A 121,896-nucleotide genomic window follows, 5' to 3' on the forward strand; every position below is an offset into this window, starting at 1 on the left:
TCGGAATAAGCCAGTCAGAGACTTTATTAACATGGATGAAGTTTTTTGTGTTTTTTTTCCAATGGACTCACTTTGCTTTAAGGTCATCATTGAGTGAACAAGCCATGATGCTGGTGTCCCTAAATGACGCATTTGGAGCTCATCTGTGGGGCTGGCGGGGATGCTGCCTGATTTTATTTAGAGAGAAACTTCTAACATTCTAACTCAGGCTTAGAGGAAGCTGGGCCACCATTATGCACGTGGTAGCAGTTGACTACTTCACGGGCCGACGTTCACCCCCTCTGTGAATGCTTTTCTGCTGAACCGTGCATCTCAGCCCCACCCTCTCTCGGTTCTGCCAAGCAGTTCCGAGTTCCTCTAACCCCCTTCTCTTCTGAGACTTTCTGGGCCTCAGCTTCCCTACATCAGGGGAAACGCGACTCCCTCATCTCCCTATGGCACCTTCCTCGTTCTCTCTTGTAATTTGTAGGAATTGATTCTTTGGTAATGATTTTATCTAGGGATTGCAGGAGACGTGATAAATGCTGGCTTCAGAGCCAGAAGTCGCATTCGAGGCCCTGGTCACAGTCAGAGGCAGTTATCTAAACCAACAAATCCTATTTCATTTGTTTAACGTCAGTTGGGTTTCTGTCACTTAAAAAAGACCCCTTACTGGCCTGGCCGGTGTGGCTCAGTGGTTGAGCATCGACCTGTGAACCAGGAGGTCATGGTTCGATTCCTGGTCAGGGCACATGCCCAGGTTATGATCCCTAGTAGGGGAGGCAGCCAATCAATGATTCTCTCTCATCACTGATGTTTCTATCACTCTCTCCCTCTCGTTCTCTGAAATCAAGAAAAAATAGAGATATTTTTAAAAGATCCCTAACACAAAATTTTATATCAGCATCTTTAGACTCACAATCATCCCTCTGAAGACTCTCTTTCTAACATTTTTTTATTTTTCTCAAAACAAAGGGGTGTTCCACACTTAACTAGGCAAGCTCCCTTTTCTCCGTCATCCTCCGGCTATTTTCCTGACCATTTCAGTCAGCATCACACTCCCATTTCACAGCGAATATCCCCCCACTTTCTGACACACCCCAGCTTCTGTTTGAGAGCTGTAGGTCCCGGGTGGCACCTTTCCTCCGCCTTAACAGCCTGCGTACGTGAAGATGAGCTTCTGGACTGTGACACTGAAGCCAGAGCCCGTGGTGTCCCCGACGGCAGTTCCCTCTCGTCCCGCCACGTGGCTGAGCAGAGAGCAGCCTCCGTGGTGCCAGATTGGCAAATCCAAGTCTGTTGAGGCTGCAGGTATCACGCGCTTCGTTAGAATAATGAAGGGAAGTCAGTCCCAGGGCAATTCAGTGCTGAAACCTGACATCCAAGCGCCTGATGAGTAAGCATCCCTGGGCCTCCGCGGGGCCGGCTTTGGTGCCATCCAGGAATCACGGTGACAAGACCCGCTCACGAACCAATTATTTTGGCATTTCTGCCGTGAAATGATTCTGCAAATGAAAAGCCCACGACTTGGGTTGTGAAGGCAGTGGAGGATGGATGCTCAGCCCATCTGTTAAGGGCTGACATTTTCACAGGCGCTCGGCGTGAACGTGGAGGCTGAAATAGAACCACGAGCAGGACACACACGGCTGGCCTCGTCCCTGCAGGAGTCACCGGGGAAACCGACAGCCTGGAGGGAAAGCATGTTGTGCACCCAGTTTGGTTCTCGGCTGCAGAACCAGGAAGCACATACAGGAGACACCCTCTCGGAATTCCTTGAACTTGAGGCCCCAAGGCAGGGGTCCTCAAACTACGGCCCGCGGGCCACATGCAAATACAAATATTGTATTTGTTCCCGTTTTGTTTTTTTACTTCAAAATAAGATATGTGCACTGTGCATAGGAATTTGTTCATAGTTTTTTTTTAAACTATAGTCCGGCCCTCCAACAGTCTGAGGGACAGTGAACTGGCCCCCTGTTTAAAAAGTTTGAGGACCCCTGCTCCAAGGGTTCTCCCAGGACTTCACAGCCAGTGAGTGAGCCTCCGGAGCAGGTCCCGGGGCCCTGCAGTCGGGCTGGGGCCACCTCCCTGCTGCTCTTCCCTCAACCTCCCTTCACGTTCATCCTTGGGTTCGCTCCCCCTCCTACTGGGGTTTGCTGGCAAAAGCACCGGATCGAGGGTTCGAGGACCTAGACTTCAATCCTGGCTGCAAAACACTGCTGGTAACTCCAGTGATGCAGCCGACAGGGATGCCTCCCGCTGAGACCCTGGTACCAACACCTCCTTCTCCAGCTCCCTTCCAGACATACTACCTCCAAACCCACAATTCTGATATTCAGCATTGTAGTTTTTGTGTATTATTTTTTGTTTGGTTGGTTGGTTGGTTTTCTTAATATATTTTATTGAATTTTTACAGAGAGGAAGGGAAAGGGATAGAGAGTCAGAAACATTGATGACAGAGAAACATTGATCAGCTGCCTCTTGTACACCTCCCACTGGGGATGTGCCTGCAACCCAGGTACATGCCCTTGACCAGAATCGAACCTGGGACCTTTCAGTCCGCAGACCGACACTCTATCCACTGAGCCAAACCGGTTAGGGCTGTATTGTTTGTGTGTTTTTTTAGTTACAACTTTAAAAAGATAACTCTTGCCTGACTGGTGTGGCTCAGTGGTTGAACATCGACCTATGAACTAGGAGGTCACAGATCGATTCCCAGTCAGGGCACATGCCCGGGTTGGGAGTTAAACCCTGACTTCCTGGTTCATAGGTCGATGCTCAACCACTGAGCCATGCCAGCTGGACCCAATTTGTATTTCTCAATCCCTTCACCTTTTTCACCCTGCACGCCAATCCTCCTCCCCTCTGGCGACCATCAGCCTGTTTTCCATGTCTGTAAGTCTGTTTCTGTTTTGTTTGTTCATTTGTTTTGTCCGGTAGAGTCCACGTGGAAGTGGGATCATTCAGTACTTGTCTCTCTGTGCCTGACTGGGAAGAACACTGAGATGGGGCAGCTCAGTAGGTTGTTGGGCGGGCCCCTGGGAGAGAAAGCGGACGCTGCGAGTCCTATTTCCAGATGTCGGCGTGGAACCTGTGGGGATGGAGGAGTCTAAACAAGAAAATGCAACGTCGTGAGAAGAGAAGCAGTGCCTTCTTCCTTAAAAGTCGCAGGATCTTCTTTTCTCCATCTCATGCCAGCGGAATCAAAGCCTGCTGCCTGCTACCTGCTTATTAAGTGTGTGGGAGAGCCCCGAGTTAGATGGTAATTCAGGGAGGACGTGACAGGGAGCGGGGGAGGCGGGGTGCAGGTGGAGCAGAACCTCCCGCTGCGATTCTCCCAGCAGCTTGTGCTGTGCAGGGACCTGGGTCCTTCCGGAGACAGTGACAGGCACCCCCCTGCGGCGGGGACATTCGCTCTCAGACTCGATGGGAAGTGGGGCGGCCTTGTCCAGTGACGGCTCACCCTTGTGTGGGGGCAGATGTGAGAAGCAATCAGAGGACACCCTGAGGACACCGTGGGAAGAACAGGTACGCCGGAAGCCATGACTCAGACAACAACTAAGTCATCACTCAGCTCTGATAGACAGATGTCACCAAGAAGATGCAGATGAAGACACGGAGGACCAGAGTCACCTCCCGCTGGGAAGAACTGGGAGGGGAGGGAGAAGGTGGGGAAATGCTGCAGTTTGGCAACAGTGGGCAAGGGATGGATCCATGGGAATGAGGGCTCCAGTGCCTGACGCTTAGTATACGTTCAGTAAATGATCGTTCCAGATCACCAGCCTCAAGCCATATGTATCAACGTTTCTCCTTCTGAGGATGGAGTCACCTGATAGCAGAGAAGAATGAGAAAGAGTACCTCAGCTTCCCTCGCAAACCAACATGTCCTAATATCTAAAATGGTATTACAAGTGGAGAAAAAAATATGAACGCATCAAAAGGAAAATGAGCTGAACATACGACGGGTACTTCACTAGCCAAGACATACAAATGGCCATTAAATACACAAGTGATTAAGTCCACTATAATCAAGGAACACTAAAACACAAGGTATACCTCCACTGCAGAGATAAGAACTACATTCATTTTTATTGAAATTACAATCGACTTGGGGTGGTGAACACACAGTATAATAAACAGATGATATATAATAGAGTGGTACCCTTGAAGCCTGTATAATTTATTAACCAATGTGACCCTACTGGGTTCAATAAAATTTTTTTAAGAAATTACTATCAACTTTTTAAAAATTAATTAAGAACTATTAGTAGGAAACCTAAAAAATAAAAATAAAAGAACTACTAGTAAACCCTGACAAGTTTTACATGTAGAAAAGAACAGAAGCAACTCCATTGTCTAGTAACCCTGACCTGGTAGTTTACTAAATCTCTTGCTTACAACAATTAAAACATCATAATAATAAGCCCAGCCAGTGTTGCTCAATGGTTGGGCATCAACCCATGAACCATGAGGTCCCTGTTTGATTCCCAGTCAGGGCACAGGCCCAGGTTGCGGGTTTGATCCCCAGTGAGGGGTGAGCAGGAGGCAGCCAATTGATGACGTTTCTCTCTCTCTATCCCTCTCCCTGAAATCAGTAAAAACATTAAATTTCAAAAAAGAAAAACGGAGAAAATCACCTGTATTTGTGGAAGTGAAGAATATCACTGCGAACTTGGTAAATATGTCACCACCTGGTCAGCTAATTATCGACCTGCTCTGTAGGCATTGAGGTTGTAGCCTGTGGGTTATAGCCACGTCTAAGTGGTTGGGCACAGTGGGCCTCATCCTAGGGACTGTCTACTTTTGTACTCTATCTGTTACGTGTTGACTTTACCATTTAACTCTCAGGAGCAATCTTATTTCCTAATTCCCAGGTCCTGGGAGGCACATCCGGCCACCAATGCTGCTGGAATTGAAAAGTTGCCATTGCTATTTCTTATCTATCTGGAATCTAACCCTACCCCGCCCCCCCCCCCCCCCAAAAGCTATTACTGAATCTGCAAAAAGAAGTGGACAGGAATGAACACACTGTGACCTCAAAAACAGTAAGTTGGTCTCTCGAGTGGAAGTCAGTTCATAAACATTTGGTCCAAGTACGTAAACGTTATTACTGCATATGGGCCAAAGTAGACTTATTTTAGACTGTTTTGTCTACTGTGCCGGTAACAGTTACTTATCCTCCTGTTGTCCCTGCTCCTTGGGGAAGGTATGACCAGGGAACATTCTCTTCCCACAAGGTTAAAATCCAGCCCAAGCCTACGGAGTAAGAGTATGTCTTTTCCTCTGTGTATCCTGAAGACAGTTTTGAGCCTGACTCAGAGTAGGTGCTTAATAAATACCTTTTGAATGAATGAGTGGTTGAATGAATGAATGAGTAAAGGGGTGCTTAAGCCTATCTTCTTTTTTTTAATATATTTTATGGATTTTTTACAGAGAAGAAGGGAGAGGGATAGAGAGTTAGAAACATCGATGAGCGAGAAACATCGATCAGCTGCCTCCTGCACACCCCCTACTGGGGATGTGCCTGCAACCAAGGTACATGCCCTTGACCGGAATCGAACCTGGGATCCTTTGGTCTTCAGGCCGACGCTCTATCCACTGAGCCAAACCAGTCAGGGCTATCTTTTTTTTTTAAATTAAATCTTTATTGTTCAGATTATTACAGTTGTTCCTCTTTTTTCCCCCCATAGCTCCCCTCCACCGGGTTCCCCCCCCCCCCACCCTCTGCCCTTACCCCCTGCCCCACTGTCCTCATTCATAGGTGTATGATTTTTGTCCAGTCTCTTCCCGAATCCCCTACACCCCTTTCCCCCCCGAGAATAGTCAGTCCACTCCCTTTCTATGCCCCTGATTCTATTATATTCACCAGTTTATTGTTCATCAGATTATTTATTCACTTGATTTTTAGATTCACTTGTTTGATAGATGTGTATTTGTTGTTCATAATTTGTATCTTTCCCTTTTTCTTCTTCTTCCTCTTCTTAAAGGATACCTTTCAGCATTTCATATAATACTGGTTTGGTGGTGATGAACTCCTTTAGCTTTTTCTTATCTGTGAAGCTCTTCTATCTTTAATCTTGGCTCTACCATTCTAATACTATCATGTAGTATTTAGATTAGGGCTTCTATCTTGACAATTATTGATAGTAAAATATGGCATTCAAAATTTGTGGCCCGGCCAGTGTAGCTCAGTGGTTGAGGGTCAACTTAGGAACTAGGAGATCATGGTTCAATTCCCAATTGGGACACATGCCCGTGTTGCAGGCTGGATCCCCAGTGTGGGGCATGCAGGAGGCAGCCAATCAATGATTCTCTTTCATCATTGATGTTTGTATCTTTCTCTCCCTCTCCCTTCCTCTCTGAAATCAATATAAACAAAATATATTTTTAAAAGAAGACAGATCAGAATAAATTGAAATCAGATAAATATAAACTTAAATGTATTTGTGAGCATTTGTTGAAATGAGAAAGGGAGTAGGAAAATGTCAACCAGGAAAGTGATCATTATGTTGCTTAAAGTGTTGTCCTCACGTCTCTACCACTATGTCGGAGAAGGAGGCAGTTTAACCCTTTGACCAAAGCATGTAGTGGCCCAGGAAGACTTGGTTAGTGTCGAAATGGCAAAACACGTCCCAGGCTATCACAGCCAGTATCTCTAAAACACAATGTCCTTTGGACCAGTTCTAGGGTCAGCCAGCCCTCTGGACTTAATTGGCTTTCGTTTGTATGTTAATCTGCCAGGGAGAGAATGTATTGACAGGCAGATAGGAATGTCTGGTCTGCTTGGCAGTCATAATTGTAAAGTAAATTCATAAATTGTCTTTGAGGCGGACGTTAGTCTCCGGCAAGTTTTATTAAGTTGTCTCAGCTCTCCAGGGTGCTTAGGGCCTTTAGTGGGCGCGCTCAGTGCCTCCAGTCCTACGCGAGGAGGCCAGATGTTGGACCTTGGTAACCTCACTAGGAGACAGCCTGGGAGGCCCATCCGGAGAGCTTGTTAGTTTCTCATCAGGAACATTCTAATTACCAGCCCGCGGGAGCCATTGCCTCCCAGAGCTCACGATTACCACTCAGTCTGTGCCTTCTTCAATAACTCAGCAAGGGCACCACTGTCTCCTGTAAACTAGTTAAGTCCAGAAATGGTGCTGTCAGGCAACTGCCTCCACCGTAGGACTCTGCCCATGATGCAACTCTCACCTCTAAGAATGGGAGGAGGGAAAGGGAGAGAAGGGGAAGGAAGGGAAGGGAGGGAAGAATGAATGAATTCAGGAGCCAGTTAGCTTGGTCTGAATCCCAGGTCTAGCACTTAGTGGCCATGTGATCTTGAGCAAGTTACTTACTATCTTAGTGCTTTTCGGGCCTCCTTTGGAAAATGGGATCATAGGATCTACTTCCTATCCTGTGAGGATTAGAGTAAATATGCAAAAATACTTAGGCTGGTACCTGACACACTGAGAATGGCTTTGCATTTTACTCCCGATACATTTTCTAATAGATCGCACTTTTGCATTTTGCCGCCGAAACTATAAAAATCCTAAAACCAATTTCTCAAGTGCAGAAAATGAACAAGCATAGTGGCCACTGATGATGGAAACACTTATCCCATAGACGTAAAAATAGCGAGGTTATGCTTGTTAAATTTTAATGAATTGACTGGGCATCTCATTAAATGCAGATTCTGATGCCACTGGTCCGAGACCAGAAAATTCTGCATTTCTAGCACCTTCCCAGGTGATGCTCACAGTGCTGGTGTGTGGACCTCACGTTGAGTCACCAGCCTACGGATTGTTTGAGTCAAAGAGGAAAAAAGAGCTAGAAGGAAGAATCCTAGCCGATTTGGCTCAGTGGATAGAGCGTCAGCCTGCAGACGGAAGGGTCCCGGGTTCGATTGCAGTCAAGGGCATATACCTCGGTTGCAGGCTCCACTCCGGGCCAGGCCCTGGTTGGGGCTCATGCAGGAGGCAACCAATCGATGTCTGTCTCTCACATCAGTATTTCTGTCTTTCCCTCTCTCTCTAAAAATCAATGGGAAAAAACTGGGTGAGGATTAAAAAAAGAACTAGGAGGAAGAAAGGAAAATAACATATTTAAAATGCCAGGAGAGTCCTGGCTGGGTAGCTCAGGCGGTTAGAGATGTCCCCATATGCCAAGGTTGCGAGTTTGATTCCTGATCAGAGCACATACAAGAAGCAACCAATGAATGCATAAATAAGTGGAACAACAAATCAATCTCTCTCAAATCAACAAATAGAAAAAAAAAATTTGATAATAAATTCCAGCCCGGCTGGTGTGACTCAGTGGTTGAATTTTCCTGCCCCCCAGTGTAGTCCCCCGGTGCCTAAAGAGAGCCGTGGTAGGTTCCTGTGGCATAATTCTGGGGACTCAAACCTGAGCTCACTCCTCCAAAAGCTCCCAATGACTTCGTCAGGAACTAAGTAGTTTCACAATTCCCAATATTAATCCCCATGTCCTGTTAAAAATTGCTAGAGTGCCTTGTTTCCTGTAAGTCATCAATGACACACACAAAAAATGGTAAATTGCATATCACCCACTTTAAAAATAAAGTGCTGCATACATCTATTTCAGAATGGGGGGAGGGCATGCAAGACTAACACACAAAACCTGTGTAAACCTCTGGGGAAAAAGATCAGTAAATACACTAAAATGTTACTGTCGTCTTCCCTGGTGACCGAACGATGGGTAATTTACACTTTATTTTTGTTTATCCTTCTTTAATGTTTTTTTAAGGGGAAACTTAAAAGCCATTTTTTCCCCACAAACAAAAGAAACAAAACCCTCCTACAGAGAAAAAAAAAGTAATTTCTGAATGTAAATGGAAATGTTTTAGGCCACTAAGAGGATTAACTAAAGGTGTCAGTCTGCATGTAGCACGGTAATACACACAGAAGTATGTATCATGGTCTAAATTGGGGAGCGCACCCCCATAGTTCATGAACTCAGAACAAATGTTTGTCTGTTCTGGTGGCACAGCCCAGCTGGCTGCTCGCTGGAAAAGGGCAGCTGTCTGGGGAGCTAAACATACGAGGTGAGACTAGCCAGGGCCGCCGCTGTCGGCGAGCTTTCCGTTTCTGAGGACGGAGTCTATCCCTGAGCGCTGGCTGGCTGCTTTAACAGGCATCACACAGAATGGAACGGCCTTCACCTACCTAACCATTAACAGATTTCAGAAAGGGAAAAATTGGAATGAGACACGGAGACTGTCCTTTAAATAGCCCTCCTTTTCTTTTTAACTTTCCACATAACTAACATTTATACATATATTTCTGGATTACTCTTTATTTGCCCATTTTCTCTATCCACTGGGGTCATGACTTAGGACCCAGGCAAGGACACAAGTCAGACTTCTTTATTCCCTGGCAGAAATTACCACAAAGGGTCATAATGCATTTGCCATCATTAAAAAAGCAGATAATATAAACCATTATATATATATATATATATATATATAATTTTTTAAAACTGATTTCAGAGAGAAAGGGAGAGGGAGAGAGAGATAGAAACATCAGTGATGAGAGAGAATCACTGATCTGCTGCCTCCTGCACACCCCACACTGGGGATCAAACCTACAACCTGGCTTGTGCCCTGACCGGGAATCATAAAGTAGATCCTAGTTTTTGAAATTTCCGTAAAGTTTAACTTAGAAAATAAGATTAGGGGCAAGAATATATTTTTATGAAATAAGAAAAGCAACTCCCAAAAGCAATGGGAGTTGGGGGCAAACTGCACGTCTCTTGGGAACTGCTGGGCTGGACTACTTTTGTTCAAGCTGCCACATAAGGATCCTGAACCACCACCACCCCCCCCCTTTTTTTAAGGGACATACCCTTAATTGTCAAATCTCCAATATCTTATAAAAATGCAGCTTAACAGCTTGAAAAAATGTTGCCCAGCTGAGTGTACCACCAAAACTCTTAAAGATTTACACTTTGTTCTTAACCTGAAGTTTTGCTTTGAGAATAAGACACCTTCCGTAAACAGTTTTACATAAAGAAATAACCCCACACACTTAGAGAGTTTGCGAAAATAAAGTTGGGATGTTTATTACTTTTTCTACTGGCAGCATGAAAATCACTAGAAACTGTACTTTTGTCCTTTCAAATAATCTGCATTAAAATCATACTTTTCCAAATAATTGATATAGAAGATAAAATTCAGTTTAAAAATCCTCAAAATATTTAGATATCAAAGACAGAAATACTGATTTTTATTCCATTAATGATGAGAACAAGAGATCCAGTTTAATCAAGAGCTGACATTTATAAATTTTAAGCATTTAAGTGAGCTAAAGGATTAATGATACCAGTTACAGGGAGAGAAGATCCTCTGTGCGTTTTCTAGATTCATTATGGTAGCTACGTATGCGGGGCATCACAGAAGTTCTCAGATCCAGTGTCAAATAATGGGATTTGGGCAAGTGCTCTTGACATCACCTTTATTTAACAGGCACTACATGCACACGATGCAGGTAGGGGGAGTTTATGAATCCATGCAGTGAAGACAAGACGGACTGGACTACTGCCCATGTGCACTGAGCCAGTCAGGGTGCTGCTCCACGTTCCTCATGCTCAGTGGTTTCCATGGAAATAAAGGCAGAAGCAGAAATGTGTGCACACGCCACAGCATCCTCCTCATTTGGTCTCCTGTGCTTTCTTTGCATTCTGTTTTTCTTTTGCCTAGAAATTAAAGACAGTATCTTACAAAATCTCCAAGGTCTCTTTTAGAGCATATTGACTGCATGCGGCATTTGTCAAAAAACCCGCTATTCGGTACAGTACTGTACTTATTTTTCCCTCCGCTGTATCACAAGTTGCTTAAGAGAGAAGAGGTGTCTTATTCCTGTGTACAGCCAGAGGCTTTAACAGAGTGCCCGACCTATAGCTGCCGCTGGATAAATGATGAGTAATTAAAACATTTCAAAAATTTTAATCAAATAATAATCTGAGTTCTCTTCAGAATCTAGAGAGAGAACATTGCATATAGACAAGAAATAAATGCATCTCAATATTATCTATGCAATGTGAATAATGAAAAAACAGTTTGGAGAAACAGACAAAAGCTACAAGGTCAATAACAACCTCTTCAATAAAACAAATGCAACAGCAAGGACAGACTGTACTGTGCTCCATTAACACCAGACATTCACACACTGCCACCCTGTGTCCACAATGGGAACTGCGGTTCTAATGCAAAAGCTGAAAAGCTATGTTCTTTAACTAGGCTTTTTTAAAATTAAAAAATCTGGAATTATACTGTCATTAAACCCAAACAAGAATTGTCCTTTTCCTAATTGCACAAAAATGTTTATGCATAGAACAAAATTTTAAAAATGTGTTTTTATTGACGTTAGAGAGAGGGAGATATTGATTTTAGGAGACGGAGAAATAGAAACATCAATGATTAGAATCATCGACTGGCTACCTCCTGCATACCCCCTACTGGGGATTAAGCTCATAACCCAGACAAATGCCCTGACCAGGAATCAAAACATGACCTCCTGGTTCATGGGTCAACCTCAACCACTCACCCACACATGCCAGCCCACAGAACAATTTTAGAGCAAAGTACATACATTTAAATTTTCTCAAATAACATGTGTCTGCTCCTTAATAATATTTATATATAAATGTGATATAACATATCCTATGATTTAGTCCATCTTATTATTTTCAATAGAGAACTATTTCATAATGTTTCCTACAAAGAACACAATAGCTAGGTGTTTTGTTAACAGGAATTTGGAAAATCACAGAACCTTAACTTAATCTAAAACTTTAAAAATCAGTTTCCTATCTTGGACTTTCATAACCTTAATACCCTGAGATATATAAATAGAGAAAGGTGTATCACAAAGAGAAGATTTAGCAGTCTTCTGCAATAAGTTTTGCGTTTAATGGTAAGTTGAAGCACACATTTTTTGGGATCTGGGTAATGAGGTACACACAAAAACCTTAACTCTCACTTCATATTATTTAGAATGTGTGATCATGTATCTTTGCTTCATAAACTTTAAAATTAATAAGGAAAATAGCCGAAACCGGTTTGGCTCAGTGGAGGAAAATATACCTACCATGTATACTCTGGTCTTCATCTTTTTTTAAATTTTATTTTTATTATTAGAGGCCCAGTGCACAAAAATTTGTGCACTCGGGGGGGGGGGGGGGGGGGGGGTCCCTAAGCCCAGCCTGTGCCCTCTCACAGTCTGGGACCCCTCAAGGGATGACCACCTGCTGGCTTAGGCCTGCTCCTTGGGGGATTGGGCCTAAGCTGGCAGTCAGACATCCCTCTGGCAGCCCGGGAGCCCTCGGGGGATGTCCACTTGCCAGCGGGGAGCAGGCCTAAGCTGCAGTCGGACATCCTTAGTGCTGCTGAGGAGGCGGGAGAGGCTCCCACCACCACCGCTGTACTGGCAGCCGTCAGCCTGGCTTGTGGCTGAGCAGAGCTCCCCCGTGAGAGCGCACTGACCACCAGGGGGCAGCTCCTGCATTGAGCATCTGCCCCCTGGTGGTCAGTGTGTGTCATAGTGACCAGTTTTTCCAGTGGTTCTGCTGTTAGGGTCAATTTGCATATTACCCTTTTATTATATAGGATTATTTTTCCCATTTTTAATTCTTTTTTGTTCATCCTCACCCAAGGATATTTTTTCCATTGATTTTTAGAGAGAGTGGAAGGGAGGGGAAGAAAGAGATAGAATTATCAATGTGAGAGACACATTGATTGGTTCCCTCCCCCATGCTCCCTGACTGGGGCTAGGGATCAAGTCTGCAACCAAGGTGTATGCCCTTGACCGGAATCAAACCCGGTACCCTTCAGTCATCAAGCCGACGCTCTATCCACTAAGCCAAACCAGCTAGGGCTAGTCTTTTAAGTTAAAGGTTCAATATTTTGTTTGCCCAGCAGTGTCTTCTCAAAGCATTTCTGAAAATGTGGTACACACCAGCTGCCTTAGAGTCATCGCTTAGGGGGTGCGGGGCTTATTAAAGATTCCTTCCTCTGTATCAGAATATCTGGGGAGGGGCCAAGGAAAATGTATTGTAAAGAGTATCCAGCGATGGGTCACTTTCAGAAACAATGATTTACGTATAAACATAAAAACAATTGAAATGTGTTTCATTTATTCAACAAGTATTTTATTTAAGTACCTTAAAGAAAAACAATCTTAGAATATTTCATTAACAGATGCTAGCTTCCCACCCTTGGAAAGAATACCAGCTTCGGGATAGGGAAACTAGTTCTTAGTCTTGGCTACATACATTTGTTTCCCTCGCCAATGTCCATTCTAGTTCTAAATTCTGTGATAATTCAATTTTTGCTCAATTAAATAAGAAAAGTCTATTATTTCAATTATTAACATTAAGATTTGTTAGTAGCTTAAAGAAAGGGCAATATTTTAAATGTCATTCTAATATAGCACAGCCTGAGTTGTGACATGGAGGATTCTAGGAGGTGAAGCAGTGGGGCAGCCCTTATTTCTAGTTTACAGATATCTGGCTGAACTAATGCTCATCTAGAATATAAAACAAATAAGTAAAAGTCAAACAAATAAAAGTCAAAAAGCTTCAACACATTTTACCTCTACTTAAGCTAAAACAAACATTTTTTTTTGAGAATCTAAATCTAATTTAACATAGTCAATAATACTGTAATAACTATCTATGGTGACGGCCCCTAAATTGTCAGTGGTAACGTATATAAACGCCTGTCGGCTGTGCTGTACACATACAAAATAGTATTGAATGCAAACTGTAATATAAAAATAAATAAATTCCACAAGGACAAAAAAAATGGGTGTGTCTGTATACTAGTATATATTCAGCAGTAAAATCCTTACCTTTTCTACTAGTGGTATTAACTGCTGGTGTTCTGCTAACGTCTTTAACAATTCCATAATGAATGGCAGGTAATTATGTTTCCTTCTGATATTTTCAATCTGAAAATAAAACAATTATCAAACCACACTAGCTTTGCATTTCTACTAAGTTTCTGACATTTTGATTTTGCATACAACTCAAAATTGAAATGGGGAAAAATCCTCCATTCTCAAAAGAAAACTATTAGAAATAATGAGATCCAGTTCCCACTGAGAATAAACATGGAGAGTTTCTGAGCATGGCTTACTACTACTGACATAATTAAATCAAAACTTTTTATAAAACCTCAAAATTTGGAAAGCAAAATTTAAAAAAAATAAACTCAAATTGGTAATAGAACCACACCAAGAGAAAATTTTTCAAGTGAATTTCAAAACATAGTATTTTGATTATACATTTAAAATAGGATCTATCCTAAGGAAAAAAATTGAGATTCCTGGTATTGTTATTCTGAACGAATATATGTATCTCTATATATATATGTATATAGGTATAATATATATATATCCTATCCTATATAACAAAAGCCTAATATGCTAAGTGTCTGGTTGTCTGGTCATCCGTTCAACCAATCAAAGCATAATATGCTAATGATATGCTAAGTCTGTTCAACTGCTTGCTATGACATGCACTGACTACCGGGGGCAGACAGTCAACCAGTCGCTGACATGCACTGACCACCTGGGAGCAGAAGCTCCAACCAGGTTAGCTTATTGCTGGGGTCCAGCTGATCGGGACTGAGCAAGGGCCAGACATGCCCTGGAGTCCTCCCGCGGTCCCTCCCAGGCTGGGCAACCTCCCACGTCCCTCCTGGTCCCGATCGTGCACCAGTGGGTCCCTCAGCCTGGCCTGTACCCTCTTGCAATTCTGGACCCCTCGGGGGATGTCACAGAACTGGTTCCAGCCTGATCCCGCAGGCCAGGCCAAGGGACCCCACTGGTGCACAAATTCATGCGCAATGCCTCTAGTGTGTGTGTGTGTGTGTGTGTGTGTGTGTGTAGCATAAAGTATATAAATATCTCTATATACAAATGCTATATATATGTAGCATAAAGCAAATAATTATGTTACTGTTAGGAACCAAGACTTTCAGATTAAGAGAAAAGATGCAAATGCTTAACTTCAAGTATAAAGCCCTTTAATCCTAAATATGAGCATTAATAGGAACTCTCATTATATTTTTCTCTCCAAAAATGAAACACAAAAAAATACATTTCTTAGCTCTGAAAAGGTCTAGAAATAAAGGCCAATCAGTATCACTGAGTAACCGGAGAGGTGGTTTCTAATACCACTTCCCACCAAAGGACCCAGGGTTTCTTGAAGAAATGGCTGATTCCAAGTCTGAGACGGGAAATGTACAAGATGGGCCTGAACAGTCATGTCAAAGGACTCAGGAGACAGCTTGCAGTGACCCCTACTGGCCAAAGGGGGGATAATTTGAGCATCAGCAATATCTGCAGGGAACTGAAGCATCAAATAGGTTAAAAATCTGTTCGTAATACTTTTTAAAAAATTAAAAAGAAAGACAGCCCACTAGTTACTTTTGTAGAATGCCAGGGAATCAACTCATTCTGAAAACTAGTAAGTAACGGGAGAAAAGTGGTCACTATTAGAAAAACCTTCATGTCAAAATATACCATTCCATTTTAAAACATTAAAGGAACAAAGTTTTTTAAATACCTTGTATCTTTTTAATTTCTGTACTTCTTCTTCAATGAGCATCTGATTTTTGGCGAGTTCTGACTGAATAGCACTTAGCATACTACCCTGGTCTGTATCCATGGGTTCCTCCTTAGGGGAAAGGAAAGAAACTCACACCCTAATAACTGAGGCTTAAGTGCAGAATATTTTCAAATGATAAACACAGTACAATTCCTTTAAAATTTTACCCTTAATACAGTAACAGAATTTTAGCCAAATAAATGCAATATTCAAGAGTAAAAACTCTAATACCTTCTATATTTCTATATTCTGCAATACATACTGTTTACCTAAAAGTAATCTATACTGTAATATATTTAAACCTATACCCTTCCATTCAGCTATAAATTTGCTTAAATATACTCTTAAGAAAATGTGGTCAAAAAATGTAAAAAGGTCTTTCTGACTGTTACTAATTCTCTCCCATCCTATTTACTACAGAAAGATAATCATAAAGACTAGTAAAGGTTATATGTGAGCCTAGCTGGTTTGGCTTGGCAGGGTCCCAGTTTTGATTGCAGCCTAGGGCACATGCCTGGATTGTGGACTTAATCTTCAGTAGGAGGGAGGCATGAGGCAGCTGATCAATGATTCTCATCATTGATGTTTCTATCTCCCTCTCCCTCTCTGAAAACAATAAAAATATTTTTTTAAATAATAAATAAATGTACCCAATTGATTCTGTGAAAAATGCAGTCTAACTTGCTTAAATGACAGTAAATAATTGCTAACACTTATTTAGCACAGACTACTTCTCAGTCTCTGTTTAAAGTGGTTTACATATATTATCTCAGTTAATCCTCACAACAACCTTCTAAGGTAAAGAAGGAAGGGGTAAATCCTTCCCCTGAGAAAATGACTAAGCCAGAAAACATGGCCACGAACCTCAGCAAGTTGTCTCTGTAGCTCGGCTATCTTCTGTTCGTATATCATTTTTCTGTCAGACACGATGGCCATTAAGTTAAATCGAATTTCCCCTTCACTGTACCTAAAAAGAGGTCAAGTTCATAATGTAATAAAGAATTGTAACACTGTTACAATTACGATAATCTGCTGTGATTACCCCACAATTCTCTGGGAGATCGAAGTCAGTGGTTCATGCATTGGAAGATTCCACATAGTAAAGATGCCAGTTCTCCTCTAATTGATACAAATGTTTCACACAATTTCTATGCAGGTCCCAGCAAGAATGTTAGCAGATACAAGTTTATACTGAAATTTGCATGGAAGGCGGAGGGTCTAGAATGGCTAGAACAATTCTAAAGGAAAGGAATAAAGCAGGAGGCAACACTGTCCCTGATGACAAGACTCAAGCTACAGTAACCAAGATGGTGGTGCTGACAGACACAGATCAGTGGAACAGGACGGTGAACCCAGCAACACCCCACACATACGCCCACGGTTCTGTCCCAGGTGTGGGGCCAGTTCTATGGAGGAAGGACGGCCTGCTCACCCAAAGACATGTATAAAAATTAACTCCAAATAAATCACAGACTTAAATGAAAACTGTTCAACCACAATAAACCTATAAAAGACAATAGCAAAATCTTTGGAATCTAGGGCTAGGGAAAGAATTCGTAGACTTGACAATAAACATACAATTCAAGGAGATTGAGAACTTTTGCTCTGAAAGACCACGCTGGGAAGAGGGGGATGGGCTACGGGCTGGGACAGAGTATGTGCAGACAATGTGTCTAAGGTCGGGCAGTATCTAGAGCAGGAAAAGAACTTCAAGGCTCAACCGTCAAAAAAGAAACAATCTAATTACATACAAAATAGGCAAAAGGCACACATCCTTAGTCACTAGGGAAATGCAGATTCAAATCATGATGAAATATCACTACCCACCAATCAGAATGGAAATAAAAAACTTTGACAAAACCAAATGCTAGCGAGGCCGTGGAGAAACTGGCTCCCTCGTACATTGCGAGTGGGAATGTAAAATGTATAGCCACGCTGGGAAAGAGTTTGGTGGTTTCTTAAAAAATGAAACATGCCTTACCATACAACTCAGCAGTGTGCTCTTGGGCATTTACCCCAGGGAAACGAAAGCTTAGGTTCACACACAGGTCTGTCTACATGTCTGATAGCTTTATTCATAACAGCCAAAAACTGGAAACGATCCAGATGTCCTCCAGTGAGTGAGTGGGCAAAACAACGGTATATCCATACCACGGACTATTGTTTGAACAGATTCAACTATTGATACACTTAACCTACAGGAATTCCTAAAAGGAGCCAGTCCAAAAAGGTGACACACAGTACGATTCCGTTTCTATAACATTCTTTAAATGACAAAAGTGATGTGGGGCGGTGGCAGGGAGGGAGATGGTTGAGGCTCTAATGGGCCCTGAGGACGCCTGGGAATTACTCGGTACCTTGACAGTGCCAGTGTCAGCATCCTGGCTATGGCACGGCAATAGTTTTGCAAGGTGTCACCAATTACTCTGCACACTACACATGGTACACCTTTCTCAAACTATACAACAGTTTTTCTAATTTCATATACAATGAAATTCCCATTTCATCTGCCTCTGGTAGCTAACACAGGATCACTCTGCATTCTTTTTATAACTATCTCAAAAAGTGTAATGAAGGAATATATGCTCAAAACAAAACTCTGCAAAGTAACTGCATGAAACATCTAATTTCATGTCGATCTGCGTTTAATTCCGCTAACGACAGGGCAGGATCTAGAGGTTTTCCAACACGGATTCCCTGAGCCCAGTAATTAAAGGCAGGTGGTCAGTGAGCATTGCTAAGATAAAAATGAAGTAAAAGTTTTTTTAAATGTTTAAAAACCAAACCAGAATGTTATGCGAAGGGGGTTAGCGGAGCATTTACTTCTGTATCCTCTTCTCTATGACGGGCCTCACGGCGCTGATCCAGTCGTCCTGACTGCAGGCCCCTGGAGAAAGGGGGAAGATTTCCGTCAACGCAAGTCAGCATCAGCACCACTTCATATCTTTGGTCCAAAGCATCTCCTTTTATAAATAACTTAGGAAATTCAGGATGGTCAAAATCCTTTTAGCATAACTGTGTTCAGCTTCCATTCTTATTTATTAAAATCAATAAAAATACGTACACTTTTCTGAAAGTTAACTAAAAAAATAAATAATAAATTATGTCATCTAAGAGTTAAAATATTTTTCTTAGAAAAAAATTAAAGGTTCCAACTGAATTGCAGTGGTCAACATGCCCTTCCTATCTGTTCACTTCACGAAGGACTGAAGAGCGGGGGGTGTCCCGAGAGCACCCTATGTCGTCGCCGTCCCCTCCAATCTCTGCAGCATGGAGGCTAACACAGAGTGAATTCCGTTTGCTCCTGGCCAAGAGGGAAGCGGCAGGAATAGGAGCCGGTTACCTAAGTCAATCGGTCCCTCCCGCAGTCCATCCAGTTCATAGAGTCTTCCGTTCACAGGAACGTAACTGACAAAGTGAAACGCATCCTCCTCTTTGGTTGGTGTCTTTGCGTCGAATTCGAACATCTGCTGTCTGCAGTGAAGAAGGAAGCAGTGAGAGGCAAGCAAGGCGGGAAGGACGCAGGGTCGACTCAGCACCCCAGTCTCTCACCTGGCGAAGCTGTTGTGTACTTGTCGGATCACATCAGAGTTGCTCAGTGCCAAACCTTTCATCTAAAATAATTTGGAAAAGTCGCCCATTAGAACAAGAACTGTCACAAAGAGGGCACTTTCGGAATAAGGAGGTGGTACTCACGGCCGCATCAAAGCTTTGGGAAAATTCTTTAAACTCTGACAACGTCTCTCCTAAATGGACGTCTTGATGAGTACAGTTCAGCAACACACTCACTATGGCTTGCGTAGCACAAGCATTATTAATGACCTATCAAACGGAAAAGCGGAGATACCATCAATTTGTTAGAAAACAGCTGGACCAGCTCAGCAGTTGAGCGTCCACCTATGAACCAGGAGGTCACGGTTTGATTCCAGGTTAGGGTACATGGCCAGGTTGTGGGTTTGAATCCCAGTTGGGGGGGGGGGGACCTCACCTTCCTCATCAGTGAAATGGTAGCTAGGCAACGATATTTTACAGAGAAGCACTACCAAACTGTCCTTCCTGGGTCTTCACACACAGTGATTACTAGATCATTTCTTCCCTCAACATTTTATTCATCAATGATCAGACACACACACCTCCAACTAGAGCATAGATTAGCCTCAGTCAGCCAGTGTTACTGCCTCTCTAAATGGATGCAGATCTTTGGGGAGCTCAATAATTTTGAAGAATGTAAAGGGGTCCTAAGACAAAAAGTTGAGCACTGCTGCATTACAAACATATGGGGAAAGATTGTTCATGAGACTTAGGCGTACCCAAGGACCATACCTGCTTGGCAAAAAAGATTGTGTCGAGTCTGGAGTCCTGAACAACAGAGCCTGCTGGTTCCTCTCCTGGCTGCCACTTGAAAAGAAAAATTAGCCCGTGAACCGGCCTACAAAATAAAACACAAATTAGTGACACCACAACCTGCTGCTGCTTTTTATTTTTTTTTAATTTTATTTTATTGTTTAAAGTATTACAAATAGTGGTACATATGTCTCCTTTTTTCCTCATTGACCTTCCCTCGGCTTCCCTTACCCCCCAGCACATGCCCTCACCCCACCCTCCCAGTCTTGTGTCCATTGGTTATGCTTATATGCATGCATACAAGTCCTTTGGTTGATCTCTTACCCACCCAACACTCCCCAGCCTTCCCACTGTACTTTGACAGTCTGTTCGATGTTTCTCTGCCTCTGTATCTATCTTTTTGTTCATCAGGTTATAATGTTCTTTATTATCCATAAATGAGTGCGATCATGTGGTATTTTTCTTTCACTGCCTGGCTTATTTCACTTAGCATAATGCTCTCCAGTTCCATCCATGCTGCTGCAAATGGTAAGAGTTCCTTTTTTATAGCAGCATAGTATTCCATTGTGTAGATGTACTAGTTTTCTAATCCACTCATCTGCTGGTGGGCATTTAGGCTGTTTCCAAATCTTACCTATTGAAAATTGTACTGCTATGAACATTGGGGTGCATATATCCTTTCTGATTGGTGTTTCTGTTTTCTTGGGATATATTCCTAGAAGTGGTGTTACTGGGTCTGCTGCTGCTTTTAACACATTGTCAGTATATTACATTTTACTCAGCTACTTAACATATACAATGCAAATGAAGTAAACTCAAATTTTTTTTTAAGGTTTCTATTGCTCCTCAGTCGCTAGAATGTTGCCTGACACAGGCTAATAAAACTTAAAATTTTATCAGTTAAAAAAGAACTATAGTGAAAGGCTTGTTCTCAAATCTGCAGATTATTCATTTCTACCTTATATCACTTAACTTAAACAAAGGAAATAAGAACAAAGCAAAACTAGAAGAAGCTGCCAACCTAGATTGAATTCCAACGCATATGAATAAAGTTCAGAGAGATGTCTGCAGATAAATGGCTGATAGCACATGCAATATGAAATGCAGAGTCACTTCGTGTCATTCTCGGGTGCATGAACAATCCTCATGGAATTGTTAGGGCGAATGGAAGCTGTCATCTGGTACAGGAGGGAGTCACCACTTTCCTGAAGGAACTGTTGTGGCCCAGGAAACATCCAATGGACCCTCTAGGATTCTCTCCAGTCTCTTTCACAACTGCCTGCCATGCAATAAAAATCTCTCCTCTCCTTTGAAGCCAATTCCAAGGCGCATCTTTAATTAACCTTCCCTGGCCACTCAGTCTAAACTGATCTCTTATTCCATCTACAGTGAATGTGCTTTTTGTGGGGAAGGGGAGGTGGGGAAGCAAGCCATCCCCTTCTTACTATGAAAACAGAGGCCATATCCCAATGGTCCCCGCTGTCCCTGTTAGAAGCTAACTTGCCTCCAGCCAAGAACTTGCCCACCGTGAGAACTCCCCTGCCCTCCCTCGCAATTCAGGGTCAGCGCTTGGGGGTAACGAGGTGGGCAGCGAGGAGAGGCTCAGAGGGGTGGTTCTACTCAGGGTGGGGAAGAGGAAGGTACTTCCTGGCACCCACATTTGGAATCTGGACTGCAACCTCCCAGAAGCACTGTGATAATGTGTAGACAAGTTTGCATTACTGCTAATATGCATTATGAAATATGCTTTTGTAGACTGACCTCTTACTCAAGTCTCTTATGCTAAAAATGTGTTCCATGTTCTAATCCATGATCTAGCTGTGAATGTTGTAGAAATCAACCAATTACTTTGTTGACATGGAATTACAGGGACTTAGTTTTTAATCCCTTGCAAGCTACTTATCTAGAAGCCTCAGGTTCATGGTTATAAAAGGAGAGTAGTAATTCCTATCTCATAGGACTGAAAAAACTTTAAAGAGATCGTGTATTCAGCCTAGTGTAGTCCAAGAAAAATAAATAGACAACTGTTTGCTTACGTGGAGACAATTTTTAACACAGTTAATATTATACTCACTTTAATTTTTCAAAATTCTCAGGTTCTAAACTCCATATCTCTTCTACCTGGGCTCCTCGGCAACCTGAAATAAGAAATTATTTCTTTAGAAAACAAAGTATGGACTCACTTTTCTCCAGCATTAAATATTAGCTAAAAGGTGTGCACATTTGGGATGATAAGACATGAGAAATTAAAATGGTAAAACTGACCAAGTTCACAGCCAAACCCTAGTCCAGCGGTTCTCAACCTGTGGGTCGCGACCATCGGAAAACACATATAGCATGTCAGATATTTACATTACGATTCATAACAGTAGCAAAATTACAGTTATGAAGTAGCAACGAAAATAATTTTATGGTTGGGGGTCACCACAACATGAACTGTATTAAAGGGTCGAGGCATTAGGAAGGTTGAGAACCACTGCTCCATCCTGTACAATTTTCTAATCATCTGCAGTGGGAGTGTTTGCCTTTATGACTACGTTTCCGGAGCGTGCCTCCACTGACACGCTATCCACGTCTGAGCCTTCTCCACGCCTTCTGCATCCATTTTTTTCCCTGTCGCTAAGCTCTCCCAGCTCTGCCCTTGGCCCTCTTTTTTTCTTACTGTACATTTTTTAAGTGATAAGAAATAACTGCCACTAACAGCGACTTCTCCTAAATTTTTATTCTATTTTCTTTTCAACTACCTCAGAGCATTTGATAGAATTTACCAACGAAACCGTTTTGGCTGGAGTTATCTCTGTGAAAAGATTTTAAATTACAATGTCAATTTCTTTAATAAATAAAAGGTTAAGGGTTACCTATTTTTCTTGATTGAGCTTTGGTAATTTGTGTCTTTAAGGGAATGTGTATATTTCATTCAAGTCGTCAAATTTACTGGTATACAAATGCTTACAACATCCCCTTATTATCCTTTTAATGTCTGCAGATTCTGTAGTAACATCCTCTCTCTTCTTCCTGGTATTGGTCATTTGTGTGTCCTTTCCTCTTCTGATCAGTCTGGTTAGAAGTTTATCCATTTTATTGATCTTTAAGAAACCAGCTTTTGGTTTCATTGATTTTTCTTGATTTTTGTTTCATTTTTTAATTTATTGGGATGACATTGGTTAATATGATCATATAGGAAGTTTCAGGCGTGGGTTTCTTTTTATTGATTTCAGAGAGGAAAGGAGAGAAAGAGAGAAATATCAATGATGAGAATCATTGATTGGCTGCCTCCTGCACGCCCCCTACTGGGGATCAAGTCCACAACCCAGGCATGTACCCTTGACTGGAATGGAACCGGGACTCTTCAGTCCACAGGCTGATGCTCTATCTACTGAGCCAACCCAGCTAGGGCTCAGGTGTGGGTTTCTATGTTACAAGATCCGCATATTGCATGGTGCGCCCACCTTTAATGGCTGTACCTCCTCCTCTCTAACCCATACTTCACATCGCCAATCATCTCAGGCTCTGACCATTTTAAGAGACCTCTGGTTTCTCTCACTCCATTCCAATCTACTCTGCACACTACACCTGGTACACCTTTCTCAGGCCTAACAAACGTCATTTCAGCATTCAAATACCTTTGACAGTGAAGTCCCCAGCGACTGCAGGGCAACACAAACTATACAACAGAGCATATCCTCCAAGTCTGTTAGGTTATGTGTTAGTCACTTTGCTAGCTGTTCCTTAAGCCACACGTGTGGCTTGAACATCAGTGCTGTTTACCTTTTTCCTTCTGCCTGTGTTCCTGTAACATTCGTTCACACTTCAAGACAGCACTCAGTGCACTGCACCATGGTTTATTCACATTAAAAACCCTCACCCGCGCCCTGAGTGGCTCAGGGGTCCGCCTGTGAACCAGGGGGTCATGGTTGGATTCCTGGTCGGGGCACATGCCCGGGTTGGGGCCGGATCCCCAGTAGGAGGCGTGCAAGAGGCGGCCGATCCGGGCTTCTCTCATTGACGTTTCAGTCTCTCTCCCCCTTCCTCTCTGAAGTTAACAAACATATTTAAAGAAGAAAAAAAAAAATCCCCCAGAGCCTACCAGGGTACCTGACACATCATAGGTCCACAATATGCGCTTGGTAAGTGATAGTCCAAATATCCAGCTCTGCACAGTAGACAGTATCTGTGCCGACGTTTAATTTTTACCCCAAGTACAAGTTCTAACCTAACAGCTAGAATTAATAACATTCCAGGAAATGTAACAGATAAAACTAAACGCACTGCCCCATCCAAAAAAAAAAAAAAAAGAGGCTAGGAACAGAACAGGGATGAGCAGTGCAGTGCGCTGGCTGTTCCGGGTGGAGGGCGAGGCACCGGGCCAGGAAGACACTGCCAGGCGAGCATGTGGCCTCCGGTCCGGGGCGCGAGCTCGGGGCACACGCCTCGCCGGAAGCCAGAGGCCGGCGGGGAGCAGACCGGGCGGCGCGGCCCGCCGGTCCCACGCGGGCGCACACTCCGGTGTCCTGCTCGGAATCACCAAAACCTCGGGTTCCGGGGGGGGCTGGGGCCTCGGGCACCCCGCCCTCCAGCAGGCACACCCCGGCTGCCCCTGCGGGACCGGCGGCCTGCGACGCGCACCTGGGCGCACCTGCCGGGACGGGACGGGACGGGACGGGGAGCGCGCGGCGGGGGCGAGGGCAAGGCTGGTGCTCGGGGGGCAGGGGAGCTGCGGGGACTCATTGCAAAGAAACAGGTAACGGGGCGCCGGATCCTGCGGCGGGGCGGGATCTCTGCGGGATCCTGCGGAAACGCGACCGCCCGGGATCTCTGCGGAAACGCGACCGCCCGGGGCTGGGAAGGGGGCGGAGCCCTGAGTGTCCCCTCCCCGAGTCCCTCCAGGTGCCCGGGAGTCGCCGGCTGCTCCTCGCAGGAAACCCCGCCGCGCCCGGCTCGGCCTCCCCCGTGACCCCCCGGCCCAGGACGGTGCCCCTGCCTCTCACCGAATCCTTTAATGAGCTCGGTGAAGACGCCGGGGTCGCTCTCCATGAGGCACCACTCCCCGGCATTGCTCGTCATGGCCCCGGCCACACGCCGCCCCGCTCCACCTCGGACGCTGGCCGCCACCGGCACCCGCTGCCGCCGGCCACTGATCCCTGCGAACCCGCCGCAGAGCTCGTCCGCCCCACGTCACCCCGCCTACTTCCCGACAGCCTCCGGGGCCGTTAGAGCGCGCGAGGACGCTCTAGCCACCCGAGAGCCAGCGACTTTCTCCTCCAGGCCGCGCAGGACCCGGAACGGAACCGGAAGAGGCGGGGCCCCAGCGCCGGAGGAGGCCACATCCGGGATTCTCGCCAATCCGCAGCGAGGGCGGGCAGACGAGAGGGCGGGGCCACTCCCGGGAGCCGGACTTGGAGGCCCGGCGGCGGCGTGCGGTCTGAGCAGGCGTTGACCATTAGGCCGCCGCGTCTTTTCGTTTCCCCGTGCGGCGCAGGGCTCGCCCAGTGGCGCTGCGGACGGAGGGCCGGCCGCCGAGCACAGGTGAGGAAACGGCGGGAGGCCGGCGGGGGCCCTTTGTGCGGTCCGGGCGGCCCCGAGGGCGCGCGGGCTCCGGCTGGACCTCCAGGAGCCTCACCCCGCATCTCCGCGGCTTAGTCCGAGCCGACGCGTCGCCGTCCCCGTCCCCGCGCCCCGCCCAGGCCGCCGAGCGGACCCGGTACCGCGGCGGGGACGTTCTGGCTCGGCCGGGCCTTGCGCCCCCGGGCGGCCCCTTCGGGTGCTCTCGCAGGCCGGCGTCCGCAGGGCCCGCCTTCCTCCTCCGACTCCTACCCCCACCCCACCCCCTCTTCTCGCTCCTCCCGCGGCCTCTGCCCAGAGGCGTTGCCGGGATCTGGGTTCGGGAAGAAAGATCTTCGTGGGGAGGAAGCTGTGCCCTGCAGTCGGGGGTGGGAGCGGGGGGATGATGGACTAGTGGTTCTCAACCTTCCTAATGCCGCGACCCTTTAGTACAGTTCCTCATGTTGTGGGGACCCCCAACCATAACATTATTTTCGTTGCTACTTCATAACTGTAATGTTGCTACTGTTATGAATCGGAATGTAAATATCTGACATGCAGGATGTATTTTCATTGTTACAAATTGAACATAATTACAGCATAGTGATTAATCACAAAAGCAATATGTAATTATATATGCAATATGTGTTTTCCGATGGTCTTAGGCGACCCCCAGGTTGAGAACCGCTGGAGGAGACAAGGGGACGCCTCCGAGGAAGTGATCTCAAAGATTCCGTGATGAGTTAAGCCCCGCATGGCCTTCATTCGACAGGCTCTTGCAGAATGCTCGAAAGTCCTGAGTCTATTTTATTTATGCACAGGGACTGTAGTCAGTGATACTGCAATAGCGCCGTATGGTTTTAGGCGGCTGTAGAAATATCGGGGGACGCTTTGTAAAGTATATGGTTGTCTAACCACCGTGCTGTGCACAATATTGAATGGCAGCTGAAATTGAAACATTTTTTTAAACGTATTTTTTAAGTATATTTGTGCATCATTCCTTAAACCTCTTGAGTTCTAAGAAGGGCCTTTAGCTTCCAGGGGAAAAAAAAAATGTTTTAGTGCCTAAGACTGGTTCTTTGCTAATCAAACAGGTGACCTGTGCCCTGGAGTTACATAGTGAGCGTTGCCCTATGTGAAGCCACAAAATAAAACGATAAATTTTACCAGAACAACAGAATAGCTTTTATATTAAGATAAGATGGGTATAATGTGGAATAGAAGCGAAACTTTGTATCAACTGATGTTTTTTTTTTAACGGGAACTTTCTTGAGGTTTGTCTCTGGGAGCCTCCCTCCAGCTGGGGCCTCAGTTCCTTTTGCCCAGTTCATTGTACTCAAATGGGAGGATGTGTAAGGCTCAGGGGTAGCCTTACAGCCTTAGAGGCCACACCTACGCACAGTGTCACCAGGACCCAAAGGTGTTGGTCATTTGTCGTCTTTTTTAATCGGTAATATTACGGTGAACTTGAGAGTGTTTTCTGTGCTAAATAAATGAAATCAAAACTTACAGGTATTTGAAACCTAACCTCATTCACATGGTGTCTCTTGAAGAAAGACCAGACCGAAAATTTAGCTCTTGATATAACCTGCAAATAATCTGAAAAGGGGGTTAGGATTTCTTTACTTTCGTTGTTAAAATTTAATCCTAAGAGTTCGTTTTAAAAATCCAGATTTCTAGGCTTTTGAGAAAAATTAAAGGATCTGGCAGTACTAAGCCTGTACCACAGGCTGAAGGTGCGCGCCTTCAGGGCGGATGCTTGACTCGATCCACTCCTGCCCATTCCCAGTCTGGATGATACAGTCCTTTGAATATGTGGCCCCAGTTTTTGCAGTATTGGGTTTTTATGAGCTGTCCTGCACACTTTCTTTCATAAGTGTAAGTTAAGCTCTTACAAAAGAATGAGTTTGATCTCTGGGGCGAAAGGTAGCATTTTCAAATAACATGATTAAGAGACGTGGGAAAGAATTCAAATGTGAACCTTGACTATGTAAGAATCTGTAGGAGTAATATATTATTAGTACTGTTAAAAGATGCTATAACTTCTAATGAGTACGAAGCAGAAAGAAGTGCTGTTACATACTGTGTGTTACTAGCGTCCACTGACTGCATTCAAAGTTAAGCAACTAAGAAAGAGAAGAGGGCAGTGTCTAAAATATCCACAACCAATTTCAAGTTGTGGCATGCTATTAATATTGTTGCAATCTGCTTAATTTCTTCCAAAAAGTTTAACTTCGAGAAGTTTAATACACCTGTAGTTGTATAAATCCTTTGAAGTGATGTGCTTTAAGAGCACTGGATAAATCAGGCCAACCCACTGAAGAATTAACTTTTTTATTATTATTATTCATCTGGATTTACAACACTTGAGTATTCAGGGGTAGGGATAGGTGAGGAACAGAAATGGGTTATTTAACCAACAACGTCTGCCGAGTTATTGAGGGAATAAAGGTCCTAAGATCTTTCTTAGCGTCAGCTACTGTAACTGCCCTGCTACCCCTTTGATTCTCCATATGGGACTCCAGACCCCCTGCTGAGCTGCCTGCTGAGTCTCTGAAGCAACAAATTATAACTCAGAAATGTGACTTCTTAGTTGTTACTTCTGGTTATCATAGTACCACTTACTGAGCTTAAGTATTTTTATGCCCAGCTGATGTGGCTCAGTGGCTGAGTGTCGGCCTACGAACCAGGAAGTCACAGTCAGGGTTCAATTCCCAGTAAAGGCACATGCCTGGGTTGCGGAGCTCGATCCCTGGTAGGGGCGTACAAGAGGCAGCCAATCAGTGATTCTCTTTCAGCATTGATGTTTCTACCTCCCTCTCCCTTCCTCTCTAAAATCAATAAGAAATACATTATTAAAAATATTTTTATATCAAAAGATCTCATGGCAGATTTCAATAAGCATAGATTAATAAGTGTTTTGCTTTTTGTTAGGTTTCCTAAAAGACAGAAAAATGGAGGACTCAGTGAACCAACTGCAACCCCTAAATGAGAAGCAGATAGCCAATTCTGAAGATGGATATGTATGGCAAGTCACTGACTTGAATCGCCTCCACCGCTTCTTGTGTTTTGGTTCTGAAGGTGGGACTTACTATATCAAAGAACAGAAGTTGGGCCTTGAAAATGCCGAAGCTTTAATTAGATTGATTGAAGATGGCAGAGGATGTGAAGTGATCCAGGAAATCAAGTCATTCAGTCAAGAAGGCAGAACCGCCAAGCAGGAGCCCATGCTCTTTGCACTGGCCATTTGTTCCCAGTGTTCCGACATAAGCACAAAGCAGGCGGCATTTAAAGCTGTTGCTGAAGTTTGTCGCATTCCCACACATCTCTTCACATTTATCCAGTTTAAGAAAGATCTGAGGGAAAGCATGAAATGTGGCATGTGGGGCCGTGCCCTCCGGAAGGCTATAGCAGACTGGTACAATGGGAAAGGCGGTATGGCCCTCGCTCTGGCAGTTACAAAATACAAACAAAGAAATGGCTGGTCTCACAAAGATCTGTTGAGATTGTCACATCTTAAACCCTCCAGTGAAGGTAAGCATGGCATCTTTTGGGGGAGAATGGGTGCAGATATTGAATAAATAACAAATTTATTTTGACATAAGACAGTTGTGTAATTTCTAGGAATAGCCTTTCATTCTCAAAACATATTAATTCAAATATGTTTAAGGCCAATCTGGAAACACCTACCACAGGCAATCCAGACATTAGTAATCAAGAACCAAATGACAGATCTCCATGTTAAAGTGTCACCATGCTAACGAAAACTCATCCAAATGATGATGGACTATGAAAGCAGCCTGGATGTGTTAAAGTCGTTAGCAGAATGCTCATAGCCAGTAGGTGGCAGATAGCCCGGCTCTCTAGCCCCTTCTCATTTTCCCCCCCCCCTGCCTTCCTAGGACACATGTTCTGTGGAACCTAAGGCCGCCTGAACTAGTGCTCTGAACTTAACAATTCAGGATATTAATTGTCTCCAAGCAGTCAGCCAGGGAACATGGTAACTTGGGCCAGTTTTCTATGTCTGTCGGAAGAGGTTTTTGAGAAGTTAGTTGGATCTACAATAATTACTTAGTCTTTCTTAGAAGGAAATAAAAAATTTCGGTCAAGAATCAAGTGTGAACTTCCAGAAAAATCAACATGCCCAAAATTTTTACTTTTTTTTTAACACCAGAAGTGAAAGTTGAAAAGACGGCCACTCACATACGTTCAGATTTCAGTTCTGCCCATTGCTTTGTGTCCTGGAGCCACGTAACGTAACCTTTCTGAGTTCCTGCATCTTCACCTATGAAAAAGGGAAGAGGGGGAGTGACCCTCCTGGTGACTAAATGTGATCATGGATGTTCCTGATGTGTACCAACATCATAAAGCAGAAGACATCACACAAAAGTCCATGTTCCTGTTTCTTTTGAAAAATATATGTTTTTTGGCAGCACTAAGCAAATACTTAGCTAAAATATTTGTCAGGGCATATTTTTTAGTTCACCCCAGTCCTAACCACACTTTATTACATCACATGGCCTATTCATTTTACCCACCTTTCCCCCATAGACCTTAGAATTTGATAATTCCATTCCTTTCCCCACCTTTTTGCAGAACTGGAATGTAGTGCTTAGAATAATCACACCATTTATTGGCAGAGCGTAGGTTACAACCCAAGTTTCCTCGCCCTCCCCAATCCAAAGCTCATTTCAACTATTAAAAGAAATTGTAGTAGGAAACACATTACTTTCCTCTTTTTAATATTTAGCCTATAATACTTTCTCAGCTATTAAAAAATTTTAAGTTACCTACCTGTCCACATCGACTTATCTCTATTATTCATACATGCATAATCATCAGCTAAAAGAGACAATTGAGTATGAAATTAAATGAAATAGATCAGTACTTTTCAGAGGTGTTCTGAGATTATGGACCTAAGTCTGGCCCTATCTACCAAAGTTTCTAATGCTGATGTCTCCAAAAATAAAACGCTAATGAAATGAAAATATAGGAGTTTTTTAAATGTACATATATATTTTAAATTGATTTCAGAGAGGAATGGAGAGGGGGCAAGAGATAGAAACTTCAATGATGAGAGAGAATCACTGATTGACTGCCTCCTGCACATCCCCCACTGGGGATTGAGCCTGAAACCGGGCATGTGGCCTGACCGGGAATCAAACTGTGACCTTCTGGTTCATAGGTCAACCACTGAGCAACACCAGCCAGGCTAGGAGTTTTTCTTTCTCCAAAGTTTCCTATTGAAGCAGTGATCGAATAAGCAAAATTAACTAATTCTGTTTGATTAAATGTTTGTTATATCATGCATAATAGCATCACAGATGAAAGAAGTTCATTCCTGGGTATCTACTTAAGCCTTTCATATAATGCCTTTACATAAACATGTTCGGTCTTTTACCTACTAATCCTACCTGCCTTTTCAATTCTCTATTTTGTTAAAGGACTTGCTATTGTGACCAAATACATTACAAAGGGCTGGAAGGAGGTCCAGGAGTTGTATAAAGAAAAAGCACTTTCTGCGGAGACTGAAAAACTATTAAAGTATCTGGAGGCTGTGGAGAAGGTGAAGCGCACAAAAGATGAGCTGGAAGTCATTCATCTGATAGAAGAGCACAGGTTGGTTAGGGAACAACTTCTGACAAATCACTTGAAGTCTAGAGAGGTAAGTAAAGTGTACTATGTTACATCATGTGGTTAAACAGTGATGTATGGTATGTATGAAAAAGATAGCCCTAACCGGTTTGGCTCAGTGGATAGAACGTCGGCCTGCGGACTGAAGGGTCCCAGGTTCGATTCCGGTCAAGGGCATGTACCTTGGTTGCGGGCACAACCCCAGGAGGGAGTGTGCAAGAGGCAGCTGATCGATGTTTCTCTCTCATTGATGTTTCAAACTCTCTATCCCTCTCCCTTCCTCTCTGTAAAAAATCAATAAAATATATATTTAAAAAAAGAAAGAAAAAGATAAACTATGGGTACCTATATATTCTTTAAAGAAAAACACCTAACAGTGCCCACAGGTAGTTGCATTCAATAGTGTTCAAGAACAAGTTAGTTTATTTGCTAAGACTTTGACCATTTTGCACAAATTTTTACTTTGAAATTGATCTGAACCCCCAAAGAAAGTCTTAGAGAATATATTAATATTATTATTGGTACAGGTATGTTTTGCTGATTCATCATTTTCTATGTTTCTGCCTGTTATTGCAATAGGTATGGAAGGCTTTGTTACAAGAAATGCCTCTAACTGCATTACTAAGAAATCTAGGAAAGATGACTGCTAACTCAGTGCTTGAACCAGGAAATTCAGAAGTATCTTTAGTGTGTGAAAAATTGTGTAATGAGAAACTATTGAAAAAGGTAAGCATTCCCTTTATTAGCTTCTACTGATTGGAAAAGTTGCTCCTAAATTTTGGAAATGCCATCAGCATATGCTTTAGGTGTTCTGAGATTTATCATACCAAGTTGCATTTTGACTCTGAAAGTTAAGATTAATATGTCCTTGTTTTTCTCTTTTCTTTATGAAATACATTCTCTCAATAACAAATACCTAAGGCACATAATTGCTCTTTTCATTTGAAGTTTCACTTACTCTCTGTCTTCATCTTGTTTCCAGGCTCGTGTACATCCATTTCATGTTTTAATCGCGTTGGAGACTTACAAAACTGGGCATGGGCTCAGAGGAAAACTGAAGTGGCGTCCTGACGAAGACATTTTGAAAGCTTTGGATGCTGCTTTTTACAAAACATTTAAGGTGATGTTTTGATTTTTGTTTTAAAACAAATGACACAGGTAGGACTTGGTGTCTTGTGTAAAAACACATTTTAAAGCTATTAATTGTTTAAATATTTTGATTACTCATTTGTTCCTGTGAGAAGAATGCTCACTTTTCCATTTCAGTTCCACAAAGTACTGAAAATTCTAAAAGTTAGGCAAGAAAAAACAAAAGACATCCAAATTAGAAATCAATAAAAATTATCTCTGTTCTCAGGTGACACGATCTTAAATGTAAAGAAGCCTTAAATAATCCGTAAGAAACTACTAGAGCTAACAAACTCCGCAAAGTTGCAGGATACAAAACCCGTAGGCAAAAATCAGTAGTATCCAAAGGCTAAGAAAACATGTCCACTTGCCAGCAGGGAGCAGACCTAAGCTGCAGTCGGACATCCTTAGCGCTGCTGAGGAGGCAGGAGAGGCTCCCACCACCACCGCTGTACTGGCAGCCATCAGCCTGGCTTGTGACTGAGCAGAGCTCCCCCATGTGGGAGCCCACTGACCATCAGAGGGCAGCTCTTACATTGAGCGTATGCCCCCTGGTGGTCAGTGTGTGTCATAGTGACCAGTCATTCCCAGTCTTTCTGCTGTTAGGGTCAGTTTGCATATTACTCTTTTACTAAATAGGATAGAGGTCTGGTGCACGGGTAGCGGCCGGCTGGTTTGTCCTGAAGGGTGTCCCGGATCAGGGTGGGGGTCCCGCTTGGGTGCCTGGCCAGCCTGGGTGAGGGGCTGATGGCTGTTTGCAGCTGGTCACACCCCCTTCGGGGTGGGGTCCCCACTGGAGTACCTGGCCAACCTGGATGAGGGGCTGATGGCTGTTTTCAGGCTGGCCACACCCCCTTCAGGGTGGGGGTCCCCACTGGGATGCCTGGCCAGTCTGGGTGAGGGGCTGAGGGCCATTTTCAGGCTGGCGGGGGACTGAAACTCCCAGCCTCTCCTTTTTTTCTTTTTTTTTTTTAATTCTGGGATTTATTTACCTTCTATAATTGAAACTCTGTTGCCGTCACTGGCGCTCCCAGCTCTGAGGCTATGGCTGGCTGAAAGCAGGTATCTGGGGTTTGTTTAGCTTCTATAATTGAAACTTTGTTGCTTTTGGAGCTGTTGCTTTCGGAGCTTAGAGCAGGCCGTGGCAGGCGGGGAACCTTGGCTTCCTCCATCACTGGAGCAAGAAAACTTCCTGCTTGCTTCAGCTGTGTGGCTGCCAGCCGCCATCTTTGTTGGCAGTTAATTTGCATATCTCGCTGATTAGCCAATGGGAAGCGTAGCAGAGGTACAGTTAATTACCCTTTTTGTCTTTTATTAGATAGGATTACTATATTTCTTATAGTGTAGTTTATATGGTCAATTGATTTTTGACACAAGTATCAGAACAGTTCAATGGGGAATAGTATATAAATGGTGATGGGAAAACTTGATATCCACATGCAAAAGAATAAAATGGAACCATTACTTTATACCATATAAAGAAATTAAAGTGGGTCAGACCTATATTTAAGTGCTAAAACTATAAAATATAAACTTCTTTAAAAAAAAAAGTAGCCAAAGCCGGTTTGGCTCAGTGGATAGAGCGTCGGCCTGCGGACTGAAAGGTCCCAGGTTCGATTCCGGTCAAGGGCATGTACCTGGGTTGCAGGCACATCCCCAGTGGGAGATGTGCAGGAGGCAGCTGATCAATGTTTCTCTCTCATCGATGTTTCTAACTCTCTATCTCTCTCCATTCCTCTTTGTAAAAAATCAATAAAGTATATTTAAAAAAAAAAAAAGTAAATGCTTCATAATATTGGACTTGGTAATAGTTTCTTAGATATGATACCAAAAGCATGGGCAACAAAAGAAAAAGATAAATTGGACCTTCATCAAAATATAAATCTTTTGTGCATCGAAGGATACTAGCAAGAGAGTGAAAAGATAACCTACAGAATAGGAGAAACTATTTGCAGATGATATATCTGATATTGTTTTGATGTTCGGAATATATATAAAACAAAGACAACTCAACAGTAAAAATACAAAGAACCCAATTCAAAAATGGTCAGAGATATACAGACGGCCAATAAGCACATAAAAAGATGGTCGGCATCATGAGTCATTGGGGGAATGCAGCTCAAAACCACAATGAGATACCACCTCACACTTGTTGGGTGGCTCGTATCAAAAGGCAGAAATAACAAGCAAGAATTCAAACTAGCCTATTGCTGGTACAGCCCTGTGGAAAAGCTTGGTGTTCCTCTGAAAGTGAAATGTTGAATTGCCATACCATCCAGCCATTCTACCATTTACATATATACCCAAAAGAATTGAAAAGGGACTCAGATACTTGTACACGAGTATTCATAGGAGCATTATTCAGGTAAAAACAGCCCAAGTGTGCATCAACAGGTGAATGGATAAACAAAATATGGCCCTACTCAGCCTTACAAAGGGAATGGAAATAGAAACATGCTACATGGATGAACCTTGAAAACATGGTGCTAAGTGAAATAAACCAGACACAAAAGGTCAAGTGTTATATTATTTACCTTAAATGAGGTACTTAGTAGGTAAATTCATAGAGACAGAAAGTAAAAAAGTTGTTGTCAGGGGCTAGAGGGAGGGAGTTATTTAGTAGGTACAGATTTTGTTTGAAATAATGAGAAAGTTTTGGAAATGGTGGTTACGTAACATTGTGAATGTACTTAATGATTTAAAATTTAATCTTAGAATTTCTATGATTAATTTTAATGATTATCTCATTTGTTTTCTCTCTATAGACAGTTGAGCCAACCGGGAAGCGTTTCTTGCTGGCTGTTGACGTCAGTGCTTCTATGAACCAGAGAGTTTTGGGTAGTGTCCTCAACGCCAGCACCGTTGCCGCTGCGATGTGCATGGTGAGAACAGAGGCAGTTTACCGTGTCTGCCACCCTAAGAACATGTTTGCTGTGGGGAAGAACTGTAGACCTAAATAAATAGGCTCAAGGATTAGGTTTCCATTTCTTTTTGTCAATTTGACATATTTGACAGTTTTATTTCATACTAGTGGCCCGGTGCACGAAATTCGTGCACATTAAAAGGGGATTAATTAGAGGAGATATTTTAATACTGCTATTTGCCCTTTCTCTGTAATAGAAGTGTCAGAGATGAAAGAAAATTAGTAAAATGTGTATGAAAATCTTCCTCCTGTCAGAGTCTGGGGCACGCCACAGGACCCAGAGTCAAGTCCCCGCCCACCCGCGTGCACCTTGAAATCATGCGAGACCCAGACCCAGTTGGCCCCACCCCCATCAAGCCCTGCTGGGCGGGGCACAGCCTCAAGTCCCCTGGCCTGGCACCAGGCAGGGGGCGCAGCCTCAGGTTCCCCATCAAGCCCTGCTGGGTGGGAGGTGCAGTCTCAGGTCCCCCGGATATAATATGTTTGAGGAAGTAGACAATGTTTAGGAAACTATTAATATATATAGAAGTGCAAAGATCAGAAACTGGTTAACAGTAGTCAGGAGACTTCGGTTTCCACCTGCCTGTCACTAGATAGCTGTTAAATGAATCATGGATGAGCTTCTTAATTCCTCCTCTGTGGCTGTATTCCTATTTAATAAAATGAAAAGAATATATTCTATCTGCTTCAGAGGGTTGTTGTTAAAAGGAGTTTAAAATAGGCATCATAGTGTGTTTCCTTTAAAGGTGACGTTTTATGAACTTCAAGTATGTGTTTATTTCTCCCAAGTCTCCTGAAAGTTACTACCATTGAATTTTTCAGGTTGTCTCACGAACAGAAAAAGAGTCTCACATAGTTGCTTTTTCAGATGAGATGGTTCGATGTCCAGTAACTACAGATATGAGTTTACAACAGGTTTTAATGGCTATGAGTCAGGTAACAAACTATTTTATTAGTTTATACTGTATAATCATTGTTATTGCTGTCGTGCGTGATATTAATGCATTTGTGAGAACAAATTGTTTGATCTCAATTTTTTCATGAGCATGAAATAAATATATAGGCTTTGGGAAGGCCTATGTATTGGCTCAAAATACAATGATAATGTAAAAAATAGTACTTTTAGGTATTTCATTATTTCACTAGTGTCTTGGTACATGGAATCGTAAACATTGAAGGGAAATTAATTAGAAGAAATATTTTAATATCATTACTTGTCCTTTCTCTGTAATAGAAGTGTCAACCAAATTCACGATCGACAATGACAGTTCAAAACTGTGTGTGTGATTGGCGCCAGCGAGAGCTTTATATGTATTATGCATGCGCGAGTCAGCTTAGCCTTTTATATATATAGAAGATTATGGAAGCTGTCTTTTATTCTTACTCATTTTTTGTTCTGAGTTAGATCCCAGCAGGTGGAACTGATTGCTCTCTTCCAATGATCTGGGCACAAAAGACAAATACAGCTGCTGATGTCTTCATTGTGTTCACGGATAACGAGACCTTTGCTGGAAGTGTCCACCCTGCTGTCGCTCTGAGGCAGTATCGGAAGGTAACACAAATTCTGATACTCTCTCACCCCATAAAAGTCTGAGTTCTCAAGCATTCACTCTGCTTTTCCAAAAACAAGCTATGAATGTATACAACATCATTAATGAACTCAGCAGTACTTGAAAAGTATTGGCTACACCTATATAATATATTTCCACCAGTTCCAATTCTATACATTACTAAGAATATCCTTTATCAGTGGTATTTTTTAATATTTCAGTGTGTTCCTTGAAATATTAAGGTGTCATTTATGATTTTTGTTAAAGGACTACATAAAGTTAAAGCTATAGTCTATGGTTTAAGTTACATGGATATTTCTGGGTTCTAATCTGTGCTCTCCAATTGTGCTTTCTGAAATGAGTGAAATGTTCTATATCCACATGGTAGCTGCTAGTCACGTGGACTGTTGAGCTCTTGAAGTGTAGCTAGTGTGACTGGCAGTAGAAATAAAACTCGAAGAGCAGTGGGTCTCAAAGTGTGGTTTCCCTACCAGCATTACCTAACACCATGTTACAAATGCAAATCCTGGGACCCCGTGGGAGACCTGCTGAATCAGAAATTCTGTTGGGATTATGCTTTACAAGCCCTTAAGTTGGAGACCAACAAGTGAGAGAACAGAATTTGGAGTCAGGATAGCCCGGGTTCTGAGTCCTGGTCATTCTCTTACTGCCTATGGACCTGAGCGTATTATTGAACTCTGATACATGCTTACCTTTAGGGTTGTCACAATAAATACACTACGTAAGTTCCTTAAGAGCCCATTACAATTTCTGACACTGATTGATGGTTGGGTTATCTCAGAAACTCAACTACTTTAACAAGCCATAGCTGTAGAGAATAAATTCTTTCATGTAAAAAGTATGTATTATAATTAGCAAAGTTAATAATCCTGGTGAAATATCTCCTTATATTAATTCCACCTCCACACACACTGTCCAGTGTTTAATATGTTGGTAAAAATAGCTTCACCCCCTGAATATCCTGACAGGTTTGATAAGTGTAGAGTCCTCAGGTTGCTCAGGAAGGTGCTCTGTGACCCACAGAACAAGTAACGTAGAACAGAAAAGCAGGAATTTCAGACAGGTTGTTGACAAAATTTTATTGTCTAGTCTGAAAATCACAATCGAGCCTTGAAAGTTTGACAGATTTTATGTAGAGAGGGTGAAAAAAGAAAATCTATGATAGAATTTAAAGTGTTAATTATGAAGGTTATTTGCTTTTGCTTTTATACAATTTTTTTAAATGTGTATTTTGATCTTTACCTACAGAAAATGAACATTCCAGCTAAGTTGATTGTTTGTGGAATGACATCAAATGGTTTCACCATTGCAGACCCAGAGGACAGAGGCATGTTGGATATGTGTGGCTTTGACACTGGAGCGCTGGACGTAATTCGCAATTTCACGTTGGATGTGATCTAACCATAAGCACCAGCACGATTAGTGATCTCGCTAAAAATACGCAGCTACTTCCCAGCTAATCCTAATCCAGTGAAAGATTAAGATGATGGCATAGTATGTGTATAATGGAAAGTTTACCTAACCAAAAAAAGGAAAAATAAGATAAGCCCAAAGTTCGCCCTATCTATCAGCCTAGCTCCTGGGAAGTAGCTTCGGAATTCACTGTAGCTCCCTCTGATAGAGAGCTGGTAGACCCTGTAACATAGTCACACAGGTTTGCTTTGGTAAATAATCACATTTGTATTTAAACGAAGTCAGAGCCAAATTTGTAAGTAGTTCTATATCATGTCACTTGTTTGGAAAGTGCTTAAAGTTTTCTTAAATGTTTTCATTGGGAAAGGACAGCTTTGATAATGTCCATCGACTCTAAATGCACTGGACCATTAACTGTGATGGCATATAAAGCTCATCTGTGAAACAGCAGACATGACCAAGGGATAAATAATGAGTTTTACAGATTTCTCTAAGCGTTTTCTAAGGTCACGTAAATAGCTTTCTTATTCGGTAAAAAGAGATTTTGTCTCATGTTTTATTTACACTTAAAGAATTATTACCATTAACCAGAAACACAACAGAAAGGCCACCCTGGGCTGAGGACGCTAATGCTTGTGTCGCCTGAGGAAGTCGGTGGGTGTTGTGTTCTGTTGCGTTTTATTGCTGTGAGTTGAGGGTGTGACTTGACAATTTCCTCCGAGTTGTAACAACATAGCCGCAGTTAGTCGCACTTTCTTTTCTTCATGCTCTTAAATGCAAACAACATAAAATGGTTCAAGCATTTAACTCCCCCACTCATAATCTGAAAATGACAAATCTCAACTATAATTGGATTCGCTTTTTCCTAACTGTAAAATCAATACTGTTTTAATTACTTTTTAACTTTTTTAGCCAATTGTACCTGGATTCTAATTGTAAGCATGTCAGTGGCCTATTTCTTTGTTCGTTATTCATTGTGACAAAACATTCTTATTGGTAGAATAAAATTAAAACAATAAAGCAAGCTAGGTCTTTCAGGTTTGAAAGGCAATTTTTAAGTAGCATATTACCACTAACCAGTTTGTAAGAAAGTACTTTTTTCTATTTTATTGTGTATATTAAACTTCTTTTCATTACACTAAAGTGCATTATTTTCTTGAGCAAATAACCTCTTCTTTGTGGGGAGGTTTAACTTATTTAAATGCCAGTAACTTTCCTTATAATTACATGGTTGTCTATGCTTACCCATAAAACTTCAATTTTTATGTATTTAAGTAGTAATAGAGGACTTATGGGGATTTTTATAAACTCATCACTTATGTAAAAAGACAGACTAGTAAATGTTCATTGTAGCATTTCATGTGCTTGGGGTTTAGAGATTTTGTTCAGGGGTTATGGGACTTTATAGTAGAGTTAGAACTTGTGTTGATATTGTCCTTCTGTTTCAGGGGAGATTTGGGCTCTAGGAGTGACAAGAAAATGTTCCTGTCACATGTATTTGATGTATAATACTGGCTCTGATGTGTAGGCTTCAAGGCAACTTACAGCAACTTACAGTTGTGATTTACCTGAGATTTTTTTAGTCAGCAAAACTAGTAGCATCCTCACACAAAAAAAACCCACATTGCTTCTGATGTCATTTTGTCTTAATCCTCTGTCACACATTGGATTTAACATATTAGCTTTTATGTTCAGAATGAATTTGACGTTTAAAGAACCTAATAGAATTGTGTTCCATAATTTTTTAAGTACACCCAATCTTAATTTAAAAAATCATAAAATGATGTCACTTTTTATTCCTAATTGAAATGAAATGTAGCATAAAAGTGTATTCCTTTCCGTTACATACTATTCCTATAGTGTTTTTAGACAGATCTATTCATGAGCTGATATGAAATCCATCAGAGAAGTAAGATTAGAAATATCTTGTAAGTTGAATTAAATGGATTAGGGAACAATTTAAGAATGAATGAAAAGAAACAAAAACAGAAAGAACCACCACAGAAAGTAAGTTTATTTTCAAATCCTGGAATTTTGAGAGCTGGACCAAACCTTAGAAATGTAAAAAGATGGGTTTTTTTTGTTTGTTTTCTTAATTTAGGTTAGGGAACAGGGGTTCAAGAAAGGGTGGCTTTGGAGCACTAGATCTAGAAATCTTCATTTCAGTATTCACATCCCCACAAAATAGGAAAACTGACAAGAATAGGGGTGAAAATAGAATTATTCAAGACTTTTATATTTTAGGTATTAGGAAATAATGTGTATACATGATTGCTGTAGAGTAGAAAACCAAATTATAAACATATACTTCTGTTCATAGTAATCCTCAAGCACAATGTTTTTAATAACCTATGTTGCTATATAATATACTCCTATAGGAAAATAAAAAACCTTTACCTCGTGATTAAAATGTATTCAAGTGATATAGTTAATTAGTAAAACAAAAACTATTGCTAAAGTCCTATACTTCCTTATTAGTTGATATTTCTTGGAAATTCTATTAACTGTCATATGTTATTTAGTTTAGTAACTTTTATAGGTATATTGTTGAGGAAGATACTAGGGAATGGGATTCAGTGTTACCTCTCTGGAAGCTTTTACTGTGTGCTGTAGTGCCCAATTTAACCTATGTGATTCAGTTTTGCTATTTTTACAGAGTAACATCTGATGCTTAGATCATAGGAAAATCAATATCTATATAAAAGTTTAAGCTAGGATGAGGACTTACACTACAAATTAGAACTTAATAGGATATGTATTTTGAAACAAAATGGTCAAGGGAAATAGCTTAATAGGCTCTTTTTTAACTTCTGAGTGGGAAAATGTGGAAGAAAAATTTTCATTATTCTCTGATCAAGAAAAAGAAGAAATATACCAAGTCCAACAACACTCCTCTCCCCCCATAGATGGACCTAGAAAAACAAGCTCTAACTCTAAATGAGGAGATGCTACAAACATCTTTTAAAATAATCGGGACATTACAAATGATACAATACCATTTTATGAGGCTTTTTCCCCTCTCATTTTCTGAGATTTTGCAAAAACAAATTATTTTGGAAATTTTAAGGCAGAATTCCTGAAAAAAGTTGATCTGACAAGTGAGGAGCTCATTCAAAGCACAATAAAGCCACATCTAAATGATAAAATCAGAATCACCCACTGAGATAATTGTACCTAAAGATACTGCACCACAAGTATGAATTTCTTGAGGTGATAATCTTATAGTAAGTACCATAAGCAAAACTGAAAAATCCTACTCTTGTATACCACAGGTTTGAACTAAGTTAAGGCAATATCCTCTAGAGCAGTGGTTCTCAACCTTCCTAATGCCGCAACCGTTTAATACAGTTCCTCAGGTTGTGGTGACCCCCAACCATAAAATTATTTTTGTTGCTACTTCATAACTGTAATTTTGTTACTGTTATGAATCATAATGTAAATATCTGATATGCAGGATGTATTTTCATTGTTACAAATTGAACGTAATTAAAGCATAGTGATTAATCACAAAAACAATATGTAATTATATATGTGTTTTCCGATGGTCTTAGGCGACCCCTGTGAAAGGGTCATTCAACCCCCAAAGAGGTCGCGACCCACAGGTTGAGAACCACTGCTCTGGAGAATGTCATGTAGCCTCAATGTAAACATGCTCAAGGAACAATTAGGAAAAAAAGATAAGGTAAGCTATGAATTAGTTGCATTTAATGTATGGATTTTCTTTACTATTTCCCTGATACTACCTAATCTCTTTGTAGGAAGACTACATGTTATACCTCTATTTTTCTTATAAAAACTCCTGACATTTTTGTCATTTCTTTTTCTAGTCTTGCTCTATCTGGGTAATAAAATGAATGGTAGAAAAATCACCCGCATTTAGATTTGGGATGAATCTTTTGCAGATTGCTTTGTGTTGTAAATAGGTTTAAGATCATTTTTTTCTTTTTTTTATTAGTTTTCAGAGAGGAAGGGAAAGGAGAGAGAGATGGAAACATCAATGATGAAAGAGAATCATTGATGGGCTGCCTCTTGCATACCGCCCCCCACCCCATTGGGGATGGAGCCCACAACCCAGGCATGTGCCCTGACCAGGAATCGAACCCTGGCCTTTTTGTTTATGGGACGCTCAACCACTAACCCACACCATCCAGGCCATATTTTTTTTCAAATTAATGATAGGCCTCTTGGAACAATATATTGATATATTCTCCCCAAATCAAGTTATGTTGTATACATTTTGTATTAGATATTTGCACTCTTCGAAAAATAAGTAACTGAATACTCTTTCAGAAAATAGTATGTTTCAATCTTCATATTTGCATAATTATAGAGACCACTGTCAAAATCTTTGGTCTAAGTACTTCACAAAGCTTGTAGCAAACAAAGTTTTCTAAATGGCTTGTATTTACCTTAAACCCTTTTTTAAAATTAGTGAGCTTTATTTTTAAAAACGTATGAAGATAATTTTAAAAATAATCCTGCAGTAATGTTTTTTGTGAAAAAACTAATATAGTTTAGCATAAATTCTGAATAAAATTATAATAAATGACACATTTCCCTAAACCTTGAACATACCAAATTATATTGGAAATTGGTAGAAAGAAGCATAAGCTAGAGTAGTTATATTACAAAATTCTATTACTGAAATTAAGTTGATAATTTTCAATGATAATTAATTTTGTAAATACAATGAAAATACACAAAAGCTATTTCTGAACCGAAAGTGATTGTCCTTTGTTTCTGTTCAGCACCATGAGTCATACTAATTGTAGAAATACGTGACGATATTTAATTTTAAAATACATTTAACTTTTAGTAGTTTTAGAAATTATCAGAATCTGTGCTTGCACAAAAGAAATAAATAGTAAGGTAGCTATGTTGCTGCTGGTTTCGCTTAATGAACACTTGGATTATTAAGGATAGTGACTGAGGCTAAAGGCTTGCTATTTTATTACTATCACCACATAAGTGATGGATAGTGTATCAATACAAACACTGAATGGAAACTTCTGTTTAAATTACTTGTTAGGCTTTATTTGCAATGTAAACTGTTTAGAATCCATACCAGCCAAATTAAAATTTAAATATTATGTATAGTTGATGAATAGCGAGGAAAAAATGATTTTGTTGCACTATTCTAAATATGGACTATTTGGTATGGCGTGACTTGACCTAACTTTTATAGAGCATGTGACTTCTATTCCTTTTAATGGACAACTTCTGACAAGAAGTTGTCCAAAGGGATGAGATATATATATGAGAGCTTTCTTTAATTGGTTGGGGGAGGGGCATTACCTAGTTCTAAATGTGCATGTGCTTTATATAAAGGCTTTGATTTCCGTGATTGACCACTTGAGGAATATTTAAATTACACTGACGAATGCCTGCACAGAACAAAAGTTAAGGGAACAAGAGCCTTAAAGTGAAAAACATGATCCTTTTGACTGCCTTACAACATGACTGACTAGCTCTTCAACGCAGGCATACTGGTTCCTTTCCAAGGGTCTGTTCAGTAAGTGGTGCCTTAATAGTGTTGGTGTTTCCGAAATACAGAACTCACAGGGTCTTTGAGAGCTTCCACTCTTACGTCAAGAATGGGAATTTATCACGTTTTCAAACCCAGTCGTATGTTTGTAGTGGAAGCACCGTGAACAGGATAATCTGGGGCACTGGTGTGTTACTACATACGTGACTGTTAACATCAGTACTATTTTGTGCTAGTTTGAGGTGTTTTATTGTTTTATATAACAAACTATCCAAGAAGCTGGACTTTATGTAACATCTCTAAGGACCAATTTGCATACCATATTTTAAACACTGAATAAAAAAAGTTATACAGTTCCAAAAAAAAAATGGTTAATTTTTTAAGGGGATTTTTCAAGACAAAAGAAAAATATTTCGTTTCGAGCCTACAAGCAAATTTCATTCAAAATGAAATGAGGGAATGTAGCTGTAAAAACATTACAACTATTGTGATTTGTTTGATTACATTCACATTTTTACATTCACTTTGCCTTTCAAAGCAGGAATCTTTTATAAAACTGAAAGAAAACTTTAAATTGTCAAGCTGGTGCTTAAAAGTATATAATTTCAATTTATAACAAGTGTCATTTTAAAGGACAGGGACCCAGAAGGAGGTGGGGATGGGGGGAGGGGGGGTCCTAGGTCTGTTGATAAACTCACCGATGCTTTGTTGAGTCTTCCAAGTTTTCAGTGTAAATAAAATACCTAACAATGTAATTTTGCTGTTTTCTGATAGAAAATGGAAGAAATACTAATGTATTAAATTTATTTCATGATAAAACAGATTTCACCCATACTTTGAAATCCTGACTTTCTATCTTTGCAAAATACCATATTGAAAAAATCGTCTTAGACACGGATGCAGGTGGGCACTATGCAAGCTGTTGCTGGTCAGTTGTATCATTGTAGATGTTGCTAGAAGTACCAAATAAAGTCTATGCACTTCCGATAATCGTCTATTTCTTTAAAGAAGTAAGAATTTTAAGATTATCATATGCCTTATAAATTCTAAGGCTTTTAGTGATCTGTTATATTTGAATAAGATGAAGATAAGGTTTTGATAACACTGGCCTTACAGTGCCTCTTTACATGCTATTGTGTATAAGTATTTATTTAAAATATATGTGGTTTTGCCGGATCCGGTTTGGCTCAGTGGATAGAGCGTCGGCTTGCGGACTGAAGGGTCCCAGGTTCGATTCCGGTCAAGGGCATGTACCTGGGTTTCGGGCACATCCCCAGAGGGAGATGTGCAGGAGGCAGCTGATCGGTGTTTCTCTCTCATCGATGTTTCTAACTCTCTATCTCTCTACCTTCCTCTGTGTAAAAAATCAATAAAATATATTTAAAATAAATAAATAAAATATATGTGGTTTCAATTATAGGACCAAAACTACTGGATTTAATCAAAATGCACTTTCTTAAGACTTTTAAACAGGATTTTTGTGTGTGTGAAAAAATCTACTCAAAATCGCCTTTGGGGAAAGTTGACAGCAAAAGTCAGCTATGCAAATAAACCTTTTGTTTCAGTGCCAATTTGCAGAAATTTCTATCTGAATTCCCATAATTTTTTTTCTGAAAATTTCTAAGATTGGAGCTGGAAGTTAGGCAGAGGGTGAAATCAAGTTACATCAGAATATACCCACCACAACTTTGAACATTAGGTTGATTTTATAGTTCTCTATTTAAAGATGATAGTCAACAGTTGTATGGAGAAAGGAAGATCAAAAACCATACGTTTCTCCAAAGATAAAGGAAACGACTTAAAACCTTAAACCTTATGAAGAACACTTGACTTTAAAAATATTGCTTATATGGTGTCTTTTATAAGATATACTAGAGGCCTAGTATATATCATACTAGGGAATTTATCACGTTTTCAAACCCGGTCACAAATTCGTGCACCAGTGGGGTCCCTTGGCCTGGCCTGCGGGATCGGCCGAAACCAACTCTCCTACATCCCCCGAGGGGTTCCAGATTGTGAGAGGGCGCAGGCCAAGGGACCTCACCGGTGCACAATCAGGCGGGAAGGATGCAGGAGGTTGGCTGGGGAGGGACTGTGGGAGGGCTCCAGTGTCCAGCCTGTCTCGCTCAATCCTGATTGGCCAGACCCCAGCAGCAAGCTGACCTACTGGTCAGAGTGTCTGCCCCCTGGTGGTCAGTGTATATTATAGTGACTGGTCGACGCCCCCTGGTGATCAATGCACATCATAGTGAGCTGTTGAGCAGCCTTAGTATATCATTAGCATATTATGCTTTGATTGGTTGAACAAATAACTAGACACTTAGCATATTAGGCTTTTATTATTTAGGGTTAGTTAGAACACAATAAAATCCAGATACATTTAAACCAAAGACACCTTTTTTCCTCAACAGATTTCCAGCTTCCCAATTAGATAATTGGAAGTTTAAGTGTAAATTTGTGATAAAATGAGAAAACAAATGGCCTATTTTTAAAAATATTAGTGGGCCTCAGTAAACAATTTATCTTTCAGATCTTAACATTAAACATAAGAGGACTGAGAAAAAAAGTTAACACTTTTCTTAAACTGGTCATTCTTTTTTTTTTTTAAATAAATTTTATTGATTTTTTACAGAGAGGAAGGGAGAGGGATAGAGAGTTAGAAACATTGATGAGAGAGAAACATCGATCAGCTGCCTCCTGCACACCCCCTAATGGGGATGTGCCCACAACCAAGGTACATGCCCTTGACTGGAATCGAACCTGGGACCCTTGAGTCCGCAGGCCGACGCTCTATCCACTGAGCCAAACCGGTTAGGGCAACTGGTCATTCTTTCTAACCTATGGTTCTGGGGGGGAAAAGGTTCCCACCCAGTTTCTTCTTATATTCTATATTTTCATCAAGCTGGAAGGTGTTACGGACTGAATGTGTCTCCCCAAAGTTTACTGTCACCCCCAGTGCGATGGTGTTTGAGGAGAAGGGCTTTGGGAGGTAACCGGGCCTTAGCCCTGGTGATGGGTGGCTGAGAGCTTGCGTTCTCTCTGCCACGAAGACACAGCAAGGCCTTGGCAAGAACCCAATCAGCCGGCACCTCGATCTCGGACTTCCCAGCCGCCAGAAGAGCGGGGAATAAGCGTCTGTTGTCTCCCCCATCCCGTGGACGGTAACGTCTAGCAGCCGTGTGAAGGCATGGGGAGGGAGAAGAAACGGAAGTAGCCCATACAATGGGAGCGGGGACCTGGGCAAACCCGGGCCGAGTACACAACCGGGCCCTGCGACAGCCCGACGCTCACCTGCAGTTTCCCTTACCTGTGGCCTCCTCGCATTCGGAAACATCCAATAGGAAAACCGCAGGAAGAACCCATGCACCGGGCCACATGCGCGCTGGTCTGGGCGTGCGGTGAAAGCTCGCGTGGTGAAGTCTCGCGAGATAAAATTTCGCGCGAGGAAATCTCGCGTGATGAAATCTCGCGAGGATCTCCCCTGCGCACACTCCTGCCCGTGCGTCACGTCGTGGCCACGCCTGGGCAGGTGGACTGTGGCGGAGGCTCAGTGCTGTGGACGGTCACTCTTGTTCCAGTCACCGGCGGCCCCACGGGCAGGAACAGTGATGCTGGGAATCGGGGTGCGCCCGAGAGGAGCCGGGAAGTGCCGCTCGTGTGTGACGAGGTGAGTGAGGGCGGTGAGGCCCTGAGCCTGAGAGCGGGCCCAGCCCCCGTGTTGTTAATACGGGGCTTTGTCATACTTTTTTAAAAACATTTTTATTGATTTCAGAGAGGAGGGGAGAGGGAGAAGGAGATAGAAACATCAAAGATGAGAATCATTGATCGGCTGCCTCCTGCACGCCCCCTACTGGGGATCAAGCTGGCAACCTGGGCGTGTGCCCTTGACTGGAATCGAATCTGGGACCCTGCAGTCCGCAAGCTGAGGCTCTATCCACTGTGCCACACCGGCCAGGGCTGTCATACCTGTTCTGTAAGTGATCCTTCCTCCCTCCCTGTGCCGATTCCTAAGCGAGCACAGTGCGCATGTGCTGGGGAGAGCCTGGTGCCTTCAGGGGTGCACCAGCCCGGAAGCTCTGCACAGCCGTCCTTTTGGGGTTTTATGGGGGATTCACCCCACAGGGTGAGTAAGTCACCCCTAAAGTCCCTCTTCCAGCCCTTCCCCCTCCCTGAAGGTGGGGATGGGCACATGGGTCCAGCCCTCTCCCACTTGATGGTTCCCCTGGCCGCCTGCCCCATCCTTCCTGGCTGTGCAGAAGTCCCCTCCTCCACACCGAGTAAATGCACAGAGACGGGCCCACGGGAGAGCATCAAAGTGTAATACCCACGCGCGGGGATTCACGTAGGCATGACCCCCTACCCCACCCCAACAGGCACCGTTCGCTGTGTGTGTCGGACATTTGCACAGAGAAGAATGGGGCCTTAGATTTCAGAAGCCAGGGTGGGGGTTTCCACCAGTTGAGGCAGAGCTGCACACACGTGGCGGGAAAATCCCCGCTTGGCGACTCAGGAACAGTGGGACCTGGGGTATCTGGCTGACAGGCACCCGCGAAGCCCTGTTCTGCGTCCACACTTCATGCAGATTCGGCGAAGGTGGCATCCTCAGGTCCCCCTGAATCTCTTGGGCAGGAAAAGGGGGAAGAGTCAAAAGTTCTGAGCCTTTTGTTTCTTAATAAGCCGTTGAAAATCAGTACCCCAAAAGCAGCTCCACGGTGGCCAAACTCTGGTTCCCCTCCGTTGCGTTCCAGTGTTAGAACGGATCACGTGAGCATGAAACAGTCCCAGTTCCTGCTTCATCGGGGTCCCCCAGTGGCAGTTTCATAAGCCTGGTAGGGAGCCCAAGCCGCCGCCAGCTGTCTCCGGCCAGACTAACCCAAGGTCCCCTAGTCCACGTTGACCCCAGGGCAGAAGCACCCCACTTCTCTGACAATCCCTTTTCCTCTCTCTGGGTAGCTTCTCTCGTCCCAGCATCTGGTCATCGGTCCCTAGAACTGTGGGATCGTCGAGGAACATGCTTCTTAGGCTCCAATAGTAACTCCAGTACGTTTCTGAATTGTTTCACACGAGGGTGACATTTTCCTCCTCATTTCTATTAAAGAGCTGCACGGAATGGAAGGCTTTGATGGGCAGAAGGGCTGAGAAAGGAAGCTTACAGCGGAGAGTTGGGGGAGCAGGGTCTCCAGGGGGGACCCCTCCCCATGTGCTGACCAGCTACCTTTGCTTTCCTGGGAGGGGCCGAAACCGCAGTTAGTTTAGGTCTTGGGTGCGAGGTCTCGGTTGGTGACAGGGGCCTGCTTTCTCTCTATTCACACTGCCCACAGGTACAGTTCTGTTCTTTGGAACCACTAAGTCCTCAAATGCGTGATTTTGTTTTTCTGGAATAAGTTTCATTCCATCCTACCAATCCTCCTCTATCATAAAAGGCTAATATGCAAATTGTCCCCTTTGACCGGGAGTTCGACCAGAGGGCGGGGCCAGCCAACTGCCTGTGGCACCTACCCCCAGCGGTCCATTACATTTTAAAGAGAAATTACACATCAACCCTCATCACTAAACCCTGTAAAAGGTAAGGCGTTGACACCTTCTGAACCGTATACATAATAAAGAACGCCAAATCTGTAAAATTCATATATAAATTCCCAATAAAACACATTCTTTCCTTTTCGTTGGACACAACTCCCATTCTCCAGTTTTAAACACCATCTCCTTTGCTCAAAAAAAAAAAAAATGGCAAGCAGGAAGGTGAGGTTTCCACAGCGATTTATTGTTCATCATTTTAACGTTTTCACGAAGACTGTTCACATAGCGAGACATCCTCAAACACTGTCGCCGAAATGCTTGTTGCTTTTTTTCAATAACACTGATGAACCAGGGGGAGCAGTTTCCCTCCCTGGTGGAGCCTGTGGGTGTCGGTGTCCCTCCCATAAAAGTCCCATTGACTAATATTCTTGGTCATGTCCGGGTACCGTTACGGGCCGGGCACGACACTAAGGAAGCTCTTTCCTAAATCACCTATTTAAATCTTTCCACGCCGAGTCAGTTATAGTTTTTAGCCTTGTTTTGGAGGGAAATGAGGCGGTTACTTGTCCAAGATCATAGTCAGTAAATGACAGAGCTGGGACTTAAATTGAGGACCATCGGACCCTTCAAGCCCTTCCTCCTAATCACCGCGCCACATAGAAGTCCCTGATTATTACTAATGTTTAACTCTCTTACAGTTGTTGACTAAAGGGGAAGAGGACACAGATTTCTTCCATGCACATAAGAAGGAAAATGGCAACATGGGGTATTTTTCTGATAAAGCATATGATGGGAAACCCCACAAAGTTCAAGAATCTGCCTGACCGGCATTGCTCAGTGGCTGAGCGTTGACCTATGAACCAGGAGGTCACGGTTTGATTCCCAGTCAGAGCACATGTGAGGGTTGTGGGTTCAATCCCCGGTGTGGGGCGTGCAGGAGGCAGCCCAGCAATGATTCTCTCTCATAGTTGATGTTTCCTTCTCCCTCTCTGTCCCTCTGTCTCTATGAAATAAATTTTTAAAAATATTTTTTAAAAAAAGAATCTAAGCACATGGAGCACTAAAGCACTCCTATTGGAACAGTCTGAACTGTCCAGTCAAACACACAAACACGCACACACATGCACACACACGTGCGCACACGCACGCACACACAAATACACGATCCTGAAGGATAGAAATAAAACAAATTAACTCCCCTCTTTCCTAGTCTATAAATCTGGTCCCCGGATCTGCCATTTCTTGATCAATGTAAGACTTTCAGAGAATGTCCGGGTCCTGGTTCCTAACACGAGGGTGACCCCCCCCCCCCCAGGTCAGCACCCACTTTGGGGGGAAGCACCGCAGAGCAGGACGCCCTGAGACCGGCTTCACATTCGAGGTCAGCCCCCCGCTGTGCACTCCCGTTCATGTCGTGGAAAAGCTGCTTGGCCAGGTTGCAGTGGGAACAGGATGTCATCAGAAATGGTTTCCTGGCGTCAAACAAGTCATCTTAATGCCAGACGTTAACCTTCGGAAAGAAATCGTGGCGCCGCGGAAGGGCACGGATGTTGGGGTCTCGGGACTGATTGGGGGCTGGGACCAGGTCTCCATCCCTCCTTCCTCCTCGTCGCGGAGGGTAATGGTGTTCATTCCGAGGAACACGATGGGAACAAAGGTGCCACCGACCCGCCGATGGGAGGTGTTGGCCCGGAGTCCCGACAGCGGCAGCCGTTCCTAGAGGCGAACACCCGTGTGCGGGGCACGGCGCCCAGTGAGCGCCCCCAGTCCCGGGAGAGGTCCTGCCGGCCTCCCCACCCGCCCCGCGGAGAGCGGCCCGGGGACGGGAGGAACTTACTCCAGGTCCTCGGCTACTCGGCGGCAGGGCCAGGATTTGAACCCCTCACAGGGACAGAGCCGAGGTCCGCGTCGGGGAGATGAGTGGGCATAGCGACCCGGGAGAGGCGGGGAGAGCTGGGGGGAGGAGGGAGGAGGAGGGAACGCCGCGCAGCCTGGGGTGCCCGTGGGCTGGGCGGGCTGGGCGGCAGGCGGACGCTCGGGTGCGGGGCAGTGCAGGGAAGGGGGCGCTTCCTCCTCCAGCCCCGCTCACCCCAGAGGCTACCGCTGAACCCCTCCCCGCGCCGCCCCAGGCCCAGCCGCTCCGTAGGCAGGACCCGAAGAGGGACGGCGGCAGGTCGCGAGGCTGATGCTGGCCAGGAGGGTGGGTGCGGAGCTGCCGCCCTGGCATAGGGGCGAGGCCAGCAGGTTGCGGCCACAGCCCAGCAGCGCCAGGTGCTCGGGCTGAAGGGGGGCCCAGCCCAGCCGGGTGGCCCAGTGGTTGAGCTCCGACCTCTGAGCCAGGAGGCCACGGTTCCATCCCCATCAGGGCACAGGCCCGGGCTGCGGGCTCATCCCCAGTGCGGGGCGTGCGGGCGGCAGCCAATCCCTGATTCTCTCTCATCACTCATGTTTCCCTCCCTCTCTCGAATGAATAAAAATATATTTTTTTAAAAAAGCGCGGGGGCCCAGCGTCCCGGAGGCGTCGACTCCTCGGTGCCCGAGGCCGAGTTGGCCTCCCCGAAACTGCCCGCCATTGCGGTTCCCCGAGAACATGGCCGGGCGCCGGCGTTCGGCCTGCGGAGGGCTCACCGGGGCGAGGCGCTCAGCGTCCGGCGTCCCGGCGGCTCCGCAGACTGGCCGGGCCCTGCGCCCGCGGAACTACTTCTTCCCCCGGCGCCCGAGGCCACGCCCCTCCACTCGCGCGCGTCCCCGCCTCCCTCGTGGCCACGCCCCTCGTCCTCGTGGCCACGCCCCTTCCTGCCTTCTGCTCTTGTGTCATGTTTTTACCCTGAGAACCCCGCATGAGTATGGCCCAGATTCCTCCCAGTAGCTGGTCAGTTAGCGTCCTGCCCCCTCTGTGCCCCGTCGTATGCGTCACCTAAGAGTCCTCATTGCACCCCAGAGAAGGTCTTCCCTGACCTCTTATCCCGAGAACTGGCATTGGCCGCGGTGAACTCAGAAGCAGAAAATGCAGAGCTACCTATTCTAAGAGGATTTCTACCAGAGGATCGGTGCCTGGGCCGTGTCACCGACCGGCTGAGACCTAACTACAGGCTTGCGTCATGGCCTTTCCCTCGCACAGCTCTCAAGACCCGAAGGAGCTGAGGCCATGGTAGCTCAGGGAAACCATTGCGCCTGTTTTTTTTCCTGGAGCCTTTCCCTAGCCGGGGCAATACTGCTTCCTTCCCCTACACAGCTAGGAGTGTGTTTGCTTCTGAATTTTCATATGTCACCTTCCATAATCATTTATATGTAAAAAGTAATTAATAAAATATTTGATTGAAAGAAGTAGAAGGAAAGCTGTGCCAAATAGTGCTAATAAGGTACATAAATGAAAAAAATTATATTTGTAAAGGATATTAGAATCATGGGTACAGCTTTATGAAATAATACATTAATATTTACATAATGTGCATAATTTATTGAGACTGTATACAATCATGAAAATATGTGGCCTGGGCCTAGAAGGCAGTATTCAAAAATTCAATAGTTTTAGAAGAATGGTAGAAATATTGGTGATCACTTTTTTAAAAATATATTTTATTGATTTTTTTTTTTACAGAGAGGAAGGGAGAGGGATAGAGAGTTAGAAACATCGATGAGAGAGAAACATAGACCAGCTGCCACCTGCACACCCCCTACTGGGGATGTGCCTGCAACCAAGGTACATGCCCTTGACCGGAATCAAACCTGGGACCCTTCAGTCTGCAGACCGACGCTCTATCCACTGAGCCAAACCAGTCAGGGCTGGTGATCACTTTTAATATTCTGTAAGTTTGTGGTGATACCATTTTTGCAACTGAGAAAATAGTACAAATACATCCTGTTGCTCTGTAAATAGCCTAATAGCTATGAATTGTGCCAGCATCCATTTTTAAGATATTCCCAAAAGCCAGTGCTATAATATGCATGCATGCCTACTGTCTCCACATCCCTTCCTCCCACTCTCTCTTTAATCCATTGTACCACTCACATAGCTTTTCTCAAAGTGAACATAATGCACATCCCAGTGCTTAACTTTCAGTCCTCACTTTATGTATGTTATTAGCATTACTTGGCACAGTTTACCACTCCTTTGTATTTGAATGCCTATCTGTAAACATTGCAGTATGTAGTTCTAATATAGAATATCACATAAGTAGCAACGTAACAAATTATAATACATCTAAAATAATAAACAGTAATTTCTCAATATCATCAAACATCTAGTTGGTGTTCCAGTTTGCAATTGTCTCATAAATGTTGCAATTATTTTTCAGTTTGGTTGAGTCAGGATCTAAATAAAGTTTACACACAATGATTGGTTGGAGCATCTTTGGAGTTCTTTTAAGTCTGTTTGTCCCCACTCCTTCTTTTTTCTTCTTATGCAAGTTCTTTCTTTGTTTTTTAAATATATTTTTATTGATTTCAGAGAGAATGAGAGAAGGAGAGAGAGATGGAAACACCAGTGATGAGAGAAAATCATTGATGGGCTGCCTCCTGCATGCCCCCTACTGGGGATCGAGCCCACAACCCAGGCATGTGCCCTGACCGGGAATCGAACCATGACCTCCTGGTTCATAGGTCAACACTTAACCACTGAGTCACACTGGTGGGGCACCTTGCAGATGTTTTTAAAGACCGACTCCATCTATGTCACCTAGACCCGTGGTCGGCAAACTGCGGCTCGAGAGCCACATGCGGCTCTTTGGCCCCTTGAGTGTGGCTCTCCCACAAAATACCACGTGCGGGCGCACGTACAGTGCGATTGAAATTTCGTGGCTCATGCGCAGAAGTCGGTTTTCGGCCTGGGCGAGTCTATTTTGAAGAAGTACTGTTGATATTTGGCTCTGTTGACTAATGAGTTTGCCGACCACTGACCTAGACCATAGGATTTTAACTAATTGTTGATAAAATATTAGACAACTTCTCCTTCCCATAAAGGGTTGAAGATGGAAAAACTTGATTCAACAGCAACTGGAATAAACGGTATTGGAGATTGCGAAGAGGGGAAAGAAGATACGCAGAAAATCCTCTTCTCATTCAATAAATAACCCCTTGAAGAACTTTCTTCCCATTCAGAAGCTCACCCTTCCCCATGCCTGGCTCACTTTTCTATTTTCACTAAAGGACAATGCCTAAAGGAATACGTGGCATTTTTCTTCTTTCTGACTGCTAAAAATATCTCCATCTGTGATAGAAATGGCGGATGCCGAAATCCATTTTCATTTTTAGAAATCCATGCTTTCCAATCCAGGGCAGCCGCAAGAATGAAAGTGAATGTTACTCTCCAAGGTGCCTCGAGGAAGAAGGCAAGAGGATTGAGAGCAGGTGTAGGAGGGAGGGAGGCAGGCCAGTGTCCCTTCTTGATCTTACCCATTCCTCTCCCTCTCTGCGACTCCAGACACATGTGCGCGCACACACAGTCCATTTGTGGGAAAACAAGTCTCAGCCTCCTCCTCATACAGGGAGATTATGATGCAGGGGGTGCCCTGTGAAGGACACTGACCACATTGTGAAGTCAGATCTCCCTGCAAGGTTTGCCCACGTGCCATGCATTAGACCTCAGTCAGGTTCCTCCCTGCCAACATCCTGGTGACCACTCGGACTCCTCCTCCCCACAGAATGGGATTATAAGGTCAAAGGAATGCGTCCTAGAGCACCCGAGCCGGCAGGAAGGCAACGTAACAACTGGGAGGTTATCCAAGTTGGCAAATTTGCGTTCTTTTTTCTGTACAGAAATAAACACTTCCCTGAATCCTCATGGAAGCCGGGAAGGAGAAGTGGATCAACAATGCACTTCAGGTGGTCAGTTTCAAGATAGCCCTGAAGGGGTTCGAAAGGCTGGTCGAACGTACAGCGGCCCAGAAAAAGGATGAAAAAGCGGGCTTGTTTACCCAAAAAGAAGGTAAGATCGGTGACTCCAGGGCGGTCCAGTGGAGTCTGTTGATTAGAACTGGGAAATGTTTGAAACAACACAACTTAATAGCAAAGACACCAAATAGGGGGCCTGACTCCTCGTTCTGTCTCAGTCCTGAAAGCTAAGTGATCTTGGGAAGTTTTTTTTTGTTTTTTGTTTTTTTCACTTGTCTGAACCTTAATTTTCTCGAGTATAAAATTAGGGGGTGGATTAAATGACATCTAAGGGTTCTTCTAGCTCAGTGATGGCGAACCTTTTGAGCTCGGCATGTCAGCATTTTGAAAAACCCTTACTTAACTATGGTGCCGTGTCACATATAGAAATTTTTTGATATGTGCAACCATAGTAAAACAAAGACTTATATTCTTGATATTTATTTTATCTATTTAAATGCCATTTAACAAAGAAAAACCAACCAAAAAATGAGTTCACGTGTCACCTCTGACACGCGTGTCATAGGCTCACCATCACTGTTCTAGCATATGGCTCAGTGAGCAAGCTAACCTTGTTCTCATGTAAAAGCTTGCAATCACAAAGCCGTATTGAAAAATCTTCCTTTCTAGTATCCGTATGAGTGTATATATATATATACACAGACATATATTCCTTTATAGTATATGTATACATAGTATATGTATATACACCTATATAGAGAGGATATTATATATATATATGTTTTATACAGATATTATAGTAGATAGTATATATTTTATGAAGTATAGATTTGATAAAGACTAAGTACTACTAGACAAATTAATACTAGACAAACTACCTTCTGTGACAGAGGGACTGACCTGACAGATTGAGAAGGGAGAGATGTAATCATGACTTTCATTAGACTGCTAATTCTGCCGTACATTCACTGTTTGTTTGTTTGTTAATCCTCACCCGAGGATTTTTCCCATTGATTTTTTAGAGAGAGTGGAAGGGAGGGAGAGAGACAGAGAGAAACATCAATATGAGAGACACATCAATTGGTTGCTTTTTGCATGCACCTCGACCAGGGCCGGGGATTGAGCCTGCAACTGAGGTACGTGCCTTTGACCCTTGACTGGAATCGAACCCAGGACCCTTCAGCCCATGGGCCAATGCTCTATCCACTGAGCCAAACCAACTTGGGCCACATTTTTGGTTGTTTCTTTGTTTAAATACATTTTTTATTGATTTCAGAGAGGAAAGGAGAGGGAGAGAGAGATAGAAGCATCAATGATGAGAGAGAATCATTGATCGGCTGCCTCCTGCAGGCCCCATACTGGAGATCAAGCCCACAGCCCAGGCATGTGCCCTGACCAGGAATGAACTGTGACAATAAGAAAACTGTGATTCATTTCTGATCTTTGTATTCCTGAACCAAACTCCTAAAATAGTTGCAACATAAGCTATGGAGGAGGTATTAGACACCAAAGTAATACTTTCTTCTGACTACATAATCTTTTGCCAAGTCCTTAGTTCTATTTCCAATGGAAAGAAAACCTTTAAAGTGCAGACGAGCCCTAGTTGGTTTGGCTCAGTAGACAGAGCGTTGGCCTGCAGACTGAAAAGTCCCGGATTCGATTCCGGTCAAGGGCACATGCCCGGGTTGTGGGCTTGATCAATGATACTCTCTCATCAATGATGTTACTTCTCTCTCTCTCTCTCCCCCTTTCCCTTCCTCTCTGAAATCAATAAAAAAAAATTTTAATTTAAAAAAAATCCTATATGATAAAAGGCTAACATTCAAATCGACCGAAGGGCAGGATGACTGGTCACTATGACACTCACTGACCACCAGGGGGCAGATGTGCAATGAAGGAGCTGCCCCCTGGTGGTCAGTGCAGTCCCACAGAGGGAGCACTGCTCAGCCAGAATTCAGGCTCACAGCTGGCCAGTGCAGCAGCGGTGTTGGGAGCCTCTCCCGCCTCCACCGTAGGTGGTTAGTACGGAGCAAGGTGTCCCAAACTGCGAGAGCCCCAGACTATGAGAGAGATGTCTGAGATCGGGCCTAAGCCGGCAGTCAGACATCCCACCAGGGGTCCTGGACTGCAAGAAGGTACAGGCTGGGCTGAGGGACCACCCCCTCCACATCAGTGCATGAATCTCGTGCACCGGGCCTCTAGTACATAAATAAAATGCAGAAGAATCGAGCTTTAGTAGGCTGAGATAACGGAGCAGATTAGCAAATAGAAGAGGCCGCAGCTCTTGGAATCTGATGCCCATGTGTTTGCCCTTTCTTACGACGCAGACATGATTAACTATGAGAAGTTCTTTGCGGAGGTGCAGGACCTCTTCGGTATGGAAGTGAAGAATCAAGACGTGAAATGCTTCTACAGGAAACTCTGCAACAACCCCGATGGGCCCACAGACTGGTGTGAGGTAGTCACTCTTCATGTTTCTAGTATGAAATGCATGTTGTATTTTTCTTTCTTTTTTGTTTTTTTAATACATTTTATTGACTTTTTACAGAGAGGAAGGGAGAGGGATAGAGAGTTAGAAACATTGATGAGAGAGAAACATCGATCAGCTGCCTCCTGCACACCCCCTACTGGGGATGTGCCCGAAACCAAGGTACATGCCCTTGACTGGAATCAAACCTGGGACCTTTCAGTCCTCAGGCCGACACTCTATCTACTGAGCCAAACCAGTCAGGGCTTTCTTTTCTTTTCTTTTTTACAAGAAATAATTAAATCAAAGTGCCGGCTCCCAATAGAACTACCAGTCTGAGCAGGGACACCCGCCTGGTCCATCCATTTTTAATCAAAAAGGAAAATCAGGGATTGCTTAAGGACCATGCACCATCACCACACGGTGTGTTGAATGTATTAAACTGCCTTCTCTTCCTCTGGGGACCTTCTGCCAATATACAAAGCAAGGAGTTGACCTTTTTTTTAGAAAATATATTTTTACTAGAGGCCCGGTGCACAAAAATTTGTGCACTCTAGGGAAGGGGGGGTCCCTCAGCCCGGCCTGTGCCCTCTCACAGTCTGGGACCCCTCTGGAGATAACGACCTGCTGGCTTAGGCCTGCTTCCAGGTGGCAGAGGGCAGGCCCAATCCCTAGGTGCAGCCCCTGGTCGGGCTCAGAGCAGGGCCGATTGGGGAGCTGGGGCGCCCCCCCGTCATGCACAGAGCAGGGTGGATCGGGAGGTTGCGATGCCACCCTCAGTCACCCTCAGGGTAGGGCCGATTAGGGGGTTGGGGCACCGCCCCCTGTCACACTCAAGGCAGGGTCGATGGGGAGGTTGCGGTGCCACCCCCTGTCATGCACAGAGCAGGGCCCATCAGGGGGTTGGGGCGCTGCCCCCTGTCACACACAGAGCAGGGCCGATCAGGGGATTGAGGAGCTCCCCGCAGTCACTCACAGAGCAGGGCCGATAGGGGAGTTAGGGCACCGCCCCCTGTCACACACAGAGCAGGGCAGATCAGGGGGTTGGGGCGCTGCACCCTGTCACACTCAGGGCAGGGCCAATGGGGAGGTTATGGCTCTACCCTGTCACACACAGAGTAAGGCCCGTGGAGGGGGGTTGGGGCGCCACCCTCTATCACCCACAGAGCAGGGCCGATCAGGGGGTTGGGGCGCCACTGCTGTCACACTCGGGGCAGGGCCGATGGAGAGGTTATGGCTCTACCCTGTCACACACAGAGCAGGGCCCATGGGGGGGGGGGGTTGGGGCGCCGCACCCTGTCACACACAGAGCAGGGCCGATCAGGGGGTTGGTGTGCTGCACCCTGTCAAACACAGAGCCGCAGGGCAATCAGGGGATTGGGGAGCTCCCCGCTATCAGGCACAGAGCAGGGCTGATCAGGGGGTTGCGGTGCCTTCCCCTGTCACGAACAGAGCAGGGTGGATAGGGAGGTTGTGGCCCCGCCCCCTGTCACACACAGAGCCGCAGGGCGATCAGGGGGTTTGGGCGCTGCTCCCTGTCATGCTGATCCCTTTGCCAGGAGCCTCGCTGCTCCGCTGATCCCGGTGCCGGGAGGCATATTACCCTTTTACTATATAGAATAGAGGCCTGGTGCCCGGGTGGGGGCCGGCTGGTTTGCCCTGAAGTGTGTCCTGGATCAGGGTGGGGGTCCCCACTGGGGTGCCTGGCCAGTCTGGGTGAGGGGCTGAGGGCTGTTTTCCGGAAGCGAGTGACTGAAGCTTCCAACCGCTCCTTGTTTTCTTTTTTTTTATTTTTTTTATTCTGGGCCAGCTTTAGCTCTGAGGCCTGGCCTCTGAAAACATCGATACAATGTTGCTAAAGCCCGGCTGAATGAAAGCCGGTTTCTGGGGTTTTGTTTATCTTCTTATTTGCAACATAGTACATAGTTACTTAGAGTTGCAACTCAGAGGCCAGCAAGTGAGGCGGGGAACACCGCAGCAAGCAAGCCTCATGTTCGCTTCAATGCCTGGCTGCCGGCCGCCATCTTGGCTGACAGTTAATTTGCATACACTCACTGATTAGCCAATGAAAAGGGTAGCGGTCGTACGCTAATTACCATGTTTCTCTTTTATTAGTGTAGATGGATTTCAGAGAGGAAGGGAGAGGAAGAGAGAGAGAGAAACATCAATGATGAGAGAGAATCATGGATCGGCTGCCTCCTGCACGCCCCACATGGGGGATCGAGCCCACAACCTGGGCATGTATGCCGACCAGGAATTGAACTCTGACCTCCTGGTTCCTTGGTCAATTCCCAACCACTGAGCCCCAGCAGCTGGGCAAGTTGTTGGGCATTCAACCAAGACTTTAAATCCAACCAGCATCCAATCTGTTACTTCGCAGTGGATTCTGAAATAGTGTTCGTGTTGACATGTGTCGTTTGGGATTGTAGATCTTTGGGTATTACTCCTCTGAAGAAGATCCTCTTGCTTCCCAAATGAATGAAGAAAATTTGGTTTTCCTTGTGTCTAGAAAACAGCGAGTCGTAATTACAGGTGATTGTATGACTTTCCCTTCCAAGTTAATATGGGTGCTACTATTTCCCCCAAAACAAATATTGGCATATAACGTTTCCATAGACACCCTTTTCACTTACTTTACTTTATAAGTGACGGTGTCACACGCAATATCAGAAGAAACTGTACCTGCGGTTGAGTTTGAAATGTTGTCATTGCTCTAAAGGACCTAATGGTGGGCCCCTCTCACCCCAACCCCCTCCCAGCGCCCTTCCCGCACCCCACAGCACTGTGTGTGCAGCTGTTCTTGTACCGCACGTACATCTGTGTGTTAGACACAGAAAGAGGGAGGCTCGTTCGCATATCCCCAGCACCAGCTTCCGCCTTCTTGAGGGCAGTAGTCTCTCTGTTGAGAACGAGTTGGTTGTTTCCTTTTCTTCTTTAACAAACCTAACAAGTGACTTTTAGGGTCTTTACTGCTGGGAGTTGAACTGAATATTGTGCTGTTGACAGGAAGTCGGAGACGGGACGTGATTAAGTGCATGGTCAAGATCCCCCAGTTGGATTTACTAATAGCAGCTTCTCAGAGAGGATTGATAACAGTCTTTAACAACCAGGTAATTTGAACCTTGGACTCCTCCTCCCCTCCCTCCCTCCCTCCCTCCCTTCCTCCCTTCCTCCCTCCCTCCCTCCCTCCCTCCCTCCCTCCCTCCCTCTCTCTCTCTCTTTCTTCCTCCTCTCTCCTTCCCTTCCTCTCTTCTTTCCTCCCTTCCTCTCTCTCCCTCCCATTCTTCCCTCCCTTCCTCGCTCCCTCCTTCTCTCTTTCCCTTCCTCCTTCCCTCCCTTCCTCCCTCCCTTCCTTCCTCTCTTTGTTTTGTTTATGCACTATACATATGTATCGCATACAGCAGAAACCATAAACCACATTTCAGCGTTATTAAAAAAAAAACTACATATGAGTAAAATGAAGAGGTTGCTGAACCCCAGAGCACTTTTTGAGAGTTTAGTAGCTGCATTTAGCACTGTTCCTGGCATAGCTATCCTATGAACCAGGTGGCATCAGCACAATTAAAGGATGGCCCTGGATAACGTCTCAGAGAACATCAGAGACATTCACAAGCCAAGTGATTTTGTCGTAATCCTACCAAATGATAAAAGGTCTGAACAAAAACCTTGGAGTAAAAAAAGGGGGGGCTCAAATTCTAGCCACTCTATTTCGCTAGCTATGATGTTAAGTAGGAACTTAAGGAGCCAACATGTGTTTTCACATGTCTTTTCTTTACATCTGTAAAATGAGGACAATAAGGCCAGTCCCCTCTCCCTCAGAGGATTGTCACGAAGGTCAAATAAGATAATGAATGTGGAAACACTTTATGAACATATATCCCCATGTAAATGTAATCCATTGCTCTCAATGTCATTCTTTTCTAAATTGGACTTCTATTGTTAAAATAGGAGATATTTTAATGGAGACATAGTCTACATTGAATTTCATTATGAGAATATAAGGTGAATGTTTGGTGTTAAATATAAAAAAATAAGCCCTGGCCAGTGTGTCTCAATTGGTTGAGTATCATCCCATGCACCAAAAGGTCACAGGTTCGATTTCCACTCAGGGCATACGCCCAGGTTTTGGGCCCAGTTTCCAGTGCGGGCCTGTGAGAGGCAGGTAATGGATGTTTCACTCTAACATCATTGTTTCTCTCTCCCTCTCCCTTCCTTTCTCTCTAAAATCAATTACACACACACACACACACACACTTACTCACACTAGAGGCCCAGTGCACGAATTCGTGCACAAGTGCGGTCCGGCCGGCCCACCCTGATTGGGGCGAATTGGGCCGGCCAGGGGGAGGGGCTACAAGCGGTTGGCAGGCCAGCCCCACCCCTGATTGGGGGCGGGGTGACTGGGGAGGGGCTGGTGGGGTGGGGGAAGGACTGTGGGTGGTTGGTGGGCCAGCCCCAACCCCTGGTCAAACTCCTGGTTGAACTCTGGGTAGAACTCCTGGTCGAGAGGACAATTTGCATATTAGCCCCTTATTATATATAGGATTATTTTTGTTGTTGTTGTTGTTAATCCTCACCGAGAATACTTTTCCCTTGAATTTAGAGAGAGTGGAAGGGAGCAGGAGAGACAGAGACACATTGATTGGTTGCCTCCTGCACATGCCCCAACCAGGATAGAGCCTGCAACCGAGGTACCTGCCCTTGACAAGAAGCAAACCCAGGACCCTTCAGTCTGTGGGCTGGCACTCTATCCACTGAGTCAGACTGGTTAGAGCAAATCAAAATATATTTTTTAAAATATCAAAAAATAATTCCAATTCCTGGTTCATTTCCAACTAGAGGTAAGCTTTATACAAGCTACCCCTCCTCATTCCCCTCCACCCGCTCTAAAAAATAATAATAATAATATCCTTGGGTGGGGATGTCTTTAAAAAGGAGCTAGTAAAGTGTAAGACCCTGAGAGCAGTCACCAGGCTTAAAGACAACACACAGAGCAGAGCGATTCCACAGAGCTGGACCCTTCCGAGGGAGGAGGGGCCGGAGGAGAGCGGTGGGAGAGGGAATGACCAGCAGGTTGAGCCGAGGAGAGAGCGGCCTGTTCCCCTCAGCATTCTCGCCTGTAACTGTAGGCCAGCGGGGCTTCCATATTCTCTCCCTTTGTTTACAGATGCGAGTGCAGACCAGCACCACGGTTACAGTAAGTGCATTTTACAAATTCCTACTTAAGTCACATGCAGGCCTAGGAGGATGGTGCCTCCATCACTAATCACGAACTCAGTAACAGGCTCGGAGAATAAGATGTTTTCACGGAAGGTGCGTTCAGGTGTATGCACAACAGCTGAGCCTTGGGCAACAGCAAAGGGCACCCAGGTCCCGCTTGGTGGAGTTAAATGGGTTGCGGAGAATTGATGGGAAACTGATCACTCCCCAAGGCTTCCATTGAAAGCTTCACCGAGTTCTTCGGAGCACCCGCTACTCGGGAATGTAAACAATGGACACAACCCACACTGTGAGAAACAGCCAATAGAAGTAATTTTAAACATTTTTTTTAAAAAACTGGAAAACAGCATAAACATTCGCGTGCAGTGTTGGAATTTCTTTCATCCATGTTGCTAATTGGAAAGCAACCCAGCGGCAGGTGTAAAGCTAGAGCAGTTTGCTCCCGGCATCCCAGCGTGCCTCATGGGAGATGGGGGATGCCTGGCTCGCCCCCTGCTTGCTGGCACCCAGTGCACTGAACTACGAAGGAGGTACCAGGCCATGCAGGGGAGTCCGGTTTCTCTCCAGGCCTCTGTGCCTTTCTCTCTCTCTCTAAATATATTTTTATTGATTTCAGAGAGGAAAGGAGAAGGAGAGGGAGAGAGAGATAGAAACATCAATGATGAGAGAGAATCATGGATCGGCTGCCTCCTGCACGCCCCCTACTGAGGATCAAGCCCAAAACCCTGGCACGTGCCCTTGACCGGAATGGCACAGTGACCTCCTGGTTCATAGTTGATGCTCAACCACTGAGCCACACCGATCGGGCAAGAAACATATTTTTCATTTAATTTTTAAGCATGGCTGCAGGGCCAGAGACCCGGATTAAGCTGGTCTCAATGTGTGTCCCTGTGAAGTCTCACCTACATGAACAGGCCACACAGATGGCTGCTCTGCCAGCCGCTATGTGCTTCCAGGCCTGTGCGGGGCACTAGCTCCGCTGTTCCCCAGCTCTGCTGTCCCCCACTGCTACTGCTGAGAATCTCCGGGAAGGGGAGAGGGGAAAAGATGACGCCCCCTCCTCAAACCAGCACAGAGGAGACCTTGGGAGGCTCCTCTGCAAATAAGGGGACAAAACAGGGCTTTTCAGGTAACTAACCTATTTGTCAGTAACCATCGCCATTGACAGGACAAAGCACAACATACACCTCCCCGCCTCGCCCCCCTACCCCCCGCCCGCCCCCCAATTCTGTGCTTTCCTATCAGGATACCTCCTGGATTACAGGATGTGACTACCTCACTCAGCTGAAGCGAATTGTTGCCACGACAGAAAGGACCATCATTGTGTGGGATTATAAAGCTCAAGGGAGCAGCCAGGTACCGAATGGAGAGAAATACTCAAAGAAATGAGATTGTCTTTTTTGTGCTGGGAGGATATGGGCACCACCTTTGTCTATGGAAGATCAGTTTCCTTATATGTAAAATGAGGGGATTTCACTAAATAATCAGTTTCAGCATTAACAGTACTATTAATATTTTCCACTTAGTGTGTATTTAATGTGGGGGTATTGGGTTTTGTTATTAGTTGTGTTTGTTGTTTTTTAAATATATTTTTATAGCTTTTAGAGGGAGGAAGGGAGAAGGAGAGAGAGATAGCAACATCAATGATGAGAGAGAAGCGTTGATTGGCTGCCTCCTGCACACCCCCCACTGGGAATGGAGCCCGTAACACAACCCTGGCATGTGCCCTGACCGGGAATCGTGACCTCCTGCTTCATGGGCCTATGCTCAGCCACTGAGCCACACCCACCGGGCTTGCTTTTGTTTTTGTTAGAGGCTGATTCCTTTCTGCCTTGGACGCCCTTCTCTGAACCCAAGTATTAGCTTTTTGCCTACATTCATATTATCAAGTTCTCGGCTTTTCTCTCCAGTCCCACTTCATTTGGTAAGAAAATTGCTCAAATCAAAGGCCTCGTTCTGGCAAAAAATCTGCGAAGCCCGGCCAATGTGGTTCAGTGGTTGTGTCGACCTATGAACCAGGAGATAGTTGGATTCCCAATCAGGGCAGAGTGCAGCAGATCACTGATGCTCTCTCATCGTTGATGTTTGTCTCTATCTCCCTCCCTCTCTGAAATCAATAAAAGTATATATTTTTAAAATGTCCAAGTCTCACTCATTCTAAAGCAGTGGTTCTCAACCTTCCTAATGCCGCGACCCTTTAATACAGTTCCTCATGTTGTGGTGACCCCCAACCATAAAATTATTTTCGTTGCTACTTCATAACTGTAATTTTGCTACTGTCATGAATTGTAATATAAATATCTGACAAGCAGGATGTATTTTCATTGTTACAAATTGAACATAATTAAAGCATAGTGATTAATCACCAAAACAATATGTAATTATATGTGTTTTCCGATGGTCTTAGGCGACCCCTGTGAAAGGGTCATTCAACCCCCAAAGCGGTTGCGACCCACAGGTTGAGAACCGCTGTTCTAAAGGGAACAAAACAAATAAAATTTTTAAAACATGTATGTTTTCTGCTTTAGGTAGCGACTGAGTTCCAGGAGAGCAATGGCTTTAGAGCCTAGGGAACCCAGTGTGGCATTGGCAAATGCTTGTGACTAATTCTGGATAAGCCTGGATGTTAGGCTATTTTTCCCCTAATTACTCCTGGTGAAATAACTGGGACTTGGATTCTTGACTTTCCTGTTTGCCATCCAGTTTTGTGTCAATGGTCTTTTAACACCTGAACCTTTTTATGATTCCTGTTAATATTCCTTACAAACCCAAGAAAGGGTCATTCACAGAATTACATCAGAAAATCTCACCATTCCTGAGCCACAGGTAAGCACCTCACCTTTTCCCCACAAAACAGCCCCAAATGCACTGTGGGGCTCACAGTGATTTAGTTAACTTGATGTTTCATTCAAGCTCCTTTAACACTGTGAAAAGATCTAAAATAAGAAATATCAGAAGTAAAACTTTTTTTAAAATATATTTTTATTGATTTCAGAGAAGAAGGGAGAGGGAGAGAGAGTTAGAAACATCAATGATGAGGACATCATTGATTGGCTGCCTCCTGCACACACCCTGATTGGAGATCAAGCCCGCAACCCAGGCATGTGCCCTTGACCAGAATCGAACCTGGGATCCTTGAGTCCACAGGCTGAGGTTCTATCCACTGAGCCAAACTGGCTAGGGCCAGAAGTAAAACTTTTATCAAACAATACAGACAGCCCAGCTGGCGTGGCTTAGTGTTTGAGCATCCACCTATGAACCAGGAGGTCACGGTTCAATTCCTGGTTAGGGCACATGCCTGGGCTGTGGGCTTGATACCCAGTAAGGGGGCATGTAGGAGGCAGCTGATCAATGACTCTTTCTCATCAGTGATGTTTCTCTCTCTCACCCTCTCCCTTCTTCTCTGAAATCAATTTTAAAAATGTTTTAAAACAATAGGGACAATATTTAAATTTAATATATAGATGTTTGGAGCAATGTAATAACTTATGAAAAGTGCTCTTCTGTTCCCAGGAAAACTACTTCGTCATAAAGCCGATGGACCACTGCCTCCTGTGCGTGTGTGCGGTGCCCATGTCCGACCAGCTCTGCCGAGATGACATCCTGCTGGGGGACGATGGCGGGTTTGTGAACAAATTCACCGTGAATACAGACGACTTTGGGTTAAAGCAGACAAAGACCAAAAAAAAATTACAAAATCAGGTCTTAGACTCCAAGGACTTTAAAAGGTCAGTATATCACACAGGTGGTCCAGTTGTTTTAATATAGACATTGTTCAAGTATTTATGTAGTTAAGTAAGCCCTAGCTAGCTTGGCTCAGTGGATAGAGCCTACGGACCAAAGGGTCCCGGGTTCGATTCTGACCAACGTTACATACCTTGGTTGCAGGCTCCTCCCTGACCCCCGGCCCTGGTCGGGGCTCCTGCAGGAGGCAACCAATCAATGTGTTTCTCTCAAATCGACGTTTCTCTCTGTCTTTCCCTCTCTCTCCCATTCTCCCTAAAAAAATAAATAAATAAATGGGAAAATATCCTCGGATAAGGGTTAACAAAAAAAACAACAACAATAAGAACAAAAATATTTATGTAGTAAAAGGGTGTGTCAGACCACAGGGTAAAGATCTGAAACATCAGACTGAATGAGGAATGCCTCATACCTCAAGGGGCTTACAATACTAAGGGAAGACAGACAGAAAAGTAGCCACTGAAATTCATATTCTAAGTGTTATTGACAATTAAAATCTATAGGCACTTAAATAAATTAAACAGTTAAATAAAAAATTCAATTATGTCCTAGCCGGTTTGGCTCAGTGGATTGAGTGTCGGCCTGTGGACTGAAGGGTCCCAGGTTCGATTCCGGTCAAGGGCATGTACCTTGGTTGCGGGCACATCCCCTGTAGGGGATGTGCAGGAGGCAGCTGATCGATGTTTCTCTCTCATCGATGTTTCTAACTCTCTATCCCTCTCCCTTCCTCTCTGTAAAAAATCAATAAAATATATTTTTATTTTTTATTTTTTTAAAATATATTTTATTGATTTTTTACAGAGAGGAAGGGAGAGAGATAGAGAGTTAGAAACATCGATGAGAGAGAAACATCGATCAGCTGCCTCCTGCACATCTCCTAGTGGGGATGTGGCCGCAACCCAGGTACATGCCCTTGACCGGAATCGAACCTGGGACCCTTCAGTCTGCAGGCCGACGCTCTATCCACTGAGCCAAACCGGTTTCGGCTAAAATATATTTTTAAAAAATAATAATAATTAAATTATGGAAAGCTATAAAAGATCTGTGTAACTATTTACTAACATTTAAATATTGAAGAAGATTCTAAACAAGAGCAATGGTTATAACATTCAAAGAAAAAAGTTTGATAGATTTGACTCAACCCAAAATAAAACCTGTGGGCCTCAAGAGATAACCTATGTAAAGTAAATAAACTGGATAAATATGTATAAGCAATATGACAAACGATAGGTTAATATTCTTTCTTAGCTCTTAGACTTCAATTTAAAAAATAATTACCCCGGAGAAAAAAATGGACAAAGGTCATGAACAGGTAATTCACACACATGCACACATGGTACAAATAGTCAAGACATTTCCAAATGCTCATCAGGCAGAAATGCTACTGACAGTTATCCAACTGATGAGGTCCTGAGTGACTTTCGTTGTCTTCTTTTTTTTATTTTTTTATTTTTTTATTTTTCGCTAAAAGTATTACAAAGGGTATTACATAAGTGTCCTTTTTTCCCCCCCGCCCTTGACAAGCCCCTGCCCTCCCTTACCCCCCAGTGTCTTATGTCCATTAGTTATGGTTATATGCTTTCATTGTCTTCTTCAGAACTCTCGTGTCTCTGAAGATTTCACACTAAGTCATATATTTCTCTTATTAGCAGAGAAACAAATATTGTACTGAATGTGTCCTCTCTATTCGTCCAAGAAATGCCACTTTAAATTAGATATAATTTCTCTCTTATAAAATTGGAAAAGATTAAACATGAGGAAGATGCTATGAGATGGGCAGACTCACCCACCACTGGTGCTGGTGGCTATGAGCTGGATCCCTTTGTGGAAAACACTTGGGCAGATGCATCAAGTGCCTTCATAAACATGTATGCACTGGGACCTGGGGTCCCCGTGTGTTAAAATATATATCTATCACAGTTTTATTTCTTTTAAATATATATGTTTATATTTTTATTGATTTCAAAGAGAGGAAGGGAGAGGGAGAGAGAGAGAGAAACATCAATGATGAGAATCATCAATTAGCTGCCTCCTGCATGCCTTCTACTGGGGATCAAGCCGACAACCTGGGCATGTCCCCTGACCTGGAATTTAACCGTGACCTCCTGGTTCATAGGTGGACACTCAACCACTGAGCCATGCTGGCTGGGCACAGTGTTCTTTCTTTTTTCCTTTTTTAAATATGGAATGCTTTACGAATTTGCATGTCATCCTTGTACAGGGGCCATGCTAATCTTCTCTGTATCATTCCAATTTCAGTATATGTGCTGCTGAAGCAAGCACCACAGTGTTATTTCTAATAGTAAAATATCCAGTGTCTATCAATAGGGGAATTATTGATTTAAAGATCAATAGCCATTGGAAAATATAAAAATGAACCGACTCATATGAGATATAAGACAATATGAAACGCAGCTCTTCATCTGGATGATCAGAATTTTTTCAATAAAGAATATAGTACCGCCCTGACCGGTTTGGCTCAGTGGATAGAGCGCTGGCCTGCGGACTGAAGGGTCCCAGGTTCGATTCCGGCAAGGGCATGTACCTGGGTTGCGGGCACATCTCCAGTAGGGGGCGTGCAGGAGGCAGCTGATCGATGTTTCTCTCTCATCGATGTTTCTAACTCTCTATCCCTCTCCCTTCCTCTCTGTAAAAAAAAAAAAAATCAATAAAATATATATATTTTTAAAAAGAATATGGTACCAATATGGGACTGAGATTCTTCTATATTATTTTTTAAATTCTGAACTTATAGCTCAAAATGTGATGATAATCTTTTATTTTTCCATTTTAAATTATTTAGGTTATGAAATTTAAAAGTGGTATTATATATGCAGGCTTTACTCCAATTCAGAGTTGCACTTTGATTAAAGTCAAGTTGAAATGACAAATAGACACTCAACATGATGTGTTTGTGTGTCTAACATAATCCCCCCCCTTTTTTTTCCTTTTAATTCCCAGTGTTAAAAGGAAGCTACATAATGACTGGGTTATGAAAATTAAATTTATTTCAACCCTAAATTGCTTTGGATCCTGCTCCTTAGACAGTGTTCATTCGTTAGTTTTGGAATCCTTGAAGAGACTTGAAGATAATGGGTAAGTACAGTAGTTTATGTACATGAATATTCTGTGACTTTCAGGCTTTTTTTTTTTTTTTTCCAAATTATAAGAGGAAGTTTATTTAGAGAGTTACAGAGTTAGAAAGAAGTGAGCCAGTTGGGCTGCGTGGGCTCAGGAAACAAGCAACAGAGGCAGAAGAAGGGCCCTGGAGCTTAGGAGGGAGGAAGGCAAAGGTAATGTCCTGGAGGGAAAAAGAGGGGGAAGGGAAAGGCTCGGGTGTGCTCCGCAGAGGAAGAGTGCACCTCAGGCTTTTTGTAATTGATAAGCCCATGGCAGCCTTGGAGCTATCAAATTGGCTGTTAGAAAAATCAACGTTAATTATTCCATCCGTTTGACAAGTTTAGATTTTTAGGAGGAAATTGAAATTACTTGTCCAATGATGGGTCCTCCTGGCAACAGTTTGGCTCATTTGTTGTTTGTTGCTATAATCGATCGGAATAAATCAAGACAGGTATATCCATAACTATATTTTCCTTGTGGTTCCTTTTTTTAATATTTGCTGTTAAATGGTGGTGTTCTTTAAAGTTCTGTAGGTAGCCAATGTTAACTCTCACTTTCCGTGCAATTCTTGGAAATTCATGTACACATACATTCTACTGTTATGTATTTTTAATTTATGTAGTAGTACTGAGGAGAATTTCAATGCCCACTGTCCATAGTTTCCCATAGATTTGGTGCTTGGTGGTTGTAAACACTGAGATTCTCTACAGCGGTTCTCAACCTGTGGGTCAAGACCCTTTTGGCGGTCGAACGACCCTTTCACAGGGGTCGCCTAAGACCATCCTGCATATCAGATATTTACATTATGATTCATAACAGTAGCAACGTTACAGTTATGATGTAGCAACGAAAATAATTTTATGGTTGGGTCACAACCTGGGGAACTGTATTTAAAGGGCCAGAAGGTTGAGAACCACTGATCTAGAAGGTGCGTTGTTGTTTTCCCCAACTCGCCAGCACTTTCTGTTTTGCTCTGAAAAGCACCCCTTTTGCAATGGTCAGGAGTTCGTCTTGGAGCCCAGTGCTGTGCTTCCTGGTATTTACCGTGTCTCCTGGGATTTGGTTGATGATACATTCAGCCCAAGGGCGTCAGTCAACTGGCTGGGCTTTTCAGTTGCTTCCCTGGGCCCCTCTCCTTCTAAATCTGGAAGCAAAAGAGCGTTCTCAAGTGCTACAGTGTCATCCTGCTTTCCGGAAGCTCACTGCCACTGGAGTGTCCATCACCCCAATAGGAGGAGAGCGGGGGCCACTCCATCCCCAGGTGCAACATATTCCTGCTCCTGTAGTTTTCTATAATGAGTCTTGAGCTGAGCCAGATGAAACCACGTAGCCCAGTCCATAACTGGCCAGCTGTTAAATGGGAGCTAGCACGGCTCCCAAGAAAGCTGAAAACTCCTCTCAAAAACATATCCATTTCAAAAATGATTACTTATTCTGGTTACAATTTTGTTTGATAATTTCACGAAGTTTTGTATCAGCAAAGTGAGCACTTACTATTAATTATGTCATGGAATGCATGTTGGCCTGTTGCAAGACATATGCTGAAACGTTCACCCTTCCATAGTTTGATCATTTCCCAGAAATGTGCAAATAACTACCAGGTGGTTATTTATTTATTTTTTACATATATATATATATCTCCTATCTAATAAAAGAGAAACATGGTAATTAGCCGTACCTCCGCTACCCTTCCCATTGGCTAATCAGGGTGATATGCAAATTAACTGCCAGCCAAGATGGCGGCCGGCAGCCAGGCAGCTTGAAGCGAACATGAGGCTTGCTTGCTTCAGTGACGGAGGAAGCCAACGTTCCCCGCCTCCTGCTGCCGGCCTCTGAGCTTGCAGTTTGAAACATTGTTACAAATATAGAAGCTAAACAAAACCCCAGTAACCAGCTTTCAGCCAGCCGGGATCTCAGAGCTGGAGTTGAAACAGTGTTTCGATTATAGAACCCAAACAAACCAGATACCTGCTTTCAGCAGCTGAGGCCTCAGAGCTGGAGCCAAGCCTCAGAGCTAAAGCTGGCTCAGAATTAAAAAAAAGAAAAAAAGGAGCGGTTGGGAGCTTCAGTCATCCACCAGCCTAAAAACAGCCCTCAGCCCCTCACCCAGACTGGCCAGGCACCCCAGTGGGGACCCCCACCCTGAAGGGGGTGTGACCAGCTGCAAACAGCCATCATCCTCTCATCCAGGCTGGCCAGGCACCCCAGTGGGGATCCCCACCCTGAAGGGGGTGTGACCAGCTGCAAATAGCCATCATCCCCTCATCCAGGCTGGCCAGGCACCCCAGTGGGGACCCCCACCCTGAAGGGGGTGTGACCAGCTGCAAACAGCCATCAGCCCCTCACCCAGGCTGGCCAGGCACCCAAGCGGGACCCCCACCCTGATCCAGGACACCCTTCAGGGCAAACCAGCCGGCCCCCACCTGTTCACCAGGCCTCTATTCTATATAGTAAAAGGGTAATATGCCTCCCAGCACCGGGATCAGCGGAGCCACGAGGCCTCCCAGCACCAGGATCAGTGTGACAGGGTGCGGCGCCCCAACCCCCTGATCTGCCCTACTCTGTGTGTGACAGGGTATGGAGCCCCAACCCCCCTGATGGGCCTTGCTCTGTGAGTGACAGGGGGCAGCGCCCCAACCCCCTGATCGGCCCTGCTCTGTACGTCACAGGGGGTGGCGCCGCAACCTCCCCATTGACCCTGCCTTGAGTGTGACAGGGGGCGGTGCCCCAACCCCCCAATCAGCCCTACCCTGAGCGTGACTAGGGGTGGCATCGCAACCTCTTGATCCGCCCTGCTCTGTGCATGACAGGGGGCAGCGCCCCAACTCCCCAATCGGCCCTGCTCTGAGCCCGACCAGGGGCTGCACCTAGGGATTGGGCCTGCCCTCTGCCACCCGGGAGCAGGCCTAAGCCAGCAGGTCGTTATCTCCCGAGGGGTCCCAGACTGCGAGAGGGCACAGGCCGGGCTGAGGGATCCCCCCCTGCCCCCCAGTGCACAAATTTTTGTACACCGGGCCTCTAGTATATAAATAAAATGGTTTCAGAGAGGAAGGGAGAGGGAGGGAGAGAGAGAGAGAAACATTAATGATGAGAGAGAATCATTGATCCTGCATGCCCCCCACTGGGGATCAAGCCTACAACCTGGGGATGTGCCCTTGATTGGAATCGAACCCAGGACCTTTCAGTCTGCAGGCCGACGCTCTATCCACTGAGCCAAACTGGCTAGGGCCCAAGCAGTTACTTTTTGTCAATTACCCAATTCAGAGGCAGATTATTACATTGGTAAACATGCAATGCCCTTCAGTAGGGTTGCTGTGAAGCCAGACAGAACTGGCTTCGATCCTAGTGCCATTAGCTCTTCTTCAATCTTTTCATCTTTAAGTGGGAATACCTACCTTACCATCTAATAAAAGTTTCCTGGCTGCAGTGGCTCAGTGATTGAGCACTGACCTATGAACCAGGAGATCACGGTTGGATTCCTGGTCAGGGCATATGCCCAGGTTCAATCTCAATCCCCAGTGTGGGGCGTGCAGGAGGCAGCTGGTCAGTGATTCTCTCCCATCATTGATGTTTCTCTCTCTCCCTCTCCCTTTCTCTCTGAAGTAATATATAATAAAGAGATAATATGCAATTGACTGTCACACCCTCGCATAAGATGGCTGCCCTCATGTGGTCACAAGATGACCACCACAAGATGACCAGCAGGGGAGGGCAGTTAGGGGCGATCTGGCCTGCAGGGGAGCAGTTAGGTATCGATCAGGTAGGCAGGCGAGTGGTTGGGAGCCAGCAGTCCCAGATTGTGAGAGGGATGTCTGACTGCCAGTTGTGGGATCGGGCCTAAACCAGCAGCCGGACATCCCCTAAGGGGTCCCAGATTGGAGAGGGTGCAGGCTGGGCTGAGAGACCTACCCCCGCCCCGCCGCCCAGTGCACGAATTTTGTGCACCGGGCCTCTAGGATATGTATATGTGTATTTATTGCCTAAGTTAACTCACATGAGGTGCCCAACGTAACGCCTGGAACAATGTGCATGCCCCACACTGGGGATTGAACCTGCAACCCAGGCATGTGCCCTGACTGGGAATCAAACCATGACCACCTGGTTCATAGGTTGATGCTCAGCCACTGAGCCATGCCTGCTGGGCTGGAAATTTTTTCTTCAGTAGAAACAATACAAAGTGTTGTGCTAATATCACCACATTATGGAGTAAATAAATCTGTGGGTCAGTGCGGATTTAATAATTACTTACAGTATTTTCTGTGGGTAAATGGATTTATAACCAACTGAGAAATGAGCCCTATTGAACATAATCTACTTAAATTAGAATGAGCTTCATTCAGGAAAACCGAAGGTTGACATCGGATTTGTGTTTCCCAGGCCTGTCAGAGAGTTTTCCATGCCAAGAGGAGCAAACACTTTTTGCTACTGTATAAAAGCCAATGTCATTGTCACAGGAGGTAAGAGTACAGTCCATGAGATTTTCTATGTTGCAAACTGTGCTCTCCTTATTGAACATAGAATTTTCATAAAGCTGTATCATTTTACTGCTGGGAAAACCTTTTAGAGAATTTAAACATGTAAATAAAGTCAAAACTTTCTGCCTTTTGTTTGTTTGTTTTTCTTACTCCTTGCCCAAGGATATTTTTCCATTGATATTTTTAGAGAAAATGGAAAGGAGGGGGAGAGACAGAGAGAAACATGGATGTGAGAGATACACATCGACAGGTTGCCTCCCACACGCATCCTGACCAGGGCCGGGGATCCAGCTCGAGCCACCAACCGAGGTACAGGCCCTTGACTGGAATCGAACCCAGGACCCTTCAATCCTCAGGCCGACACTCTAGCCACTGAGCCATATTGGCCAGGGCTTTTTTTTTTTTTGGTAGCTTCTGGGTTCTTAGAAGACCTTCCGTAGCCCAACAATATGTGAAGCAAATTCCTCTGTATTTCAATGTTATTTTTTATTGTTTCGTTTTACATTTTAACTTTAGTTCTTTAATGTATCTAGAACTTATTTCAATGTGTGAGAGCATGTGTTCTTAGCTTGGGACCTAGGTGTGGGTTTTCAGGAGTCCTATAGCCCCTGAAACTGAATACACTTGTGTGTTTATGTACATTTTTCCGGAGAGAAAGTTAAAAATTTTATCAAATCATCAAAAGGGGTCCATGACCAAAAAAGTCAATAGTCGTGGTTTAGAGTTATCAGAGAAGAAGGCCATGGATATAGCCTTAAAAAATGCCAACATCTAGCCCTAACTGGTTTGGCTCAGTGGATAGAGCGTCGGTCTGCGGATTGAAGGGTCCCAGGTTCGATTCTGGTCAAGGACATGTACCTTGGTTGCAGGCACATCCCCAGTGGGGAGTGTGCAGGAGGCAGCTGATGGATGTTTCTCTCTTGTTAATGTTTCTAACTCTCTATTCCTCTCCCCTCCTCTCTGTAAAATATCAATAAAACATATATATTTTAAAATGCCAACATCTAAGAGCTAAGTAGGGTAGAAGATGGGAAACTAGGTTATCTGCTGAGAATAAGGACCACGATGATCTAAGAAGCTGGGAAAGGTGGAGGACGGACGGGAATATTCTTTGAGCCTCAGATTCCTCATCTGTGATGCTGGAGTTCTGATTAGTGCAATGGCTTTGAGCCTGGGCTCTGGAGTCCGATTGTTTAGGAACAAATCCTAGCTTCCTTACCAGCAAGTTGTATGGCCTTGAGCAGGTTATTTAACTTCTTTAAGTTTCAGTCTCATCGGTAAGGTGAAGTTGATAACAGTACCTACTCATAAGGTGTGGTTCATTGGTTGAGCGTTGACCTATGAACCAGGAGGTCATGGTTCAATTCCCAGTCTGGGCACATGCCTGGGTTGCAGACTCGATCCCCAGTGTGGGACATGCAGGAGGCAGCTGATCAATGATTCTCTCTCGTCATTGATGTTTTCCTGTCTCTCTGCCTCTCCCGTCCTCTCTGAAATGTTGTTGTTGTTGTTAATCCTCACCTGAGGATTTTTTTCCCATTGATTTTTAGGGAGAGTAGAAGAGAGAGGGGAAGACAGAGAGAAATATCGATGTGAGAGAAACACATTGATTGGTTGCCTCCTGCACATGCCCCGACCAGGGCTCCGTCCAGGGAGGAGCCTGCAACCAAGGTACGTGCCCTTGACCAGAATTGAACCCGGGACCCTTTGGTCTGCAGGCCGATGCTCTATCCACTGAGCCAAACTGGCTAGGACAAAAAAAAATTGTATATATATATATATATATATATATATATATATATATATATATATATTAAACTGAACTAATGGAAACAGAGAGTTGCATGGTGGTTCCCAGGGGCTGGGGGTGGAGAAAATGGGGAGACACAGACTCTTTACACTGTGACCCCTGTGCCCCTGAGAAAATAAGCAGCCATTCCACGTGTTCCCAGGAGACGACAAGGTGCTCCGGCTGTGGCACCCCAACATCAGCACCAAGCCCGTGGGGAAGCTCGTGGGGCACATGTTCAGTATCACCGAGGTCGTCACCGACGAGAAGGACCAGCTCGTCATCAGCCTCTCCTCGGCCAAGGTAACAAACGGGAAACAGCGGGAAGAAAGAAACTGTTTTTTGTTTTTTTTCCTTTAAAATCAACTATTAGGAAATCTAGAATCCAGACAATTTTTTGCCTAAAAGAGCTGACAGTCACTGAGAAACGTATTCTCAGTGTGGAGAAGGAGCTGATGAGCCGCTGTTCCGTCTGGGCTGATTACAGCACACGGAAGGGCGTGTTTAAGGAGTAAAAGGATACAGCTCTGGGGAGAGAGCCAGTGTTGTCCTCCATAGCAAACACAAGAGGCCCTCCCAACACAGACATCATCGTCATTGGGTGCAGGAAAAGCTAGGATTTCTGTCATTGCTGCTCTTCTCAAACAGTGTTTTGTTTTGTTTTTGTTTTGTTAACCATCGCCCAAGGACATTTTTCCATTGATTTTTAGGGAGAGCAGAAGAGAGAGGGAAAGACAGAGAGAAACATCGGTGTGAGAGAGACACATCGATTGGTTGCCTCCTGCACAAGCCCCGACCAGGGCTCAGGCCAGGGAGGAGCCTGCAACCGAGGTACGTGCCCTTGACTGGAATCCAGCCACGGACCCTGTGGTCTGCAGGCTGACTCTCTATCCACTGAGCCAACCCGGCTAGGGCTCTAACAGTGTTTTAAGTGTTCTAACCAATGTGATAAAATAAGAAAAACCAGCTATAAATATTCTAAATGAGGAGACTGAATTACTATATTTGCAAGTAATGGGATTGCTTGAAAATGTTAATAAAATCAGCTTAAAATTTTAAAATAAGTTTAATAAGGTGACTGGTTGTAATAGCAATTTCTAAAAATAAATTTCTATGTAAGAGCAATAACCAGGTGGGAAAAAAAATGGTCAAACAGATAGCATTTACAAGAGCCAAAAAATTATGAAATAGCCCTAACCGGTTTGACTCAGTGGATAGAGCGTCGGCCTGCAGACTGAAAGGCCCCAGGTTCGATTCCGGTCAAGGGCATGTACCTTGGTTGCGGGCACATCCCCAGTGGGGGGTGTGCAGGAGGCAGCTGATCGATGTTTCTTTCTCATTTATGTTTCTAACTCTCTATCCCTCTCCCTTCCTCTCTGTAAAAAATCAATAAAAAATATTTTTTTAAAAAATTATGAAATACCTAAAAATAACCTTAACAAGCAATATTCACCATGAGTAGAAGATAACTTCGAAGTTTTTCTGAGGTACTTTTATTAAGAACATCAACAGAGAGACGCTCTACGTTACTGCATAAGAGTATTGTATGTGAGAGAAACACATTGATTCCCTATGCCCTAACCGGTTTGGCTCAGTGGATAGAGCATCAGCCTGCGGACTGAAGGGTCCCGGGTTCGATTCCGGTCAAGGGCATGTACCTGGGTTGCGGGCACATCCCCAGTAGGGCGTGTGCAGGAAGCAGCTGATCAATGTTTCTAACTCTCTATTCCTCTCCTTCCTCTCTGTAAAAAAATCAATAAAATATATTTTTAAAAATATATTGTACTCTAAGATAGTGTTCGGCAAATTAAGCTACATATTTAATGCCAATCAGGATTATTTAAGTATCAGTTTTCCAAGTTTAAAGTTAATGTAAAAATAATAATTTGTAAAAATCCTATAAACTTTGGAGAATATCCTTATACGATGACACTTTCCCTGTCAGATGCTCATTAAAACATATTGTAAAGCCACAGTAAATCACACAGAGCAGTAGTCAATACAGGAACTGTTAGACATACCTATGAGACAAATAGAAAATGCAAGGTTCATGTGTGTATGGGAATTTTGTGTATAATAAAAGTAACATTTCACCTCTCTGAGCAAAGGGTGGTTTTGTTCATTAAATTTGGGGAAAACGGATTAATCATATAAGGAAAAATATGAAATCAGATCATCACTTCATACTAAACAGAAAAATACATTCCATGTGGATTAAAGATTTTATATGTGGACTACAAAAACCACAGAAATTCTAAAATTTTCCATAAGAACATACAGGTGGCCCAGCTGGTGTGGCTCAGTGCTTGAGCATCAACCTATGAATCAGGAGGTTGAGGTTCGATTCCCAGACAGGGCACATGGCCAGGTTGCAGGCTTGATCCCCAGTGTAGGGCATGCAGGAGGCAGCCAATCAATGATTCTCTCTCATCATTGACGTTTCTCTCTCTCTCTCTCTCTCTCTCTCTCTCCCTCTCCCTCCCTCCCTCTCCCTCTACCTTCCTCTCTGAAATCAATAAAAATAAATTTTTTAAAAAATATAATTACTCTGTAGAAAAATCACAGGTTTCAAAGCATATTGACATCAACTCAGTAAGGTGGAGAGTGTTGGTGTTATTGAATCCCTTTCAGAAACAAGGAAACTGAGGCTAGAACTGAAATCCTAATCTTCTTTTGCCTCATCCCTTGCTGTTTCCACCAACCACAATTCAGAAAGTTTACACCTAAAGTCAAAACACTGCCAACCATGAATGTGTCACAGCCAAGCAATAAGATTAGAAATAATTTGAATAGAGACCAATTTCTTCACACTCCTTGATTCCACCCTTAGGTTCTTCCCTTGCTTCCCTGTCATTCTAGGCTCTGAACCTAAATTCATAAATAGTCCAAGATACCTGTTTACTCAATAATACAAACAGCTGATAAGGTTTGATGTCCTAGCTAATTTTCTTAAAGTGTTTACTAGAACAAAGGAAGTACAAGCTCTGAGTAATACTGGCCTACAGGGAGTATAGTCCAAGCTTCTTCCCAAGTCACATGACTCAGTCACATGACTCAGACATCCTTATGGTTTACACGGAAGGACCAGCCTATATCCCCAATGGTGAAGCTTTTAGCCCAATTAACTACATTATGTGTCTCAAATAAGAAGTTAGTATCTTTGTGAATAGAAGTGCTTATTAAAGCTTTTTAAGTAGTTTTATAAAATAATCACTTATTTACTCAACAAAGATTATAATTTAATTTGTTTAAAATATATTTTATTGCTTTTTTACAGAGAGGAAGGGAGAGGGATAGAGAGTCAGAAACATCTATGAGATAGAAACATCGATCAGCTGCCTCCTGCACACTCCCTACTGGGGATGTGCCTGCACCCAAGGTACAAGCCCTTGACCGGAATCGAACTTGGGACCCTTCAGTCTCCAGGCTGACACTCTATCCAGTGAGCCAAACCGGCTAGGGCAGATTATAATTTAATAGTTTAATAATAACTATTATAATTTAAAAATATTTAAGGCTGATGCATGCTAGGAGATAGAATCCTTGATGAAATCACACTTATTTCTGAAATTCAATCACACTGTAAATTGCTAAAAGAAAAAAAATAGAGCAGGGGTCCTCAAACTTTTTAAACAGGGGGCCAGTTCACTGTCCCTCAGACCGTTGGAGGGCCGGACGATAGTTTAAAAAAAAAAAACTAGTCGGCTGCTAAGCAACAGGCAGCGGCGGCAAAAACACCTGGCGGGCCAGATAAGTGTTCTCGGCGGGCCGCATGTGGCCCGCGGGCCGTAGTTTGAGGACCCCTGAAATAGAAGATGGAGAAGACGAAAACCATTATTTCAAGTGACAAAGGGTAAACTTTTCCTAGTTTTGCTGAATTAATTCTTTCTAGTCTCTTTTGCCAATCCAAGATGTATTTGAGAAGTTACGTAGTTCTCTTTCCTTCCTCAATAACCTATTTCCCCACACTTTTACTGTATTTACACCATCCCTAAAAACTGCTTTCACCCTAGCTGGTTGGCTCAGTGAATAGACTGTCGGCCTGTGGACTGAAGAGTCCCGGGTTTGATTCTGGTCAAGGGCACATACCTCAGTTGCAGGCTCCTGACCCTGGTTGGGGGCATGCAGGAGGCAATCAATCCATGTGCCTCTCTCACGTCGGTGTTTCTCTCTGTCTCTCCCTCCCTCCCTTCCACTCTCTCTAAAAATCAATGGAAAAAATGTCCTTGGGTGAGGATTAAAAAAAAAGAAAGAAAACTGCTTTCTGTAATTCTTACATGCCTGGGCAGGAGAAAGGGGAGCGTCTTAAAACCCTCACTTAGTGAGATGTTCCCATCTTCTTAAGTCATGAAAGAGCAATTTGAAACACTCCACCTAAAATATGTCTTCCCTCTATTCTCTAATCCACGCTGTAAAGAAAAACGTGGCTTCCATTGCACTGGAAATCATACTCAGTATTTTATTATTTCTCCAAATTCTCAAAGAATAAGAGATATTATGTTTTCTCGTCCCTTCTGTAATGATGGAAAAATCCAGTTCCTTTAACACGATAAGCGCCCAGCCTGTTTTGTCTTCTGGGCGGAAAGTATAGTGTCAGTCACCGGTGACTGACTGGGCGCTTAATGTGTTAAGCAGACTATTTCCCCCTGAACAGTAGTTGAACCAAAAGACAGATGAGAGTTGAGCAAATACTAGTACAGGGGCCCTCAAACTACGGCCCGCGGGCCACATGCAAATACAAATATTGTATTTGTTCCCGTTTTGTTTTTTTACTTCAAAATAAGAAATGTGCAGTGTGCATAGGAATTTGTTCATAGTTTTTTTCTCAACTATAGTCCGGCCCTCCAACGGTCTGAGGGACAGTGAGCTGGCCCCCTATTTAAAAAGTTTGAGGACCCCTGCACTAGTATGTACTATCCAATAAGTCATACTTTGCAGCTAGTTCTTAGGAGCATATTACAGACTCTGAACGGCTATGAGTAGGGGAGGCCTGGTGTCACAGAGGTGAGCTGTGGTTTTCATCCCCAGGTGTTCAGGGTGTGGGATATACAGACTCTGTCGCTGTTGCAAGTCTTCCACGACAGCCAGGGAGGACCCGGAGACATGCAGATCTACTCCATGATCTATGAGGCCAACCACGGCATGCTCATTGCAGGTAAGTGTCCCGACTAATGGCAAACAGAGCTCATATTCTGACTTCTAACCTTTTTTAACTAGTACACAAGTATAAGCTAGAAGAAAAACAAAACTAGAAGGGGAATTTATAAACCTTTATTCATCACAGGAGGCATTTAATTCATTTTTATTCCCTCCTGCATTTCCATGGCTGGGTGGATAAAATGTGTAACTGTCCTGCATGGCTGGTGTGGCTCAGTGGTTGAGCATTGACCCATGAACCAAGAGGTCACCGGTTCGATTCCCAGTCAGGGCACATGCCCAGGTTGTGAGCTCAATCCCCAGTAGGGGGCGTGCAGGAGGCAGCCAATCGATGTTTCTTTCTAATTGACGTTTATATCTATCCCTCTCTCTTCCTCTCGCTCTAAAACTCAATAAAAATATTTTTTTAAAAATGTTTAACTGTCCTCAGAAAATACCTAGAAAGATGTGACAGGGTGGGTTAAGCAGAAACGTGGGATGTATAACCTGTTGCTAAGACAAGGTCAGTTCAGCTCTGTTTTGACTCCTGGGAACAGGAATATAGGCCATTTTATTTATTTATGCTTTTATGGTTAAAGGAAGCACGTTTATTATTATTATCATCATTATTGTTATTATTATTTTAAATCCTCAACTCAAGGATATTTTTTTTTCATTGATATTTAGAGAGTGTGGAAGGGAGAAAGGAGAGACAGAGAGAAGAGAGAGAAACATCGATGTGAGAGAGACACGTCGATTGGCTGCCTCCCAGATCAAGCCAGCAGCCGAGGCACATGCCCTTGATGGGAATCGAACCTGAGACCCTTCAGTCCGAGGGCCAATGCTCTATCCACTGAGCCAAACCTGGGAGGGCAGGAATACGGTCCATTTTAGAGCAGATGCACCTCTTTCTTCAGGCGTTTTGGCCCTTGGCACTCTGATAATGAGACGGTACTTACACAGTAATAAGGGCGCTGTCCCTCCTTCCTACCTGCCTTTGCTTCTGGACAAAGTGGAGAGAGAGAGGAGAGGCCCAACTGACAGATGCCCAGAGCCGATGCCAACAGATTCGGTGCCTTCCTTTCTTGTTGTCTCTTAGAAACACATGCTTACTAAAGAGCCACTCACAGCTGAGCACTGTTCACGCACATACCCTCCAGCTTTGGAGGAAAAATGAACCATATTAACAATACAACTTCCTTCTGGAACACCAACCCGGAATGCATTCCCTGAGCAATTTCCCAGTGACCACCTGCTCTGACTTCCCCTGGGATTCATTAGGGCCAAGAGCTTCGAGTGTTGTTTGACTGGCTGGTTACCATATTCCTCCTAGTCCCATCTTGAGGTATTTGGATTGAAAACTATTCATCACAGTCCTTTACCCATGAGTAGGTTTTCTCTTAAAATTTGAACACCTGAGGAAAGAGTTTAGTAACTCGAAACTCCTACTGGAATGTTTCATAACGTTGAGATTTCTTGGGAGAGACTTTAGAAACTCAATGCAAAGGGGAAAATCCACATTGGGGAAAAAAAAAAAAAAAAACAGGAAAGAGGACTTATTTTTGTTTGAGCTATGGGATGCTTTGGGGTTTTTATTTATATTCCCAGACGTTATACTCAACCAGGATACATGGTTCATTGATCTTGAGAGTCAAATCATACTTGCAGATTAGCCTGTTACTGTAAAACCAACCCAAACACCCTTAGGAGAAGGAAAGTAAGAATTGCCTGCTCTCCATGTACTGCACTATGGTGATTTGGGAAATAATCTTATTTTTTAAAAAATATATTTTATTGATTTTTTACAGAGAAGAAGGGAGAGCGATAGAGAGTTAGAAACATCTATGAGAGAGAAACATCGATCAGCTGCCTCCTGCACACCCCCCACTGGGGATGTGCCCGCAACCAAGGTACATGCCCTTGACCGGAATCGAACCCGGGACCTTTCAGTCTGCAGGCTGATGCTCTATCCACTGAGCCAAACCGGTTAGGCTAATCTTATTTTTTTAATATATTTTTATTGATTTCAGAGCGTAAGGGAGAGGGGGAGAGAGAGAAAGAGAAACATCAATGATCAGAGAGAATCATTGATTGGCTGCCTTCTGCATGCCCCCCACTGGGGATCGAGCCCGCAACCCAGGCATGTGCCCTTGACTGGAATCGAACCTGGGACCTTTCAGTCCGCAGGCCGGTGCTCTATCCACTGAGCCAAACCAGCTGGGGTGGAAAAAACCTTATTTAATAGTAATGTTGCAAGCGCTAGGTTGCAATTATTCTCATTGGTTACATTTAATAAGACCATGTTTACAGTGGGTGTTTTTGTTTTGTTTTTTATCATTCGTTCGTTGGAAAGGGCTCTCGAACAATCAATTTCAATCACTAAATGGCAGCTCACCTCCCATTTCCATCTCCATCCTCCCTCTACACCAGATGGAGAGGCACTCTAACGGAGAAAACAGAAGTTACTGAAAAGAGGGCATCAGTGAGACCCAAATGGCCTGCACTTGAAAATTAATGCGGCCCAAAATGAATGTTCTTCTCTGGCTCAATCACATTTGCTTTATTTATCAAAATTGTTTTAGAGTAAATGAATGCATTTTCCCCTCATTAAAGTTCCTAGGCATTGATATTACTAGTCTCACTGACTGGCTGTTTCCAAACACAACTGGTTGCATAAAATCCTTTGTGGTTCAAAACTTCTAATATTGCCCTGGCCTGTTTGGCTCAGTGGATAGAGCATCAGCCTGTGGACCAAAGGGTCCTGGGTTCGATTCTGGTCAAGGGCACCTACCTTGGTTGCAGGCTCCTCCCCGGCCTAGGCCCTGGCTGGTCAGGGCACGTGCAGGAGGCAACCAATCAATGTGTTTCTCTCACATGGATGTTTCTCTCTGTCTTTTCCTCTCTCTTCCACTTTCTCTAAAAATCAATGGAAAAATATCCTCGGGTGAGGATTAACAATAACAAAAAAACTTCTAATTTTGGTTCAAAAATAACCTTCTAGTATTGAGTATTTATGAGACTCTTACTTTTTCCCCAGGATCTACTGTTATTGACATGTACCCTTTGACTAGGATGATACAAGATACAAAACAGGTTCCTCACACGCATGAACGAGAAATCAATGTCATGCTTCACAACAAATACTTCCACCAAGTGCTTACCATCTGCTCCGAGTCCATCATTAAGGTGAGTGCGTGTTGACTCTGCAGAGAGAAAAAGGAAAGCAGATCAAATTTTCCTTCTTCCTGGGAAGTCTTTGGGTGATTAAGTAAATGCAGTGGCACCTGTGATGATGCCCTACATTCGATCTATTTTTAAGTTTTCACAAACACGTGAAAAACAAGTATGTTAAGCCAGCTCAGACTGCTTAGTATTAAGTGACATGCTCAAATAAATAAATAAAGCTAGTTGTTACTATCAGAGTAGGAATTTTGCCCGGCCGGCCTGCGTGGCTCAGTGGTTGAGCATTGACCTATGAACCAGGAGGTCATGATTCTTTTCCTGGACAGGGCACATGCCCAGGTTGCAGGCTCGATCCCCAATGTGGGGCGTGCAGGAGGCAGCCGATCAATGATTCTCTCTCATCATTGATATTTCTTTCTCTCTCCCTCTCCCTTCCTCTCTGAAATCAATAAAAATATTTTTTTAAAAAAAAATAAGAATTTTAAAGAAAATCTATCTGTTTATTTATCTATCTATCTAGGGTGTACCCCCAAAATGTATATACACAATGTCTGTAGATTCTATGAAATTCTGAAAAGGAAGTGTATTTTAATAAACACTACCTTTATAATTCTACAATATGTGTATACATTTTTAGGAACACCCTGTATATATGTAATTTTTTAATACTGAACTCTGGAAAGAGGGTATGTTAAGAAGAAAGGGAAAGAACTGGATAGATGTTTCCTATAACCCCTCTAGGTGTGGGCTATGCGCCAAGGGCCTTAAATCCATGCCCTTAGTTAATGCTCAAGTAGTTCCCTGTGGACAGATAGAGTTCCATTTGAACGGTGAGCAAACGAGCGCTCAGAGAGATCGGGCAGCAGGACTGGGACATGAACCGGGTTCGTCTGCTGTGAAAGCCACGTCCTTGCCTCTGCGTTCCTCTGGCCCTGCCCTTGCTGTGCTCCCTGGAGGCCAGGATGCGTGGCCTTGCCGGCGTATCTGTAACTGCATCCCCTGCAGTCACGTAGCAGTGATGGCTGGAGGCGTTTGCTTCAAGTGTTTCTCCGTTCCTTCCGTGCATGCCCTCCAAAGGGAGACAGGGCAGTGTGAGCCTTCCCCTCCACCCCTTCCCAGCCCCTCGCAACCTTTGACCTTCTCTGCACACCTGCTGGATATTGTCTCAGGTCCAAATCTCACCAGGTCAGTCAGTGATCGCTTAGCTCTGGTAACGCCGCCCTAGTTTGGCTCAGTGGATAGGGCGTTGGCCTGCAGACTCAAGGGTCCCAGGTTCGATTCCTGTCAAGGGCATGTACCTCAGTTGCAGGGCCCTGGTCAGGGTGTGTGTGGGAGGCAACCATAGATGTGCCTCTCTGACATCAATGTTTCTCTCTGTGTCTCTCTCCCTCCCTTCCACTCTCTCTAAAAATCAATGGAAAAATATCCTCAGGTGAGGATTAAAAAAATAAATAAGTTATGCTAATGCCTCGGAGTAAGTAGAGGGAAGTGAAAACTAAACTCTGTGCTGCTTCCCTGCAGAAGACCTCTCCAGGGGAAAGTATCCTCCCTGGGGATACAGACATCAAGGTGCGTTTCCGTGCCTGAGCGGGGGAGAGGGCTGTGCTTCAGGCCAGGAAATGGGTGACCTGTGAAACCCATTCACCAGTGACACACTTTCTCCATTAAGGACCCCTCTAGCCCCCGGGGCACACAGAGGTGAAGAGCATGGCCTCAGGGGGCAGACTGGCTCCATTTGAGACTGTTCCATCAGCTCCTCCTGTACCCCTTCACCCCTCCCCCCTCCTCGTCCCCACCTCTCTGCCGTCACCCTAACTCAGGGGTGGGCAAACTTTTTGACTCGAGGGCCACAATGGGTTCTTAAACTGGACCGGAGGGCCGGAACAAAAGCATGGATGGAGTGTTTGTGTGAACTAATACAAATTCAAAGTAAACATCATTACATAAAAGGGTAGGTCTTTTTTTTTAGTTTTATTCATTTTAAACGGGCCGGATCCGGCCTGCGGGCCGTAGTTTGCCCACGGCTGCAACTGCTGCACCTTCCCCTCAGGTCCCTGGAGGAGCCATGCACCTTCCCAGCTCTGGCCCTTTGCTTATGCTGCCCCCGCCCCAGATAACTTGAGTGCAACCAAATTCATCTTGTGTTGCCTCTTCACTTTTATTTTTTTTAACATATATTTTTATTGACTTCAGAGAGGAAAGGAGAGGGAGAGAGAGAGATAGAAACATCAATGATGAGAGAGAATTATTGATCAGCTGCCTCCTGCATGCCTTACTCTGGGGATGGAGCCCACAACCGGTCATGTGCCCTGACCGGGAATCAACGCTCAACCACTGAGCCACGCCGGCCCGGCCTGCCACTTCACTTTTATTACATGTGAACATAGCAAATCCATGAAGAGGGGAGATTCAGACCTAAGGACTGTGAGACTGAAGTGCCTACTGTGTTTCCAAAGAGAGATAATGATGAGTCTTTTTTTTTGATAGTTTTTTATTATTATTGATTTTAGAAAGGGAGAGGGAGATAGAAACATCAAGGTTTCAACATCAATCAGCTGCCTCCTGCACGCCCCCTGCTGGGAATCAGGCCAGCAACTTGAGCATGTGCCCTGACGGGGAATCCAACCCATCACCTCTTGGTGCATGGTTTGACGCTCAACCACTGAGCCACACAGGCCAGGCAATGATGAGTCTTGACATGTTCCTGCATTTCCTGATTATTACACCCAGCCTGGTTACAGAGGCAGCCTTTTCTGAAGTCTTAGCCTTTCCCCCATCTCTCCATCTCTCTCTCTCTGTCTGTCTGTCTGTCTGTCTCTCTCTCTCTCTCTCTCTCTCATCCCCTGCCCCTAATCACTCCTTGGAAAGCTCCCTCCTCAGGATTCTCTCAGATTACAAGCGACCCCTAGCTAACTTGGATGAATGCCAACAGAGGGGAAAACATCCAGGGTGATCTTTTCGGCTGGATTCCTCTGTTACATTTCCATCTTGCTCCATACTGACAATAGCAATGGACTACTTCCTGCACAGGCTTCCTGGAACAGGCCCTGCCTGTCTCAGCCACAGACACCCCCAGGGCAGCACAGTCACGAGGAGGCGGCCTTGCATCGTTTAGAACTTCCTTTGAGCAAATCAACATTCATGGCAGAATGCTGAGAAGGGTGTTAGATGGACGTAGCACCATTCTTTTTTTTAAAAATGCTCACCCGAGGATATTTTTTTCATTGGTTTTTAGAGAGAGTGGAAGGGAGGCAGGGAGGAGAGGAGAGGGAGAGAGGAAAGACAGAGAGAGAGGGATTTGAGAAACACAGTCATTGGTTGCCTCCCACACGCACCTCAACCAGGGCAGGGATAACCTGCAGCCCAGTTATGTGCCCTTGACTGGAAATCAAACCTAAGAACCTTGATCCAAGGGGCCAGTGCGATGACCACTCACCCAAACCGGCCAGGGCCATAGCACCAATTTTGAGGCTGTCTTGAATATTGTAAATTTGTTGATAAGAACTGAAAGGCATTTGATTTTCTTGTTCTTACCTATAGGTGTGGGAACTTGAGACTGGCCTCCAAATATACCAGATTCTAGACCCTCATGGCTTCAATATTGAACTGACTTCTGCAGCTATCGATGACAGTGGATTTCTTTTTGCCACAGGAGCGTATAATGGTCAGACTAAGATTCAAAACACGGCCTCCCTGTGTTAGTGCTCTGAGAGTTTGCTCAGGGAGCTCATTAGTAGTTTGGTTGCCAGGGAGGGCATGAACCTGGCTGGACCACGTAACCATAACAGCAAGATCACAGCGCCTGACGGGAGCGTGATAACTCTTCTTTGACGGGCATTCTTTTTTTTTTTTTTTTTTTTTTTTTTATTTATTTTCGCTAAAAGTATTACAAAGGGTATTACATAAGTGTCCTTTTTTCCCCCCACCCTTGACAAGCCCCTGCCCTCCCTTACTCCCCAGTGTCTTATGTCCATTAGTTATGGTTATATGGATGCATACAAGTCCTTCAGTTGATCTCTTACTCCCCTCCCTCCTGTCCCCCAACCCTCCCTGGCCTTCCCACTGCAGTCCGACAATCGGTTTGAGGCAGCTCTGCCACTGTATTTATTATTGTTCAAAAGTTTGTAATGGTCTTAATTATCCATGAAAGAGTGAGATCATGTGGTATTTTTCCTTCATTGACTGGCTTGTTTCACTTAGCATAATGCTCTCCAGTTCCATCCATGCTGTTGCAAATGGTAAGAGTTCCTTCTTTTTAACAGCAGCATAGTATTCCATCGTGTAGATGTACCACAGTTTTCTAATCCATTCATCTACTGATGGGCACTTAGGCTGTTTCCAGATCTTAGCTATGGTGAATTGTGCTGCTATGAACATCTGGGTGCATATATCCTTTCTGATTGGTGTTTCTGGTTTCTTGGGATATATTCCTAGAAGTGGGATCACAGGGTCAAATGGGAGTTCCATTTCCAATTTTTTGAGGAACCTCCATACTGCCTTCCATAGTGGCTGCACCAGTCTGCATTCCCACCAGCAGTGCACAAGTGTTCCTTTTTCTCCACATCCTCTCCAGCACTTGTCGTTTGTTGATTTGTTGATGATGGCCATTCTGACAGGTGTGAGATGGTACCTCATTGTTGTTTTGATTTGCATCTCTCGGATGATTAGTGACTTTGAGCATGTTTTCATATGTCTCTTGGCTTTCTGAATGTCCTCTTTTGAAAGGTGTCTATTTAGATCCTTTGCCCATTTTTTGATTGGATTGTTTATCTTCTTTTTGTTAAGTTGTATGAGTTCCCTATAAATTTTGGAGATTAAGCCCTTATCAGATATGACGTTGGCAAATATGTTTTCCCACGAGGTGGGTTTTCTTGTTGTTCTGTTGATGGTTTCTTTTGCTGTGCAGAAGCTTTTTATTTTGATGTAGTTTTGATGGGCATTCTTGTCCGGAGACGGATGTTCACCGTAATCAATACTTTCCATTACATCATACAGCTGCTTTACAGTTTGCAAAAGTCTTCCCCACATACAGTCTTCCTCCATCTTTGCTTGGACTTATCTGTGTTGCACTAACTCATCCAGTCCTACTTTTGGGGACCATCTGCTAAGATATACATATTAGGTTCAGTGGTTGTTGATAATATTTTTATTGACGGTAGATTTTGGGGCCACACAAAATATCCAGCCAGCTTTGTCATAGAACACCTCGAATTCTCCTTTCGACTTGTCTATCCATGTGAGCTCCTTGGGGTTAGGTGCTGTGTATACATTGGAGGCTCAGGCTGTGTTGTTGTGTGTGTGTGTGTGTGTGGGTGTGTGTGTGTGTGTGTGTGTGTTTAAATATTTTTATTGATTCTAGAGAGGAAGGAAGAGGGAGAGAGAGATAGAAACATTAATGATGAGGGAGAATCACTGATCAGCTGTCTCCCACAAGCCCCCCACTTGGAGATCAAGTGCACAACGGGGCCTGTGCCCTGACCAGGAATCGAACCGTGACCTCCTGGTTCATAGGTCGATGCTCAACCCTGAGTCATGCCAGCTAGGCTAAGAGTCTGCTTTTTAAAAGTGTGAGCAGATAGCAATACCCATGAAATAAAATTGCCTCTGCTGAGTGGATACAGTGTGATTGAGTGAATGCCGCTGCTCTCTCATGGGACAGATCCTAAGAAGGCAGTCCCCTGCTCTTAGCAACCCTGCACAAGGTGAAAATTAGTCATAATAGAAATTCTGAGCAATGGACACAGCTATTATCAGACATAAGCATTATGTGTGACTCATTCAATGTGGCTGAGATGGCACTATTTTCATGCAAGCATAATATTTTATTGCATTAGTCATCCAGTCCAGAGGGTGTTTTAAGTATTAACAGTTAAGGGAGGGGAGGCAAAGTGCTGTGAGGGGCAGCCCACTATACCTAACCCTGAGGTGACCCTGCGATCTTTACTATTGCAGTGATGATCTTTCTATTAGTAACAATTGTGGATGCCCAGCCGGTGTGGCTCAGTGGTTGAGCATCCACCTACGAACCAGGAGGCCACAGTTCGATTCCCTGTCGGGGCTCATGCCTGGGTTTGCAGGTTTGATCCCCAGTAGGGGGCATGTAGGAGGCAGCCGATCAATGATTCTCTCTCGTCATTGATGTTTCTCTCTGTTTCTCTCTCTCTCTCTCCCTTCCTCTCTGAAGTCAATAAACATATTTTTAAATAATAATAATAGTAATTGTGGCATAATGTTAGATGTACAGGTGGATAGATATCGGGGGTATTTAGCAAACTGGAAAGCCTTGGGAGAATAAAGGCAGAAAAGGTCCATTTAAGACAGAAAGCTCAGATAGGAGAGTTCAAAGAAAACGGTCGCAATTTCAAGACATTGCCTGGGCCCGTTTCATGTTTGTCAGCCTGTGTCCAATCAAGGCGCACAGAAACATACACTGTGCACAGCAAGGCCAGGGAGACTCACATTTCAGTGGGAAATGGACATAGAATAAATCGTGGGCAGAAAGCTTTCAATGAGGTCCGTGTTCTCTGAGATAAGAGCCCAGCTTCCTACCAATTCCTTTCCACCCACCGCGTCTCCCTCTGTGCCCAGGAACCGTTAAGATCTGGGACTTCGGCAGCGGGCAGGAGCTGAAGGTGCTCCCCGAAGGGAAGGACTGGAAGGAGGAGGAGCACTGGGTGAAGCGCCTGGTGTTCCTGAAGGTGCAGGAGAAACACCAGCACCTGCTCCTCGTCTTGGAGCACAGCGGGAAGATCAAAATGATGCAGGTTTGCCATCCCCCGTTGACACCTGTACTCTCTCTGCTCTTCTTGGGAAAACCAGCTGAGTCTAGGGACCATCCCCACTGAACTCCTCTCTTGCCAGCCAGCTAAGGATGGCGTTTCCCCACCCTCCTCCCTAGGAGGCTGCCAAGTAAGCTTGCCCAGGACCAAGCAAAGAGCCAAAAAGGCCCTGGCTGGATTGGTTCAGTGGAGAGAGCGTCAGCCTGCAGACACAAGGGTCCCGGGGTCGATTCCCGGTCAAGGGCACATACCTCCATTGCAGATTTCATCCCCAGTAGGGGCCATACAGGAGGCAGCTGGTCAATGATGTTCCTCTCTCATCATTGATGTTTCTATCTCTCTCTCCCTCTCCCTTCCTCTCTGGAATCAACAAAAACATATAAAAGAACAAAACAAACAACAACAACAAAGAGCCAAAAAGAAGAGCTGCTCAGCCCGGCCGGTATGGCTCAATGGTTGAGTGTCAGCCTATGAACCAGAAGGTCACTGGTTCGATTCCCAGTCAGGGCACATGCCCAGGTTGCGGGCTAGATCCCCAGTGAGGGGTGTGCAGGAGGCAGCCGATCAATGATTGATGTTTCTATTTCTCTCCCCTTCTCCCTTCCTCTCTGAAATCAATAAAATTATATTTTAAAAAAAGAAGAGCCGCTCAGCCACAGCATCCCACCCATCCAGTTTGCTGAGGGATTTCTGGAGCGGGAACCACAAAGGCTAAGTTGACACGCAGCTGGGGGATGGTCCCTGGCGAAACGGCTCTGTAAGAGGGAGCGCTGATTCTCCTCTGTCCCTTAGGATCCATGACGTGCTCAGGAATGCTCAGGTCACTTTCTCAGGTTGTCACCAAAATTGCTCTGTGTACTTTAAGGTTAATGATGCAATCTGCTCAGGGCTGTGTTGGGATATTTGAGGTAGGCTAATTTATTTTTCCGGCGAGTCTAGTACTCCCTAAGAATGCCTTCTTCATATTTGAAATGAAGGCTAGGTCATTTATTCTGCCTATTGAGTGAATCGTTCCCCGCCTGGAACTCAGGCACTCATTATTACTATTTATCATCATCATCATCATCATCATCATCATCATTAGTCCCCTTCTGAAAGCTAAGATCAGAAAAAAAAAAATCTAGCACTACTCGGGCAGTGTGGCTTAGTGGGTGAGCATTGACCTATGAACCAGGAGGTCACAGTTCAATTTCCAGTCAGGGCACATGCCTGGGTTGCTGGCTGGGTCCCCAGTAGGGGGCGTGCAGGAAGCAGCCGATCAATGATTATTTCTCATCATTGATGTTTCTATCTCTCTCTCTCCCTCTCCCTTACTCTCTGAAATCAATAAAAATGTATTAAAGCCCAAAACACAACTTAAAAAGAAACCCAGCAGTTATTAAGATGATTGCTGGCCTACTGCTGGGAAAAAGATGATTCATTATACTCTTCCCAGAAAGAACTGTAAGGCACCTCTTGTAAGGTGTACAATAGTAAATGAATGGGATAGTTCATTCCTGGAGTTGGAGCTGGGAGTGGAGTGAAGGGAAGATGCACCAAACCTCTATCCTCCCAGACCCTCAGCTGCATTAAACAAATAGCAAACACTGCTTCCGTAGGCACAGCCGGCCACTCAGGGGCCATTGCTAATGCATTATGTGCTGAGGCAGACTCCCCACAACTTTGAATGTCTTCGAACCAGTCCTTAAGAGAAATGTAATGTCTCTCTGGCACTCATATTCTTGATTTTATCTTCTCAACCTCAGAAAAGTGCTTGTGCAACTGCCCGATCCTTTCAGAAATCATCACTGTGCTAGATGGTCTGGGTGTGGCCTTGGAGCCCCATAATGGGTTATAACTGGCCCATTGATACAACGTCATAGACCACAAGAGACAGGAACAACAATTTTTTCATGATCTCTATTTTAAGGAGATAACATTGCATTCTGCCAACATAATTTTTTTTTAATTTGGATACATTTTGCTCCTAAAATCTTTTTTTTCTTTTTATTTATTTATTTTTTTAATTAAATCTTTATTGTTCAGATTATTACAGTTGTTCCTCTTTTTTCCCCCATAGCTCCCCTCCACCTGGTCCCCCCACCTCCGCCCTCACCGCCCCCACTGTCCTCATCCATAGGTGCACGATTTTTGTCCAGGCTCTTCCCGCATCCCCCACACCCCTTTCCTCCCCAAGAATAGTCAGTCCACTCCCTTTCTATGCCCCTGATTCTATTATAATCACCAATTTATTCTGTTCATCAGATTATTTATTCACTTGATCCTAAAATCTTCTTGATAAAAACCATTGTTCGGTGAGAAATTGCTATCCTTACAGTATGACCAAAGCACTGTGTGAGTTTAGAGATTTTGATTAATGCACCGCAAATATTTCAAATGCTAAAGAGCCACTTACATCTCTTTATTTTCCCTCCCTTCTGGCCACATTAACTTGGTGAGTTTACTCGTGTAGCCCTATTTGTAGGTCCCTTAGAGCAAAGGAGCTTTCTCTGTGAAGCAATGAATGGCATGCACGCCCTTAGCATCATGTGAGCTGCTGGTTTCCCAGAGCACCGATTCCCAAAGGCCTATCTGCCAATGCAAACCAGAGGTCAAAGTTTTCACCAATTAGGAATAAAATGAAGAAGACAAGGATTGCTTTTTCCTAGAGCTAATTTTACTTTTTTTTAAAAAAATGTATTTTATTGCTTTTTCACAGAGCGGAAGGAGAGGGATAGAGAGTTAGAAACATCAATGAGAAAGGAACATCAATCAGTTGCCTCCTGCACACCTCCCACTGGGGATGTGCCCGCAATCAAGGTACATGCCCTTGACCAGAATCGAACCTGAGACCTTTCAGTCCGCAGGCCGACGCTCTATCCACTGAGCCAAACCGGTTAGGGCTAATTTTATTTTTTAAGTGTTAAGATTATATCTTTCCTATTTTTATTTTTTCATATTAAAATATAACCCCTCCTCTCATACAATGATGGTAGCAGTGTTTCTAGTCCCTCCTTTCCTATGTCCTCTCTTGTAAAATTAAATGTTAGTAACTGTAAGTCAATATTTTGTGGGGTTTTATTTTTATTTTTTATTTTGCTGTCCTAAGTGGGTCAGTTGAAACCAGCTAATGCCATGAAAACCGTGACGGTCAACTCATACCACCAAGGGGGCATGTGAACCTAACAAAGCTGGTACTGAGGATACCCACCTCCGCTCACTGTTTGGATGTGGCTGAGATGCATTCTGCTCCCACAGTGGCACAAACTCTAACAAAAAACAACTGGTCAGTAGGAGAACCACTGGCCCATACTTTTAGGGAAATTAGCATAAATATAAAAGCACAGAGACCTTAGATCACTTAGAAACAAAAAGCTTTAAAAAATGAAAGGACTGCCCAGCCTGTGTGGCTCAGTGGTTGAGCATTGATCTGTGAACCAGGAGGTCACAGTTCAATTCCAGGTCAGGCCATATGCCTGGGTTGCAGGCTCGATCCCCACTTGGGGCCATATAGGAGGCAGCTGATCAATGATTCTCTCTCATCATTGATGTTTCTGTCTCTCCTTCTTCCTTCCTTTCTGAAATCAGTACAGATATATATTAAAGTAAAAAAAGAAAGGACTTTTGTCTATCAACTAGCTAAACTCCTCATCTTATAAATAAGGAAAATAAGGCCCAAAGAAGACAGGTGCTCTGTTCAACTTCTCACTAGAACTACGACTAGAAATCTGTTGTTTTCCTGCTTAGGCCAATATTCCCTCCACTTTACTGTAGCTGCTTTCAACCTTTAAAAATCCTGCTCTGCTGGCAAAATGACCAACCTTAAAAATGTGGCTTTTATCCTCATTTCAAAATTCAATAGCATGTCATCAATAATAACCAACTAGAAAGCAGAATAAATGATTGCATTACAATAGCAAAGAAAAATATGAGGTGCCTAAAATAAATTCAACACAAATATGCCAGAGTTTTGTAGAAATAAAAGAAAAGTAAAGGACATAAAAATAACACTCCTGAAAATATGAGAGCTATAACATTTTCACAGATGGGGTGCCACAACAGTGTCTTGCTTTCAAATTAAAAATAAGCTCTTTTCTTTAAAAAGTGAAAAACAAGTCACATAGTGTGAAAAGACCACTCACTGGATCCCAGGTAAGTGAGAAAAGATTAGGAACCAGAGTAGCTAAAGAAATCCCACAAATGCAGAAGAAAACCAAACAGCCCAAGATGAAAATGGACCAAGGACAGGTAAGGAAAGCCAAATGTTTCACAAACACATAAAAAGTTCAGTTCACTAATTCAGAAAATGTGATTGATATAATTAATATATTTTACAATTAAAATTTTTAATATTTTTATTGATTTCAGAGAGGGAGAGAGAGTTAGAAACATCAATGATGAGAGAGAATCATTGATTGGCTGCCTCCTGCACACCCCCTACTGGGGATTGAGCCCACAACCCTGGCATGTGCCCTTGACCGCAATCGAACCCAGGACCCTTCAGTCCACAGGCTGATGCTCTATCCACTGAGCCAAACCAGCTAGGGCTAAGATTAATTTTTAAATGTCCCATTTCAGCCCTAACCGGTTTGGCTCAGTGGATAGAGCATCGGCCTGCGGACTCAAGCGTCCCAGGTTTGATTCCGGTCAAGGGCATGTACCTTGGTTGCAGGCACATACCCAGTAGGGAGTGTGCAGGAGGCAGCTGATTGATGTTTCTCTCTCATCAATGTTTCTAACTCTCTATCCCTCTCCCTTCCTCTCTGCAAAAAATCAATAAAATATATATTTAAAAATAAATAAATAAATAAATGTCCCATTTCAAACCCATTAGGTAGGCTAAATAATCGAGTAAAATCAAGTGTTGGCAAGAATGAGAAGAAAGGAGAACTCTGCTCTGCTCCAGTTGGGAGTGGGAAAAGATTAACATTCCTTGAAAAGTCACTTGGCAATATCTAGTAAAGTTGATAACATGCATATCTTACAACTTGATAATTCTACTCCAGGAATTGTTCTAGAAGCTGTAGCAATTGTCCATAAAAACAAGCAGCAAAAAATTGACAACAAGCTTAATATCCATTACTAAGAAAATGGGTTAAGTCAGTTGTAGTATATTCGTACAACACTATAAAGCAGTTAAAAATAAATGAACTAGAGCTCTATGTAAAAAAATCTCAAAAATATAAAATTTTTAATCCTCACCTGAGAATATGTTTTTATTGATTTTTAGAGAGGGAGGGCGAGAGAGAGAAACATAGATTTGAGAGAAGCATCAATTGTTTGCCTCCTGTATGTGCCCCTACTGAGACCAAACCCCAACCCAGGTATGAACCCTGACTGGAAATTGAACCCTTGACCTTCTGGTGTATGGGACAATGCTCCAACCAACTGAGCAACTCTGGCCAGGACTCAGAAATATAATTTTAAGTGAAACAAGAGAGTTGAAGAAGAATTTATACAGCTTGATAACTTTATTAAAAGGTTAAAAGCCTGTTGGAAGCTGAAATCCATCCGAATGGAGCCGAAGTGAATGTGAATATACTGACTATATCCTGGAAGCATTTTTATACCATCTTGAAATTTCAACAAAACTGGCTTTTGCCAGTTTATCCAGCTGTCTTTCAAAAATAAAAGTTAGGGTTTTCCAAAAAAAAAATGGTTAAAAGCCTGAAAGCAATACTTATATAGATTTACTTATATACATGTAGAATGTATGTATATATTTATGTATAAATATACAAACTTTCATAACTAACACCTTATTCAGGTTACTAGTTACTTCTGGAAAGGGAAAAAAAAAAGAGGAATTATATTAGGGAGGGGTAGATAGAATTTAAGACTTGACAAAACTGGGTGGCAGATACATCCTGGCTTGTTCTATTTTTCTCTATATCCTTACAACAGTTCCGAACAAAATAGTTCATTGAGTTTCTCATGTCCCTACTGGGTTTCTATTAAAGGGTAAAGAAAATGATATTTGTCTCATTGTGATATGGGAGCTGCCTGATGTCATACCTGTCCTACAAGACGGTAATCATATTGTGCGTCTGAAAACGTCTACTAAAGACAGGAGCATGGCTCTTCCCTTCCCATATGTTTCGTTGATAGCTGAGAAAACCCATCCTCAAGATGTTCCTGTAAGTTTCATTTCTTGATTTTCTTCCCTTTTATTATGGAACATTACAAACATACACAGAAGTAGAGAAAATAATGCAATGAATTTCAATGTACTATCGCTTAATTTCAGCTATAACATGAGTCATGGAGATGTAATGTACAGCTCAGGGAATAGAGTCAATAACATCGTAAGAACTTTGCATGACAGATGGTTTTCAGACTTATGGTGATCACATTGTAAGGCATATACATGTCAAATCACTATGTCGTACACCTGAAACAAATATAATATTGTTTACCAACTCTACTCCAGTAAATTTTTTGAAAAATCATAAGACATCTTAAGTTAATGATGAGACGACAAAGTGTACACACAGCATGTGTATTGTGGTTAGATACTGTGTTCATGACGGTCAATGAGTTGGTTTCCTCCCTTCTTTAGAATCCTACGGTCAGTTCAGAAGTGAACTGCATTGATATATTGCAAGTAGAAGGGTATAATTTGATAGCCGCTGGGACCGTAAATGGTGTGATCATCTTGTGGAATTTTGTAACATCCACTGTCAAAGAATTGTAAGTTGCATCTTTTTCTTAAATAATATAAGTTGTACTACAGAAGAGCCAAAGTAACATTCAATGCTAAAACAAATAACAAAAGCAATAAATAAAAGTAGTAGTTACTATCAAGGGAGGCATTCCTGGAGTCATGATCATGAGGAGACTATGTACTAAGTGTCTAAATCCCAGAATCCTATATAATAAAAGACTAATATGCAAATCGCCCAAATGGCGGAATGACCAGTCGCTATGATGCACACTGACCACCAGGGGGCAGACACTCAATGCAGGAGTTGCCCCCTGGTGGTCAGGGGGAGCTCTGCTCAGCCAAAAGCTGGGCTCACAGCTGGTGAGTGCAGTGGTGGTGACGGCAGCGCTCTGAGGGCTCCCGGACTGCGAGAGGGTGCAGGCAGACTGAGGGACCCCATGAGTGCATGAACCTCGTGCACTGGGCCTCTAGTAATATAAATAAGATGAGCCTTAAGTATTTGTGTTCTCAAGTGCTTTGACTTTTACTCTTCTCACTCTAGACCAGTGATGGCGAACCTTTTGAGCTCGGCGTGTCAGCATTTTGAAAAACTCTAACTTAACTATGGTGCTGTGTACCATATAGAAATTGTTTGATATTTGCAACAATAGTAAAACAAAGATGTATATTTTTGATATTTATTTTATATATTTAAATGCCATTTAACAAAGAAAAATCAACCAAAATAATGAGTTCGAGTGTCACCTCTGACACGCATGTCATAGGTTCGCCATCACTGCTCTAGTACATGCTTGCATGTGTTATCCTGTCCAAATTCATAACCTCAACAAATACTGAAAATACACACTAAATTTAAACTCTAATCTCCCCAGAGCTTCAAACATACATATCTGGCAATGACCAAGCCCCAATTACCTTAACGTCCCACATGCCCCAAACTTTGGCTCAACCTCCCCCTCCCCCAAACAACTCCTCTTCCTGTATACCCAGTGACACCGTCTACTAAGCCACCAAAATCAAATGGTGAGAGGCATTCTGGATGGCTTTTCCTTCTCATTCACCGCCCCCAACACATCTAACTCTTTACAGAGCAGTGCTAACAAGGCCATGGCATTGGCAATTCCAAATCTCCACCCATTAGATTTTCTTCATGCTATGGTCAAAAACTTCACCTTCTCCCTGCCATCCATTTCTAAATGTTCTTGCCATTGGTTGTAAAGGAAACAATAGAACCATCGTGTTATTTGCTCTGGATGGATTGCAAGTGATAAGCAATCCACAGTTGTGCAATTGGGCTAGAGAGCAAGGGCCACGTGTGAACACCCTTGGTCAAAGGAATCTGTAATATTGTACTTTGAGGTACAAGGTGGTCAAGAACCTTGATGAATGAATAACAGGAAAGTTAAGTTTATCTGAGCATTTGAGGGAAGGGAAGAGGTAAAAAGGAGGAGAGAAGAGAGTGGGAGAGAACAAGGGAAAAGAAGGAGAAAATGCAAAAGAAATCTCTGCCTCTCTGTTTACAGTGCATTACATACTACTGGTCTACCCAGACTCCGTGGCCCTTCCCGATCTAAGTCTGAGTCTTTACTTTTAACCAACTTTTTAAAAAACTGATTTCAGAGAGGGAGAGAGAGATAGAAACATCAATGATGAGAGAGAATCATAGCATTGATCGGCTGTCTCCCGCTCGCCCCCTACTGGGGATCGAGCCTGCAACCTGGGCATGTGCCCTCACTGGAATCAACCTGGGACCCTTCAGTCCGCAGGCTAATGCTCTATCCACTGAGCCAAACTGGCTAGGGCTTAATCAACTTTTGAGAGAACATGCATCTTTCTTGTTTAGCCCTGGATTTATTCTCCTTTGAACCTTTAGTTGAAGTAGATGTTTCTGCAGAACGCTCCCTCTGTACCCCAGCTCGTGTTCTCTCGGTCCCGGCCCCTAAAATTTCTGTCATCCTTCTGTTCCTTCTCTTCAACCCTCACCCGTAAGCTTTTCTCACAGTCTAGTTGTCATTTGCATATGCACTGTACAATTTCTCACCCTTTTATTAATGCAGTTCTCACACTATGAGTGTCAGATGGTGCATGACTCGCCACCAAGGGAAATCAGCTAGACACAAAGGGCACAGAGTCCTGATGCCACAGCCCAAGGAGGGGGGAGCTGCCCTGAGAACATGTCCAGCTTAAAGGTGGAGCTCCTCCTTGTTGAAGTGTTGGCATTTCACCAAGGGATGCATGCAAACACCACATCTAATCAGAGAATTACCTTAGGAAAAGATGATTATGTAAAAACAATCAATTTAGAATCAGTGGAGTATTTTTGCAGAACATATAATTTAGCACAGCAATGTCTAATGTAATTTAGGCTCAGTTTAAAGGCTCTGACACGAGATATGGTACCCATATTCATGGCGGAGGCCATCTCTACCTCTACCTCAAACTTGGCCTAAGATCCCTTCACCAGTCAGGAAGAAACAGCTCTTCTCTTCCTGTTCAAAGCTCTTTGGGGACCAAACTAGAAATTGTTCTTGCTCATTAATAATCCATTCCACCATTCAGCTAGTTTGCAGAGCAGAAATGTGTAAAACATTTGAGCTTAGCCCTGACCGGTTTGGCTCAGTGGATAGAGCGTCGGCCTTCGGACTGAAGGGTCCCAGGTTCGATTCTGGTCAAGGGCATGTATTGTGGTTGCGGTTTCGAGCACATCCCCAGTAGGGGGTATGCTGGAGCAGTTGGTCGATGTTTCTCTCTCATCGATGTTTCTAACTCCCTATCCCTCTCCCTTCCTCTCTGTAAAAAATCAATAAAATATATTTATAAAAAAAAAAAAGTTTGAGCTGAACAAGTCATCAAGCCCACACTTTCCTCTTTTGAGCTTGGTTCACCCTTCCCCGCCCCCTCAAGAGCTTCCTTCATCACTCAACAGATCCAATTAGCAGAGGCAATTTCCATTAAAGCAGTGGTTCTCAACCTTCCTAATGCCACGACCCTTTAATACAGTTCTTCATGTTGTGGTGACTCCCAATTTTATTGTTACAAATTGAACATAATTAAAGCTTAGTGATTAATCACAAAAACAATATGTAATTATATATGTGTTTTCTTAGGCGACCCCTGTAAAAGGGTCTTTCGACCCCCAGAGGGGTCGCGACCCACAGGTTGAGAACCACTGCATTAAAGGAAGAGGAACATTTGCTTTGAGGTCCATTTGCTATAAGAAATGTTAAGTGTGGCTTTAAGAGCTGAGCATGGCCCGGCCAGTGTGGCTCAGGGGTTGAGCATCAACCTATGAACCAGGAGATCATGGTTCAATTCCTGGTCAGGGCACATGCCTGGGTTTCAGGCTTGATCCCCAGAGGGGGAGGTCATGCAGGAGGTAGCCAATCAATGATTCTCTCTCATCATTGATGTTTCTCTCTCTCCCTCTCCCTTCCTCTCTGAAATCAATAAAAATACATATATTTTTTAAAAGAGCTGAACATGAAGTGCCAGTGGAAACTGCCTGGGAAGGTGTTCAATTCTTTGGAATCTGGGTCAGTGGCAGACTCCAGTAACAAGAGCAGCATAATCACCGAATTCCCTGCTTGTCTTCTTCACTCTGTTCTAAGTTCCCTGATGGCAATAACTATATTTTATTCAAATTTATCACTCTACTTGTTCAAAGAGTAGAATTCTAGCCGAACCGGTTTGGCTCAGTGGATAGAGCATCGGCCTGCGGACTCAAGGGTCCCAGGTTCGATTCCAGTCAAGGGCATGTACCTTGGTTGCGGGCACATCCCCAGTGCGGGGCGTGCAGGAGGCAGCTAATCGATGTTTCTCTCTCATAGATGTTTCTAGCTCTCTATCCCTCTCCCTTCTTCTCTATAAAAATCAATAAAATATATTTTTAAAAAAACACACACAAAAAGCAAAGAGTAGAATTCTAACCTTTTTTTTAAATCCTCACCCAAGGTTATTTTTCCATTGATTTTTTTTTTTTTTTTTTTTTTTAGAGAGAGTGGAAGAGAGAGGGAGAGACAGAGAGAAATATCGATGTGAGAAAAACACATTGATTGGTTTCCTCCTGCACGTGCCCTGACCAGGGCCCAGGCCAGGGAGGAGCCGGCAACCAAGGTTGCCCTTGACCGGAAATGAACCAGGGACCCTTCAGTCTGCAAGCTGACGCTCTATCCACTGAGCAAAACCGGCCAGGGCTAGAATTCTAACCTTTAAATCCTATGAAACTTCCAGGATATTACAGAAGCCCACTCTCTGACCTACAAGTAGGAAGAATAGACCAGCCACTTGAATTAAAGGACTTTTACACACTCAATGTTTGTGTAGCTACACAGAGCCTTATTAAAAAAAGATATGTTCAAATGTTATACCTCTGGATTTTCTATTCATGTTCGAGATCAACATTTTAGGAGTTGGTGAGCTCTGCGTGGGATTTGTAATGTGAGACATGTAAGCTACCTAATTCTTACATGTTTATCGTGTACACATATGTTTCCTTCCAGGTACAGACCTGAAGATTGCTTCACTGTCAATCCGGACTTGGATCCCAAACGCTATAGAGTTAATGACATCACGTTCCTCTTCCGTACCCTTGAGTGTGCAAGGTAACTTGGTACTTACTGATAGAGAAATGCTGTCTGAGTCTCACGTGGGTGACATCCAAAGAGTTCTCCCCATCCCAGCCTTAAGGAAGGTACATGTGAGGGAAGGCAAATTGGGTTGACTACCTGGTTTCAGCTTCCTTCCCAGTCACTGGCTTTTGTAGTGGATGGTCCCCGGGGACCCAATTTGCTGTGTGGGAATGTAATTTCCTTCACTCGGTCAGACCCACAGCACCCTTTACAACAGTAGCAAATGCTCACTTGACCACACTTGTAGCCAAAATCAAACTCTGTGAGCACGGATGTGACGCAGACAGATCAAATGGCAGCAGGTCTCATATGGCTTCCAATAAAACTGAGCAATCATCATCCATTTCCGAGAGAGCGAGAGATCATTATTTAAATATTGAAGAGAAGGTATATTTGCTTTATGGTTTTCCATCCGTAGGCCTTGGTAAACACCTCTCTGAAGAGAAGTCAACAGTTTCTATGCTAGCCTGACCAGTTTGGCTCAGTGGTTGAGCATTGACCTATGAACTAGGAGGTCAGGACACATGCCCAGGTTTCAGGCTCAAACCCCAGTAGGGAGCGTGCAGGAAGCAGCCAATCAATGATTCTCATCATTGATGTTTCTATTTCTCTCTCCCTTCCTCTCTGAAATCAATAAAAAAATATTTTTTAAAAAAGTGTTTCTATGCGAGTTTTGGGTCACCCAGAGGTGAGCCAGAATATATTCCGTTGGCTTGGAATTCCTTATTCTGAGAAGATTTTGAGGACTTGCTGTGGATATGCTTGCACCAGGCCCCAAGGCACTGTTCAGCCCATTCCAGCAGTGTCACAGAGTGGACCAGGCCAGAACCGGAAACTGTAGAGCAGAAGTTAGCCAGGCTACTCAGGGCCCCACCCCTACCCCCACCCACTTCCACCACTAGACACTGTGTCAGAACCTCTGGGACTGCATCTAGCCTGAGGCCTGGGGCAGGCAACTGTTTCATTCCCAGGCCAGGCAGCAATGAACCTGAATTCCTGAGGCTCCCCAACAGCCCCCACCAACACCAGGCAGATGAGCATTTGTGACACAAGATATGGGATGTGCTTTGTTTTATACGTGAGCGGCTCAGTGTCTACAGAGGATGAAAAAAGTATCAGAGAATGAACTGAAATCAAAGCAGAGAAGAGCACCCGTTGAGTATGAAAGAATCTTAATGTTTCCTCTTTGGGCTTCCTCTCTCTCCTTACAGGAAGACAAGCCAGGATTCCGTATGCTCTTCGTCCCAGTGTGACTCTAGTAAGGGTCCTCAGAGCAGCAAGGTAAGCAAGAAATAGGGAGAGTGTGTCCTAACTTTTACACCCAGTGTTGGTTCAAAAATCAGGGTTGGTTGCATTTTCGCCCTTCCTTCGATAGAAGGTAAAGGGGCCCTGGCTGGGGTGGCTCAGTGGGTTGGGTGTCGTCCCGTGCACGGAAAGGTTGCTGGTTTGATTCCCAGTTAAAGGTTGCAGGCTCAGGATCAGAAGGCAGTCAATGAATGTTGCGCTCTCACCTCTATGTTTCTCTCTCTCCCTGCCCCCTCCACCCTCTCTAAAAAAAATATTCTTAAGAAGTAAAGAGGAAAAAACTTTCTGTGTGTGTGTATGTATGTAAAGGTTTTTTTTGTTTTTCTATAAAGCAATGTCTAAACTGATTTCATCCATTTTTCCCTATTTCTGAAGGCTTTCATTACTTCAAATAATCAGTACATAATCATGAATAAAATAAATTACAGATGCTACTTTTTCATTGGTAAAATAATTTCAGACGGTTTTGCTAAACGCATTCCATACATTTCACAGGGGGAGGAGACAACACTGTGTAATGTTTGGCTTTCAAATTGTGTTTTCAGTTACGATTTTACATATGCTTACACGTAACACTTCTAGTTAGGACTTTGTTTAAAGGGGAGTTTTCACTGCAAAAATTAATTAAAAACCACTAGCATGGTGGAAAGAATAAACTTATGAGAATATTAGGAGTCAGATACACTTGAACTTGAATCCAAGTGTTCTGATTTATCTGATTAGCTTTAGAGACAGCCCTTACTCTCCGAGTTTCCATTTCTTCATCAGTGAAAATGATGAACAAATGGAAATAATAACACCCACATGCATGGTTGTTAATAAAATGCAAAATAATGTACACCATGAACGGGCACGCATTGGGCATTTAATTACTCTCGCTATTATGCTATCTCTGAGCCACTAGGAGGAAGTTGTGTCACAGATAACCCAATTCAGGAACATGAAAATCTCTGCAATATGTATTTCAAAGAATTAATCCAAAAATAACTTTAACGCTTAGCAATGTATCAGCTATCTGAAGAGTCTATGGATCCAGTGTATCTCATTTCCTTACAATGTCTTAGAAATACCTTCTTTTTCTCCCCTAATCCAGGGTAGCAAGCAGAGCATACATGACGGTGAGGGCAAAGGTCAGTATGAAGTCACCTCACTCCCTTATTCTAAAATGATTTCTTTGTGCCTTAGCCGGTTTGGCTCAGTGGATAGAGCGTTGGCCTGTGGACTGAAGGGTCCTGGGTTCCATTCCGGTCAAGGTCATATGCCAAGGTTGTGGGTTTGATCCCCAGTGGGGGGCATGCAGGAGGTAGCTGGTCCATGATTCTCTCTCATCATTGATGTTTCTATCTCTCTCTCCCTTTCCCTTCCTCTCTGAAATCAATAAATATACAATGCATGAAATTCATGCAAGAGTAGGCCTTCCTTCCCCCAGCTGCCGGCACCGGCTTTCCTCTGGCACCTGGGACCTGGGCTTCCCTCCAGCTTCCCTCTGGCACCTGAGACCCGGGCTTCCCTCGCAGCCCCAGCTTTGTCTGGAAGGTCGTCCGGAAGGACGTCTGGTCTAATTAGCATATTACACTTTTATTTTATATATAAAATAAAATATATATAATGTGCCTCTTAATCTCCTCTGAAACTGATACTAGATGCATAAGCCATTCTGTATGTGTAAGACTTGAGCTGGAGGTTTACGTGGTTTTAGCGGTTATGTACAGTGAAGAGGCTATGCAATAGGACCAAAAGCAAGCTCTCAGGTTTTTCCAGCAATATGGGAGTCCATTTGCTAATGCCGTGTTGTTCTCTGCCCTGATTGAAACTCTCTTGGGTTAAAAAAAAAAAAATTCTAGGGAAAAGAATGTGTTGTTTTGGGTATTTTCTACCCGCGTTCTAGAAGACTTTGAATTCCAAGTGTTGCCAGCACCATGGCAGCTCATTAATTTTCCAGTAGGTGAGCAAACGGATATCATTGTGGGAGAGCAACAGCCAGTGGACAAAAAACACGTTGCAAGCACCGGTGTGGCCGAACCTCAGCCTCCTGTCCTGGTCACCGCTCACGAGGACGGCCACCTGCGCTTATGGAATATAGAGGTGACGATGTCCACTATTTACCTGGCATAGAAAAGGATGAGAAAGAGCCCTGGCCAGTGTGGTTCAATGGATAGAGTGTTGGCCTTTGGACTGAAGGGTCCCGGGTTCCATTCCAGTCAAGAGCATGTACCTTGGTTGTAGGCCCCTCCCCAGCTGGGGCCCTGATCAGGGCACATACAGGAGGCAACCAATCGATGTGTTTCTCTCACATGGATGTTTCTCTCTGTCTTTTCCTCTCTCTTCCACTCTCTCTAAAAAAAAAAAAAAATCAATGTAAAAATATCAGCTGAGGATTAAAAAATAATAATAATAAAATAAAACAAGTGAGATGCACGTAAACCTGTAAAGAATGTTTGTTTAAAATAATATATAACTAGAAAAGAGATCTGAGGAATGGCATGATAAGGGTCAGGAGAAGTACAAAAATCAACCCCCAAATGATCTGTAATAATCAGAGTCCAGATGCCAATCGTGAATAGTTGTCTACACCTTTATGAATATTTAATTTCCTATGGATAGTTTCAAATTACTTTTACTACACATAGGATCGTGTTTTGGTAGTAGAGATAATTTTTTAGGTAGACTACTTATAGAGAAACTCAACTCCCATATGAATATTTTACAGAATCTGTGATTATACTTTATGCAGGGACGGCTGCTGAAAGACATGCTACCTTTTACAAAACATTCTGCCATTTCTCTGACATCACTGAACACTGATTCCTGTTCCAGGATACTACTGACCAGCAACGTAGGTAAGTCATTGTCTTCCTGTAGTTGGCTGTCTTAACCTACAAGATATAAAAAAAGGAGAATATGTGGCATCATTCATACAAAAGAATAAGAACGATGCTCAAAACTGAGAAGAGGTGTTGAGAGTGCCAAGGATATCTTGCTGAATGGACAGAACAATCAATGATGTGAACACCTATTTCATTCCTATTTCCTTACAATACGACATTCTATTTCTTCCATCTTTAAGTTGCGTATAGGACTACCCTGACCTTACATATTGGGGAGAATATAAAGTTTTCATTTTTTTTAAAATATATTTTATTGATTTTTTACAGAGAGGAAGGGAGAGGGATAGAGAGTTAGAAACATCGATGAGAGAGAAACATCGATCAGCTGCCTCCTGCACACTCCCAACTGGGGATGTGCCTGCAACCAAGGTACATGCCCTTGACCGGAATCGAACCTGGGACCCTTCAGGCCGCAGGCCGATGCTCTATCCACTGAGCCAAACTGGTCAGGGCAAGTTTTCATTTTTAACCTTGAAAGGGTTGTGTTGCATTAAGTCTTCATTATTAAAGGGAGAAGTGGCATGAACAGAGAGGAAAGGAAGTATTGGTTCTCAATAGGAGACTCTATTTTATACTTATTGTTAATAACTAATATAGTTGATCTTAATTCTTTAATGTAATGATATTCTTTTTGGTGGTTTTCTGTTTGTTTTCTTTTTTATTGAATTTATTATTTGGGTGGCATTGGTTAATAAATTATATAGGTTTCAGGTGTACAATTCTATAATACATCAACTGTATATTGTATTGTGTGGTCACCACCCCAAGTCTCCTTCCATCACCATTTATCCCCACCTGCCTCCATACCCTCTTCTACCATCTCCCCCCACCCACTTCCCCTCTGGTAACCACTATACTATTATCTGTGGTAACCACTATACTATTATCTGTATATGAGTTTTTTTCTTTCTTGCTTGCTTAATCTCTTCACCTTTTTAACCCAGCCTTGCAACCTCCCTCCCCTCTTACAGTTGTTAGTCTGCTCTCTATCTCTGTATCTATTTCCATTTTGTTTGGTTGTTTATTTTATTAGAGTCCACATATGAGTGAAACCATATGGTACTTGTCCTTCTCTAACTGGCTTATTTCACTTAGCATAATGCTCTCCAGGTCCATCCATGCTCAAACCCCTGAGCCACACCGGCCGGGCTCTCCTTCCCTTTTGAAGAATAATTTCTAAGGACATAGAATTCTAGGTTGGTGGGGGTTTTTCCTCAACATTTAAATATTTCACTCTCTTCTTGCTTACATGATTTCCAGGTGTCAGATGTAATTCTTATCTTTACTTCTCTATAAGTAAGGTGAAATTTTTCCTTGTGGCTTCTTTCAAGCTTTTTTCTTTAGGTTTGAGTTTCTGCAGTTTGAATACGATGTGCCTCGGTGTAGTCATTGTTGCTTTTTTAAAATCTAGTTGTTGTAACTATCATTTGGATTGTAGGATAATTATCTTCATAACCATTTGGGCTTCATTTGGTCATTGTATACTCATCTCTCTTTCATCTACCCTGATGTCTAGAAGAACTTTGACTTTGAGTATATAAGGCAACCTCATTGTGACTTATTAAGCCAGAAACAGAAAAGAATTGCCACATATAAAAGTTGATATGAAATTTCTTCTTTCACTGCTGGCTCCTCAGATTCGACTTTATTTACTGTTATAAATGCCTTGGCAGTGCAGGTAGCATGGACTTGGACAATAGATACTCATTTACATATTGCAATGTTCACATTTTATACAGAAGGACACGTGATCCTTTGCAGTGTTAGTTCCTTCCTGGATCCGCCTCATGATGAAAAGGTAAGATTTTAGTCTTCGTCTAACTTGTGAATCGGCGCATATGGATTGACATCTCTCTGTGGTAGACTTCACAAAAGATCTCCAAGCCAAGACTCCCTACTCTCATGTCATGTAGACTGCTAGGAAACTTAAGCCACATGACAAGTAACACTGGTCTATTGGGGAAAGGAGGGGGTGAGTGAGTGAGTGAGCAAGCCAGCCAGCCACTTGTCATTTTCCACCTACTTCATGTGTGTTTTTTTAATTTTGTTTTTTAAATATATTTTTATTGATTTCAAAGAGGAAGGACGAGGGAGAGAGAGATAGAAACATCAATGATGAGAGAGAATCATTGATCGGCTGCCTGGAAATCATGTTTTGACTTATTTGTGAGAATCTATGGAGAAACCCAGAGCTTAAAAGAGCTTATCTATCATTTAGCCTTCCACAGGCAGTTTTTATATCTTTTATATCTTCATAGACACTCTATGGCAGTGGTTCTCAACCTTCCTAATGCCGCGACCCTTTAATACAGTTCCTCATGTTGTGGTGACCCCCAACCATAAAATTATTTTTGTTACTACTTCATAACTGTAATTTTGCTACTGTTATGAATCATAATGTAAATATCTGATATGCAGGATTATTTTCATTGTTACAAATTGAACATAATTAAAGCATAGTGATTAATCGCAAAAACAATATGTAATTATATATGTGTTTTCCAATGGTCTTAGGCGACCCCTGTGAAAGGGTCATTCAACCCCCAAAGGGGTCGCGACCCACAGGTTGAGAACCACTGCTCTATGGGAATGTGACTGCAGAGCAGTCTCTGCAATTGACACTCTAGTTCAACAATTAAGCAATGTCTTCTGTGGCCTGTGTAGGAGCTCCTAGAGTTGAGAATAAGCCACGTCCTGAAGGAACTTACCAGTCAAACATCAGGATGTCTTTGAAAGAGAATGAGCTGGGCCCGTTTCTTTTGTTAATTCCTTGTGTTTTAGAGTTATTATATATAGCCCCCCTCCCCTGCACCCCTCCCACACACACACCACCAACAAAAATAACAAAATATACCTGGATAAAATTTTAAAATAGGAAAAGTCTTTTTGTCACTCTCTCCTTTAGTCTCCACCTTTCAACTCTGCTTGCTCCTGCTCCTGAGTATATTCGCTCCCAGTTCCCCCACAGCCTTTATCCTAAGGCTATTCTGTTCTTCCAGCAAGTCATTTAGTAATTTTCAACTAAATGAATTGCTAATTCTCAATTAAATGATAAATTTCTAAAGACATAAAGTACTTTCTGTTCCAGGGATCTGTATAGATTATCAAACATCTAAAAATTGAATTTAAAAATATATATATTTTTTTATTTCCGAGAGGAAGTGAGAGAAAGAGAGAGAGAGGTAGAAACATCAATGAGAGAGAGACAACAAGTGGCTGCCTCCTGCATGCCCCCCAATGGGAATCAAGCCCACAACCCAGGCATGTGCCCTGACTGGGAATCGAACCATGACCTCCTGGTTCATAGGTCGATACTTAACCACTGAGCCACACCAGCCAGGCTAAAAATGGAATTTTTGAGACCTTACCAACCAAAAGAAGAGCTCATTAAGGCAGGGGCGCCATCACCTTCCACACATGCCCACACCATTAATATATTTTTATATTTATATTAATATTATATTAATATATAATTAATATAATATTTATGTTATATTTTAAGAGCTCCTAAGCCGGGCTCTTTAATGATTAATAGTTTGCTCAAGCTTGAACTTTAATCAGCACATACTTATTCCAAGGTACATGTGCTTTATCGTTGCCGTCTAGAAATTCAAGCAGCTGCTTGCCTGGCGTGCTCATTCTTTAGAAATTGTTCAAGCGATCTACGTAGAAGACAAACAACTGGTGCTGACTGCCTCTGTCGATGGCTCCGTAAGGTATGGACTTCCATGCTCTCTTTGTTGTTTTTGATTTTAAAATATATTTTACTGATTTTTTTACAGAGAGGAAGGGAGAGGGATAGAGAGTTAGAAACATTGATGAGAGAGAACATCCCTCAGCTGCCTCCTGCACACTCCCTACTGGGGATGTGCCCACAACCGAGGTACATGCCCTTGACTAGAATCGAACCTGGGACCCTTCAGTCCGCAGGCCGACGCTCTATCCACTGAGCCAAACCTGTTAGGGCTGTTGTTGTTTTTAATCCTCACCCAAGGATAGTTTTCCATTGATTTTTAGGGAGTGGAAGGGAGGGGGAGAGACAGAGAGAGAGAAACATCGATGAGAGAGAGATACATGGATGCGTTGCCTCCCGCATGCACCCTGACCAGGGCCAGGGATCTAGCCTGCAACCAAGGTGCGTGCCCTTGACTGGAATCAAACCCGGGACCCTTCAGTCCACAGGCCAGTGCTCTATCCACTCATCCAAACCAGCTAGGGCTGGACTTTCATGCTATGAATTCAGGGTTTTGAGTATGAGAGGAAAAGGATATTAAGCTACAGTAGAAGTACATAAACCTAAACGCAATCATGCTTAACTGACTGAAATAAATAAACAAATAACTAAAGGTGGCACACAAAACGGCCTTGGGGAATGGGCTATTGGTTTGGAATTCTTTTGCAGGACTAAGGAAATGAGATGCCTTGCTCATCTGTGTTCGAATGTATAATAAGTACTTTCAATAAGTAGGTTTTTTGTAGACTTATTTCAAAGAATTAAGCAAGATGGATACCTCAGAGAGGTAAGCCCAAGCCCAGGGAGACCACAGGAAGAGACACAGAATTGGAAGTCAGTAAGAAGTCACAGAGCCCGGCCAGCATGGCTCAGTGGTTGAGTATCGACCTATGAACCCGGAGGCCATGGTTTGATTCCCAGTCAGGGCACATGCCAGGGCTGTGGGCTCCATCCCCAACGGGGGGCATGCAGGAGGCAACCAAAAATGATTCTCTCTCATCATTGATGTTTCTTTTTTTTCTTTTTTTAAAATATATTTTTTATTGATTTCAGAGAGCAAGAGAGAGGGAGATAGAAACATCAATGATGAGAGAGAATCATTGATTGGCTGCCTCCTGAAAGCCCCACACAGGGGATCAAGCCTGCAAGCCCTGACCGGGAATCAAACCGTGACCTCCTGATTCATAGGTCAATGCTCAACTACTGAGCCATGCCAATTGGGCCTTCTTTTATTACGGTATAATTTGCATATAACATTAGTAAATGATTCAATATTTGTATATATTGTAAAATGATCACCACAATAAGTCTAGTTAACATCAAGTCTCCTTAACATCCATTACCACAAATAGTTATAAAAAATGTTTTTCTTATGATGAGGACTTTGAAGATCTATTCTCTCAGCAACTTTCAAATATACAATATAGTATTATTAACTATAGTCACCATAATATATAAGGCCTACTTGTTTTTAATTGCCTAAATAATGCTACATATACATACATAAAATTCTAAAAACACAAATATATCTGTATTAATAGAAATATCATGACATTTTTTGAGACAAATTGTCACATATTAAAATGTCTTAAAATTAGAGGTAAACACCGGAGACCGCTGCCGCAAACAACCATTTCAAAAATACAACTAAAAGACTGAACGGACATCACCCAGAACCACAGGAAGGCTGGCTGAAGAGAGACTCTACAACTAGAAGGAAAGAGAACAGCAAATCGAGGCTCAGAGGCGGCGCAGTGTGGAAAATACAAAGGTTTGCAGCGGCTGCCGGGGTTCTGAGAAGCAGAGCCTCTGGGAACGGGACTGAGCGTGGCCATAACTGCTCCCATCCGCCCGCCCTGTTGATCCCGCCCCGCCCAAAACCTGCGCACAGCCATTTGCCGATTGCCTCAGGCAAAGGCTGGATTAGCGCCTCCCCAGAAGGCAGACGTTTTCCACACAGCTGATTTCCACAGCCAGCCGGCCTGGTGGTCAAACCCCTCTAGTGTTAACTACAACAATTAAGGCTTGGCTAGAACAAGACTGCGCACAGAGACCACAAGGGGGTGCACCAAGAAAGCATAAAAGATGCGGAGACAAAAAAACATGACAGAAATGGAGGATATGGAGCTAAGAATCGCAATTTTGAGGGCTTGCCATAAATTTGTGCAGAGCCTCACGAAAACTAATGAGACCCTCGATGCTACGATAAAGAAATTAGAAAGTAAGCATACACGGACTGAAATAAAGAATATTATACCCAATAGCAGACCAGAGGAGCTCAAGAATCAAACCAAAGATTCGACAAAAAACACCCAATTGGAAAAGCAAAATGAAAAAAGAATCCGAAAGTGTGAAGATAGTGTAAGGAGCCTCTGGGACAGCTTTAAGCGGTCTAATATCAGAGTCATTGGAGTGCCAGAAGATGAGAGACAGCAAGATATTGAAAACCTATTTCAAGAAATAATGGCAGAAAACTTCCCCCACCTGGTGAAAGAAATGGACTTACAGGTCCAAGAAGCGCAGAGAACCCCAAACAAAAGGAATCCAAAGAGGACCACACCAAGACACATCATCATTAAAATGCCAAGAGCAAAAGACAAAGAGAAAATCTTAAAAGCAGCAAGAGAAAGAGGCTCAATTACCTACAAGGGAATACCCATACGACTGTCAGCTGATTTCTCAACAGAAACTTTGCAGGCCAGAAGGGAATGGCAAGAAATATTCAAAGTGATGAATACCAAGAACCTACAACCAAGATTACTTTATCCAGCAAAGCTATCATTCAGAATTGAAGGTCAGATAAAGAGCTTCACAGATAAGGAAAAGCTAAAGGAGTTCATCACCGCCAAACCAGTATTATATGAAATGCTGAAAGGTATCCTTTAAGAAGAGGAAGAAGAAGAAAAAGGTAAAGATACAAATTATGAACAACAAACATGCATCTATCAACAAATGAATCTAAGAATCAAGTGAATAAATAACCTGATGTACAGAATGAACTGGTGATTATAATAGAATCAGGGACATAGAAAGGGAATAGAATGACTATTCTTGGGGGAAAAAGGGGTGTGGGAGATGCGGGAAGTGACTGGACAAAAATCATGCACCTATGGATGAACAAAGTGGGTGGGGAGTGAGGGTGGAGGGTGGGGTGGGAGCTGGAAGGAGGGGAGTTATGGGGGGAAAAAAGAGGAACAAATGTAATAATCTGAACAATAAAGATTTAATTTAAAAAAAAAAATGTCTTAAAATTATGGTGATGAATTGTCCTCTTAAGAGAATAAATTTAGGTAAGAGAGGCTTCAAAGTATATTAGCGAGTTTAAAATAAATAAAAGAATTTACAACTGTTACCACAGAAATACAGAGGATTATGAAAGAGCATTATGAATGGCTACATGCCACTAAATCAGACAGCCTAGGAGTGGACAACATTTTAGAATAATAAAACTTTCTTCGATTAAATCATGAAGAGCGGAAGCAGAGTAGCGCAGCAGAAGCGTGCTGGGCCCATAAATCATGAAGAATTAGGAAACCTGAATGGACTGATAGTAAAGAAATTAAAACAGTAATCAAAACCTCCCCAAAAAACAAAACACTAGGACCAGATGGCTTCCCTGGTAAATTCTACCAAACATTCCAAGCAGATTTAATACCTGCCCCTTTCCAACTCTTCCAGAAAGTTCATGCTTCTTAACTCATTGTGCACGGCCAACCTGACCCTGGTACCAAACCCAGGTAAGGATAACATCAACAAATGAAATGACAGGCTGATATCGCTGATGAACCTAGATGTAAAAATCCTCAAAAAAATATTAGCAAACCAAATACAGCAACACATTGTAAGGATCTTACACCACAACCCAGTGGGATTCATCCCGGGCATGCAAGGAAGGCTCGACATGAGAAAATCAATCCACGTGAAACACCACATTAACTAAATGAAGTCAAACTGTCAGTGTTTGCACAACACATATTAGTTATATAGAGAAGAACCTAAAGATTCCAGCAAAAAAACACACACACACAACACACACAAAATAATGATAAATGAATATAATGAAGTTACAGGATACAAAATCAATATACAGAAATTGTTTGTTGTGTTTTTAAATACTAACAATGAGCTATCTCTGAAAGAAAAAAGAAAAAAAGCAATCCCTCTTATGATCACAATGAAAAGAATAAAATGCCTAGAAATAAACTTACAAAGGAGAGGAAAGGCAGGAAAGGCCTATCCACTGAAAACTATAAGACATTGTTGAAAATGAAGACATTTGTGTTCATGGATTGGAACAATTCACATTATTAAAGTGTGCGTATGGCCTAAAGCAATCTACAGACTCCAGGCAATCCCTATCAAAATACCAAAGTTATTTTTAGAACAAAATAGGACAAAACATCCTAAATTTGTAGTATGATACCGTAAAAAACCCCAATAAGCCAAAGCAATCCTGAGAGAAAAAAAACAAAGTCAGTGTGAGCTCTGATTAGCTTAAACGAGCAGTGTTACTTGGAGAAAAACCTGTTCCTTATTTTCTGGCTTCAATGAATGGATATCATCAGTCCAAATTCAAATTGACATTTTCTGAAATTGTTGTAGATTAGAATTCTAGCTAATAAAAATATTTATGTTATGATTAGATCCATATATTTAATGAAAAGAGTTCTGGACTCAAGTTTAAAATCCATAATGAAAACCTTGTCGTTAGCCCTGACCAGTTTGGCTCAGTGGATAGAGTGTCGGCCTGCGGACTCAAGGGTCCCAGGTTCGATTCTGGTCAAGGGCATGTACCTTGGTTGCGGGCACATCCCCAGTGGGGAGTGTGCAGGAGGCAGCTGATCGACGTTTCTTTCTCATTGATGTTTCTGACTCTCTATCCCTGTCCCTTCCTCTCTGTAAAAAAAAAGAAAATCAGTAAAATATATTTTTTAAAAAATAAAACAAAAAAAAACCTTGTCCTTAACAAAATAACTTCCACTGAATCCCAGTGACTGTATCCTCCCTATCTTTTGCCTTTCCTTAGGCTCTGGCATGCCCTCAATGGTCATTACTGTGGGTATTTTGGACAGCGAAGGTCCTTTGACCTAGCACAGACAACCGATTTCATTTTGCCTTGTGATGTTAATGAGTACCCCATAGAAATAAAAGAAGAGAGCAAGTTCACAGAAAATAAACAAAAATATGACTATCCTCTGGTATTTGACCGGCAAAGGTAAGGCCATTGGGTTTCCTTTAGAGACCAGACAAGAATTAAGCTATTATCAGCTTTGCACAGTTGCAGTATCGTAGCCAATGAGGTTTATCCAAGGTGTGATTATTGCTAATTTAGAAATAATAATAATAATAATAATAATAAAACTATTATGATACCATAACACTGTGCTGGACATGAAAAATTCAAAGGCAAAAAACTCAAAACTTTTCAATTATTTTGCAATCCAGTGGGAGGGTGCACAAAGATTTACAATCCTATATAATAAAAGCGTAGTATGCAAATTGTCCCCTCGACCAGGGGGTCCTCTGGGAGTTCAACCAGGGGTCGGGGCCGGCCAGGGGAAGGGAGGGAGTACCCAGCCGACAGCCAGTAGCCGCTAGGGACCCTACCAGGGTACAAATTTCGTGCACTGGGCCTCTAGTTCAGTATAATAGTACTGCTAAGAATATCAATTCCTAAGATAATCAAAGAGGAGCAAACAAGATTTATCCAAATAAAGAAGACCAAAGAGGCAATTGCCTACGCAAAGGCACAAAATGATGAAACACTATTATATAGTCATTAAAGTTCAGGGAGCAATTAGAGAAGACATGGTAGAAGATAAAGCAAGAAAAGTCTATAGATTTCAGAGAGGAAGGGAGAGGGAGACAGAGAGATAGAAACATCAAAGATGAGGATTGATCGGCCACCTCCTGCAGGCCCCACCCTGAGGACTGAGCCCGCAACCCAGGCATGTGGCCTGACCAGGAATCGTGACCTTCTGATTCATAGGTGGAGGCTCAACCACGTGGGGCATATAAAGAAAGACTAAAGCAAAATGAGCTTTAGTTATGGCCAACATAAAGATTTTCAACTTTACTGACATCACTGTGACAGAATATACAAGAGGAAAAGCAGGTCTGGAGAAAAAAGATCGTGTATACGATTGTCTAACCACTAAGCAGTATGTCTGAAACCAACACAAAATAAAACTGGGAAAAAAAGATACTGAGTTTAGTTTTGGATAGGTTGAAGTCTAAGATGCCTGTGGGATATGATTTTTTAAACTAGAGGCCCGGTGCACGACATTCATGCACTGGTGGAGGGTCCCTCAGCCTGGCCTGTGCCCTCTCACAGTCCAGGACCCCTCGAGGGAAGTCTGCTGAGGAGTCCTTAGCGCTGCCGCAGAGGAGGGAGAGGCTCCTGCCACTGCGCTCGCCAGTCATGAGCCCGGCTTCTGGCTGAGCGGCACTCCCCCCGTGGGAGCACACTGACCACCAGGGAGCAGCTCCTGTGTTGAGTGTCTGCCCCCTGGTGGTCAGTGCGCATCATAGCAACCAGTCGTTCCACCGTTCAGTCTATTTGCATATTAGCCTTTTATTACATAGGATGTTTTCAATGCTTAGTTATGGCTTTTTAAACATATGCAAAAGTAAGTTTTAACTAAGTAGAAGCTTCCCTGAGTCACCCAAATATCAAGCATCGGGTTGGTGCCCAAGGTCTCCTCATCCCTACTACGCAGTGTTTTTCCCAATGGCTATCTAATGAATTTAACAGCACGGAATGCTCAGGTCTAGTAGAAATCTCTTTCGTTCACCTGGAGAGAAATCTGGGAAGCCAAAGGGAACGAGACTTACGTACATGGCATCGTTAGGGCTGGTGCCATGGGAGCCGGAGGGTTTGGGACCCAGAGGGGAAAGGTGTGGATAGGTGCGTAACAGCTTTTCTTATATCCTCCTGTGCAGGTGGCAGAGACTGAGCTCCATGGCTTTGCTTTTCAAACGGACGCCTTCTAAGCCCTTTAAAGTGGAGCATGATTTTAAGTTTTTCAAGTCTCTTTCTTCTCCCAAGGTAATTCTTAAACACCCAACAAGAATACTGTAGCTTTCCTGAATTACCATATGGACAGTGTATCAGTTTGCTATTGCTGCTATGACAGATTACTACAAACTAAGTGGTTTAAACAACACATTAATCCTTGACTGTTCTGTACGTCAGAAGTCAGACCTGGGCCCGGCCAGTGTGGCTCAGTGGTTGAGCATCAATCTGTGAACCAGGAGGTCATGGTGTGAGTCCTGGTCAGGGCACAGGCCCCAGTTGTGGGCTTGATCCCCAGTGTGGGGCATGCAGGAGGCAGCCAATCAGTGATTCTCTCTCATCATTGATGTTTCTATCTCTCTCTCCCTCTCCTTTCCTCTCTGAAATCAATAAGAAATAAATTTTTAGGAGAACGGCAAAAGCTTGCTTAAGGCCCTGCAGCTAAGAAGTGGCAGAGTCAATTTGAACCCAGGAATTTTGCCGCTTACGGAATGTACCCTTTTCATGAAACATCCGCTCCTCTGTTTTGCAGATTCAAAAGCATGCCTTGGAAAGTTTCTTGACTGAAAACAGAGAGGCGGGGATTGTTTTTGGTTCTCTGCCCATATACAGGGTGAGTTGAATGCTTCCAGGACCGGAGTGGTGACGGGACAATAGGGAATCTCACATCTCATTCCCGACCCTGGGCTCCCAAGCCAGGTCGGGGAAAATCCACATCACCGGGCTGGCTGATGTCTCCATTACCCGGCTGTGTCCGACCCCGAGAGGCCTTCGGTCTGTGTGGCAGCGGCCTTGATCACTTGCCTCTGCCTTCCCCATGGAACAACACCACAGGGAACAGCTTTGACCTTTAACCCAGCTCTGCGTTACCCTTTAGCCTGGCACACACACCTGTCACGCTCTGGCCCCCGCCTGACCCGTGTGCCATCATTTCCACCACCTTCTCCCATGACCCCCATCCTCCAGCTGAGCCAGACTACTCGCTGCTCCTTACGCATCAGCATTCCTCCCGCCTCAGTGACTTTGCCTGTGCTGCCCCCCTGCCCAGAATTCATCTGCCTCTGGTTTCCCTCCAAATCCCCCCTCATCCTTCAGGTCTCCATTCCAGATCACCTCTGTCAAATTAAAGAACCAGTCGGTTAACCGAGGGTAATAACATGAAGATAAAATATTTCAACTTACTTCTAACTTATTATTTCTTAAAATGTTACCCCTCCTTGCCCAAAACGCCTTCATTGTGATGAGTATCAAACTCTTAAGCTGCAGGTTGATGCTGAGGGTGAACTATTAAGAATTAATAGTGGGGCCCTAGCCGGTTTGTCTCAGTGGATAGAGCATCAGCCTTCGGACTGAAGGGTCCTGGATTTTATTTCAGTCAAGAGCATGTACCTCCATTGCAGGCTTGATCCCCAATCCTGGTCAGGACATGTGTGGAAGGCAACCAATCAATGTGTCTCTCTCACATCAATGTTTGTTTCTCTCTCTCTCTCTCTCTCTCTCTCTCTCCTCTTCCCCTTTCCTTCCATTCTCTCTAAAAATCAATGGGCAAATACCCTCGGGTGAGAATTAATTAAAAATAAAATAAAAAAAGAGTTAATAGTGGGCAACTGTGAAGGGGAGTATATTTTAAAGCAGTTGGAACTTCTCACTCCCTATCCCCCACCCCTGAATTCACATTACGGAAGTAATCACTTGAGTATGTCTCACTCTTCACTTGTGGCTCGCAGGTACCAAGCCCCACGAGTCTGAAATTCCTTCCGCTCATTGGCTCAGAGGTCATAAAGGAGTCTTCTGACGGCGTTCCAGGAAAGAAGAAGGCAGGTCATGTTCAACATGAAAGAGTAAGTTAGCACTTGGGATTCCATGGTCCATCCCATTTCCGTTTGGATTGGTATCATCTGCACCTAAATGAATAACAGGTAACACACACAACTACAACAACAAAAAGCTGCTTTATCTATATATATAAAAGCCTAAGCTACTGGCTGACTGGCTGGTAGCTATGACGAGCACTGACCACCAGGGGGAAGACACTCAACGCAGGAGCGGAAACCACAGGCATGAAAATGGAACAGACTGATGAATCTCAGAGGGAAGAGATTAACCAAAGATCTTATATGCATACTAGAGGCCCTGTGCATGGATTCATGCACTGGTGGGGTCCCTCGGCCTGGCCTGTGACCTCTTGCAATCTGGGACCCCTCAGGGGATGTCAGAGAGCCAGTTTCCACCTGATCCCTACAGGCCAGACCGAAGGACCCCACCAGTGCATAAATCCGTGCACCAGGCCTCTAGTTTAATATAGAAAACTTGACCATAATTTTGTTAGCTTGTGCCCTTAATGAAGAAAATATGAATTATCAACAATTCTACCAATTGTTTGAGTAAGAATTTTTGGCAAAAGAAGATTTTTTGTTATAAAAATTATTTACTTTTTTTTTTTAACAAAGGCAAATCAACTTTTCTTTTTTTTAATACTAGTATATTTTTATTGATTTCAGAGAGGAAGGGAGAGGGAGAGAGAGATAGAAGCATCAATGATGAGAGAGAATCATTGATCAGCTGCCTCCTGCACAGTCCTTACTGGGGATTGAGCCCACAACCCGGACATGTGCCCTTGACCGGAATGGAAACTGGGACCCTTCAGTCTGCAGGCTGACGCTCTATCCACTGAGCCAACTGGCTAGGGCTATATCAGTTCCTTTTAATTTGTTAAGTGATGGATAAAACACAGTGGTATAAATAATCCAAAACTAACAGGTAAATCAAAAGAGTGTTAGAGTTTTATAATTGGTTTATTTTATGCCCCATATGTGCATTGCTTTACCTCATCTGGTATTAAATATGTAGAAAACTAAAGAAAGAAAGACCAGTGAAGCTTAGGAAGCTGCCTCAGCCGTTAGCAGATTGATCTGGGGAACAAAGTCTCCCACCTGGTCTTAGGGGGAAGGAAGAGCAGTCACGTGACCCGTGAGTATCCACGCCCAGGCTGCAGGTAGTTAAATGTCGACCTTGGGGCTCCCTCAGTGTTTTTTCCTTGGAACTCTCTACATCTGCTCTTCTCTCTGCCTTCTCTCTCTCTTCTTCCCCATCATGGACCATACAATCAAATTGATGTTTGCTTTAAATATTGGCTGAACATGATTGACAATATTAGACACTTCTTGTTGTGATTTTTTAATGAGTTCAACATTTTATATGTATAACTTCCAAACATACCCAATTCCAACCAAAACGAACTTTCCTTTCTCATTTGTGGGATCATCACTGGATTTTATTTTCCTGTAAGTCACTGGACGCTGGCGATATTATTATGCAGTATCTCTCTGCTGTATCTCAGCCTTAGCAAGCTTCTTTGCTCTGTTTCGTTTTAACCAATCCTTTACAGTTTGGGCAGTTGAGTGACAGAATGAATAACTGCCCAGTCAACTATTTCTAAAGCGTCTGCTCTTCCACCCCTGCCCTTCACCCTTCGGTAGCGCCCCCTTCTGTTTTTAAACATTTTACCCTGGAGGCACCCAGGATAGGTAAGTGAGTAAATAGACTTTCTTTCTAGGAGGATGAAAATCTCTGCAAAACTTAGTGGTGCAGCCTGGCCACGTAGCTCAATAGTTGAGCATTGACCTACGAACAGGAGGTCACAGTTCAATTCCCCGTCAGGGCACATGGCCGTGTTGTGAGCTCGATCCCCAGTAGGGGGCGTGCAGGAGGCATTCGATCAATGGTTCTCTCTCATCATTGATGTTTCTCTCTCTCCCTCTCCCTTCCCCTCTGAAATCAATAAAAATAGATTTTTTTTTTTTAATTAGTGGTGCAACTTGACTCTAGCAAATTATGTTTGTCTTGCAAGGCTAGTTCTTAACCGACATGTCCTTTATTTCACAGATGCAGCGGAGGAAAAGTCTGAAGAGGAATTTAGTCCCACAGATCAACCTGTCGCCTTTCTTCTTCCCAGTCATCCCCAAATAAGAGAAAAATGAGAGCTGGCTGCCATGGCCGAGCTGCACGAAAGCACGGCCTGAAGGAGAGGTCGGGCTTTATTTCAGGATGAAAGCGAAGGTCCATCAGACACTGTCACCCTCTCTGTACCCTCAGACCCGCTGACTCCTGGAGAAGCTCATTCGTGGAGCGCAGGTGGCCTCAGCTCTGAATGCCAAGCAAGCTGCCAGCAGCCAGGCGGCCAATATCTTTCACCCATTGAAATGCACTTAAGAAACTGGCAGTGTTTCTTGTGTACTGTCGGCAAAATGACAAAGGAAATAGAGAAAATCAATAGCATAAGTAAAATAATATGGCCCTAGTTATTACCTTTCCACCTTCCCCATTGTTCAACCTAACTCCTAGCCAGAATTATTATCCAACGGTACACGTTAAGAGATAAAAAAGATCAGAAATATAAACAATAAGATGGCAATAAATACGTATCCATCAACAATCAAATCTAAACATCAAAATAAATGAACAACGAATCGAATGAACAAAATAAACTGATGAATAAAACAGAACCAGGGGCATGGAAACATAGAACAGACTGAGGAATCTCAAGGAGGAGGGGGTAGGAGGAAGCTGGAAAGATTAACCGAAGAATTTATATGCATATCTGCATTGCCCCTGAACACAGACAATAGGGCTGGGAAGGCCTAGGGATGGGTGGAATCCGGGTGGAGGAGGGCAATGGGGGGACATCTGTAATACTCTCAACAATAGAAATAAAAACTAAAAAGAGACAATTACTTTGCTGTGGCATACAAAAGAATTGTTATTAAAAGGAAAAATGTACCAGTCAACCTTCTAG

General features: G+C 43.6%; 3 protein-coding genes, 1 non-coding gene and 1 pseudogene across 7 annotated transcripts; 3 read left to right on the top strand and 2 right to left on the bottom strand.

The window, feature by feature from the left end:
* Positions 1 to 10,177: 10,177 nt before the first annotated feature.
* UCHL5 (ubiquitin C-terminal hydrolase L5) lies at positions 10,178 to 25,125 on the bottom strand. Of its 3 annotated transcripts, none has more exons than XM_070401336.1 (11): positions 24,918 to 25,123; positions 22,004 to 22,067; positions 19,909 to 20,014; positions 19,282 to 19,407; positions 19,138 to 19,199; positions 18,929 to 19,059; positions 18,409 to 18,472; positions 16,450 to 16,552; positions 15,544 to 15,651; positions 13,824 to 13,922; positions 10,178 to 10,668 (listed from the first exon to the last, which is right to left on the bottom strand). In XM_070401336.1, exons 1-11 carry the CDS (start codon positions 24,991 to 24,993, stop codon positions 10,624 to 10,626), a joined length of 984 nt encoding a protein of 327 aa, XP_070257437.1. In that variant the 5' UTR covers positions 24,994 to 25,123; the 3' UTR covers positions 10,178 to 10,623. The 3 variants fall into 3 exon arrangements, with proteins under 3 accessions (XP_070257437.1, XP_070257436.1, XP_070257438.1); XM_070401335.1 differs by having other exon boundaries at positions 15,544 to 15,654; XM_070401337.1 differs by lacking the exon at positions 15,544 to 15,651 and having other exon boundaries at positions 24,918 to 25,125.
* A 177-nt stretch (positions 25,126 to 25,302) lies between these two features.
* On the top strand, positions 25,303 to 44,972 carry RO60 (Ro60, Y RNA binding protein). 2 transcript variants are annotated; one of them, XR_011469344.1, is made up of 10 exons: positions 25,303 to 25,455; positions 28,405 to 29,004; positions 30,915 to 31,135; positions 31,684 to 31,830; positions 32,087 to 32,224; positions 34,998 to 35,114; positions 35,978 to 36,091; positions 36,561 to 36,707; positions 37,975 to 43,651; positions 44,447 to 44,972. XR_011469344.1 is itself a non-coding variant. In XM_070401334.1 (9 exons), exons 2-9 carry the CDS (start codon positions 28,425 to 28,427, stop codon positions 38,125 to 38,127), a joined length of 1,617 nt encoding a protein of 538 aa, XP_070257435.1. In that variant the 5' UTR covers positions 25,303 to 25,455; positions 28,405 to 28,424; the 3' UTR covers positions 38,128 to 44,972. The 2 variants fall into 2 exon arrangements, 1 of the variants encoding a protein (XP_070257435.1); XM_070401334.1 differs by having other exon boundaries at positions 37,975 to 44,972.
* A 9,953-nt stretch (positions 44,973 to 54,925) lies between these two features.
* Positions 54,926 to 121,070, top strand: WDR64 (WD repeat domain 64). The gene is made up of 28 exons (XM_070401322.1): positions 54,926 to 55,070; positions 57,304 to 57,434; positions 59,873 to 59,975; positions 60,450 to 60,553; positions 62,611 to 62,640; positions 63,909 to 64,019; positions 66,177 to 66,391; positions 69,369 to 69,503; positions 73,905 to 73,984; positions 75,955 to 76,094; positions 80,820 to 80,946; positions 83,965 to 84,113; positions 87,651 to 87,774; positions 90,699 to 90,874; positions 96,829 to 97,005; positions 97,428 to 97,558; positions 102,032 to 102,133; positions 103,372 to 103,441; positions 104,559 to 104,595; positions 105,411 to 105,550; positions 106,200 to 106,305; positions 108,093 to 108,151; positions 109,960 to 110,069; positions 115,113 to 115,301; positions 117,029 to 117,134; positions 117,634 to 117,714; positions 118,829 to 118,942; positions 120,987 to 121,070. Exons 1-28 carry the CDS (start codon positions 54,926 to 54,928, stop codon positions 121,068 to 121,070), a joined length of 3,276 nt encoding a protein of 1,091 aa, XP_070257423.1.
* On the bottom strand, positions 68,584 to 68,690 carry LOC138999384 (U6 spliceosomal RNA). The gene has a single exon (XR_011469378.1). It is a non-coding gene; the product is annotated as a U6 spliceosomal RNA (small nuclear RNA).
* Positions 115,353 to 115,471, top strand: LOC138999405 (U4 spliceosomal RNA; annotated as a pseudogene).
* Positions 121,071 to 121,896: the final 826 nt, after the last annotated feature.

This window comes from Myotis yumanensis, unplaced genomic scaffold (genome assembly GCF_028538775.1).
Source record: "Myotis yumanensis isolate MYYU_CA2020_CCGP unplaced genomic scaffold, mMyoYum1.0.hap1 SCAF_22, whole genome shotgun sequence".
NCBI lineage: Eukaryota > Metazoa > Chordata > Mammalia > Chiroptera > Vespertilionidae > Myotis > Myotis yumanensis.

Excerpts from the sequence above, each read along its gene's own strand:
- RO60 (XM_070401334.1), top strand. The coding sequence starts at position 28,425 with ATGGAGGACTCAGTGAACCAACTGCAACCCCTAAATGAGAAGCAGATA. Across the intron at positions 29,005-30,914 it reads TCTTAAACCCTCCAGTGAAG|GACTTGCTATTGTGACCAAA; the intron begins GTAAGCATGGCA and ends ATTTTGTTAAAG. Across the intron at positions 32,225-34,997 it reads CTTTTTACAAAACATTTAAG|ACAGTTGAGCCAACCGGGAA; the intron begins GTGATGTTTTGA and ends TTCTCTCTATAG.
- UCHL5 (XM_070401335.1), bottom strand. The coding sequence starts at position 24,993 with ATGACGAGCAATGCCGGGGAGTGGTGCCTCATGGAGAGCGACCCCGGC. Across the intron at positions 19,408-19,908 it reads CAATCTTTTTTGCCAAGCAG|GTCATTAATAATGCTTGTGC; the intron begins GTATGGTCCTTG and ends TCCGTTTGATAG. Across the intron at positions 10,669-13,823 it reads TAATACCACTAGTAGAAAAG|GCAAAAGAAAAACAGAATGC; the intron begins GTAAGGATTTTA and ends TTTAATTTCTAG.
- WDR64 (XM_070401322.1), top strand. The coding sequence starts at position 54,926 with ATGGAAGCCGGGAAGGAGAAGTGGATCAACAATGCACTTCAGGTGGTC. Across the intron at positions 73,985-75,954 it reads CAATGTCATTGTCACAGGAG|GAGACGACAAGGTGCTCCGG; the intron begins GTAAGAGTACAG and ends ACGTGTTCCCAG. Across the intron at positions 106,306-108,092 it reads ACTACTGACCAGCAACGTAG|AAGGACACGTGATCCTTTGC; the intron begins GTAAGTCATTGT and ends CATTTTATACAG.